The 123041-nt window shown below is 38.9% G+C and overlaps 1 protein-coding gene across 4 annotated transcripts; it reads left to right on the top strand.

Moving 5' to 3' along the window:
- The first annotated feature begins 20368 nt into the window (after window positions 1-20368).
- Window positions 20369-56994, top strand: VRK1 (VRK serine/threonine kinase 1). 4 transcript variants are annotated; one of them, XM_074149069.1, is made up of 14 exons: window positions 20404-20489; window positions 26940-27098; window positions 28683-28738; window positions 33096-33165; window positions 33560-33647; window positions 34581-34689; window positions 34830-34922; window positions 35884-36016; window positions 37314-37434; window positions 38496-38554; window positions 39735-39913; window positions 44176-44257; window positions 54217-54228; window positions 55654-56988. In XM_074149069.1, exons 2-14 carry the CDS (start codon window positions 26945-26947, stop codon window positions 55734-55736), a joined length of 1239 nt encoding a protein of 412 aa, XP_074005170.1. In that variant the 5' UTR covers window positions 20404-20489; window positions 26940-26944; the 3' UTR covers window positions 55737-56988. The 4 variants fall into 4 exon arrangements, with proteins under 4 accessions (XP_074005169.1, XP_074005170.1, XP_074005171.1 ...); XM_074149068.1 differs by lacking the exon at window positions 54217-54228 and having other exon boundaries at window positions 20369-20489; window positions 44176-44266; window positions 55654-56994; XM_074149070.1 differs by lacking the exons at window positions 20404-20489; window positions 54217-54228 and adding an exon at window positions 21313-21356 and having other exon boundaries at window positions 44176-44266; window positions 55654-56994.
- The last annotated feature ends 66047 nt before the right edge of the window (window positions 56995-123041 follow it).

The raw sequence follows: 123041 nt of genomic DNA, 5'->3' as shown, positions 1-123041 counted from the left end.
TCTTGACTAATAATTTACACACATATATATATTTAAGTAAGTATCCATATACGTATTTGAGAAATAAAAGACTGTCTAGGACATGCGTAGGATAACTTTTTGCAGATCTGTTTAAATTATTCCAGTCCTGTCTCATTAAAATGAACAAGACAATGAGATTTGGATATCCAGAAAAAATATTTGTAATGACAAAATATTTCAACCACAACTCTTTTTAGCTTGCCTTGATAATTACTGGTTGTTTTTTTTTTAAATTTGTAAAACAAATCTATGTAGATATCTAAGTTGGAGCATCATTAAAATGAGAAACTGAAATTTAGGAATTAAATGAAATGTATTATGCACACATGCGGCAATAGTTCAGGCTTATACAGCAAGATTCCATGGTTATAGGCACTCCAGAGATACGTATGTGCACACACCTACCTGTTCAGAAGAAATATTACATTTGAATTTCATGTGATTTCTATTGTCTTCTGAAATTTTTGTATTTCTGTGCTAGAAAAATATGAACGGAGTAGCGTACTTCTCTCTTTTAAAAATACGTAAATATGCCAATGGATGTCTCCTGGGTCTTTACTTTGCAGCTTCTCTAACTGTTAAATTAACCGGGATTTTTTTTTTCAGGATGCACTTGCAGGATTTTAACACATTTCTCCACTGGAAAAGTTATTTCATGGAAATAAAATCTGAAGATAGCTGCACCTTTTTATCCAGTGCTGTGTTTTAAAGAACTTAATAGCCTCTCAGTATTTTTAATGCCTGTGATATTACACAGCTAACAAACAATTTCAGAATTCAGTTACCACAATTAGGAATTTGAAGCAGGTGGCACAATAATGGGGCTTTTTCATTTCATTTATTAGAAGGGGGAGGAAAAAGCCCAGCAACGCAGAGCTTCATTTATTTTCATCAGCTCCACAGTAAGAGCATGGCAATTTGCAACACCAGAATCATTTCAAGTACAGCTTTGCATACATCATTCATTTCTTTAGTTTTAAAAGCTTCTTATCGCTCAACCAAAATTTGAAAAGATAATTTCCTGTCTAAAGTCCAATCCTGGTCTGAGCATCCTGCCTGCTTTTTAACACTGTGTTGGCTTTCAGGGTAAGCAGATGGAGTGTCGGTGTTGCTGCTGCGTGACCCCCAGGTGAGTGTGACTTTGCCTATCTGTGCCTGTGTGTTAAACAGCCCCAAGCGAGGGGCTTTGCCCGAGAGCCAATTTCCAGCGCAAAGTTTGCCTCGCGTTCCCCTTCGCTAGGAAGAGAGTTTAACGTAATTTCGGTTCAGCCCCAAGCCTCACGGCAGAAGCAGCAGGCTCCCGGCAGGAGGATGAAGTGTTTGCAGCGGATTCCAGCCCACCAGGCTCCCGCAGGGGCTGTGTGCCGGCTGGGTGCTGCCTCTCCCGCTGTCCCCACAGCCCTGCCACACCGGGGGCAGCAGCTTGGCAAGGCTGCAGCGGAGCTGAGGTGGGCACGACCCCTCTTCATACTGCTTTTTATGTGTATTTTTTGTTGTGTGTGCAGATGCAGGTGGTTCGTGGTGAACCACGCTGCCTTCTCCCCCCACGGGTGCCAGCAGCTCTGGATGCACCGGCGGCCCAGGAGTCACTTGGTTGGTATCTCTGCTAACATCATGCTTTTATGCTGCTTTGAGCCAAAACAAAGGTGTTTTGCGCTGTGCAAACTTGCCTTGACTTCTGCATATATACAGTAAGGGGTCTGGGCAACAATGAAGGAAAACATTAAGGAAATGCAGTAATAGTTTGGGGCCAGGAGACACGTTTTACTGTGCATTAGCAGGGTGCACCGGTTAAGTAAGATAGAGGCTTTAAACGAGGTCCTGGTGCTGCTAGTGGTAGACCTTGCACCCACGGGGTGTCTCACCATTCAGAAATCAGTTCAGTGCTTCAACAGCAATTGCTGTCACCGAGCTTAAGTGAGCTATCTCTGCCCACTGTCCATTCAGAAATGTGCAGCCCCTTCTATCCACCAGAAATTCTTGTTAGAAACTTTCCTCTGGTTCACAATACAACCAGCAACTTTGTTTGGAAACAACCTCTCTCGAGGCTTCAATGCCCCCTGCACTGTGCAGTGGGCTTTCTGAAGCCGAACCAGCTTGTATTTGCTCCAGGACTAAGTGCCCAAGCAAAGGTAGCCTCTTACCATAACAGAGATAATCTATCAAACGTGATATCGTATTAAGTAATTAACAGAGTTGTGGGTCTGAGCCTATTGCCTATCCTCTACGGTTTAATCGTTTCTCTGTTTGCAAGGTTCCTAGCAAATAAGATGGCCACATTCCTTGCCTTAACAAGTCGATGGTGTCTATGGGAAAGACAGAAACACAACAAGCACCGTCAATCTACTCGGGAAGAGGATCATATTGGGCATTACTAATTGGAGGAGATACAGCTTTTCAGTTGACTGCTACTGTTCTGACTGCACAGCCAGCTGCCTGCAGACCGGACGCCTTCCCAGTGAGTCCTTGTCCAAACATGTACAGCTCCATGTCCAAATTTTGCAATTCTTTGTATGCATGTGTACTTGCCATTAAGCATTAGTGAAAAGATTCTCCTTTTGCCCAGGTCTTACTTCTTTTGAAGGTAGGGAATATTGGGGATTTTTTTTAAAAAAAAAAAAAAAAAAAAAGGCACAAGATTCTTATCTCAGCCATTAGAAGCCCTCTCCTGCAGAGGCACAGGAGGCCAACTCCTCTGCACTGGGCTGTTTGTCCCAGCAGCCCCAACACCGCTCCACCAGCCCTTGCGGTAGGTGCCTCAGCCCCAGTCTCAGAGTCTGCAGCCCCAGGGAACCCTTGAACCTCCTCGCTGCAGCCGCTCCTCCCACTGCCGGCACTAGTATCTGCTCTTTGACATGAGCAAATACTCAATAAACTTTTGCAAATTGTCTTTTCCCATGCTGGAGGGAACAAGAAACCTCCCCGATGTTTCGCTGTAGATTGATACAGCCCACAGTTAACATTACCCCAGCACACTGCATGCTGTTTCGGTGTAGTTGACTGCAATGCTGCAGGTAACGGTTGGATTACACTGAAATGTGAAGTGCAGCTATGAAACTCAGATCCATCCATTTACATTAAGGTATTTCTGAATACCATATATGCTGAATAACCTAAATAAACTGAATTAACATGAAGAGAGTAAACCACACCACTCTCTCTGGAAACTGTCTCACTCTGCGTACACCCCACACAGAGGGGTAGGTAGGTGGGGTAGGGAGAGACACTGTAGAGGATGAAGAAAAATTGTCCAGTGAGAGGAGCACTGTCACAAAAGGAAGAGACACTACAGACTTCAGCCCCAACCTGACGGAGGAGCCTGGACCTCATTTCATTTCCCAGCTATAAGAAAAAGAGATGATTTTATCAGTTGTCTAATGATATGATTTCTGAGTATAATTGAAATAGGGGGATATGTGTCTAAGATAGAGGAATGGACAGATGGTTTACAGTCTTATCCTGCCCACCACCTGCAGAACACAGCTAAGCCCACTACAACTGTGTTGAATTATTTGCGAAGCATAGAAGCTGCCGGCCCAATAAACCCATGGTGAAAAATGCACCGATACCAGTAATGTAGATAGCTCACACATTTGCACAACAGTTCATATTTCTGAGCAGCTAACAATTACTTCAGAAAGCTGTAGTTATGTTTATTTTTTTGGTAGATAAAAACTCAGCTGTAATGGCTCTTCAAACCCTGACATGCCCTATGCCACTGGTCTCCTCCAAACCCTGGTTGCCTTGGTAAGAAAAAATAGACATCAGGACTACATATTGTGACATGGAGTACACCTGCTCCATCATCTGGACATTAAATTGACTTGCTGTGGTTACTTTAGAAAGGGAAACATCGATTAGGGCTTAGTTTGTCCCCAAACCAGAACTATCGGCTTTTCTTTTGCACTTTTCATTCTTTATCACACCCTAAATTAGCTATTTATACCTGGATTCTGCAATGATCTGTCTGACAATACTGCAGCCGTAGGGAGTCCCATGAAGTGTACAATGTTTCTTATTGACTTATGAGTTCAAGGTTTACAGTGTTGTATGTAGTGCTTACAGCGGTTTCCTGGTATTTGTAGATAACCTACAATTTCTAGTCAAAGTAGACTCTAATGTTACTCAAAATCAGCTTTCTACGTTAAAAGTTTTCCCTAAAATTTTTTATCACTATGTTTTACCAGAGAATGGCTCCTTTTCTTTATTCTAAAATTAAATTTACCTTCCATTTGTAAATAAAAAAAAAAAAAAAAAAAAAAAGAAGATGACTTGGGAAGACTTGAATAATGTCTCCTCAGAACAAATAATCCAATGTGGGTTTTGGGTAATGCCAGTTGTGCTCTGATACTCCTTTATACGAAAGGGTAGACAAGTAATGCTTGTTGTTCAGGGTGGACATGCTGTTCCGTAACTACAGCTTTATCTTCTTTTAGAGAAATTTTACTAGAATGATAGAAGACTGTCATTGCTTTTGTGATCAACGAAGCATTTCCTTATTAACCAGGGAGAGCAGAGGCTCTCAGCCCTGTCCTCTGCTAGGTTAGTGCAAAATATTGTTGCTTCGCACTTACAGTTTATAAAGCTTTGCTATTGCTTCCAGTGCATCAGTGATGAGTTAAATATTGGTATTAACATTGTTTACTTTTTTTAGATGGTTTGTTGGGTTGCTGGAACCAGGATTGTAATTTCTGGCTATTCTTCCATTGTTATTCTTTCCCCTCAAAATTTAGGAAGAGGAATGTTGCAACAGCCTCAAATTTATGAGTGAAAGCTGAAGCATGTTGATGCTATGCAAAGGGGTTGATTTTATTTAGGCATTCAGAAATTGGTATCTAATTAAATTTTGAAATGAAATGTTAAAACCAGTGGGTGACAGACTGTCTGTAGGCGTGTCCCCTGAGGTGCTCCCTATTTTATTTGTTAATGATCTTTTTTCTTTGCCCATGCTAAGCCAGGCTGTACCCACTATTGCTATAGTACCATTATTCAGCATTTAATTTGTTCACAATCTCTTAAAACAAAAAAAAAAACACCCACAGTATACCTAAATTTTGGCTCACTTATTCTGTGCATAGATTCTTATCTCTTCCTATTGCAAATATTAAAGTATTGTTTTGCAGTCATAAGATTCTAGCGTTCACAGAAGTGAGGTGATCTGGGATAAATTAACGTAAACTATTATGACAAGAATTTGCAGGGGGTCAAAGACTGAGACCTGATGTTAACCTCTGCATGTACAAAAGCGTGTACATGCAAAGGGGTGAGTTAAGGGCAGACGCGTATCCTAAACACTGAATTTGAAACTTCAACTTTTTGGAATTTCCCATTGTTTTCTTTCTTTTTCCCCTATCCCTCTTTATTAAATCAGTGTTGAGAGGTTGCTTCTATCTCACCTTAAATGATTAGAAATGTTTCTCACCTTCAGTTCTGTTTGCAATAATCACTAAATATATGTTTTATTGCTTTCTTTTTTTCACTAATATATATCTCATAGACGGAAAGTGACTGGAGAAATGTATTAACAAGAACATGTAGCAGTTTGTTTCAGCCTGTGCCACTGGATGGCTCAATGTGTCATAAAAGAAATCTCTGTTAGCAGTATAAGTTAAATTCAGCTTGTGAGGAAACTGTTCCTCAAGGAGGATCTGAATATACTCTGCTGTACGTATGAGGATCAGAGCGGCCGTGGTGGTCGTGTTATTGAGAACCATGAAGTTTTCTCTGGCTACAATACTGGAAAACCGCTTTCAAAGCCTCCTGTAAAAGATGGAAATAAATTCTTCTCTGTGGAGAGCAGAAATGGCTTTGGGCAGCCAAGTTTACTTCTTAATACTACAAAATCAAGAACAGTGGGGAAACACTTAACTCGGTCACTGGCAACTGAAAATTTGCCTGTTCATGGACTTGTTAAGAAACAGTTATATGTTGTTGTGACTACTCCTTAGCATTGGCTTAAACAGACCAGGACCAAGGCAGGTGTATGCTGGAGCATGTATCTCTGCATGAAATTAAACCATAAAGTAGGTCAATGCTTCAGAATAGTTCCCTGTTTAGATAAGATCTAACCCTTTGCTGCTCCTCAGTCTGCAATGATGATGCCAAAACTGGTAGGGCTGTTGCCTGCACCCTGTTTGCCTGTAGGAACTGTATTGTGACAACAAAACTATTTGCAGTCATTTACCGAAGTTGGCAACCACTGGTTTCTTACCAGTCTTGATACAGGTCAATAGTTCAAATTCAGCCTAGGATTAGAAAGGGAAACTACCCATGTTTCAGGTCCCTGAGGTGCCCAGTCCAATGTGTTTTGGATAGGAAAGGTAACAGTAAAAAGAAACCAAGCTTCACCCTCTCTTGTCCTCCCTCACGGACCTTGAAAAACATGATGCAGCCTGTTAATAATGTGACTCTTTATTTAAGATGTAGTTATGTGTGCCAGCCTGAAATTTCTACCTGATCATTGAATGGTGATATATCAAATCATCTGCATTATAATACGCTTTTGGAGTTGCTCTGTTTTGTGTTGCTTACTGTGTTGGATTCTGAGTCATAAAGGTTATAAAACAGATACAATAGACTGCATTCTGCCACAGGGGTGGCATAGTTCAGCATGACTGAGTCACTGCTCTGAAGAGAGGCGGCACTGAAATTTTATACAGGGTATTTCAAGCCTGAAGTGCATTGACAGAGCTGCACGGTAGCAGGCAAAAAGCTTCTTTTCAGTACATACCTTATTTTACTTGTACAATTCACTTTTTTTCCAGATACGCATTTTTATCATATAACCTTCTAAACCTCATATTGGGTGCAAGTATCCTAGGATCATTTCATGCAGTGAAAAGGGAACAAGCAAAATTCTGAACCATTGCAAATGGTCAACTTGGCAGTTGCCAAGTGCAGCTTGTGTGGCCAGGCTGAACAAACTTGGCTGGGAACTTGAAGCTGGCAAGTATCTTCTACCTGCTGCCTTGTCTGCGTCAGTTTCCCTCCTTCCTCAGCTGGAAAACGCTTACTTACTAGAGTAGTGGAGGACCTCTGGGTCTTTTTCCTCCTCCTCCTCCTTCCCCTGCTTGTCCTTTTCTAATCAGTGCTGATTTGAAAAAGCTCCAGTTGGCCAGATCTTCTTTCTGGTAACTCCAACTCAGTTCTCCTTGTCCTATTCTGTCTGGACTCTGCCCTCCGTCTGCTTTACCTGCTTCCCAGCAACTTTTGTGCCCAGAAACACCAGGTGCAATTCTTTTCTCCCTGCCACCAGACCAAACCCCTCAGCTGCCCACTCCTACCTGCTGTCGTCTCCGTCACTCATCTGTTAAATCCCCAGGCTTCCTTTATTCCTAGGCAAATGTCCCTTCTGGTTCTTTCTTGGAACGTCTTCTATGGGTTTTGAGAGTGCTTCTGTCCGTGTATCTTTCATGATGGTTTTGATTTTTTTGGTGTTATTTCTTCTGTTGCTATACAGTACCAATAAAGACTATTTTGATTTTCTGTTGTGTTTATTCGTATCGTGAAGGTTTTTGCAGTTTATTATTGATGTGAGATAGAAATTCATAATGAATCAAAGTTGAATAAAACACTATTATATCACACCTTTAATGATTCGTATTCACTCCAGGCTCACATTGCCTTGGTAAAAATGACCATGTTAGGGAAGACAGGTAGATTTTTACTATGCTGTGTTGTTAATTTGAAAAAAACTTCATCTAAAAATTGTGTTTTGAAAGAAAATTTTCAGATGCTAATAAATTAGGATCTTGATAACTAATAAAAATTCAAATATTTCTACCCAAGTATAGCATGCCTGTTAGGTGAATTAATTGTTCACAATTTCTGGCTTGTTTGAAAGATCAGGTACAAACGTTGTTCAGGATATCTCTGGGAAGGTACACACCTATATGTACATACTTCTTTTCATGCACTTTTATCATTCTAGGATGATATAATAGATTTAAGATTTCTAACAGAAGCTCTGGCAATCTAAAGATGTGACAACATTTGCAGGAAAGGGTTATGTATCTTATTTGACCAACTGCATACAGAAATGGCAAACTTCCATGCATCTGAATTCCTCTTTTGATTCTTTTTATAAGAGAAAATTTTCTTGCACCTCATTCTGAGCATTCCCACATGTACCCTTTCCCTCTTTCATATGCCACGTACAGTGGCATTTAAACAATTGCATCCTGAGCTTAATCCACACTGCAGCACAAAGATATCAGTACTGAAGTAGAGGAAAGTGTATCTTTAGCTGGTTATATAGGATACATTTTGATATTGGGTTGTGGTTTTTTGCTTTGTGTTGATTATGGGGGGCCTGGAGTATGCGTGCTGGTCCTCTGTGCCAAGTACCATGCCGTGGTGCCTTGATTAAGAACTAGAGGCAACGTAGCATCTATGTTGAATAGGCACGCAGTGATCGCTGACTACAGTGAAGGAGCTTTTCAGCCCGGAACGAATGCCTGAATAACAGTCTATAGGAGCAGGAGAGAGAGATGGCGTGTGCACTTTGAGCTAGTTCAGCTGTCTATGCAAGCAGGGTCCAGCAAACAGGACCGATGACTTCATGCCTGAGCCAGGCAGACCCATCCCTCTGCTCAGAAGGCTGCTTCATGCACAAACAATGTACATCGAAGTAAACAGCAAACACTTAGGAAACATTTTCTACTTTAAGAGATTACTTAATAGAAAGTGCAAAACACCTGATCAGGCAATCTAATCCTTCTAAAAGTTGTTGTACCCTCTTGAGTTTTCTGAACTAGAAACGCAGGCAAAGCAGGCTCTATTTTGGGGCTCTGCAGATAAATTATGTATTAAAAATATGCTATTACTTTAATGATCATTCTCAAAAGACTCTTTGAAAATGAAGGAAAAGCAAAGTTTACATTGGTCAAGGAGACAGGACACAATTCTAAGAAATATTCAAGAATAAGTTATACAAAATTCATGAAACTGGAAGATTTACTCTTTTACCCATCAGTTTTGGCCCAGCTCAGTTACTTTCATCAGGAGAGATGGAATGCTTTGTACTTACAGCCTTTCTAGCAGTCAATGTAGCATTGACTGTATTGCAGCCAATGCAGCCAGTGTGGTGATGAGATACTGTAGTTTTCACAAGCTTTCATTAGGTTTGCTGTGAAATGCCATATTCTCATATTAGTCATCCTCCCTGCTTTATATCTTAGAAGATGCATTTCAAACTGTTTTTAAAGTACATTATTATTCAGCTGTTCACCAAAATAGACCAATATACATTATAATATGTTTACGAGGTGGCAGTCTTACAATGCAACAATTTAAAACTTACATTCCATCTGAGATAGCTACAAAAATGTTTCAAATGGCTGTGCTTACTTTTTGGAGCAAGTAGTTCTAAATGAAAAGGTTGATGGCTGCAATTTGATTATTATCAAGTAAAAGAACACAGGTAGAAATACTGCAGTCAGTATTTTGATATTCCATGGAGAATGAAAAATGTTTAGTGGACAGTTTAGAATATTGTCAGTATATGGTGTGATAAAAACTGCTGAACTCACTTCTTTATTTATATCATTGAGGTATATTTAATACCATTTAAATATCTTCAAAGCCATATTTTTACTGAAAAAATTAGCTGTTTCAACAATAGATTGTAAACACTTTCCTCCTAGCACTTTTCCATTGAATATGAGCTATAGGCAACTGGGGAGGGACAGAGCTTGGCATGTCCTGTCAAAAAGCAGCCAGTCTGCAGGGAATGTAGAACTCATCACCTCCACCACGAGATATGCAAGGTCGTCTTTTGCATGTGTGTATGGATCTGGGTTCAAGTCTGTGAAGGGAAAGTAGGAGGTGGTGGCATAAAAGGAAAAGGAAGAAGTTTAACCTATTCCCCAAGAACAAATCACAAAACAGAGAACCCACCAGATTCTATAAGTTTTCTCTCAGTGCCCTGCTAAGTTCACTGTGGCAGAGGACAAAGCTGATTAATCACGTTTTCTTAGTTGCTACTACTACATTAATTAATTCAATGCTTTCAACAGATGTCTGCATGAAAATACGGCAACTAAACTAGAAAAAACAGATCTTATAAGCAGAGGTCTTAGGAGCTGAGATAATACTCAAGTAAAACAGTAGTTCTCTGAATAACAGGGCCAGTACCAGCGATATGGAAAATAAGCAAATGAGACCCCGAGGACAGAATGAAGATGGAGAGAAGGAGCACAGTTACAGCGTGTCTCCCCAGGTTGAGGGTGGAAAAGTGCTGGGATTGTGTGTGAAGCTACATGAGTGTTTCTGTAACTTAAAAGCCTTGCATATCTCTCCAGTGAAAAATGTGTTTGCAGTTTTCCTCACCCGCCATTGGAAAGGAAGATATTAATTATTAATTTGCTGTCGGACAAGAGATTGTCTTAAGTTATGCAAGCACAATTAGATCAAGTTATTCCAGTGGAATACCTGTCTAGATATATCCAAACAAGTGGCTTGTAAAGCAAAGGGCACTGGTCATATAATAGATGCCTGAATTAACGATATTGCACACTGAAAATGCAGCACTGCCGGTGGTAGTGCAAACATCCCGTCTTCACTTGCCGCCTCATAGCGAGGAGGTCACTCTCCTGCCTCCTGTCCACTCATCCTGAGCCCGTGCTGCTGCCAGCATGTGTGACAACTATTGCCAATTGTGACAGTTGTTTTTGTGAAGGGGGACATCTGTCTACATAAAATCAGGCTGGGGCCTGCAAACTCATTCACAGAGGCCATGAAACAGTCATCAGATGGTAAAAATTACCTTCTTGGTTAAAAGACAAACTAGAATCCCAAAATTGAGACAGCTCGTATCTGATTAATACTCACCTGAGCCAGGCTGAAGTTTGTATTACATGTGTTCGGGGGAACCCCTATAATTGGGTCTCCATCTAAAGAGCCTTCCACCTCTACATGCATCTCAAATGTTTTGAAGTGTTAATATAACAAATACGCTCCCCATCATACACTAAAAAGCAGAGACATGAAATTTTTTAAAAGATACCAATGTGTACTATGGATGTCTCATCACGAGCTGTTTGCAAACACTAATCAAACAGCCCACTAGTTTCATAGTTTTCCAAAGACGGGATTGCCTCAGAGGAATTTCAACACAAGCCCAACTCTCTCCTTGGCATCCCATTTCTCCGCTGATTGTTTCTCTAAATCTTTTGCTGTAAGCCTACAAGCAAAAAAGTCCTCCATACAGTTAGTTCCAATTAAGCAAATTAAAGCTATAGATTTTTAAACAAAAATAAAAATGACACGGACAACATTTAAGCATTTAAAGCATGACAAGAATGAGCATATTATTCAGTGAACGGGCAGACAGTTATATTAACTCTTGACATTCTACCTGATGCAACATATTTGCAGGGTAAATGCATTAGCAGTTCAGTGTTTCTTTAATTTTTGCAGAGAAGCATCAAATTTTTTTTTGTCAGATCACATTTTGTAACACAATATCAATCTTGCCATATCCATGTTCTAGACGGGCTGTAGGGATTCTGCTGTAATTATGTCAAAAAATGAAATATTTCAAAATCTGATTGACAGCTTGATTACAATAATGCATGTGATTAAATTCAGGGTGTGCTGGTGTAATGAAGGAGGGAATGTCAGTGGTAATTAACTGTATTTTTGTTAAATTTTGTTGAGCATTTCTTGGTCTTAGTTTGGAGTATATTGAAACCAATGAGACACCTAGTGGTAGCATTTTTTTAGAGTTTCTTAGTGCCATTTGGGACTTGGTGAAAACCAGTTCTTATGCAAATCATGTATTTGTTACATGTCATGTAAATTTTATGTAGATTAGCATCGTCATGAACACCACAAAACTAAGAGGTACAGCAGCATGAAGGGAAGGATTCCATGCTATGCTTGAGTACAGAAAAGCAGCACTAAGTATTTTTTCTTCTCCAGACAGCTAGTTCTGTATGATAAAGCTTGCCAGAAGACAGAAAAGCGTGGATTATAATGAAATTCAATGGTTTGTTTTTAATTTTTATTGTATGATATCTTCTCCCAAGGAAACAGTCAATGACTTCTGCCCCTTCTACTTCCTCAAAGAAAGTTTGTATGAGACAATTAATCCACCAAATACCTATTTATATGAACACAGATTAACCTTTGATATGAAAAAGAATGTAATGTGTGCTGCTTTTCATTAGGTTGTGGGTTTATTCTGAACAATAAGCTCCTTGGATAGAAATGGCTGTGTCCAATCTTATAAAAGATCTTAGGTATTTTAGGGTGTTGCTTGGAAATAAAAGAAAAATGTTACCTACATGATAAATTTTTAGATTTCTCCCTCTGTAGTTCTGCTCTTCCTCCAAGTATTAGTCAAACTGCTGGATAAAAGCAGTGACGGGAATCTCTCGGGCAAAGAGAAACCTCATGCAGTTCAAAAAGGGCAAGTGTAGGGTGCTGCACCTGGGGAGAAATAACCCCAGGTGCATCAGTACAGGTTGGGGGCTGACCTGCTGGAGAGAAGCTCTGTGGAAAAAGACCTGGGAGTACTGGTGGACAACAGGATGACCGTGAGCCAGCAATGTGCCCTTGTGGCCAAGAAGGCCAATGACATCCTGGGGTGCATCAAGAAGAGTGTGGCCAGCAGGTCAAGGGAGGTAATCCTCCCCCTCTACTCTGCCCTTGTGAGGCCATATCTGGAGTACTGTGTCCAGTTCTGGGCTCCCCAGTTCAAGAAGGACAGGCAACTGCTGGAGAGGGTACAGCAAAGGACGACAAAGATGATTAGGGGCCTGGAGCATCTCTGTTATGAGGAAAGGCTGAGGGACTTGGGCCTTTTTAGTCTGGAGAAGAGAAGGCTGAGGGGGGATCTGATCAATGCCTATAAATACTTAGAGTGGGTGTCAAGAGGATGGGGCCAGTCTTTTTTCAGTGGTGCCTAGTGACAGGACAAGAGGTAACGGGCACAAACTTGAATGTAGAAAGTTCCATCTAAACATGAGGAGGAACTTCTTTAGTTTGAGGGTAGCAGAGCACTGGAAGAGGCTGCCCAGAGAGGTGGTGGAGTCTCCGTCTCTGGAGACATTCAAAACCCACCTGGACACATTCCTGTGCAACCTGCTCTAGGTGAACCTGCACTGGCAGAGGGGTTGGACTCCCTTCCAACTCTATATCATTCTGTGATTCTGTTACCTCCTAGATTCAAATAAATCAAGGTGCTTTGCCAAAAGACTCAAAACTGTGCTCCTTCACTGGTCTGCCGATATCTGCTAACCTTGATAGTCTGCCTGCCCATCTCTTCCACAAGTTTTACTGTCCTCTCAAGTGTCTCCCTTACAACTGGAACATCCATTCCAGGCCAATACTCTTCCCCTGACCCAGATTTTATTCCCTTTTAAAACTCTGTAGCCACTGACTTGTCAGAAACCACGTTACCTACATTCGTTCCATTTTTGGGATTGAGGGGACAGGGTAGAACAATTAACAGAAAGCTTTGGAATTTATTTGGTATTTACTGACTGTAATCTCTTTCAGCAAATGTTATGTTTTGCTCTGTATCTGGGTAACAATCAGTAAACTTTGCTTGCTAGCATGATATAGATGGTAAAAATACATAAATGAAATGCAATGTAATATAGTAAAGTGAAATATAAATATATAAAGCTGACATCCTCATTTATTTTCTGTGAAAGGAAACCTCAAAGAGATTGCTAGAGAAAGTAGCAAATACATGGTGATTCTTTATTTTTCCCATCACATAAATACAGTTTCATAAAGTGGGAGGAAAGATGCCTTTTTTTGCTATTTACAAGCAACAGAGTTAATGCTGTATTGTTTAAAAATCCGCTGTGGAAAACCTACACTGGCCTGGTGACCTTGGAAGCGATGGTGACATTGGTGACAGTGGCAAATACGGAATTGTAGATAGGGAGTAACTATACAAGGTCTTGCAAAGCACAGAGCTCTTCCTGTTTGTATCAAAAGGGGGTTTAAAAAGATATAACCTCACTCTTCCTTGCATTTCGATAGAGCCTAATCACCTTAAGAAATCACTATTTGATCAGTAAGTCTACTGCTAAGGGTAAGGTCACCTCATTCAGACATCTGTATCCTGTGAGCTACAAAGGACAGTAAATAAGTTTATGGATTCCTGGTTTCTTATTTGAATAGCATGTAGTGAGAACACCACTACTATTTAGCAGAGAAGTGTTTGGAGGTATGCTAATGACCACAAGAAAATTTCAAACCTCCATAATGTGCTTTAATCACCAGCTGGAGATCAAAAGCCACCATGTGATTTTATACAGCATGGGCAGCTTCCAGAACTGCCTTACATGGAAAGAGATCAATGGTGAAATTGGTAGATACAGCAAAGCTTTTGCAATAAAAGCGTTTTATGTATCTTGTTCAAAGCATTTAAGTGCCTTTTAGATCACTGATTGAACCATAGACATTATAAAGTGGAACCTTTTAATACCAAAATAAATTTGCAGAGTAAAATTCCATTATAGGAAAAAGCATTGCACTGCAACAGGACAGATAATAATTCTTTCACATGTAATGGGATATATGAAATGTTTGATGATAAACAGAAGTTCTTTGTATCGTTATAGTTAGACTCCATGTACTGTTGTCTGCGTGCATGTGAATGTATCTACAGCATAGGATATAGAGTGCTCCCCAGATAAAACGTATGCATACCTATAAATATAGCTTCTAACTAAGATGGGTGAAGACACTTCACATTCAAGACAGTCTAGTCATTTATTTTTAAGTAGAAAAAACTGCCCATGCATGAGAGTTTGGACCTTGACCAAAGAAAACATACAAACCCTTTAGAAACTCATGAAAGTCCTTTAATTTGGATTAATTTAATGCACTTCAAAGAAACTCTAGTCTTAGAAGCTTCAAGTTATTTAAAACGATTCCCTTTAACAGCTTCAAATCATGTCTGTTAACATCACAAAACTTCCAGAAAAAGTGAAACTTCCAATGGATCTATAGCTCTCTCTAGCTTTTCTTCCACAGTATTTTCATTAATTCTTCTAATACTCCATCCCCTTTCCATTAAGTTATTGGGTGCTCTGTAAAGTTTGGATCTCTTCTTCCCCATATTCTGTTCCTTCATCTAACTATTTAACTGCTTAACTTGGGGAATGAATACAGAAGATATTTTCAAAGTGCTGCAAGATTTACAAAGACATTTCCTGCCTCAGCAACCTAATTTTCAATTTAACATTTTGAACAGTACAATTAATAACGGTTTTGTAATTTATAATATAGAAAAAGGAGTCAAGAAACTCAGGTCTTACTTTGACATTTTTTAGAAATTTCCTTTGGCACATCAAGGCAAACAAACTTCACTCAGCATCTCTGTGTCTGATTCTTCATTTGTAAAAAGGAGTAAATATTAATTTGCTGAAGTGATTTTTATGAAGTTCTTTAAGAACGTGATCCTATTATGAAACAATATTGCACCTTCCTTTGGTGAGGAGAACTTAGGTGACAGCCTTATCTCATGTGTAATCTGCTAGACAGATGCATAATAACTTTACTGAGCAATAAAGCTGTCTCATCAAATGGATTGAATATTTAAAATGATAGTTGATTCTCTCTGGTTTCTTACTCACTGCATTCTGAAGGAATTAATAAACAAAAATTCAAATTCCTATCTAATCAAATACAAAAAAGAGTCATTAGAACAAAAATTAGTTATTGCTAATTAGTTTTGTTATAAAATTACTTCTGTTATAAAGACACCTGAAAAGATCTTAAACACGTGGCAAAACCAATATTGTTCCTAGCTACTTTTGAAGAGCACGCAGACACAGTAGGGTGTTGTACTGGTATCCTAAAATACACACAAACTCTGAGGTTACCAGGCAGATCATCTTAAATACTCTTAGAATGTATATTAATGGATGAACAAAGACAACTCTGGAGCACCATAGTGCTATTCTTAGAGAATAGTGATTATCTTTTAAAAATTTAATAAAAGTACATTAGAGGAAAAAACCCACAGCCTTCACTTAAATTATACACTTCTTTCCGCTGAGGAAAATAGTGTGAAATGTGAATGAGAGGAAAAAAAAGAAAGTAAGTTTGCAGTAACTACATTTTTTCCCTAGTGGCAGTATACTCACACTGCAGGAGAACACAGAAATATGGGAAGCGTAATTCTTTGTACACCACAGCAGGTAGACTGTGAGCGGATGGCAGCACAGGGCTACTGAGTCAAGAACTGCTTCTTGGAACGTGATCGTACCCCTGTTCATTCTCAAACTGTTTATGGCCTCTGACCACCAGATTTTTAACAAAACTTTTTTGGTCTAGCAATTCAAGAGGACTGTAATTTGAAGCAAATACCATGGTGATTTTTAGGAACAGTAATCTCTAATCTCTACTCCTGTCTGTGATCCTCAAACCCCAGTTAGGACAGCCAAGCGCAGTGCATATGTACTCTTTTATGAACCATTTGTGGTGGCACAGTCTCCCCTTTCATTTTGGAATTGTCTATTGATTTTTTAAATTTTTTTTTCAGGTTTTTTTTTTTAAAGCATTGTGTATAGTATGGCAAGATGTTTGTGAAATGTATAAGGACTTATCTCATTTTGCAAAGTAGAAAAATAAAAAAGACTGCAGGAAGGAAATATATGCTGGAGTTCTGAGACATTTAATTCTACAATTTTTGGAAGAGTGGAAATATGAAGAGCATCATGTAAAAATACCACTGCATCATTTAAATCTAAACTTCTTAAATCCAAAGGTCATTTAATTCTTTTATATAGAAATAAACAAGAATCTTGTGAGATATTATGGCTATAAGTTTCAAGAACAAAACTTAAAGGAAATGTTGTATTACTTTTACATTTCTAGATTGTTGCTTGCTTACTTGCATCTGCACATGGAAAAGCATGTGTGCATCTTTTGCTCTCCAGTATCATAGAATCATAGAAAGGTTACAGTTGGAAGGGACCTTAAAGATCATCTAATTCCACCCCTACTGCCATGAGCAGGGGCACCTTCCACTAGACTTGGTTGCTCAAAGCCTCATCCAACCTGGCCTTAAACACCTCCACGGATGGGGCATCTACAGCTTCTCTGGGCAACCTGTTCCAGTGCCTCACCACTCTCACAGTAATGAATTTTTTCCTAATATCAAATCTAAATTTCCCCTCTTTCAGTTTAAAACCATTACCCCTGCTCCACTCCCTGGTAAAGAGTCCCTCCCCATCTCTCCCGCAGGCCCTCTTCAGGTGCTGGAAGGCTGCTATAAGGTCTCCCCAGAGCCTTCTCTTCTCCAGGCTGAACAATCCCAGCTCTCTCAGCCTATCTTCACAGGAGAGGTGCTCCATCCCTCTGATCACCTTCATGGCCCTCCACTGGACCTGCTCCAAGAGATCCATGTCATTCTTACGTTGGGGGGGGAGTGCGCAGAGCTGGATGTAATACTGCAGGTGGGGTCTCAGAAGAGTGGAGCAGAGGGACAGAATCACCTCCCTCGGCCTGCTGGCCACACTGCTTTTGATGCAGCTCAGGATTTGTTTGGTTTCCTTTTGATATCTTGCAGACCTTTAGTCCATGAATCACCCGAATTCTATGCTAAAGCAGAAATGGGCTTAACCAAAGTATAACACACTCTCTCACTACCTGCAGACATGTAGTAATCTCTTATTCGGTATTTTTACTGGAAACCTCAGGTTTATGCATTCCTGTGTCACATTTTATGCAGCCTTGTGTGAAAGAACTGAACCCGCTTAAAAGGTTTGGGCTACATTTCTCACCTTCCCTAATAATACCTGAAGACCTTAAGCAAATATTTCAATGATCTATGCCTCAGTTTTCTTACTGTAGAATGAAATTGTAAAGCTAAATGATTTGGAACATTTAACTTTTTTTTCTTTTTTTTTTTTTTTGGTGAGGTAGGAGGATTCAAATGTTCTTTGTGCTATTTTAAGTCTTTTGAGGAACATCCTTAATATTCTCCTAGTAATGAGGATGTAACTTACGTGTCTTCTGGAACTGATGAGTACATGTAGCTCTCCTGAAAGAATAGCCATTTGTGAAATGGCTATTCTTCATTTACTCTAGAGATTCACTAGTCTTCTGAAAACTTTCAAGGTTAATCTAGGTTATTTTATGAGATACTGGTTTAGAAGAACTCATACTGTAGTTCAGTCACTATCTCTTCAAGCGTTCCTGTCAAGCATATTCAAAATGTCATACTTCTTATCCCCATTGCTAAACTGAAAGTATGTAACTGCTTATATACTACAGCACAGTATATATTGCATATTTACTACTATTTAAAAGTAGCATTCTCTTCTTAACGTCTGTATCTGAAGCTCACACACAGATTGATTGCCCATTTCATTTAAGATTAGAGAACTTTTAAGGAAAAGATATAAAGTCCTTTCTCTGGAGATGAATCAAACAATTAAAAAATCTAAAATATTTGAAAGTTTTAGTCAGCACATTCCAGGAATGCTTTTACATTGAAGGATGATAATAAGAAACCCATCCTATGCTTTTGATTGTTTGGTCAATACTTGCTTTTCTGAGATCTAGTCAAACAATTGACAGTTTAGAGGGAACATCTGAGAAAAGTTGTGGCTACTTTGGATTTGGTTAATACTTCGAAGAATATATACAGCTGTAGCAGTATTAAAGCAAATGCATCCAGACAGGCTAAACAAAAATCCAGCCCTTTAGTGTAGGGAAACAAAATACGTGAAAGTCTCTGCTGTGATCCTTTATAGGCAGAATCTTGTGTTTTTCTTAATAAGAAGTAGGATGGGTATATTGAAACTGTACCTTTTGCTTAAAATAGAACTGATTATTCTGGCTCAAAAAGAAAAATCAGAGGCAGAATAAGGTGTGGGTTTCTCTCTTCATGCAAGAAATACAATATTTTTTGGCCAAACTTTTAGATGCGATAGCAGTATTCACTTTAGATCTCCATGGTCTTATTATTAAGACTGTTTTCAGACTGACAGCCTGAAGATCAGCTTTTCACTAAAGGAATGAATGGAGTATCTATTAAATTTTTCATTTTATTTTCTGTATCAGCATCTTAAAATGTTTTCACAATCCCAGTAATCTGATATTAGGGATGATGGTACTTCAAATGAAATGCTATCATGTGTAGTAATGTGCTCCATTTCTTTCAAACAATCTTTTGCTCTTTCCCATGTAGAACATTCAGAACAGATCACATTCTTGAACATCTGTATAAGTACCTAGGATTTCCAGTATGCATATCTGTTATTTCTGGTGTAGCCCAAGTTTACAAGGAAATCTTCCATACAAGTACTGTCATGATATATGTACTATGGAATTCTTTGTTTTAAGCTATTTACTATCTCTAAAATTGCAGCATGTGAAGATGGTAGCTATGAAAACAACACTTTTTTTAAAGGTTTAAAACTCCCAGCAAATTAAAAACACGAAACCATTATCCTTTTATTTTCCTGCCTCATCTCCTAAATCCCCTGTTTTGGCATGTCTTTAATCTCGCATGCCTGTCTCCCACTTTCCAGCTTGGCAGAGGGAAGTGTGGGTGTGCACACATTTGTACCTGATGACAAAAGGAGATGTAGTGATATGAGATAACAAATGGATCTGAACTGCCAGGAGAACCAACGCTGTATGATTTGACTCGTACCTGAAGAAAAAGAGGGGATGGGGAGGGAAGAGAATCAGAAGAGGAAAGAGTCAGAATCCATGCTGACCCTTTGAAGGCATGGGTTCTTTTACATAAAACTTTGCCATTACTGGTGATTTTGCAAAATGTTCTTGTACACTCAAGGCAATTTAAGTGTCACAGAAGCTGCTAAAAAACCAAAAGTAAGTCAGGACTAAATAAATGCAGGCTTTTTCAAAGTGTAGAGAGAAAGTTTCTTCAGAGTAGGGAGAAGCTCCATCACACGACTGTGAGAGACCACAGTAGGTAAGATTATAAGGGGTAAGTAGGTAAAACCATGAGGTGTGCAATGGTATGTAATGAGTTAATGTGCAAGTGCAAGTTCTGGTGCTGGAGGGGTCAGTTTCGGCCTGGACATCAGTCATACAAGATGGAGAAGTGCTGCATTACCTCGTCCTCAGGGCACCTGGTGGCCTGTTTTGCTCCGTTTCCCGGAGAGGGGTTATCATCACGCGGCATCAGCCTCACAAACTTATTTTGGCTTAAACCACCGAGATTTAGTACAGCCACCCTGCAAATTACCTCAGCTCTTGGCCCGTGGCGGGCGCGGTGCCTGCTGGGAAGTGTAGTCCGTGACCTCCGCGGACGCCTGCGGAGGTCACGGACTACACTTCCCAGCAGGCACCGCGACACTAAGGCAGGGCGGGGGCGGGCCTTCTGCGGCGCGGCGGACCAATGGGCGCGGGCGATGCTGTGAGGTGAGCGCCGGGGCGGGCGGGCCGCCTCAGGGCCGCTTGGAGTGCGGGAATTTCGGACGGGGCGGAAGGAGCGGCGGCTGGGCCTGGGCACGGAGGAGGTATTTGAAGCTGGTATCTGCTTTTAGGGTGTAATTTTTTAATTTTATTTTTTTTTTTTAATTCGGAGGAGAATTTTGGAGCGCTGTTTCGGCCGCCTCTTCGGCCTGCCCGGCGGCTCCGGCCGGGTTTTTCCGGGGGCCTGTTCCTCTCGTCTCCTGTCGGCGGTAGGGAAGGCCGACGGCATCTCCCGGTGCCGGCAGGGAGGGAGAGAATGGGAGCAAGTGAGTAAAAGTACAGTTCCACCCTTGGGGTCCCCTGCACTCCCCTTTCCTGCTTCCTCTAAAGCTGCCTTTGGTGGCAGCGGCCTAAGTTGCTTTCCTTCGTGGGTTTTGTTGGGGTTTTTTTGCGGTAAGGCGAGGTGGAGTCAAAGCTATACTCAGTGCCACTTAGAGGTTTGTCACCTTCAGGAACATCCCGGTGTGGCTAACAAGCAAAATAGCACCTTGGTTGGGAGGCATTCTTGAGTTTTCCTTTAAACTAAACATAGTATTTTTATTTTTTTTTAGTACAAACCTACAAATCACAAATAAAAAATCTCCAATTTTAGGATCAGGACAGGGCTAAGCTGGTTTCTGTCTTGTCAGTGGTTGTGGTATTTCTTCACTTCCTAATTCTCGCCATTTGCCTTCCTTGTTTAAGACTTACGTGACTGCAGGCAAGACAGACCTGCCTGGTTTCTTTGGTTTTCAATTTGTGCCTAAGACTTTTATTAATTAATAGGGAATCTATAGGCCTTTTTTTATCATTAGCAAAAATATAAAAGCTATTGTGAAGCTTCCTGTAGCTACTCCTGTGTCAAAAGACTTCTGCTTCCCTCTGTAGGAATAAGCTGTCCACTTAATTCTTGGGGATAATCCTCAAATCAGGTAGGATTCCTAATGAATTTCAGAGATGATGATTTTTATACAGTATGCCAAAGTATTGTAAAGCCTTTAAGTGTCTCACATGCATGGGTACTTGGGTACTTGCTGTTGGTTTGGTGGTGAGGTGGAGTGACAGATGATTTGGCACCTTATAAAGCTCACTGTGTTCTTTATTGTGGTAACTATCTGAGTGATGCTCAGGATTTTCAGGAGAACCTTAAATACTGTTCAAAAGATGAAAATGTATTTTTGAGAAGGCAATTTAAAATTAGTTAGCAATGCAGAAATTCCTCTTGTAAGTGACTGTTCTGATCTCTGAAGAAGCTGCATTCTATAAAAGTCTGCCACAAAACAGTGTGCTTGTTAAACAAATGAAGGAAAAAAAAAAAAAAGGTTCTGTTTGCCCAGTATGATGCTATTGTGATTAATTGCTTCTCATTAATTGTGGTCCTCGAATGTACATTTATTCATTTTGTCTAAAAAGACTTTTTCTTATTTCTTGGGGAAAGAACCCTAGAGCCTCTTCTTCCATAAGTACCATTAATTGCTAGGTACCTTAATCGCCAGGAAATGAGATTATAGCAGTACTCAAAAATGTAACACAATGATAGACTAGTCACAGAATGTCCAATTTATGGAAGAAATTCTTTGTTCACCATTTATGTCACTTGTTATTACAACTCACTGATACTTAAGGGTTTTGGTTTTTTTGGTGGTCCCTCCTATGAAACAGTTCTACAATGTTCAGAAGTCTTAAATATCATATTCTTTCCCTCCCACTTCTTGAGCAAAAACTTGTTTTTGTTTATTGCTTGTCTTTATTTCCTTCTTTGCAGGCAGACTTAGATGTCTTGCTATGACTGATGATCAGTATTAATGATGCATAGATTTTAGGTCTTGCTGGGCCTACCTATTCATGAAGAGGAGCGCAGGTCACCAGCATGCCTTGTCTGTGTTGAGAATGAAAATAGGTCCTACTGAGATAAATAACCATAAAAATGACAATTTCCAGGGAATAAAAGAGGAGGATCAGGAAGAAACCAGTCTGACTTACCACACAGCAAGAAATACTTTTTTCAAAATAAATTTCATTTGTATTAATTTCAGAGTTTTATTGAGAATGGTTGCCAAAACAAGTTGAGAAGTGGCTATTCATATTTATTCCAAGAGTTCAAGTATCGTTAGAGTAGCAACTATTGCAGACAACATTTGTAAAGATAACACCACTAATAGCGCTACTGATGCAAAATTGTCTGCATATCTCAAGTACAGTGTATTCAGTTTCTTTCAAGATGTTTTATATGGGAGAAGCAGGAGAGATAGTCTTTGTAGTACTAAGAGGCTTTTGGAGAGAGTTTAGACAAATAGACTTCTGTTATTCATACTTGTTAGCAGCAAAATCTTTCTTTTGAGCATATTGTAGCCACATAAAATGCTGCTGTTTACAATCATGCACTTTGAAAATTGTTCTTGTCAGATACCTTAGCCAAGTAGGGTCAGGTCTGTCTGATACTTCAATGATAGTATAGTACTTGACTTCTATGGCACTCTGTTTCCAAGGACTTCAGCGTGGTTGCAGGCACTAATGAATTAAGCTTCACAATACCTGTGGGATAGGAAATATTTCCGTTTACTGATGAGACAAGTAATTGAGATGCAGGCAAGTTAAAGGTGATTTTTTTTTTTTTTTTTTTTTGTGGGCGTGTGTGAATTTTAGAAGTTGATTTTAGGGAGAAGTAGATGACTTTATTCCAGCTGTGCAACGTACAGTATGCGGCTCTGCATCGTGTTTTCTTGTTCATAAGTTTCCTGACAAACCCCTCATGTTTGCTGTATTGCGAGTTGAAAAGTATACAAAATGATAGAATTCTCACTAAAATGTCATTCTCTTTTTTCATTATTTTTGTCTTTTTTTTCCCTGGTTCTATATTTTCATGTAGAAATTTTTTGCTGTCTCCAAGTGTTTCTAGTTTCAATCAATAGAAGGTCCTTGAATGGATTTATCCAAATAAATGTGAAAGCATGTGCAGCCATTGCTTAAATATTTCCATGGATAACAGCTTTTTGTAAAAGAGTGAGTGCTTAGTATTGTGCATGCTGCCCATTGAAAGCGATCAGTGTTTGGCACCTATGGCCTACTGATAGTTTGACCAACTTGTAAGTAGGCACAGTGCCATCTCAACAGATGGATATGAATATAGACAGCCAAGAAACCATGTATGTGTATCTAGTGTATTTGTTAAGGGCAGGGTTCCCAGCTGGGAACGTTCAAACTTATGTCCGTTTTGAATTTTTGCTTTTATGGATAAAGGGAAGTTGTCATTAATATCTTTTTTTCAACTAAACACCTTCAGGCATACAATTATTGACCATGTTAAACAAAAAAAAGGAGGGAGGGGGAAAGATGGAAACACCAGTTCCTTCTTTAACTCTCTTGAGAAGCTATTTTTAGTAAACTTAATTCCCTTTTAAGCGAGGCTACTATCAAGACACCCACTGTGAATGTCAAAGATGTGAAGTGTATCAATAGTTTTATTTTATTGGCTTTCTAGCTTTATTGGAAAAGGGACTACAAATTTTTCTTTTACTGGAGAGCAGCCTGTCCAGCATTCAGGCACCTAACTGCATGTGTCCAAGTCTCACTGGAATTATTTGTAGTAACTTAGAGGTCAAGGGATGCAGTCCTTCAAGCCCTCTTCATGTCTCTTACATTGTTCCTAGCTTGAGGATGGTATGCTCGTTTTGCATATGTTTTTGTACCCTTTGGATGACAGTGAGTGTGATCTTGTCCCACATCTGAGTCATTAGGTAACACTGCTGATTTTTGCGCTTTCTTTTTCTCCTTGTCTGAGTCAGTCTTGGGGCTCCAGGCTTCTGGTTTATTTTCCCATTACTACTTCTTATGGTTTCAGTCCGTCCTTTGTTTCAGTTCTTTTCCTTATCAGGGTGTCCTGAGAAGCTACTTAAAGGTCTGCTGTGATCTTTTTGGCCTGGTCTTGTAAGAGATATCAACACGTAGCCATTCCCACTACTCTATATTCTTTCTGGTGCTTTGACGCCATTATGTTCTCATTGGTGTGGTCTTAGCTGAGATAGCTGGACTTTGATTTGGTGCTTGGAAGTCCCATTTTTCTCCTGGAGAAAATCTGGAGAAAGAACCTTCCTCTAAGACAGTACTTGAAGATAAGAAAAAAAAAGAAAAAAAAAAAAAAAAAAAATGAAGAGGTGTAAAGAGAGGAGTTTCTTAAAGATAGGGTATGGAAAAAGCTGTGGGTAAAGTTAATCTTACAGTTTTGGCATTTTACACTTAAATTTTATCTTGATTATAGGGATGAATGTTACTGTATAGCAGTAAGTGGAATATGTGAAAGAAATGCAGAATTAAAACATCCTGTTTTGTGACAGTGAGGAAGCTTGTGCAGTGTAGGTATTGGTAAGTACCCACATCACAGGAAGAGGCTGGTATTTCTTAATGCTGTTCTGTTGAAGTTATTTGTTTAACTGCAGTACATATTCAGAAGTGGTTCTATGACACAAAGGTACTTCTCAGATTAGTAAGAACCCTGAAAAAGAAGAACTTTCCTTTGTCATGGAATCGTACACCTCTTCTGTGTTTATTCCTATATTGAATGACTGTGGTGTCTGCAGACAGCTTGCTGGCAGAGTCCAATACTCTCTGACCAGGTTTCTTCAGCTCTTCCACGCATGGGGGACATAATATGTAACATCTAATTTACATATTTGAAGATAGTTGATGTTATATGAGATTCCTGATTTAGGAGTGATATAAAATATACTGAAAACAATACAAATGTAAATTACGCTTTGCAATGTATAGCAATTGCAATACGCAGTTCAGTCACAATACCAATGTGATTCCTATTATTGGTCTCTCTACTGTCATGCTGCTGGTATCCCCAGCCACTGGGAAGGAACACCTGGATTGAAACCAGTTCAAGCCCATTGCTCTCTTCAAAATTCTTTTGCTAGTTGTTTAGTTTTTATACTCTTATGTTGGGCTAAGCCTCATATTCACTCCCACCACACTAGCCTGCCTAGCTGGGGGAGACACTTACACCACTGTTTGATCACTTTGCAATTTTGAGCTCCACTCAACTGTTTAGCTGTTTGCCTAAAACAAAGGCCGCCCACCAGTCCCTTTTCTGTTGAGTAAGCTCCTTAGGCACATCCCATCACCATGGAGTGTTCCATCCATTGTCACGTTCCACTCCTAGGGATATAGTCAGTCACAGCTGCAGACTTGAGTATCAGTAGACAGAATAACATTTTCAGGAAACTTTACAGTTATTCTTGCTTTTATTAGTGGGAGAAATGTAGAGAAGAGGGTATGGGCTTCTCTCTTCAGATGTTAGTTGAGTGACAGACGTTATTTGGGGAAGAAAATTTCCTGAAGATACTACCCAGTCAGAAAAGAGGCTTATAGAGGAAGGAGCACTTTTGGAACAGCTGTCATAGTTATGTAGTTTTCTATTTGGGAAATTAAAAAAAAGTTCTAGAGGAACATGAGAACTAAAAGAGGAAAACTGATGTTAAGTAACTGCATTTGGCTTAGGGTTATTGTGTTGAGTATCTAGACTAGGAAAAAAGATACTTTGCTATCCAGAAACATCCTGAATTGTGTATTAATATTCCTTCTGCTTCCTCAAGCAAAATAAAATAATAGTAATAAAATCCTACCAGTCAGAACGGTATCTTTTGGAAAATAACTGTGGCTCTATTTGTATGCCTCGTATCTTCATAGGGTAGAGGGAAAGATCAGTTCCTTGTAAAACATGTCAATAATGCCTTTCATGTAAAGAGATCTATTGTACTCTTTGCCATATCATGGCCGCATATTCAGTAAGTTCTTATTGAATCAAAATCTGGCTCTCCTAAAAACTCAAAACATTTGCTCAAAATGAGACCTGTTCTGCAGAAAGATGCATGTGTTTGGTTCCAGTGGGCCGTTACGTTATTTCTGGAAACATTGCTTAGCTGAGACCTGAGGTTGGGAGAAGGCAACGGCAGTACTTTTGCATTTATGATCTCAAAATAGGTAGTTATATACTAGTTTGTTCATGATCTACTAAATGCTGCTCTGTGAACAATAAGCAGACTTTCATTTTTGTTGCTTACAGGTATATTAGAGGTAAAAATAATTTTTTGAATGGCTTAACTTTTTTTTGTATTTTCATCAGGAAAACTGATGAGCTTTATTTCATTAGTTTACTTTTTTCTACATTTAGACCTATGATTGGTTGTGATTGGTTAAGTACAATAGATTCTGATTTTTTTTCTAGCATGTATTATACAAGGTCTCCTGATAGGTTGGGTTTTTTTGTGAAGATTTTTGCTCTCAATTTTTTTTGTGATGCCTGGAAAAATTAGTTGTCTTTTACTTAGAATTCATGCAATGAAACTGCTGCATTTCTTTTAGAGTATCTTTGTAGTAACAAATTAAAACTTAAACAATCCATACTTTTTCATGCTTCTAACAGATTTCTACATAAAATATATCTGGTCAGCATGTAACCTATGCTTTTTTTTTTTATTTATTTTTCCTTCCCTTTCTCTTTCTCCCTCAAGGAAAAATGCCATATAATAAGACTGCTAGAAAAAGAGCTCCTGCAAAAAGGAAACTTGCTGAAGTGTTTGCTGTGGGGGAGGTTCTAGCAGATACATCAAGAAAAGAGTGGAAATTAGGTGTCCCTGTAGGGCAAGGAGGGTTTGGACGCCTGTACCTTGGTAAGTGTAATTACCTTTGATAATGCTTCAGAACGAAGAGTGAGACGTTTATCCTTATTCAAAGCAATGAAAAATTGACCCTAACTTAGAAACACAGTGTCTTCAAGTGGTATTTTTTACTAGAACCTTAGCTTGGTTCATAGTGTTGGGAAAAAATGACAAGAGTGGACAAATTGCCATTGTAGGAACTGTGGTTCTTTGAGATTCTGGTGGTAGTTCATTCACTTTTTTAAACCAAAATCTTTATTACTTATTACTTTTTAGCACTGAAAGTATAGCTTAGCATTTATTTAAATTTGATTTTTGGTCTGGCTGAAAGAAGGGATTTTTTTCATGAGTGTCCTTATATCACAAATTCTGAACTGAAACTGTCTAAGCATATTCTTTGGAGGCCATAGATTAGCCAGTATTTTGTCTGGTTTTCACTTTGGTGCTGCTTGTGACTTTTTCATTGCCTCATAAACTTCTGAGGTGTGTCATATACTTTTTTTTTTTTATGTAACTAATGCTCAAAACAAGTTGAAGTCTTGTACTTCACAGTTTAAAGCATCAGCACTGATCTTGTTTTGCAATGTTGTTTATTGAATCCAAGGAAAACTTTTAGTGGATAGTGTTCTGTGCTTAGTATTTCTGTTATTTGAACAGATGAATGGATAAGAGAGATCTTGAGAATACCTCAGGGAATTAAAAACCTTGATTACCCCTAGTCATGTTCCAAACAATTTTGAAGGTATGAAAGTTAATGTGATTGTGATAATAAGATTTTCTTTTGCTGTGCATTTATGGTCTTCTTCCTCTTGGTGGAAAAAGTTGCACTGAATTCATACTGAGTTGAAAAAAAAATAATTAATAAGCCGTCCTGCTTTCAAAATGAACAGACTGCATCATAAGTGGATTAAGAAGAAAAACAGGACCAGTGGGGTGGCTTCTTGCCAAAGAAGCTCTCTAGTACTTACTCAGCCTTGCTCAATGAGCTACTAAATTTACTGAGACTGGAGTTCCAGCTCACTCAAATTGTGTAGTCCTTCGTGTTAAGAATTCCTGCTTTGTTCAAGCCAAAGCTTGCTGTCTGTTTGTTTACCCGTCATTTGCACAAAGCTGTGCCCATGACTGTTCCTATACTTCCTGCTCGCCTAACTTAATGCCCTTCATACCTGTATCTCCTGTCACAAATAGCAACAGCTTAGTAGTAACAGAAAGTCACTTTTGGATATGTGACATGGCAAAAGAGTAGAGAGAATGTGTTTTTCATGTTTATATCTGCAACTATGTATGTTCATCACAGTCCTAGAAAACAAAAGAAATGCTACTGACTAGGAAAAAGTTGTGGAATTACAAAAAGGAGCTCCTTTATTTAGTAAACTGCCTGTACTCCTCAAACAAAATGCACAATGCAAGACCATATCCATGTAGAGTAGTCTTGCCATATAGAGTAGTTCTCTTACCAAAGTCCAAGGTACCGATATATGTTCTCATCAGTAATTAATAGCTTTATTGTTTGTTTGTCCATGTTGCATAGTAAATAAGTGTATGTTTTGTGACAGTTCCCTCTCCCACTACTAATAAACACTTCATTTTTAACAGCTGATGTTAATTCTTCAAAGTCGGTTGGCAATGATGCACCTTATGTTGCAAAAGTGGTAAGAGAGCATTTGAATCTTTACTTCACAACTTGAAAATGTTTGTTATGGAATAGCATGTGTAATTTAAAACATCTTCTGACTAAAAATAATGCAACTGCATAGTGCTGTTTAAAATAAAAGTAAGTGTGGTGATACAGAGGAACACTGCTGAGAATTGTGACTTATGTATGAGGGTGGAACATCAGTGAAGTTGATAAAGGTTCGTGAAATAGATCAGTTTCTGTTTCATTTGATGCTTCCTGTAAACAGCCCAAATATCACCAAATGAATGAAAACTGGCTAGCTTTCGGAGAATTTCTGTGATTCAAGAGTGAGTCTGTGTGAACTGTTGCTCACCACTGGATGTTGGTAAGCTGACAGATGGCTCGGGAGTACAAACAGCAAAACTTTGATTCCCGACGTCCCCACAGATATAAAGTCTTTAAATGTTTTATCATAAAACACATGCGTATTCTAATTTCTACTGAATTAAAATAGCATTAACGTATAACTTTTTTTTAACGTAATGGTTAGGGAGAAGAAAAAACATTGTTGATAGCTCATTTTTGGCCCATTGTAGCAAATCAGCAAATTCTTTTTATTAGTTGAATTTTTTTTGTTTTTAATCATAAAATTAAAAAAGATTTATTTTACCTGATTTGGCTGTAATGTCCTCTTCCTCGGGTGTACAGTATTTTTTCTTAAACTTTGCTGTATTATCTTGTATAGATCTTACTATTATATATGACTCCCTGGTAAATTCTTAGTAAAAATAAACTGGGACCATGGGAATATCTATAGTAGATCCAGACCATTCATTATCATGGTGGTACTTCTGGTCCTGTGACAAAAGCAAATACCAGAAAACTGTACAAGAACTTCACATTGTAAAAAATCAGTTCTTCGACACAGTTCAGAACTGCAATGTTTTAATCTTTTATTTTGTTAAACTACATGGAGATACTGAGAAATGCTTTACCGCAATAGATGGCCACTTATGTAAATGTGTTTATACTTTTAACATTTGTTCCTGAAACTAAAAGATCAAGTTAATTTAGAATAAAATACATTTAAGTTAGTGTGTGCCTTTAATCTTGATACTTATATCTGCTGACTGTAGGGAAATTCTAGAGTACTGGTTTTGATACTGTTCAGACACCCCAAGATACTGTTGGTGACGACCATCTTTCCGAAACATTGCCAGTTCTGAAAAGAGCGTTGCTGACGATGGAAATGCCAAACAACTACACGCTGAACATCAGCAGACTGCTGCTGCCTTGGGTGTTTGTGGGCAGGAATTCCACACAGACAGGGAGTCCCAGCCTGCAGCTGTTGCAGGGTGGCAACCTGCTTTCGTATGACCAAGCTGAGCCATCATGGGCAGGGGGTGTCCGTTATGCAGGAGCTGTGGCCTGCTAGAGGTAGATGATAGATGTTCAGGTTACCAGCAGTGGCTTGCCTATGAGAGGCAATGGCTCCTAATTACTGGCTCCTGATGAGTTTGGACTGATCAGAAAGTGGAGCTCCATTTAACTTTCATGGGAGAATCCAGTTTGACTTGATTGGCAAATCGTCAGATATACATTATTTTATGCTGTGTGTAATTGCTATCCTCCTCTTCCCCTGAGTTTGAAACCTGTCCATCTGCTTCTCTTCTACTTTGGGCTCTGAATACCAGAAGAGTTGCCATAACTTCTGGGTTGCTTTTATGCTAGACTCACTTTGTTGCAGCAGTTTGTAAATACCTCCATTGCTAATCTCCCAGATGACTACTTGCTTTTAATTTGTCTTTTATAATTTTGTCTTTATGGCAATAAAGAGTAGCCCCAGTCTTTGTGCTGCCCTCACAAATGACCCATAACATATCATGCCTCTACAGTCTAGTATAACGCAACCACAGATAAGGGCCCATTTTCTGATGCCTGGGTGAATTCTAGTTGATCCATCAGCTGAAGCAAAGTGGTTAACAGCTTTGAACAATTATTAGTGTTTAACAAAATATGTGCTTCTGTAGTAATGTTCTTCAAATTAAGCTGTTAAAGCGGGATGGAAATTGGCTTAGTCTTTGACATATCCTCATAGTATTGATGTCTGAGCAGTATGAAATGAATCACAGTTTTTAGTAAAAAAGGAAATGCTTTTTAACATGTGGACCTTTCAGATGTCATTGTTCAGGAGCGGATACAGAGTTTAATAACACTTCATTAGATTGCTGACTGAAAAAGATCAGAATTCTTAAAATTGAAGAAATTTGTTGGGTTTCGACACGTATTCCATAATCTCTTTCATTATGATATCTTTTCTAATTAGACTTTAATTTCAGTTTTGCAAATCATGTGTTTAGAATGACCGAGGGCAAAAAGTTGTAGAAATTTGTGTTTGAAGTCTTTCTGGTTTTAACATATTATAGGATGACTAGTATGGCAAATATTGGACATCATTACAAGAACCTTTTTAACATAGCGTATGCATTTATTTATCTGCATGTAGAGTTACTAGTATTATGGGGAAACAGCTTCATAGTCAATATGAAGATCTGTTTTGTGGTTAAATCATTTATCCATTCCCTGAAGTATGAAAAGATACCAGATTTTCAACATTTGCTCCAACTTGAGAAAGATACATCTTTTTTTCAGCACTGAGACATAGCTTTTGGTGGAATAATTTATGTAAAGATAAATATTTTAAGAATTTTTAACACCTACAGTTTTTGCTATATTTTAGTAAGACAATAACTTTTTTCAAACTGATGTAAATTGAATCAAAATAATATGTATAATTTATATTCTAATTAAGTTAGAGTATTAATGGATCATGCTACACAAGAACAAATGAATAGGTTAAGTAACGTTTGTTCGAGATACCTGAATTCTTACACTGCAGTTATTTAACCCTTCTCCTCTGTATATATAATCTAATTTGTTGTCCACAATGGATAAATAAACTAACTGAAAGTAAATATACATGTACCAAAGTTTATGTGTATTGCTCAGTTGTTCTAGTTGGTGTTTGGTTTTTTTTGTCTGGTTCATGGCTTAAGTCTGAATGGTGTTCCACAAGGAGGGGCCCGAAAACCGTTGTCTTGCCTCCTTGTTTATCAGGGCAATGCTGCTGGAGAAAGCGAGGTGGAGATAGGCAGTAGCTGTGTAATCAAGTGTCCAGGCCCAGGAGTGGTGCCGAAGCTGGTGTCTGCTCTCATTCTCACCGCTCCTCCTGCTCTGCCTCTGAGCCAATACGTCAGATGCACACAAAAGCCCATGTTCATCTGTGTGTTTGATGTCTTTACATTGCTTCCTTAATGTCAAAACCTCTGTTAGCTGAGTAGTACAGTCTAGCCTTTAGCAATTTTCTGGGTCGCTACGTCTGCATTTAAAAGTTAGTTAAAAATATTAAAGATTGATGTTACATATCTTGGAACTTTTGCTAATATCATGTGATCATATTCTTTCTGGGTTTCTTCACAAGTAATCACATATATTTGTTTTGGTTAGGTTTTTTTAAAGCATAGGATATTCAAAAATGGGTATTTTCACTGTGATAAAATGAATTTGGACATATATGAGTAACTAGACTAAAATAAATTGCTTTAAGCTTATCTCAAAATCAGTCACTTAAAATTGCAGAGTTTAAATCACTTTTTTTTTTTCCTGTGTTAAGTTCTGGAAATGCAGAGTCAGGGTACTTGCCCATTTGCAATTCTTGCAGTATTTCAAAGCTTTGCTGTTTTCAAACCAATTTCTCTCTTGCATTTTACTTGTAATACGTGGTTACCATAGGTTTGTCGCTAGAAAATAGAACTGAAATACGTTCTGTTAGCTTAAATACAAGGTAAACTCTGAGGTCAGGATAGGTGTAGTTCTTATAATTTAGTTTAAGAGAAATTGTGAAATCCTTTGTAATTTGTACCTTGATCAACTAATGTATGAAGAGAACAAAATACCTTAAGTTCAGCAAGAATTTAACTTTTGTTAAGATTTTTCCATCAAATCAGTTCAAGTGTTATTTTAGGCTCGCTAATGGCTATTGCAATTTATGCAATCCAGCTATAATCTGGAAAATCTGAGATACTGAATGTTGTTTAATGTTCTCTGCTAAACTTTTGCTGCAAATTATTGGTAATATTTCTATACTTTTCAGTTAATTTGTGATTCTTTAATCTTTTGTTATGGGAAAGGATTATTTGACACCCTTAATGTTAAGAAATTTATAATAAAAATAATTTTTTAGAGCCAACCTTTGTTTGTGTTTATCAGCACTGGGTAGAGCATTTGAGGGAAAATATGTTTTGATAGGGTGAATGTTACGGGTTTTGAGCTTTTTATAATTATTAGGCACTAACACAGCAGTTTTTAACTAATTTTAAATTGTCTTAAAGGAACCCAGCCAGAATGGACCTCTTTTTACTGAGTTAAAGTTCTACATGCGAGCTGCTAAGCCAGATGAAAGTAAGCAGACTATTAAAATGTTTTTAATGAACTACAAGCATTTAGGGAAATAGAGCCTACAGGGGTAAGGTCAAACTTTAAGAGAATCTGTTTAGGTAATTTTAAAAATTATTTTTGAATTATTGAAATCTGATTCAGACATATAGTAAAATTAGGGTATTTGGTAAGATGTTGTTTATAGTTCTGTTGATGGTATTGTCTAAACTGAAACGTCAGTTGCATCTCTGTCCCTACAACGGATGCGTCATGAAATTTCCAGTATACTTTGCATACAAGCTTCCATTAAATAAGCAGCTCACATGTATGCAGAAACTGTTAGCGATGTGAATACTCCCTTTTTATGTAAGTCTCTACTGGTGCAAATTCATTAACTTACCTTTATTTATATTTTCAGTTCAGAATTGGACTAAGTCCCATAAACTGAAATACTTAGGTGTACCAAGATATTGGGGTTCCGGCTTACATGCAAAAAATGGAAACAGGTGAATATTCTTTTGTTGGCATATACTGGGATTTATGTCATCCATAACCACTGTCCCCTTTAAACTGATTACTTTATAAGAAGCATTTTCCACCCATCTTCATTTCTGCTGCAGAGTTTCGTGTTTATAACAGTGTGTTTACTGAATAGATGAATAGGTACATTTATCTCTATTCAGTTTTTTACTCTGTGTCAACTGTATTCTTTGTGAATTAGTTTTCATTTGTCTCTAGCGTTGCTGTAACGCAGTGATGCTATTCGTATGTGGTTTAGCAGCTTTTCATATTTAAATTAAAATAAAGTTGACTTCTAATGTACAAGTCCTTTAATAATATGACTAGCTTTAAAGTTTTTCTTCTGATGCGATGTGCACTTAAAGTGTTTTCACTCATACGTATGAAGGAATTAGTGCTCTCTCTAAATCTATTTTATTTTCCCTAGGGATTTTTATTTTTTTTTTTACTTAATCTGTGAGCTAAAATAATTGCTAGTTAAATTTGTCTTCAGTCTAGGTATAATTTTTAGTATTGTTCCATGTCATGAAGGGGTTTTGTTACTCGAATGTTTGTTAATATAACATGATTCCTTGTGGGCTTTCTCTAAACAGCTGTGCTGCAAAGGAGTTCTAGTAGTTCTCTGGCAGCTTATAGTAGGTCAGGGTACTTGCTATACTTGCATAAGTAGCCAGGAATAAACAGTTCTTTTGATGGACAAACTTTTGACTAGCTAATGTAAAAAAGTTAAGAATTGATGTCCAATATTTAAAAAAAGTCAAGTATTTCACACATACTTGTTTTCTGTGTATCTTCAGTTTATCTTTTGAGAGAGATGTTTTCAGTCAGTAATTTGTACAATTGACCCATAGATAAACTACTTTGCTAAGTACAATTCAGTAAGTTTCCTCTTTTGTTTTGTTTTTTTTCCTTGAATTTAGTTACCGGTTTATGATAATGGACCGATTTGGCAGAGATCTTCAGAAAATGTTTGAAGAGAATGCAAAGCTATTTCCCCATAAAACTGTACTGCAATTAGGCTTGCGAATAGTAAGTTTAAAAAATACATTTTTACAATCTGCTTTCCCCGTGTAAGTCTTGCGGTTAAATCACACTTTTGTGCTGAGTACAGGTCCTCTGCTGGGTGGAGCTGGGTACTGCATTTATATGACTGCATTTTGTTTTGTTAGCTTGATATTCTGGAATACGTCCATGAGCATGAATATGTGCATGGAGACATCAAGGCATCAAACCTTCTTATGAGTTACAAGAACCCTAATCAGGTATTTCTGATGCATTTTATTCCTCATGTTTTAAACCTTCTATTTGACAACACAAGTGCTTTGAACCTGTGAAATCTAGCAGAAGCTCATTTTTAAGAATGTATATGGTAACATTATTTCTGCTTGACATTTGTATCTAGTTAATATTCTACAATTTTTTTTATGCATTTTGCCGGACAGTTATCAAATTGACTATTTGGCCTAAATAATATTCTAGAGAAATTCTCAAGATTAAAAAAAAAATGATTCACAAATAGGTGTTTGCAGGTGGAAGCTTAAAATTATATAGTACAGTGGTAAATTATGTTTGCCTGTCTGCATTGTTACCTTATTCCTTTGTTCAAGAAATCCATCAGATAAGTGTTCTGTTACTTGGAAAAATTGGTTTTTAAAGTGTTGATTGTTCCACTTGATTTATGGAAGTCTTTCATTTTTCTGCATTTTTAACTCTCTTTACTATTCAAACTGCATATTGGAGTTTCAGAATTATGTATGTCATCTTGCCCAAACGTTTTAGCTCATGAAATAAGTAAAATAATGTCAGTTCTCTTAAAGTAACTGTGGTGTTAGTGAAGTCATAGTCCCTACTAATGTTCAAATGGGACAGCAGACTTTAAAGAGGGTAGGACAGTAAGTGTATCTATAACTCTATGGACTCTTTTCTTTTAACTTTTTTTTTTTCATTTAATCTTACTGGTAGTAACTAACTGTTTTACTGTACTTGTCCTCTGCATCAGCAAGAAATTACTTCCAGATCAGACTGCTATATGGAAAATAACAAAGCCTATCTGACATGTTGTTTTCAAATCATGTCTAGTAATCTCAGTAAAGCACTGAGAATTATTTAAAGTCAAAACCTCACCTTTTTTAATACTTTTTAAGATGTTATGAAGGTGGTCAGGAGTTACATTTATTTTTCGCGTATTTTTTGTATTTATTTATTCTTTGTGGAAAATACTAGGTCTACTTGGTGGATTACGGACTTGCCTACCGATACTGTCCTGAAGGAGTTCACAAAGTATATAAAGAAGATCCTAAAAGGTGTCATGATGGAACTATTGAATATACCAGTATTGATGCGCACAAGGGTGTGGGTAAGGATGTAAAACTGTTCTTAGCAATAGGCATTTGTGCATCCTTTGTATAAATACAGAAGACTTTATTTGCTGCGTTGAGTTTTGTAAACAATCAGGTTTCTGAATCTATAAAAATATTTTTTTTTTCTTCTCTATGGACTATGCTGGCATTTTTTTTCCATTTACTAACTTTTACTTTTATATTAATTTACTGTATTTTTAATGTAACTTTCTTAAATTGAGATCCTTAATTTATAAAAACTTAAGATGTTTAGTGTATTGCTTTTTATTCACTGAGTCGAAATGGAATAGTGCTTATGAGATCTTGATAGAAAAATAGGCCCTGTTTTCAGGAGATAAATAGTGTCTGTTATCAATGTGAACATTATTCCTTTATATTTGGCAAAGATGCACAATATTCTTTATCTTGTATATAGCTTAATATTTAGAAGATTTTTAAACAAAACTTCGTGTAATTATGAAATATTATTTTATAATTATGCCTATAGTCACTGAACATCAAAAGGTAAGAAATGAGAAAAGGTTGAACATGAACATGACGGGTCTATGTCTGGTTAAACATTAAGATTTTATAGTGAATTTAATTTCATTCTTAAATTTGGTCTTATTAGCATAAACGTGTGTCCTGCAAAAATACTAGTTGTTGAAAATTATTATTTACTTCAGGGTGAACTGTTGTACCGATGCTTAAAACTGAATGGGAACAAAGATGACTTGGTTGGCCCATTTATAGTGTAGTCTGTGGTGAATGTACATGTAGGTAGTTGGGGTTTTTGGGGTGTGTTTTTTTTTTTTTTTGCAAGGCTTAGGGATCTGATCCGTTATTGTCCTCTGTTCAGTTTTCAGGCCACAAAATATTTCAGCATGGCGGAATATTTTTTTCAGGAGGTGGAGTTTCAGCATTATTACTTTTTTATAGCAGGGAAGTAAAAACTGTTTTGAACAGAAAGTCAATCACTTCACTAACTTGCTCTATTTTTTCCACAATCTGAGTACTTAAAAAGCTTCCCAAATTGGGATAACTGCAGCATGTCATGTCCTTGAGTAGAAGAAAGGGATTGATAAAGGACTTGAAAAATGAAGTTATCCTTCCAGATGTAGGAACAATATTTTTCCTTCCTTGCTTTCATGCTGAAATAAATAACAGATACAGTAGTGTTATGTTGTTAGCATTGGCTTTCTTTTGTCTTAACATATTTACAAATTTTAACTGTTGCTAAATTTTAACACAAATTGTGTGTGTTTTTATTAGCTGCTCTTATGGATCTTTTTTTATGTGTGCATCTGTATTTAGCACCATCGAGACGTGGTGATCTGGAGATCTTGGGTTACTGTATGATTCATTGGCTTAGTGGCCATCTACCGTGGGAGGATAATTTGAAAGATCCAAATTTTGTCAGAGACTCAAAAATCAGGTACGAAACTACTTGTTTTCTTTCTCTTTTGAAGTTGACGAGAGGAGTGAAAATGTCTTAGTGTAGAAACACTTTGTACTTTCAGTATGGAATTCCCTTTTGGCAAGTAGGCTACTGGTTTGTATACACCTCAGTTTCCCTTCGTCATGTCTAATATATCCTTAGCTTGTAACTCAACTTTACTTGTGCTGTACTACTGTCTTCTTTTGCATATGTGAGATGCTTATTTATCCACCACAGTATTGTCACTTTAGCATACTGCCATGGTTAAGGCAAAAAGCACTCTTATCAGTATGCAGGTAACCGTTAGTCCTGCTTTACAGAAAGAGAAGCATGGATTATGAGTAGCCTTTATAACACCGTGCTCTGAAGTCAGTGGCAGAGACGAGAGCGAAAGATCGATCTTAAATGTCTTTGAGCATCATTCTGGCTAGAGGACTACTAATGTGGGATTTTTTAGTTATTTTTTGTGCCTCTCCCTGTTATATTCCTTTGTCTTTCCCCCACCCCCTCTCAACCCTCTCTTGTCAAATACTTAATATGAAGAAAGCTGTAACAGCACAGCAGTTTCTGTCTCATTGTCTCATTACCAAGTATTCGTTATCTGTCTTCCTTATATATACTTTTAACACTTTGGCCTCCATCAATGTTAGCAAAGGCCTCCTCCTTTCCCCCAGTTATTATTTTGGCAGGGGATCTGCTATGAATAATATCAGCTAAGAAAAAGAGTCCTCTAGGAGGAAGAGGTGAGAGAGCATTGGTATGGGAGGGTTTAAAACGGACCAGTTCTTTTCTTTCAGTCTTCTACTTGCTTGCTTTTATAGAATCAAAAACTCCTGAACAAAAACTTCCATGTTTCAGGTAGCCTGTCTGGCATTCATCAGGTTCTCAAATGTACGACACTCCTAAAGATGGCTGTACTAAGCCATATGAAAGGTTAATCTAGTAGTGTTTCCTGTCTCTGACGCTGGCCCAAGCTTAGTACTTAGGAAGCTTATCAGAACGGGGCAAGATTCAAACTTTGAAAGAAACAATAGTTTTTGAATAATTTTGTTTTTCAGATGTAGAGACAATATTTCAGTTTTGATGGACAAATGCTTTCCCGGGAAAAATAAACCAGGTAAGAGGAACTATTTTAAATTAAAATACTTTGGTTTGTACCATGTGGCAAGCATTCTCTAATAACTTGTTTTAATGTCCCTTTTCTCTAAAATAATAAAATTCATCAGTCTGTTTGGGGGCCATAACCAAATTGCAGACAACTTTAGACAATGGCTAGAAGCTCTGAAATTCATATTTACGTGTTGAGTGTGTACAAGGGAAAGCTGTGCTACTCTGTATTCAAATAAAAACAGATCAGTTCAGTTGCTGCAAAAGGTGAGGAGTTATCAGACTGTCAGCAGCTTTTTTTTGCCGAGAGGTGTGTCTCGGGCATTGTACTCTAATCTGTTGCTTCTTTAAGTCTTCCTTGTTTACTTAAATTTGTACCTATTTTTCTTCTTACTTTATCAGCCACAAAGTGGCATGAATTAGATTGCTGATTAAGAGAAGTTTAGACTCTTCGTTTTGGCTGCAGTTATATGAACTGCAGACGCTCTGTTGCTTCTGACTAAAGACAATATTAAGTATTTGTAAACATGAGATGTGTAAATTGGTTTTGCGCAACTGAACTTCAGAGATTCAAAATACAAAGTAACGCAAACTAGAAGCGTTGGTTATTTCTATTTGGCATTGGCAATTTGCTGAGCAGGTTTTTTTTCTTTTTAAATCTGACTCTATTAGAAATACACTTTCTTGGGATCTTAAACTTAAATATTTAGTTATTTTCAGCTACTCCTGGTGATTAGAAGAGAGTTTTTTCTGTCAAGTGTGACTTCTCTGTTTTTTCAGTGGTCAATTATTTCATAGTGTGTTTTTTAATGTATGTTTCAGTCTTGAACTGGGGAAATTCTGAGATAACATCAAATTTCTTTTTCAACATTTTTAAATATAGACATAAGAAATACCATGTAAACAAGCATTCATTGGTGAAGATTGGCCTATTACATTTTTTTATAACTACTGTTTTCTTTATTGCAATGAACGTGTAAAAAACAGTGATGCTGTCATCACTGGGTAATGAACCTTGGTATAATTTTTTTCTAAAACGTGTTGTAGTAAAGTCATAATTATGCTATTTTTTAAAATGGTTATTTATAAACTCATAAGTAGTGCATGCATAATTCCTGACTCTTTTGTGGTAAAAGTGAATGATTAAAATGTTTTCAAATAGAAATTAATTGGAGGTACCATTTCTTTAGATGAAATAGCCAAATATATGGAAAAGGTGAAGCTACTGAGCTATGAAGAGAAACCTGTTTATCAGCATTTCCGAGAAATACTTCTGCAAGGTCTTAAGGCCATTGGGCAGAAAGATGATGGAGTACTTGACTTTGGCTTGTCAGAGAATGGAGACTTACAAACAACCCCCAAGCAAAAGGTTTTACTCTAAAAATTTATGTTAGCTTTTAATGTATTTTTTGAGATAAGTAAGAGTTAAAGTGGTATTGGAAGAAGATGATATAATTGCATCCAGTAGGAAATAAGCAAATAGTAAAATGTTTGTTTGATTAAGTCCTACTCTTATGCATTATTTGTCTAATTTAACTTCACTAATTGTTATTAAAGCTTTACAACTATAAACATAATTCTGTGTTCTTTCATAATAGATTATACCTTGGATAACAGAATGTGTATATGTAGTTGTAATGACATTTGAACAGGTGAACATTCAGTTAACTTACTTACTTTCCTTAAATTGGTAAAACTCCAGATGGGTCAAAATACATGTAAGGTAAAATAAGTCTAGTTTTTGTTTCATATCAGTTTCCTTTCCATGACCAGCTCAAAGCTTAGTTGTAAGTATACATCTTCATGCCAAGTGTTTTGATTCTGGAATTCACATATTGAATTCACTGTGATCTAATATGTTATTTATGAGTCTTAACTATAGTGGTAGGCTTAGAGGTATTTTATTCCTTGTATTTAAGAAGCCTTAAACTCTAGGTTTGGACTTCCATTTGAATACAGCATAAGAACTTTTTAAGCCTTAGGGAAAGCGTATGTTAAAATGGTTTATAATAATAAAAAATGGTCAAATGATGGAACAATAAATATTACCCCTTGCTTCAAACTTCATTTATTACTTGTTTACTTGCATTTGTTAATAATAGGTGGGCAGTTTATTGATTCCTTTAGCATGAACCAGGTAACTGAGAATTATAATACAGCATAATAGTACAAGGATTCTGCCTGCTTACTGACATGATCAGCACTGTGTTAAAGATGGGCAAAAAGCACAGAAGAAAAAAAGCTGTAGGATTTTAAAGTCTTCTGAGGATTATGTCCACCTTTTCTTACTTCATGTTGCCCAGTAAATACTACTTTGGTGAAAATTTTACAGCCACAGTCTATACTAATATTTTCTGCTGAACTGAATGTAAAGATCTGTCCAAAAGGAGCGTTCATTAGCATAAATTCTTCTGTTCCCCCTGTGGATCGACATGGCTTGAGACCTGTGTTTTGGGAAAAAAATAAAAAGTCTGTTTTTAATGGTTGGCTGGTTTCTTTGCTGAGTAAGTTGGCCTGCTGCAGAGCCAACATCTGTGACCTTTAACGTCCTTGTCCAGCAGAGATGGCTGGTGCACATTTCCAATGGAATAAAACTTCACAAATCTTGTTTCTTTAGACAATATCAGTCCAGACCATTCCCAAAGGGTGGGATAATACTTTTCCATAGGTTCTTACCTACTAGTGTCAATTAGGAATTAGTTTTCACATTGGGTCTCTTGCTTTTTTTTGTTTTAGCTTTTTTTATTTTTTTTCACTTTGAGGAACCATATGCATGGTCCACTTGCTCAGTTGTCACAAATATGTTTAAGCGTTTTGTATAAAACAAGGAGCGTTACTGGCCTGTTTGAATAAGTGCTTTCAGCTGCCCGCTTCATATTGCAGTGGACTTCATGCCAGCTACTGCTGGAGTGTCCAGACAGAATAAGATTGATTGCTTGAAATCTGGTTGACATAACCTGCTTGTTTTTGACCACATACCAGGACAGATGATTCTTCTGTGCTGGATTTTCTAGGCCTTGTAAAAGCTGTGGTGGATGCAAGGGTATAACAGTAGATTGTGTCAGTCCTCTTTCCAAGGGTGTATTTTGCACTTTTTTCAGTACAAGAATGAATGGAAAGAGGGTCTTCAGCAGGACATCTCCCTTCCCAGAACATATGTTTGGGAATTCATCCTGCTAGGTTTTTCTTCTTAGGGTATCAGACCTTAATGAAAGGCTAGGAGAATAGTGCTAGTTGAGAATAGCTGGACACTTAGATACACAGAGGAAGAAAGGAAGAACATAGAATGCTAATTAAAATTTTATGTACTTTCAGCTGTGATAGGAAGCTCATCTTGATGACTGTTTTAAAGATAAGCTCCAAATTCCAAACTCTGTTAGAAATTGTTTTCCATAAAGATATTTCCCATTGATCAGTAGCATCTTGCCTCTGAAAAGCCAGTATCTTCTAGCACACGCTGAGTTTATTTTGGCATGCTTAGTGTCTAATTTGGAAAAGAGAAATGCAGCCTGGCATCCACCCTTGAGAAGATGGTGACCTCTAATATAAAGTATTTATGGCATTTTGGCTGTACTGATCTAATCACAACAGGTCTTAAGATACCTACTATTCAGTTCCTTTGGGGCAATCTACCATAATACTTTCTTAAAACGGTGTTATCTGGTGTTCTGAAGATATGCTATTTCGTAGCTAGGAGACAATATTTCTAGCTTCTGTGCAAATAAATTCTTAGAATGTATGATTCTCCAGTGCTTTCAGCTCAAAGAACTAATTGAGCCATGATGGGTATTATAGGTTGTATATAAGCATGGTTGTTCTGGAATCTCAGTCACTCTCCAGTACTGGTATCTAGCTAAAACTCACAGATGTCTGCTATATTAAAAGTTAACATTTTATTTTCTAGATCATGACTCAAGTTTCCCCAGATGTATAAGTAAATTAAACACAGTCCACAGTTCTGCTGGAGGATTTTGTTTTGTTTTGTTTTTTGTATAGTAAATGCATGTTGGTTTCTGTGTGTGGTATTTTGTAATAGTTCTAGCAAAACAAGAAGCTAACAGTACCATGTGTTGAAGGAAATATCTGGAGCTCTTGACTAAATTATTTAGGGTAAGGACCACATGCTACTTTTGTTTAGTGATGAGGAGTTGCTGGGAAATATTGGGAATAAACTAAACTGGAAAAATATGGATCTTAGTGATTTGTGGTTCCTTCTAATGTTCAGCTTCAGATACGCAGGTGTTGCTTTTGTCAGATGAATGCTGCCTGATTTCTACTGCTATGTAATTCACCTGCATCAAGATTAAGAAACCACTTTTTATTAAATAAGCTTGGAAACAAGATAAATGTATTTTGCTTTTGTGTACCGTGTATTGGATATCTGTTTTTCTGATGAGCATTTAAAATGTTTTCTAGTACAATTGGGAGGAATGCATTATCTCTCATCTAAAAGCAGTACAGTGCTGAAATAGTCCTCCTTAATTTTGGTCAGAATGAACAAAAGTGTCTGTGTTTATTCCTGCCTAATGCATCACAAATCTGCTGACATGCTAACCTTGGAGTCTTGGCTGGCGGTAATCAGGCCTGTGCACCGGCAGGAAAGATGTACCTAATGCACTCCATCAGTGCAGTTTGCATATGGAAGTTCTCACAGGGGAGCTGCCCTGTGCCAGCTGAGGGTTACCTGCCCACTGCAGTTATTGTATGTAATTATCGAACCAATCTGTTCAGCCCAGCAGGGTTTAGATGGTAATCATGAAGCAACACTTTGGAAAGGAAAGATGTAATGCACTCTCCCCTTCTCTTATGAGCTATGTGAAGTTGTAGCCACTTTTAAAGCTGTATTAGTAAAGCTCTAGTCTCACACAATTAAAAAGGGAAAGGTAAACTCTTCCAGTGTTCATCAAAGTTATCATCTGTGTCTGATACAGATACAGGTCAACTCATCCTTTGCAAAAATCACATGGCTTTAAAAAAAATAATCTTTCCATAACCACCTTAAGAATACTTTGCAATAGTAAGATTAATTGTAATACACAGATAATAACATTTCTACCCATTTAGAGTTTTTAAGATAATGTACCTTGAATGGAGTTCAGATTTCCCAAGTACCTCTCTTTGGAACAGAACCCATAGTTGATATTAGAAAAAAATAATAATGTACTGTCAGTGGGTGTTAGCTACTTTTAAGCTGTGCAAAGAAAGCCTTAAGAAGCAAGGATCCAGATAAACTTGAATTTAATGAGGTGTAATTGCTTTTAAAAAAGCAATTAACATCAACTTTGGGTAAAATGTTTTTCTGTGTTGTTTAAGATTTTTCAGATTGCTCTTTTTGAAACAGTTATTCAATGTAAATAAAAAAATAGGGTTTGATCATAAAAACTTCTGTTTTCATACATTAAAATTTCAACTTCTAATGTGATCTGCAGATAAGGGAACTGAACTTTTTCATTGTCTATTGCCTAGTATTCCTGCATTAATATATGAATAATTTTTCTCTACAACTGGAGACGTTTTATAATGTGTGAAGAAATAATGCTTAGAATTGGGGGATACCTTGTGAGGATATTTTCTACTTTGTGTGGTCTTTTCTGCTCTTGAGTTTAGTTGACCCTTTTTTTTTTTCTCCAGAAAAAAGGGAAGGCAGCAGCTGCCACCAATGAGAGCACTGAAGCAGAAATGGAAGATACAGGAAGTCCAGAAAAAAAGAAACGTACTTCTAGTAAGTCAAAAGATGATTCTCCCAGTCACATGTACTAGTGTGGTAGGTTAACCCTGGCTAAGGGCCACACTCCCACCCAGCCACTTGCTCCGCTCCTCAGTGAGACAGAAGGAGAAAATAGGATGAGAAAACTCATGGGTTGATATTAAGATGGAGAAATTGCTTAGCATTTACTGTTGCAGACAAAACAGACTCAACTTAGGGAAAACTAATTTAATTTATTTGCAATTAAAATAAATCTGGGTAGTGGCAAAGGTAAACATTAAACCAACATCTTTCCTTCCCCTTCTCCCAAGCTCAGTTTCCTTACTTCTAGACTCTTCTGCCCCATGCCCTGAGCGGTGCAGGATCATGGAGTAGAAGTGTGTTGTGGTCACTACATAGCATTTTCTCCTTCCTCCTAATGCTTCCCCTGCTCCAGTGTGGGCTCTCTCTCTTGGGCTGCAGTCCTTCAGGGAGACAAGCGTGCTCCAATTCCTTCAGGAAATACCAGTCTGATCCAATGTGGACTCTCCCATGAGTTGCAGGGGATATCTGCTCCATCCTGGGTCCTCCATGAGCTGCAGGGAATATCTGCTCCAGTGCTGTGGAGCACCACCTCCTCCTCTGACCTTGGTGTTCCCTCTGCTGGTTTTCACTCTCCTTCCTGTAACGCCACCCTGCTTGTCCAGTGGTTTTTGCCTTCTTTTAAATGTTTTCATGGAGGTGCCACAAACAAGTTGGGCTGAACTTTGGCCTACAGTGGGTTTGGTGTGGATACAGCTGGAATGGGCCTTCAGGCACAGGACAGCACCTGGCCTCTTCCCAAAAAGGCCACACCTGTAGCTGACGCCAGCTTATCAAAAGGCTGCTACATGGCCACATATACCCAATACATCCGTTCACCTTTAGGAGTTCAAATGCTTTTTATCTCTCATAATTTCTTTTTAGATTAATAAAATTGAAACATATAAACTTTCTGTGTAAGAAAGGTATAATCTTCAGTTTTATGCTGCCTAAAGCTGGTAGAAATGCTAGGTGATAAAAATTGGTGGTTGCACCCTGTTCTTTTGCCGTCATTTATTGTCTCTTCCATTCTCACTTTTGTCCTCCCGTATTGTCCAATTCACTGTCAGAATATGCTGACTCCTCAGGGCTTCTTCATCGCAGTGTGTTAAAGCCAGGCACTAACAGCAGCAGCTTCCAAAACCGAGTGTATTTAAAGTTGAGGAAAGGATCAGCTATAAGGACAGAAAATGCTGATGCCACATTTCAGATAATTTGGCATAGTTGCAGTGTTGTCTGGAAAAAGTCATGAACAGGTAGATAAAGTAGGATTATTTTAAGTCCAAGATCAGAAATCTTCAGTAGATCTGTACAGGGTAAGCTTATTGGTGAGTGTCCAGTCAAGCTGTTTTCTGGATCTAACCTCCTAACTCCTTCATGTGAACTGAATTCAAGTAATTGCAAAGATATTTTTCCTAAAGAATTTTTGATTTAAACTTTTAAGTACCAGATGTTGTCCCTGCTCAAGTAGTCTGAAAATAATATAGCAGTAGCACTGGAGTCTACTCTAAAACAAATCCTCTTGTTTAAAAAAAGTTTTGATGGGGTATGGCAGGATGGGAAAATGTAACATTTCAAACACTGTAATATTATTTGTAAACTATGGATTTATCCTAGTATATTTACTCAAACAGTTATGAGATAAATAGCAGTAATTAAGCTAATATTCATAGAATGGTTTGGGTTGGAATCGACTTTAAAAATCATCGAGTTCCAACCCCCCTGCCATGAGCAGGGACACCTCCCACTAGACCAGGTTGCTCAAAGCCCCGTCCAGCCTGGTCTTGAACACCTCCAGGGAAGGGGCATCCACAGCTTCTCTGGGCAACCTCACTACCCTCACAGTAAAGAATTTCTTCCTGATACCTAATCTGAATCTACCCTCTTCCAGTTCGAAGCCGTTACCCCTCATCCTATCGCTACATGCCCTTGTAAAACGTCCCTCCCCAGCTTTCTTGTGGGCCCCAAATGTTATCCCAGAAGGTGACACTGCTCTGTTCATTTTCAGCTGTTCACATTATAGAATTTTGATCATTAAAATCAGTGATTATTTCTCTTACTCGAATGCGTTTTGAATTGTTGACTTCAATTTATTATGAATTTTCTTGTCTGTTAGTGGCTGAAAAGGTGTTAATTAGATTATACTTTCTTTCAAGGAAATACAATTATCTGATATGATACTGATGTTTATTCATCATTTTAGATTTTATTTAAGACCTTCTAACAAAATATTTAATACAGCTGACTATTTTTTGGTTGTGATTTGATACACGTGAGCAGAATATACTTTCATTTTATTTTATTTTTTTTCCTGGGGTTGTAGATTGAAATTCTCATAGATAGAGGTGAAAAAGGAACTTGAGGCATTGCGATCCCAGTGGTAGCATTAGCCTAAGTAAAGCTATTTGGGAGACTATATATATTTTCAGCACCTAGTGGTTAAAATGAGTGATGTACATAAGCTTAAATTTAAACCTCCTCTTGCAAAGTCAACAGTTAAAGGTGAAATGCTTCTAATTTCGCTTCTTTATACTACCCAATTTAATGAATACCAAGTGGGGGCAGTATATCAAACAATTTCAGGTGAAAAGTGATACATGTACTTACTCGTTTTGTTGTCTCCAAATTTGGAATTAAGAACTTTACCACTTATTACATGATTCATAAATCTTTGTTGAAGGAAAGGGCAAGTGTTTCATAATCTTACAATGTTGATGCTTTTGATAACATGAAAATAGCTGATTGTTATAGAAATACTTAAAACCATTTCCAAATTTGACTAGTTTTATGTTACTATGGATGTGTTTCTCTATGATGTGTTTAGTCCTGTGGCTAAAAAAATATCCTAAAGTTTACTGTCCAGTAAAATGGATTATTTCTTTATATCTCTTAATTGTAGAAATTGAAGTTTAGTTATACAGGAACATTTTAAAAGTTCTTAAAATGTTATTTTATTGGTTTCTAAATGGCGTAAATATGGCCAGACAGGGGCTACTCTTCAGGTGTTCAAACAACGTCTTCTGAGTATTTGGATGTAAAGCAGTGGCAAGAAGATCCATGCAGCCTTTTGCTATTCAGCTGATCAGCATTAACCCCATCTGACTGTGCAGTTTGGCTAATCCAGTCTAAGATAAGTCATCCCAAAAAGCTCCTGATGAGCTGTGTAGCAGTTTGAGTTACACCAGGGTGCTCAGTGGCCACAGGGGCTCTGCTAGTAACCAAATCTGCTGCTGCTGAGGCTGGGGAGCCCCCAGGGCTTGGTGGTGGAGGAAGAATGAATGGCACTGGGAAAGCATGGGCATCTTAAAATTCTTGCTTCTTGTGTCTACTCTCCTTGGTTGTTCCCAGCATAAGACTGGCCGCTTCAGGTGAGTTCAGTAAAGGCCATCTCTTTCAATCGCGTCAGCCATCAGTTTTTCTGGAGATGTCAAATAAGAGTGTTAGACATGTCTTCTGAAAAACAGAATTTCAGAAGGCCCTCAGGAAACAAGCTGTGTTGTGCTTCCAAAATAAGACGCACAAAATTTTGTGGAATTCTTAAATTGTCTTTTATTGAAATTAGCACGTTAGCAGTTTCTTCTTTTTTGCCTGTCGTAACTGGAACCCATATGCTTTCCTGAAAGCTGGAATTTTAAGAGGTTTCCTTTTTAGGGTAATACGGATGATGCTGAAGTATTACATTAGTCAATGTCTCTCCACCAGGAAAAATGCTATCAGAAGAGATGATTTCTATTTAAGTGAAAAGTGGTTTTTTCATACTGTTACAGCTCCATTTTCAGTATTAACTGCCTTTCATGTATGATAGTAAAATAGACAGGCTTATAAGTGATGATACTGTTAAAGCGGAATATCAAATTTTGGCATACACTGTACGTATCCACCAACGCTTCTGCAGGGGTGTACGGTATAATATTAATAGGACTAATATGCTTATTTTTAATCAGTTTGTATGGAATAGGAAGCCACTATGGGGAGCTTTGGTGAAAATGGCATAAATGCTGGAAAAATAAGAGTTTCAGAATTTGTAGATAATCCTAGGTTCAAAGCTACCAATAGAGATAAAACCTCTACCACTGGCAGTTTTCTTTAATCTTGGGGTTGATGAAGATTGGGTTATAGAAATACAGAATTTTTTTAGAACAGAATTTTTTTACAGCAGCCTTTTTTTAAAATGGAGGTTTAATAGTATTTCTCAATTAATAGGTACTTAGCTTTATGTTTATTTACATTGAATGGCTTTGCATAAATCACTATCTGCATTATTGTCTTAAAGTCTCTTTTTTTTCTTTATTCAAGCAAGATTTATTACGTAATGTTGGATTGAATCTACACTTAAGCTCAGTTTTATATTTAGAGAATTACTGGGCTTGTCATCAAGCATTAGGGGAGAGCAAATCATACAGTATTTTTGAGCTTGTTTATGGTGCCACTTGTTACTACTCCACACCAATGCCCACATTACAGGTGATTTCTGCCTCTTAATGTTATACCCTAATACAAACATTTTCAGCAAAACCTGTACTATACAATAGTTGTAATTGTTATTCATCTTTTCCTTCTTGTGATGGATTTGGTGTTGGCTGTTATCTGTAGCAGACTCCAGGAGTAAGCAAGTATTAGTCTTAAAACAGTGTATCTATCTCTGTGGCTGGTCACCGAAAGATCCGTCCCTTTCTCTGCCATTCTTAATCTTCCTTTTCCTGTCTCAGGAATGTTGCAAGTTAAAAATATGAGACTTAACGTGATCTGGTTTTAGAAGTTAGGAGTATGTGCTGCTATGTTGTATCTAGAAATTATTAGGAAGATTCAGGTTTTCAGAGCAGAGAAATACTGCTCTCAGTTGTCAGAAATACTGACAAATTCGCTTCTGTATTTTGCATTAAGTTTATTCAAAGATGACATGAAGTGATCTGTCTTTTTATGGCCTGCCCCAAAATTGTTTGAGGATCTTCAAAAGCTATTTAAATTGGAAGAGGTGTGCTAGGAGGTGATTTCTAAGTATAAATATCCTTAAATATTATGGGTAGGAAGGTTAAAATAAATTAAATATAAAACAAATATATCTTTGTGGTTCTTCCTGAATAATGGTTTTCCTTGACAATTTGCAGATGACATTGACTGAGAAGAACCTTGAACACATGCCGCTTATAATAACAAAGATACTTTACATCTTGGACATTGATTTTGTATGGGAGTGTTCCTGTTTACTCCTGTGTCTGCTTGGAACACAGTTTTCTACTTAGTTTTCCTTTATATTTTAAGCTTGTTTCTGTACAATTTCTTCAGAACACTTCTAGCACTTAAGCACATTTAAAATGTAAATATGTTTAAGTTCCTGTTTACACTTCATGGGACTTTCTTGTGTTTGCTGCTGTTAAAAGATACTAAGTTGAAACAAAACAAAAAACCTTCTGGGAAAGATTTTCCATGAGGTAGGGTTTTGTGTAATGGCTTTCTTTACCTGTAGAACAAAATCATTTAAGAATAAAAGTGATGTCAGCTTTTTTGTTCTTCTGTGACCTGAAGATGTATGGCAGTGCACTGAACAAGTGTTGCAATTCAAACTCAGATACAAAATTTGTAAGTCAAATTTTTCTACAGGAAAGAAAAAAACCCTGTACTTCAGTGACTCAGATTTTTACAGGGAACTAACCTTTTTCAAGATTACAAGTGATATATTTGAATTAAACTTTATTCCTCCTGCAAATCGCTGTTGGTGGAGAGGAGGGCTATTTCTAAACACATGCTGCATGTCACTACTGATTTAAGTGTGTATATGCAATTGTGGCTTGGAATGTCTTCAATAAAGCAATTTTTACAAATCTAAGTAAATCAGTTTCAGTTTTATCTGGAACAATTTTATACTAAAATTTTTAAAAGAACACTCATAGATTTGATGTCATCTTTAGGAAATACACAGGCATAAAGTCATCAAATAATACATTCTTGTGTCCTGATGTTTTTCCGTATTATCATACAGAAAAGTATTGGCTTCATTTGTTAAAGGAAACGGAGGACTTGGAAGAACAGAGTACCTAAAGCAAAACCCCATCCACAACTCTACAAATTTTCCTTCTTCTTTCTCATCCCCACCCTGCAAGCATATATTTCGTGGAATTCAAGTCCATATATCTATTCTTCATATTTCTGAATTTTTATAGAGAAAAGAACTGCAGAGAAAAGAGAACAAGGCAAGTAACCAAAACTAGTTGTTGCCCTTGCGGTTGCTTCAACAGCTTTCAAAGTACTGAAAAGTTCTTGGTTGAGAGGTGTTACACTGCAAGGTGTTATCAACTATGCAGGGTTCCATGGCAGAGTTGGGAAAGGGCTTTCAGAGGGCTGTGTACTCTTCCTTATTTCATCTTCTCAAAAGAAAAGTAGTTCTTCATATTCAAACTGCCCAAGCTGATTTGAGAATGGTAGACAAGTGTGATGCTTAACTCTCTTTAAATGCTGCACAGCCTGGCTTCACTCCCCATTTGGTGTTCGCAGCTGGAGTCTTTCAGCTTCCAATGGTGTTTTTTTTCCTTATTCCTTCCATATATAAAAAGTAATTGTATTGTAAAGGTTCCATTCTCTTGTTTTCCCTTTTCAGTTTGATGATTGTAGAAGGCTTTTAAGGGGCAGTTGAAGGAAAAAAAAAAAAGTCTCCTAGGGAGTCATCCCCCAAAATGACTTTGTTATTTGATGTGATCAAAGACAAAAGTGATACTGTGGTCAGTGGAAGAATTTTGAAGAACCAACAGTCCTAAACTTGTCTCCTTTGGAAATTACAAGTCCAGAATTAGTTATTAAATTAGTAAGAAAACATATTCTTGGATTAATTCATTGCACTAAGATCTGATATAGTGGCATATGCAAGATCATATCTAGTTGACTATGGAGAGTTTTGTTAGGTCATTGGTCCTCTCATTCCTACTTCATCACTTCCCAGCTTAACTCTGGCAATTCAGAATGTGTGGCATGAAGTTGCCGTTAGTAAAGAAATGTCAGTTCTGTCATAAGAGTATCCTGCTGTGGTGCACTGGGCCTCTATACAGAAATGATGTCATCTCTATCTATGTGGAGACTAGTCTGAGAGCATCTCTTCCAGAAACCACTTGAGAACTCTCCACCGCATGGTCCAGCACTCCAGATTTATTGACCTTTGTTTCTTAAAGTGGTAAACACATAGCAAAGCGTGTGCAGGGGGGGTTGTGCACACACGCACACACACATTAAATTATTGGTTTTTTTAAGAAAGGAAACCTTGCTCTGTCTGATTAATGTACTTGACTGCATGTGCTTCTTTTGAGGGTGAAAGATGTTAGCTGCGGTGTTTAATGATGATTACTACAAGTCTAGTTGAAGAGCTTGCATAGACTAGAATTGCTGGAACTCTTTGGAAATCATACAGACTGGCATGTGCTCAGTTTTTGTCAGGTGTAAATTCAGCATACGCAAGTGATGCAGTTGCTGCCCTGCAGCATGCCTGCTGCTAGATATTCTTCACTTACCTGATGTTTGCGTAGAGTCTAAAATCTGCATGTAGGTCTGTTTTCCAATATTCTAGCCTATGATGTACCTTACAAGTCACCATTAACACCTAAATTGTACCTGATTTCATCTGCTGGTTATCTGTGTTTTCATGCTCAGAATATCTCACTGTCCTTATTCCCATCAAAGCAGGCAATTAAGTGGGAAACTTGGGACTCCAGTGTCGGCTTATTTTTACCAAAGGAGCCTTTGTCATTTTATAGAAACTGTCATTTTTAGACACAAGTACAATTTTATTTGTCTTAGTCTTAAGACTTATGTGTGTTTCTAAAACAGTGTATGTAGAATCAACAAACAAGGTGAGAAGGGACATCAAGAGGTGATCTGCCCCATACACCAGCCTAAGCAAAGGCTTGTCTGTCTACATCTGTTAATCTTGATACATGCCAAGATTTTCTTCTACAATCTCTGTGATTAAGATTCTAAAACATCCCTGGTCAGCACCACTTGTAATACTTAGCTATCCTTACTTCTAAAAAGGGTTTGATAAGGCAGAGTATTTTCTTTTGATATTTCTATACCTAATATAAATTTCCCTTAAGTTTATTAGTTGTCCTATCTATTGTGGACATGAAAATTGCTCTCATGTTATGCAGCAATCTTTTGAACATTTGATAAGTACAAAGGCTGCACCATCACATATCTTCTATTTTTTTCCTTTCTTCAGATAAACTAGTTTAACTCGGTTTTTATATTTTCTTTTGTTAGAGAGCTAGAAACCATGATCACCACTCCTGCTTGTTTTTTTTTTTGCGATTTTTCTCAGGACTTTCTTGAAGGATAGAGCCCAAAACTATACACAGTACTGTGCTGGGTTTCTTTTGTAAAGTTGCTTTATAATACTGTTTACATGGAGAGAATCAGAAATCACAGTCAACTTGTCTAATAATTCCTCTAGAGCCTGTGGGACTCTTTATGCCTCTGCTGAACTTTGTTCCAGTCTCAAAACAAGCTGTGCAGTGACACCATCTGGTTTATTTTTGCCTATATAATTCTTCCTCATTTAAATTGCTGTTTCAACTTAATTCAGTTTCATCTGCTTTATAAAAACCCTTTCCTTTGCTTGTAATAGCTTTGTTTGTGTCCCCGTTTGGTGCTGCCCATACAGGACTTCTCCTGATTTCAGAAACAGGACTGACATTTCTGCCAGAAATGAGAAGTTTGTGGGGAGGGAGGCAATATACGTGATCAGGATAACTAATTTTGAAAATGCAGACAAGCTTTTCTGTACAGAAGATCTTCAGTTCTGAAATACCCACAAACTTTGAAACTAAACATGAGTTGAGAGCAGTCATTCTGATTTTAACATAATTAACTCAATCAGATAGTTTAAGAGAATATTTCTGCTGCTTAAGTTTGAAATTATGAATAAAATAACCATGACAAGGATTTTTTTCCTTTTTGTTACGATTCACTTAGAGATTCCCTATGATCATGCAGAACTCATGAATGCAATAATGATAAAGGGAAAATCAGAGACAGGGTAGCTCTATTCTCATGTTTGGTGTTCCAGCCTGGGCAACTAGAAATGGGTAAGCTCGTACTGAATTAGGAATTAGTAACCTTCAGCTGCTTGTATTGTTTGTGACGACCATGAAATGCTACATTCCTGAAATACAAACGTGAAAATCCGATTACCCATTTATTTTTTCTCTATAAACAAGCACCTGTAGTATTTCTCTACCTAACGTCATCATTTTCATATTGATGGTCTTTCTGATAATAGAACAAGAATTTGACCTGTCTTTGCAGCATCTGATTGTACAGTCTAGGATTGGATGAGAAGAAAAATCACAGTCAAAAACGGTGAAGATTAATGAAAGGGAAGAAGATCAGATTATTGTTGCTTTCTATTGCAACACAAAGATTCCAGGGAAAAATTTCAGAAGGGATAGAGAGGAAAACCAATACAGTTCATGCAACTAGTAGGATAACTTGACCCACTTACCACTAAGACTACTCAATTTGCAAACTCAGAAGACATGTCTGTTGGTAGAATTCCCAATTATAGTAGCTGAAATATTTAGTGGCTTTGAAAAGTATAAACTAATTCTTGCAGATAAACCAGAATTTAGCTGGGAGAAGGAACGATTTACAGAGTTAAGTTACTACTTTGGTTTATGATTCCTGCTTGTATAGCTTTTAGCTACCACTTCTTGTAAGGGTACCAGAATAGGTTTGATTTTTACATAGCAGTTGGGGAGGTGGTGGTGTTTTGCCAGGACAGATCCTTCATTGATAAAGCTGCTTTGCTCGATAAGGGATTATCACCAGAGCTGTCCGTTGTTGTTTGTGGGGCTTTTTTAAAGTGATTTATTAATTAAAGATGTATTGCCTGACAAAATCTATTTGTAGTTTTATGCTGAAAGCAGCGAATGCTGGTGGACAAAAAGGGAACAAGAATATTTTTTCATTCTCTGTTTCATTTTCAAGAATGGAAAAATTCTTCAAAGTTAATTTTGGTATTTTTAATTTCAAATCAACATTTAAAGAGCAAATTAAGTTATGCAAATTTAAACAAGCATGAAAGCAAAACTGCTTGCAATAGTTTGTTGTTTTTCTTGGTGGGGTTTTGGTTTTGGGTAGACTTTAAGAGTATTTTGGTTTGTTTTGCACTGTTCTCTGCCTCCTTGCTTTCCCCCAGATTTACTCATTGGGCTTGAATGATCAGTGACTCACACTGCTCAAAGGCCATTGTCTTATGCAAGCAGCTTCATTCTTAAGGACATACATGAAACTCAATTTTTTTCTTTATCAGTAATGCAGATTAAGAAGTTGACAGGAACAGTAGAGTTATATATAGGTTTTCAAGCAAGAACTTAAATACTTAGGCATACTGAGTTCAAGGAGGAAGTCAGGATTAAAAACAAAAACTGAAAAAAAAATACTATGATCAGGAGATAAAAAACATTTCATTGTTATTGCATTTGTGAAAATGGTAGCAATTTTTATTATGTGTAATATTTTTTTCTCGAAGTGACTGCAGTTGAATGTGATTGACGCAAATGAGCTGTGGTGGGGTTTTTTTACCCTTTTCTCTGCTATTGGGCAGGAAAGAATCAAAGTGCAGGGTGTTTTTTATTATTGTGTTTAAGTCTGGTCCCTTTGAACAACCTGCCTGCCAGGTTTGTTAGGAATCTTATTTAGATGACACTGTTCATTACCTTTGTTAATAAAATATTGTCAAATAATAGCTTGAAATGTGTAGGTAAAGTGCATGGACAGCTGAGCTGATTTAACAGCTTGACACTGCCAAACGAAAACCTTCCTCTTTCCTATCTATGTGCCTTCCACCTCCCCTTGTATAAGCTCCATTCAGAATGCTCGAAGATGCCGCAACTCACTAAACTGTGAGAATACTAGACCAAAAAAAAAAGTTTTTTTGCCAGGTTACAGAGCTGGATCAGTTTAGCACAAGGTCCAAAGAGCACCAAAAATGGCTTAATACTGGGAGGGATCATAGAACTGAAAGTTGGCGCATGGGGAGGAAGGAGGGATTTAGGATTTGAAGGGGATCTGATGCTTCATCTTTTGGAAGAGGCGAGGTATTACGTTAGCTCAACTCTATGTAATGCTTCTGTTTGACAAGTGGAGTTGTACATTGTGTTTTTCAGGAGAAAATCGGTGCCCAGAAATTGTAGTAAATACTTCTGAGTCCATGTCATGTGTCCTCTGTCCCCTCACTCATAACTAAATGAATGAGTTGAGTTGATCTATCCTTTTAAAGATTACATGTATTTTCTTGTGATGCATTTCTATTATTTTATTTTACAGACATTCTTGTCCTTTTTTTGCTTGAATTGCAGACGCAGTAGCTACCAGAACCCGGACGATGACCTCACCAAAGTCCAAGAAAGGCACAGCAACCAGAAAGAGAGTCCAAAAGTAAATAATAGATGGAGCAACAAATGAGCTTGCTCTTCAGCTCATCTCTGGGTATTTTTTCAGTTACTGTAGCACTGGAATCTTCTTTCCTTTTTAAATGATGAATCCTGTAAAAACATGAACTGCTGTTTGTACCCTTTTTTGAAGAATAAGGGTTTTATTAAAATATTTGCATAATTTATGTATACTTTAATACTAATGCAAAATTTTGCCAACTTTGAAGTGAGGATGCATTTTTATTCTTTATATACAAAAATTCATGTCTTAAAGGCAGACTAAAAGAAAGTGCTTTTTTCTGCTTTATAATGTAGAAATAAAGCCTTACTTAATTTCGTTCTGGGTACTTTGTAAGGAACAGCAGTGTTGCATCTAATTTCTTCTAATTTTGAGTAAAGTCTTATTGGAGGTCACTTAGATGTACACTGAGATGAAGTCTGAAATATTAGAGACATACTTTAAATATTTCTCAAGTGTTTGAATTTAAAAAAAGAGACCATAAGGCAAAATTCCCATTCTTCCATTCTAGTTTGTTATAAAATATGTTTAAACACTTCTTTGAAGGACAGGTAGTGAATTTTAGTTAATTTTTTTGCATAGTATTTGTGTTTGTATCATTTTTCCAATTACTCAGAGTGTCTCTGGAAAGGAAGAGACCAGAATTTCAGATATTGGGCCCAGGGCAAAGAAAAGAACCAACCAAAAATCAATGCCCATTCTCAACACCACCTCCCCCTGCTCCCCTCATCAAGTTTTCTTTTTTATGTTAGTGAAAAGGCTAGAAAAGTTATAATTATGAACAACTAAAGTATCTAGTTCCAGTGAAAGCTTGACTCACGTGTGCTTTTCTTTTGTAACAAAATAACTTTTTTTTAATAGTTAAGAAATGTGTAACGTTTCTTAAAAGTACTTCCTTGCTTGGCTTTGAGTCTTCTCTTCAGAGTTGTAAGTCAAAAACCGCAGTGTTTCAGTGTGAAATACCACTACTTTTCCTTTACGTACTGCAAAAATACATATAATGAGGGCATGAACATCACTCTTATCAGGGAGACTGCTTTACGAAGTTTGGCAAACCAAAAGGAATCCATATGAGCCAATGGGTAGTGCATTTGTGTGGATGTCCAGTGCTCTGCTTGCATGTGTAATGTCTGAGTAGCTACTTACTGAAATAAATATGGTAGTATAAAATGTTGAATGAATGATGGAGTTATGTTTTGAAAACAAGGAAATCCATTGTTTTGAAATAAAACTGGAATAACATATTTAAAAGATCTAGTTCCTTCTCATTTCTATTCTGACTGCTTTATAGACTCATTTTCCTGGGTATTGGCAAAGTGTGGCTGACGACTTTAAGCATAGCATTCTCTTTGTTTCAGATGTAAAAATAGGACTGCTAAAGCCTCTCTCATATTTAAAACTCCTCGAACCAGACTATCATTTTAATGACTTCGTTTAATCATTTTGTTCAAAAAGTATGTTACACTATTCTGAAGAACTATTGTCAGGAAAGAATATTGTGTTCTCTTGCTTGTCTTGCATACTCAAAATTATTAATGTAATTCTTTTGTACTTTAGATGTTTGACATTTTAATTTTTTTAGTCACTTATTTACTGGTAAACTTCCTTTCTTTACTTTCCAAGTTTTTTTCCAAGTTTTCAAGGAGTGTGTTTTCTTCTGACACTACGAAAGCCAGACACAGACATTTCCATATATTTGAGAAGAATATTTTGAGGTGCAGATTTCATCAGCCACCCCTGCCTCTTCCCACCCCAAAAATGTCCAGGAAAATGTTTGTACTGGCCAAGTGTTCCGTGAAGAAAAAGGATGCTTTCCGTTGTAGGTGAATGTCGTATCAGGGCTTGTCTCTGCTCACAGGAGACTCTGCAAAACTACAGTCTTCACAGACAAGAATGTCTCTGGCTCCCTGTAAACTGCAATGATGTTTAGAGCGTGGGACGGTCGGGATGAGCCAAGCAGAGGGCTGTGATAATACCCGCAGTATTCCGTATGTATTGCATACAGTCTGTGCTCACACATGTGTGTTTTCGCTGTTTTGCAAAACAGCGATGGGGAACTACACAGCTTCAGAAGAGGCGGAGGTTGTAGCAGGATTTTGTTGACATCCCCATTTGAAAGTAAAGCCCCTAACACAAAAGAAGCAAGCTGCCTTTAGACTGCATTTACTGCTCTTGATGACTCCAGTTGTGTGTAAATATTAGAAAACAGCAGGGTCCTGCATTCCAAGAATCACTTGAGCAGTGCCATGAAGACAAGTGTCCTTACTGGTATTGTAGTCATACTCCCAAGCTCTCCTGCTGTTTCTAATCTGTGCGCACAGCCGTGAAAAAACTGGACTGACATTTACAGGCACAGCAGGGAGACACTTGAGTAGGGAATGTTAAAGATTCTGCTACCTATGTTTCAAAGTGGCCACCATACATGATAAATCTTCACAGGAGAACTAGTCAGCACTTCAGCTGATGGTGTAATGAGGATATTGATAATGAAGCACAGAATGCTTCTTTTAGTGCTTGAACATTTTGCAGACAGTGTTTATGTTTTTTCCCCTAATCTAAAATATCTGGAGAGAGAATCAAATTCAGGATGGGTATGAGATATTTTTTAGATGATGCTGATTTGATAATTTTTACAGGAGCATTTCCCAATAAGTTCATATAAAATAATAACCTAATTCGCGGTGTCTGTTGCAGGAAGCATTAAGAAGGGGGTCAGTTGCTTTCCTGAGTAGTTTGACAGACTTTGCTCACTGTTTTGTCCCAGTGAGCTGCCAGATTTGGGATGCCATAATACCAGTAATGCAATTAGGTTTTCTGCACGTTGTCTGGTTGACTTCTCAGTTAAGAGTTTCTTTCCCTTTGGGAATAAGACTAGACAGACTGTCATTTGCTATTACTAATTCTGCTTAGCATTATCACTGGAGCTTTTTTGTAATTAGCTATCTTAGTTGGCTCTTAAATTTTAATAGCCAATTGAAGCTACATTTTAGCCAAGTTCCATATCTAAATTGCATTCAGTCCATTAACAAAGTTGGTTAAAAGGCTATTAAAACAAAAGCCAATATATGGTGGTTAGCACTTGCATGTTTGCAGCAGTAGCAGTACCAGCCTCCAATGAATATTCCCAAGAAATGGCACTTCCTTCTAGCAAAGGAAGTGCACAAAGAATGACCCAAGTTTGTTTTGGGAACAAAGGCTGATTATGCTGAAAGAAATAAAATTGAAGTGTGTCTTTTCTGGAAGAAGGTGGGAGAGAGGGGGGAGATGCGGGAGGGGGCAATTAATGGTTCTGCTCAGATTTGACAGGTTCTGGAAAAGCCAAATAAACAAAGTGATGTTTTTCTCAATTTCAGCTGATCAAAATTATTAGCAAAACCATCTGAAGCACCTTCTGGTGGAATTGTCATCTTGCTGAGTTTAGTTTGTAAAACATCCTGCCAGACATTAAAAAAACTGTAAGCATGCCAGCACATCGGCTCAGAGCACCGCTTCTCTAATTGATAGACCCTATAATTTTCTTTTTTACTGAAGACCATGGCTGGATACCTCAGCCTCCCAAGTAATTTAACGTAGCATCAGCCTGAATTTTTTATCCTTAGTAGCACTTGTTTAAATTAGATTTTTCTCCTTTTTTTCTTTCTTAAGGTGTAGACAGGAGATTAACAGCCTTTGGATCATCCTGTGACAAATAATGGCTTTTTCAGACTTTTCTGCTTTTAAAAAATAATATCTTTACTGTTGTGAAGATGTCAGATATTAATACTGCTACAGTTTTAATAGAGTCTACCAGTTGCTGATGTGTTGTTTCAAGGATGGTTTGCAGTGCCCTGTCTGGGTGATGATAGATAAGTATCAGTAGTTTCATTGTAGGAGGTGTGAGGCAAACCCCAGATTATGTCTGCATAACCAGTATATACATGCTTTTACCAGCATACATGGTGGGACATCTAAATTAGAGTTTCCATAATGCACCAGTTTCATTGTTAAACAAGACACAGAGCTGGTGCTCACTGAACATGAGTTTGATCCCATCGTTTGTAGCTGCACTGCAACATTAAACTGTCTGGAAAAGCTCTGTGGCCACAAGTGCCAGTTCCGTCACCGCGCATGCTGTTCTGGAGGTGCTGAGCTCTTTGCAATGATGCAGTACTCAAAGGCAAAAGGAATCTGTTTTATCTGTCTGAGGATTGATTTTCATCGTGTCCTTTTTCATAGTCAGGGAGGAAGCAGGTGTGGTGGGATCAACAATTTTGGCAGTTCCTAGAGTTCTAATTGGGATCTCATGGATAGCTTTCTGGAGGTGCAGGCTAACTCACATGCATTTTGGTTTTCTTCCCTGGTATTTACACGTTTGAGCAGCTGAAGATTTAGAAAGGTGATTCCATGAATTCTTTGCTTCGTTTTAGGCTTGCTTTATCTCTGCAGATGATACCTCTGTAGCAACAGTTTGGATTTTTTTTTCCCCTTTTCTCCTGAAGGGATATATAGAAAAGGGAATATACTGTTTCTGTGAACTGAGCTTTGCCTGGATGCAGAGTAAGCCAGACAGCTCAGAAAAATGCTGCAGACTAGTTTTTTATACACTGACGTGCCATGCTTTTAAACATGAAGTCACCAGCAATATTGCACTTGTACTTCTTTCTAGTGGTCTGTGTTTCATCTTATCCCAGCCAAAACCTGTCTTCTTTCAGACTGGAGCATATCCTGCCCACATAGGCTTCCATGCCAGATTTTAACGCCCTTGCATTTAGGTCTGCTGCATACAAACATCTGAAACATTTTCAAGTGGACCTCAAGTTCCACAACTGCCTAAGCTGCTGACAAGAGGATCCTGACAGCTTCTTCTTCACCAACGTGAATGCTGCAATAAGCCAAAATACAGGTTTTGCATTTTCTCAGGATACCCCAAAGGGTAAAAGAGTTGTGGAGGAACTGTCATTTGATGGGAGAAAGATTGCCTCCCATATGTCTGCCTCTTGTCTTGGAAGGTCAGCCTTCCAACCCTGTAGACTTTAGCTGCTGTGATGGGTTTTTCATAAGTATACTTGAAAGAAAAGTGATGAGAACACAATGAGACAGCTGTGAAGCAAAGTAGAAGTGAAAAGAAAATACACGTTTTTTATGAACTTTCCTGAACTAATTCCTTTTGCCAGACCACTCCAGACAGGAAGAAGCTGGCACAGTGGTAATCTGCATCTGCAGCTTCTGGGAGAAGAAACATTCTTCCTTGGCAAATGGAGCAAGAAACCTAGAAAATTAAGGATTAATATGTTCATTTATACAGAAGCAGCGAGAACACAATAACATGAAATACAACCAAGGAGGATGCATTTAGAAGACAAAAGAGCCCTGGAAGGGAAGGTACTTAGCTTTGTTCAGAATGCAAACTATAACATGCAGTTCTGGGAATTGGCGAATTGCACAGCTGAATGTTAAAAGAAATTACTTCATACCACAAGAAATACACGATCTGTGCCTTGAAAACCTGAAGGTACTTTCCCTGTCTGCCAGGAGAGGAGTGGAACACTGGATCTACTTGAAAGTAAGTAGCCCTCCAGCTAATTTTGTCTATCTGCTGCTCAACCTGAACAAAAATAGTTGTACTAATAAACTGAATTCCTTTCTGAAAACAGATATATCTATAAAACATAAAAATGCCTTTATTCTTACATTCTCACCAATCTGTCATTATGGAGCTGTTTCCTTTGGAATGGTGAGGGTGGATCTGCGCTAGAAAATGCGCAATCTCTGACTCACTTCTAACACTGCTTGGCGATAGCCATAGTGGAAGGTCTACAGTAAACAGCACCATATTTAGAAGACAATATGGTGCTTTAAATATCTGGACATGGTTTAAGAAGTAGTTCCTTCTGTCACTGACAGAGCTGGTCATCAGTAATTTATAAGCTGTGGGGTTATTTTAATCAGTGTTGTCAAACCTGGAAGGAGGTGGAATTTCAAACTCATCCAGACCAGGTGTCACTTGATATACTCTTTTAGAAACTGGCAACATTTTTTGTCTCTATTGTCTTCATACATTAGCTGGTTCCATGTGTGGCAGTGACCTGTCTCACTGATTGTTTGTTTCCTTTCCTCAAGTCAAAGCCCTCCTTTGAAATTTTGAAACTCGTCATCCATTTTCTGGTATAAGCACAGCACAAGATTTTCTCTAAATCTGACCAGAATACTCTCTTCTCTGTGTGGAAACCATTCTGGTTTGGGGGTGAATTCCAACTGTTTATATGGAAAGCCTGACTTTTCTGAGGTGGCAGTGCCCAAAATATCATTTGAAGCCAGTAAGAGCTGTAGGTATTCAGTATCTCTGAAAATCAAGTTTGTGTTCCTCTAAAGATATAACCCTTGCCTGCAAGAATGATAATGATATTTTCGGCTGTAGGACACTGCTAAATTATCCTTTAAGAGTAATGATAGAAGCAAAATCGCAAGAGAGGCCCTAACAAGGGGTGAGTAACTCATAAGTGAAATTGCACGCTGCAACACCATAGCTGTTAAGCTAACTCGGAGAACTTGTGCTTGAACTTGACATTCCTTGATTAACTAAGGGTACTGTGACTGAGGTAATGAGGAACTGCAGGAGTGAGAAACAAATGTATTGAAATGTGTTTGTGGTTTTGCTGTGTTCTTTGCAGTTTTTGCATGTTGGCTTTGTTTTAAGCTCTTTCAAGAGGCGGTTGTCTTCTTACCCATCTGCATAGCACCTGGTGTACTAGAATCTGAGGTGTTGAGTTCCTATGGTAAAATTAGTTTTCTTTTGTTAGTTATTTTGCTTACTTCATGTCAATATGCTTCTTCCTTCTGCCTTCCACGGGAATTTTTGGGCCATTCCAACAAGTAGTTTAGCTTTATTAGAATAATTATTTAGCCTCATTAGGCAAATTGTTAGCCTTATTGAAATTTACGTTGCCCCGAGGAGCATTGAAAACGAGAAGGGCACTGGCAGGCATTGGAGCAGGCCAGGACACAACAGACGGTTGTGTTTATAGCCGAAGAAATAGGATTGCTGTTCTGGACAGGCTCTCTGCTTCTTGCTTAGCATTGAAGAGGGTGTGGGCAGTTCCTACAACAATGGTTGCCTTGCTGGTACCTCTTTATCATATCTGCCTGGAAACAGCAACACAACCATTCACCTTTGGGTCTTTCCTTCATCTGTCTCTTTCAGTCCTATTCAATTTGATTTCTTCCCCCTTTAAGTGCAGGCAACATTGATTGCTGTTTGAGGCACCGTTCTAATCAGAGTCATGCATGCAATGTTCAAAGCCCTGGGACTAGAAGTGTGAGTCCTGCACGGGTACTGGGGGACCCACTGGATCAGCTGGGTTTCACAGCTTGGCAGGAGCTGTGATATTACAGGGAGCCTTCAAGGGCACACTAATAGTGGAGAAGGCTTTGCTCTCCATTATCCCATAATTTCTCTCCTTTTAGTCCTCTCTTCCCCCGTAGCATCTCCTCAGATCTTTACAGGATCTACAGACATTGGTTTTCCCCTTCCATCCCTTTTGCCTCTACTTCTCCCCAAAGACACATCTGAAAACTCATCAGAGAAGCCTATAGTTCACTGTGTTTCCGCATCATGGTTTTGCCTTCCACAATCCTAGTAGTCTCTCTGAAAGACTATCGAACTGGGAATGAACAAATTGTACCAAAGAAATTATTTCTTCCGGAAAATAATTTTGTCCAGATGTATGATGTTCAACCACCAGAGTATTCCTTTACTTCGTAGGCATGATACTTTTCTGTGTATATGTATTGCCTTGGTATGGTTTCTTGGGAGTATTTGAGTTTCTTAATGTATTAATGGTCCCCATAGGAAAGAAAGCATAGATTATAAGCCCCTAATTATCCAATGAGTTCTCAAGCATCTAGATTGGAAGATGGACAAAGATTTTTGTATATCATATCACATTCCACTGGGAGCTTGTTTACTGTGGAAACCTACCCAAATGCATGGATGGCCCATGTAGGTCAGCAGCAGGCAATAGACAGTGCCCAATGTCTTAAAACTGCAAGTTTTTTTTGAACTGCAAGACTTCTTTAAAGAAGTGCCAGGAGATATTATACGCCCAACATTTGATAAATCTAGAACACCAGCCAAACAGGGATCCGGATCTCTGGTGGCAACTGGTCTTGCATCATTCTCTGCCCTAATAAACCTGTTCATAAAGTGGAGCTTGAACTGAGAGACAACATTCATTAAATAGATTGTTCATAAAGAAAAAAAATAATGTCTACTAAGATATTTCCATTCTTTTGTTGTCTTTGTCACAACCTGAAGAAGATATCTTTGTCTGAGCTGGTAAATTTCAGACCCTGCCCTAATAGGTACATTCCAGTTATGAGCAAGAACATACCTGCTGTTGTATCACAAGCAGTGACATGTTTCTAGTATATAATCTGCTGGCAAGTTATTTAAGCCATCAGCCCACAAAACACTATCAGACTTGCAAACCTACATACCTTATAGCAGAGTTTACAGGCTTTGCCAGTTATTTATGTTTGTACTGGCTATGGTGCAGATGTGATCTGTTCTTCCCCGGTTCCCGGTGTCATCCCAATGTCCGAAGAAGACATTCATCAAGAGAAAGGGTAGGGAACATCTGGTGGATGGATGAGAAAGTGTGATTTCAGGATATCTGCTCCACAGATACTTGTCTCCAGGAAGTCACGAGTCCCAAAAATTCTGTGTAGGCTTGTGAATCATCACATCTGCCTTTGATTCTAGTCCACTACCCACTTTACTGTCACCAGGACTGGTATAGAATGCAGTAGAAAGTTTTTCAATCCTGTCATAAATTTTTCCAGGTCTTATGACAAGATCTGGATTTCTTGCTTCATGTTTCTCTGGAGGAATCAGTGAAATGTACATGATCACTGCTGAATTATCTGCATTAGATTTTAGTGGTAGATTAATCCTGATAATTATTAAGACACTATCAAATGTTGTAAGGCAGACTTTTCTAATGTTTGCAATAGGAAAGTTAGAAAAAAATAGTGAATTTCTGAATGGAACACTTCCTCTCCAGAAATCTGTGGGTTTTTTTGGTCTTAGTGGAGTATCAGCCCAGTCTGAACACTGAAACAAGGTGGGGGAATAAAACTTCGATATATCTTTGATCGTTCAGACTCTGCAGAAACTCAGGGCAAGTCATTGCTGCTTCTTTCTGTTTTCAGAACAAGGTTTTTGGGAGCAGTGAAGTTCAGCAATAACTATTTTGGAAATTTAAACGGATCACTAAAATACATTCATCTTTTTGCTTCCTTCTCATCAAAGTATTTGATTACCATTTGATGGTTGGAGGACATCACAGTCAGAAACCCTTTGCCTCTCACTGTTGTATCCTTTGCAAAGAAGAAGCTGAGTTCAAGACCTGCCCCAGAATTCATGCCTACTTTCTACCTCCTTTTGAGAGGTTGAGGGATGTTGAGTTGTACATAGCTTACAGAGGGCATACACATAAGTGACACCAAATGGAATTGAGCTATTTCTGAAATGTCTAAGAGTACCTCTGATGCAGAGCACAGTTCTTTTAAGAATTAGGGCATGCTATTTCTCTACAGTTCTTTGCTGTGGCAAAAATGGACAAGTCACTAGATTAATTATGTGAAACTTGTACTTGGTTTTGCTTCATATTAACGATGAGGGTAACATGCGTAGAAATTTATTTTTACGTTCAGGACTTCTTACAGTTGGCCCATTTTACCAAAGTTAAGATTCAGTCCATTCTCCATCTGCCTTTTGTATCCTTATCAACAATCCTGACATTTTATTGATGAGATATAAGTATGAAAGGGAAGACTCTACAAGCTCAATTTCAGAAAAACAGCTTTTTATTAAGGCTTTTTCCCCCCCCTAAGCTGTTCTGTCCTCCCTACCCTACAAAACATAAGCAAGCACTAGAAGAATTAATCAACAGCAAACCAAATGATATAAAGAGAGACATTATTTTTCACCTGTCCTTTTTAGAAGGGTAATTGAAAGAGACAGAAGTCAACTAAATTTAGTACACTAAAACAATGTACAGTACTGTGAGTTCCTCAACCTAATGGATCAAATATAGTTCTTTAAATCCTCCCCATTGCAAATCCAAGGAGAGAGAATAAAAAGAAGCTTTATTTTCAGAGATGTTATTCAGTTAACTGTAAAATAATTTCCAAAGATAAAAAGACATCCTTAATGCTTTGCACAGTGTGGATTCTTGTTGGAATTTTTTTGTTCTGCAAAAAGTTTTCATCACCAGAATCTCTTTCCTTCCTTGTTCAGGCATTTAAAGCCCACATTTAGACTTGTCAACTCTTATACTTGGAGAATGAGACTCATTCGGTTGATTCCTCTCGCACATATCTATAGATAGGCTGGATATCAGTCAGAGAGTAGATTCACATTACAGCTAAGCCACTCAAACAGGTACATGGGGTCAGTAGCACAGTCCTGTTTCCTTTTCTGCTCCCTAGTTTTGTGCTCCTGACCCCTTTGGTGTGCCGGTATCGCTGCTCATTTGAGCCTGCCGTGAGCTTGCTCAACCTGCTGAATGTACAACCCTTTTGTTTAAACAGGGGATTGAGGTTTTTTTGTTTGTTTTCAGAAGGAAATTTTAAAGCCCCTGTTTACCTAAGCTCTTAATACCTTAACGTCATCTCTTACCGGGCTGGATGTAAATCATTCAGGCACTGGCCAAAAGTAGTTCTTGGGCAGCTCTGAATGCCTGTCCTGTCCTAAGAGTCCTACACTCCTTTCTCAGAAATTCCCTTCTGCCTTCAAACAGTGGAGAATTAGCCAAGTATCTGATCAAGCTGCATCATTGTGCCTCATCGCTGATATTTTCCTATTGAGAAATACAGGTAATAAGCAGCATGTGAAAGTCAATTACGGAAAGTAAACTTTTGCAGGCCAAAAGAAGAAATGAAAAACCTACAATTACCTCAGTTTTCCAGCACTATTTCTAGTAGTGGAGCCTCCAGCATCGCTAGGCGTTGTCGCTCTCAGCCTGGTGCTTGTGCCACACTTTGCTGCTCTTCTGACCCAATTAAGCAGGTCACAGGGTTAATTCTAGAATATCCATTTCACGCTATTAACTTTGTAATCAGAAGAAGTGTTGGGTTTGAATATGATGAACTGATTTAGAATAATTTCCAGGGCTGTCAAGATGCACATGCTAGCCCTATGACTATGAGAGACATGCAGTGGAAGCTGAATGATTGGAAGGGATAAGTTGGAGCCAGCTTGCTCCCAGGCCAACCTGTATGGGTTCTTGTATTATGATAAAGCTATGCTTATACAATAGATGGATTTGATTGTTCATGAAATGGTTTATCAGTAAGTCTATGAGGTGGTCATGACTTTATCTTTCACTGTAACGTTGAAAGGAAACAAAATACACAACCTTTCACACAAAAGCAGTGGTCCCCAGGAAAGTCTCTTTGTGTTGGAAGGATGATGAGAGCTTTCAAAATTTTAGGCCTTCACCTGAAATGTGCATGTCTGAAGCTTTGTGTGTCATAATTATGAAGGGAAGGCATTCTTCCCACAAGTATACTACCTGTTTGAGAGAGAGAAATTACAAAGAATGTGGAGTGTAAAATCAGTCTTGATGTTTTAAATAGTATTGACTAGAGACTCTAAAGATTTCCATGGGCTGCTTGATAAAGTAGAAAGAGACAATAGAGAATTTTCTACATGCTGGCTTTGCAGAAACATGTTCTATATTTGACTGTTTTATTGAGTGCAGCAACAGAGTACACAAAACATTTGGGATCAATAATGATTTCGTACATCTTTCTTATGAAGATCGCAAGCTATTCTACAAACATTGAGACTTGCAGCCTCAGTAGGAGGAGCTCATATCTAAGAACTAGATACCCTCTTCCTTTTAAATACAGGGAAACAGGGGACCAGAAACACGGTTCAGCTTGCGCAGCATCACATGCTAAGTCAGGTGCTAAACTGCATATAAAATCCCCAGCCAGCACATGTCACTTCCTCTCCTGGTCCTTCATACAAGTCCTGAAAAGCATTTGTTCTTGATTCACTGTCCAGCTCAATTATTTATGTACAATGTTAATGTCCCATGGAGGTCTTATGGAGTAAAACAGCCTCAGTCCATTCAGCCAAATCTAAGAAGCCATCTGTAGTGGAAGTTATACAGGTTCTTCTCTAAACTCTATTTGTCTGTCGCAAATGAATAGTAGTGTGCGTATGTCCCCAATTATTTCTCTTGGTCAGTTGCTTTTAAATACTGGGGGTTGTACTGAACTCATCATCTGACCTCTCCTGGGCTGGGAATTACATTAATCATCTTAAGATGGCAAATGCATGTGCTGCACCAACGAAGCATTCACGTGGCTGCCAGTTTCCCAAAGCTCTTCAACAGTTAAAATATAATTATCTGGGCAGACATGAGACGGTTGACTGGCTAGGTTTTGTCGTCACCTTAATTATAATGCTGGGACTCTGCTGGTGTTACGGAGGGCAGAACTTAGCACATTTCTGCCTCTTTATCTGAGGGAGACTTCCTAATGCTTACAGTAGAGTGCTGGGAGTCAGCATGCTGCTGGGTTTGGTGTCTGTTTCTGTTGCTGAGAGTGGATTAATTTTGGAGCGTTTGTTACCCCTCTTTAAGAAACAGGGAAAACTCATAGCCTGCTTCTAAGAAGTTCTTTGCCCTTTATAGATGAAGAACCATATGCAAAAGCAAATTCTCGTTGTTTAAATATTTGCAACAATTAGCACCATCTCTCCCATTACATTCCTGAAACCTTCCACTTCATGCAAGTGGGGAAAGTGAACTGGCATATATTTTCTTTGCATTTTGAGGATCTGGTCTTTTCAAAATGGTAGCTATTATTTTATAGGGAGCTGCTAGCATATCATTAATAAAAGACCAGGTATATTTACCTTTTGAAAGAATTATTTGCAATTTTTTGGTTTTCTAGTAATTCTATGATTGCAATCAGTTCATCAGTTTGTGGGATGAATTCAACGTATATATTCACAGTGTGTGTTTTCTCAAAAAATAACAATGCTCAGCATAATGTGTAAAAGCAGTAAAAGTCTTCTGTTGTTTATATAAGTTTGGTTTAAATGGAAGGTGTTTTGTAATGCTAGTAAAAATAGCTGTGCTTCACTTTCTGAGGGTAGTGAGGGGAGACAAAACTGGTGCCTACATCTTCTGAAATTTCAAGGGGGAAATTAGATTGTCAGGAAATGGTTCGAAACAGATGCTCAGGTATTGTAAGGAATGCAGACTACAGTGTCCAGCATTCCTAGATCCATCAGTGTTGAATACAGCCTCTCTGAGTAGACATCTCACGCTCTTTTGTATTAAGTGTAACTATCTCATTACAGAAATGTGTTTTGTCTTTAGCTTCTCACTGCTTGCTACAGCAGCAAGGAAAGAAGTTGACCCTTCAAGTTTCCTTGTGTTTTAATAGCTTTATATGCAAAATCTCCACTGCTTGTTGGATTGCCTGCTTGAAGCCAGCTATGGCCTATCGTCAAAAGCTACTTCTCAGGTTTCAAGAGCATGCCATAGTGGGGTGGTAAAACCAGTAGGGCCACAATATTACTGTACATGGTAGCCCATATAGGGGCTAGTGTACAGTCATGCAAGGTGAGTTTTTTTCAGAAATGGACTTCTCAGATCCAATTGCCAGATATTCACAGAGTGGAGTGTATCACCGGGTATAGCTTTGCTCAAGGACAGAGCAAGGGTGAGAGCAGCAGGACCCACTGAGGAGGAGCCCAGGGAAGTCTGGGGGTGAGATCTGAGACTAAAGATAAATTCTGCATCCGAGAGTAGACGGCACTTGCTGACATTCCCTTCTCCCACTCCCCAGTGGGGTCTGCTACAGTTCAGGCTCAGCAAGGCCCAGGTTAAGTCATGCAAAGAGCCCTCCTGCCTGACAGGAAGACCGTGACCATGGCACATGAGGCATGCTGGAGGCTGGAGGGTGGGACAGACTTGAAGCTTAGGCTTGTCATCATGTGCAAAGCAGTGTGGGTGGCAGAGGGGGCTTATGAGACCTGGGGTGGCACAGAGAGATGACAGCCTGTGTGTCCATTCAGACAGCTGTGTGGCTCTGCAGGTCCCTGGGAGGAGTACACTGCCTGGGATTTCAGTATTTACAGTGAGGTTCAATCACGAATTTGTTGTTGTAGGAAAACTTTGGGTTTATACACACAGAAGAAATCCTCTTCCCTTGGATTACAGCTTCTGCTTAGCTCTACCTGCAAGTCCATAAAGGCGCTTGAAACTTCCCAGTATTTTGGTACTCAGCTCAGGCCCCATAAACACACAGTAGACCTACATCACAGCTCTGGCAGAGACTGCCAAAGCTTTTAAAACTTTATAAAGTTATAAACATATATAAACTATATATGTACACTGGAAACAATCCAGATGTGAGAAGCATCTGAGAAGGCACGTGGTAAACACAGAATCAGTTACATTTTTATTATATAAAAGCTACAGGTTGGCCTCAGAACTGCAGAATTCTGAATATGGGAAGCATCTTGGCATGACTTAAGACAGAATATTTCTGTGCTGGAGAAATGATTTCACAGGTATTTGGGGGAACTGAGGGAGAAGCAGAAGAGTATTCCTTCCCTGCTAGCTAAAAGTAGCTCCATACGTTTGAGTGCCTTATGCAACCAGCTTCAGTAAGTGCACAAAATACGCGGTTACAAGCCAGGGCACTTACTGGATCTGAGCAGAGTCCACGGATTTCCATTTTTCCTGCCATGCTAAATCTCTTCAGTTAATAATTTCTTTTCCCTTATACATTTATCTTCTGCAGCTGCTTGTAAACCCATGAGGTGTACCCAGTTCAAGCCTCCTTCTCCACATTCACAAAAATGTAGCCATAGGCCTTTGTCTACATACAGTAGATTCACATGTGGGCATCTCTATTGTTGCTGAACTACTTGCTGACCTTTAGCCTTCTGTGCCATATTTCGGATAAGCCAAAGTGGCGTATTAATTTAATAAACCTCCACACGTATTCAGGACTTAAAGCTAGGTCCCACCAATAAACAACACATCTTGACTGACTTGGGTGGAGACTGGTGGTGTAGTGGAAAGAAGGTTTAGTAAGCTGAGAAAACCCCAAGGGGGGTCCATCAGGGCCTGTACTGAAGGGAGTCCACACAAAGCTGTGGAGATGTGCTGTGAGCAGGGTCTGCAGAGGCAACTCCACAGCCACTTGCAGCCACTTTGTGGCAACAAAGAAGAGGAACTTTGCTAGTAAGTAGGTAAGAAAGGAGCTAAAGATTGTTGCCAAAAGAAAAGTAATCTTTAAGCAAGTTAGGTCTTGCTCTTCCCTTTGTACTGGGTTGGCCTAAGGACCCAGGCTGGGCTGTGGTCCCCCTGGACGGTGCAGTAAGATCCTAGTCAGGGCTTCTTACAGATCTGTGCTTGTCATGATGGTTTGGAGGTACGTTTTCAAGAGAGTACTTGTGCTCTCAGTTCAACTTCTCAGCTTCTTGCTTCTCTGTTGTGTTACCTCTGAAGGGGTTAACAGGGTAATGCGCTACACAGCCCGGAGACTTCAGAGGGAAGGGCAGGACTGTGGCCCAGTCCAAGGGTCTAGACAGGGTGTGGGGCTTTGCCAGCTGGATCAGTTATCTGGGAATATGTTTCAGAGGCCCCGAGCCAGAAAGACTAACTGATTGATCATCACATACCCCTTTCCTTCTGCCTTTTCTGTGGGGTTTGGGGCCTGTTGAAGCATTTGAGACCACGGGGTGTCAGCGCAGAAGTGAGTGGGCTGAGCGACGTGCCATAGGAGGGCAGCATTGCTCAGACACAAAGCCGGATGCCTTTCAGTCTTGGCCTGCACATATCCATGGAAGGGCTCCTTTTTTGAGGACTTCTGTGTGGTTCCTGTCTCATGGGACCCACTGGCCTGGGGACACTGTGCGGGAGAGCCAGGCTCAGGAGGGGAACCACTAAACCTACGGCCTGTGTTACTGCTCACTGGTCCCTCAGCAAACTCTGCTGTCCTTGAGCTAGTTCAGGGTTTTATTTTTCTTTTGTCTTCGAGTGTCTTCAAAAGATAATTACAAGGAGTTGGGGCCATTTGCTCGAGTTACTTTTAATCCCCACGGCGGTCGTAATGAAGTGTGTACTGCACATCCATTTTGCTAAAGTAGTGTATAAGGACACACTTGACTTGCTTTCCCTCTGCACATGAGAAAGGACAGATCGTTAAGAAAACAGGTTCGTTACCTTATTGGAGCCTTCAAACAGATCCCCCAGCATTACTCGTATGTAAGAGCTACAAACTGAGTCCTTGAGACCTACCGAGATCTTTGGTAAAGAGCTTTAAAACACTTCCTTTCCCCCCAGTTTTGTGCTGATCTCAGCATCCTTGCAGGTTTTATCTCAAAGCAGACAGCCTGCTTTGGTTACATCCATGAGAACACCAGTAAAAGCATGCTAGTGAATGGGAGAAACATCCATTAGAGGAAACGAGGTAGGAATACCCCTTACCAATGGACAAAACACATTTCTGAAGATTTCCACTATGTAACACTGCCAGGTGCCGTTCCCTCATGGTTCAGGCAGTGATTGGGGATTTGGGTGTTTAGGTGCCGGCTGGCCTGCCTCATGCCAGGTGCCTGAGGTACTGGTAGAGGACAAAAGTTTTCATGTTCAAACCCTCCTTTCCCTGTTCTCAGCTGCACAGAAGTTGCAGCATATATGCAGATGCATGTTCGTTTATTATTTCCTGAAAAACTGGCTCCTTGGAGCAGCTCTCTGTGGAAGTGCTGTCGTGTGGTCTCTCACAGAGGAACTGACGACAGGGATTTAAATCAAGCCCTTCCCGTGCATTAGAAGAGTACATAACTCCCCAGCCAGAGTGCATTCTGAAGCAGAGATTACATGGAGCTTTCGAGCTAGATATATTTTTTATAAAGTAATTATGCAGTCTTGTGTTTAAGATATCTACTCAAGTTTCAGTCTTTGATCTAGGAAATGCTTATTTCCCAAAGTGGAACAGTGTCAATAGGAGAGATTCATACCTTAAATAGCTTTATTGCTTCAGGGCTGGGATGCTGTCCTGGGAGATTGAAAACAGGGCTGTTCCGTTCCAAGTGATCTACCTAAGCATTGCAATTTGTGAATAAAAGTCAGAGGTGAAAATGGGGAAAGTTGGCATCAGCAGTTTTGTAACAATTTAGACTTGCATTTTCTCTGCCTTTTTTTTTTTAAAAAAAAAAAAAAAGAAGTTACCAAAATGATTTGTTTAAATCCAAACGAAATGCAAGGGTTTTATCTTTGTCACAGAAAGCACAAAAATATATTTGGTCTGGATCAATTTGATTTTTTTCCCTTTCTTTTTCTATTTTCATTTATCTGGTAAATAATATGCTCAAATACGATTAGAGGGGTCTATGCAGAGACTCATGAAGCAGAAACCTGCTCATACCTTTACAAACCTTTGGTCATTGGACTTGGCATTGTCTCTCAAAGCTTTGATTGAAATGACAACATTATGATGCATTTTTGTCTATAGTGACTGACCCAACATCCTTTGCTAGGAGGGAAGGGAATTACATTGCTTTTTCATATCTACAGAGGGACACATACACCAGGAAGGCATAGGGATAAATTCCTAGTATTTGTTAATCATTTGCCTTTGTGTTATCCTGCCATCCTTCATTTCTTCCCCTAAGTTTCTTCACTAGGTTGAAAGTATTAGATTAAAGGTAACTGGTGACTGAAGCTCTTGCTTATAGGATCAGGGGCATTACATTCAAATGAAAGCACCCCACCATTGATAAGGTTATGCTTCACTGTTTTGCAATTCAAAGGAATTTTGAAGTCCACATATGTAAATGACCAGAGAAAACTCTGAATAATCACTGAGAATAAACCCATTTGCTATTGATTATTTTATAGCACTGCTGAATATGCTAGTTACTTCAGAGATGCAAAAAGAGAAGACTTCATCTTTAGTTGTCTCTGCAGAGCATTTGCAGACAAAGGAGTCAGCATGCACTGGTGCAATATTTGTTAAACCACAATAGTACTACATTTTGATAGTAAGGAGAAGATACTCTCCTTTAGGAATTACTGTGTTCAATCATTTGTTAAACAGATAGTAGCTCAGACTAAATTATCTCAGTGGTCCTTCATCCCTTAAAAAATGTTAACTGAATATACTACTCTGAGTTTAAAAAATGCCATCGCTGTATTAATGCATTGGGGTGTTTCACAGAAAAAACTTTTGAACTCTTTATTATAACAAAAAGCTCGTTCAATTTTGCAGTGAGAGTAAAACACATTTTCTGAATTCCCCAAAGAAGGTTTTCCTGTGGTGAACTCAGCCAGGTGAGATCTCAGGAGGAACAGTAAGAAGAAATTGATTCCTGTGATGTTTAGACTTGCGGTTTGCTGCTTTGCAAAGTGCCACATAAACTGACTGACAAAAAATGTTTATTTTCAATTAGATGTCACTGATGAAGCATCTGTACTTCTTTCAGAGCTTGCAGCGCACGCTAATGCTGCATTGTTATGTTCTGCCATCGTTATTTCAGAAGTCAGTGCTGATTTCTTCTCCACATTCCCCTATGGCAGCCTTAAATGCCTTTAATTTGCCATGACACAAGATAGGTATCGGTCTATTTTCTTTCCTTTTTCACTGTTTCTCAACTTGAACTGAGCTTTTGGTGGGCTCACCCCATGCTTCCCTTAGTATCACATTTAAGGCGTCCAGATGGGGTGACAGAATGGAATAAGGCACCAGCCCTCCATCTGTTAAAAAAAAAAAAAAAAAAAAAAGAAAAAGGAAAAAAAAAGAAATGAAATACAAGGTTTTATTGTTCTTTAAGTAAGAACAGATACAGTCTGTATGTCAAGGCCAAACTATATGCTATTAAATCTATCCTTTGAAGTCTTCCATTGGGCTGACCAAGGACAGATGGTAAACTGTTATCATTTGATATAGGATTAAGTCAAGTCGAAGTTCAAGTTTGAAGGTAACAGTGAGAGTCTCGGTTCAGCTGTCAAATGTATTAGTTTATATAATGAATAGCACATAGTCAGCATCTTTGCTACTGTTCTGCTAGTTTAAAAATTGGGAGATTTATTTAGCCACAGATATCCACACTCTTTAGAAGTCTAAAATGGCAACATGTATCTGTTCTAACTTAGTAGCTGAATAGCAATACAATCTTTATTCTTTTGGAGAAGAAAAGAGTTTAGGTCTAGGATGTACTGGCCTAAAATATAATGCGATTTTTTTTGTATCTGGCTCATACATTTTCATCACTCGCCTTTGTGTTGTGTTTCTGTTTTCTTTGCATATGTACCAAACCCATAATATTCTCATTGGAGGAATGGATTACTAGTATCAGATGTAGGGAAGGCTGTAGCAGCATTTCATTTCTTACACTTTATTTTCACACCCAAATAATGAATGAAGACCATTGACCGTGAAGCTGAAATGCTGCATACACGTCAGGCTGTCTATTCTTTAAATTTGGCAGAGGAAATGAACTTGCCTTAAAAAAAAGTCTAACCAAACATGTTTAGAAACAGCTTTTGCAGAACTGGCTGATGTTTGCCATATGACACATGCAATGGACATTACACATAATTTGAAAACGAGCAAAGCAGTTAAGCGTATGCCAGTTGAAAAGCTGAGACAAAACGATCTTTCAAGATCTGGTCATAATCTTGCATAATAATCCTGTGGCAGCCTCATGGCTTAATAACGTGCACTGCTTATGCAGTTAAGGACTGATGAGATGAACCTTTGCTGGCAAAGTTAGAGCTAAAGATGCTCAAAATAACTTCCTAGAGAACAGCTCTTCTTTATAAATCTATCTCTTTTTTTTTTTTCTTTTTTTTTTTTTTTCATAAACTCCTCTAGAAGAAATTCCGTGAAAAGGAAACTCTTCTCTATTAGGTGTGTTGAGGCAGAAAAGAGGAGCAATAGTCGTGAACCCTGACAGTGCGAGGTGCTGTACAATCACAGAAGAAAAAAGTGCTATTGCAGTATAGGGGTTGTATTTCAGGTATATGAGTCAAGAAATAAAAACAATCTAAGGTTTTTCTGATACTGTTCACTATGTTATGGGTACACATTGACTTCTCTTCTCCATATGACATTTGTTCTTTTATGTACTTATTACATATGTTAATGTGTCATGTGAATAAGTAAATATTGCCAGAAAAACAGGACTTTTGAAGTTGTGACACTTAGTGCTTCATCACTTGACATTCAACAGCTCTTTTTAATTTTTACAGTTGGGATGATGTGTAGCTGACTGTAGCGTTATACTGTGTTAGTAACACATCCAAACTAAAAAAAGAGACAACCCTAGAACGGTTTCTGGTTTACTCTCAGCTCAAAGAGGTTTCTATCTAAAGGCTCAGGACTCAATTCCCATTTGAACAGATTTTTAAGCTTGTCTGGAAGTGGTGGGAAAGTCACTTCATAGCGTTTTTCCTGTCCCCTGGACTTGGTCTGGCTGAAACCATTGTTGTAAAAAGCCTGCAGGCTTCCTCCTGTCACAAGGAATGCCAGAGCTCCTTGAGTACTGCTGAACTTCGAGACTCAAATGCAGCACTGTCTAGACTGCTGTGTCCTTTGCTACGCTCCTTTCTTCCCATGCTGCCTGCTTCGCGGTGCTGAGCTAGCAAACACCAGGCAGAGTGACTGGTGAGATCTGGCAGGTACTGCACAGGTGATGGACAAGGCATAACATGGCCCTTCTTGCTTCCTTCTTCTTTAGAGATCATAGAATCATTGAATGGTTTGGGTTTGGACGGGATCTTAAAGATCATTGAGTTCCAATCCCCCTGCTGTGGGCAGGGGACACCTCCCACTAGACCAGGTTGCTTCATTTATTTGAGTCCATTTAGCTCTCTGAGGCTTTCATTAGTATTCTTGGGTTTGGGGGTGTATGACTGAATCCCCACGAGCACTTGGCCTCCCACGTCCAGTGTTAATGTTTCTCTCTGGGTATCCACTAGATCCTACACATTTGAAGCTGGAAAGTTCTGGAGAGATCCTGAACTTTCTTCACTCCATTTTTGGGCCCAAGCTGACTTGACCCCAGATCTCCATATAAAATTTGGGCATGCTCCCTATATCCACTTCTGCTTACAGCATTTCTCTTGGCCGTTCGTGTGACTTCTCAAGAGACTTGGACAATCCCTAGAGGCTGATGTGCTCCCACAGAAGGCATTGTCTCCTCAGGGTGCAAGCTGTTTAGGTCAGGAGGGTGGGAGACCCTGAAGCTTGGGAGTCTCTGTGTGTCTTTGAGGCACGTCTCCGTGCTCTGTTCCACTCAACGTGGACTGCCCCTTGTATGTTTGCACCAGGAGAGGCATACTGCAAATAACAAAGACAATATACTAAAGCAGATTAGAGTTCATGGGTACGAATCGACAATTAGGCTCATTGTCATAATTTTTCTCCATGAATAGCAGCAGCAAATGCGTTGCTTTTTAGAAGGCTATGATATAATAAGGATAAATGGTACTATCAAAAAATAAAAAAATCCTATTCTGCAATATCTGGGGGCCATGGCTGTCAAGGGCCAACACAGCCATCAAGAAAGTCTAAAATTAAAACAGACAAGTTGCCAATGCATAAAACTGCCATCATTGTGTTCACTTCCCAGTTTGTTTCAACGACCAACCCATCTGTGAAACATATTTCTGTGGGACAGTTAAGGGTTGCAAGCATAAACTAGCCCATTCGAGTGCATGCCACAACCCAGGTGTCGCTCTTGTTTGAAAAATGCCTGGGTGGCCCCACTGCCAAGGATATAACCGCAGATAATACAATCCAGAAATCCCTTTCCAAAGCAGTGAGTAATTGAAATTTATGTACTTGCATAACTCATTTATTGCTGGGAGAGCAACGAATCCAAGGTTGTCAGCTCCAGCCATAGGGGTTGTTCCCTGATCCAAGAGGCCTGTGACTTTATTGTTTGAATGGGAGAGCTGAGGCTGGTGATTGGCACTGCCGTTTAGAGGCTGGGATGTATGGCTGGGGACCTGCTGGGTGAGAGGTAAGGGCACAAAACTGCTCTTCTTGGCAGGAAGAAAAATACTTCACTGGGAGTCATTTACAGGAGTAAGGGTTTGAATCCGAGGCCTCAGGCCAGTCTGATAGGCTCTAATTATTTTCTGTAATGGAAAGTGTCTCTGATTTGCCCCATTCCTAGCAATCTGGTAGCACCCACCAATTCTTTTTTATTTCAAATCCAAATGAAAAGCCTTTCAAGATCAGTTCCAATTTTATGCATTATTGGGATTGAGATTTGGGAAATAAATTTGGGATATCCCGAAGAATATCATGCTGGAAAGATTCCTTACATCTGGGAGATCTGTTTTCTCTTTTTCTGCTCTGTCATGGACTGATCTGAGTAGCTTATGAAGACGCGTCTGAGAGCAAAATGGAAAGTTTTTTCTGTGAAGGGTCCGTGAAGTTCTAAAATGACAGATGCTATAGAACTACTGAAAATTACTGTGACTAATGAACTAATTTGTGACTAAGGTTTGCTTTAACAAGCAGGTGCTCTCATGTCAGGCATCCAAGCAGGGACAGAGTCTCAGCTTCTGGACTTCAGAGTTCTTTGTTCTCCTCTTTCTTCCAAAGCACCCATCCGTTCTTCGGTTTCACTGTGTGTCATGACCTGCCCCTCTTTCAGAGACGTGAGGGAGTTCTGTTTAGGAGAAGATGCTCCTAATGCTCCATGTATTAGACAAAAGATACAACATACTATCACCCGCTACCTTTCTTCAATGTTAAAATCTTCTGGGAACATCACTGCAGTTTCCTAAATATTGGGACATCTGATTAGCAGCCACAGTATTGCTGGTTCCTCTTCATCTTTTAAAGCAAAATGAGACAGTACATGTAGTGAAGAAGAGAATAGGACGAGACTTTGGCTTTCACTTTTAGACAAAAATTATAAGGTTTTTTTGTCTCTTGAATGGGAGAAAGTCACTGACTGCTATTGCTTATGGTGGCAAACTTCTTATACTTGAAAATTATACTTGAAATTAGCACCAAGAAGCTTTGCGCTCTGAATTGGGACTATTCTTAGCCCCCAAAGCTTTGTGTGCTCTACAGAGAAATGAAATTTCATGGCAGCCTTTCATAATCAAGGAAACTGAGGCATGGAAAGGACAGTCAACCTGCTCTTGCTACTGCCCACTTTACCTGACTTCAAGTTTTTTTCTGCACAATCAACTGTCCTATATCTTGCCCAGAATCCTGAGTCAACTGGATCTATAGTATGAGGACTACTATAAACTCCGTAACAACATCTTCTCTTCTTCCTTCCCTGGTGGTGTGAGACACTGGCTGAGCTGAATATATGACTTCCTATGTCCCTTTAACCACAGGCCTGACCTTCTTCATAAAAGTCCCTATGTTATGATAGTCTTGTCAGGGTCAAGCAGTTGTACTTATAATTAATTAAGAGGCACTAAGTTTAAAAAGTCATTAGAAATCAAATCACAAAGGATAAGTTAAAAACCTTTCTGTAAACTTTGACATGCCCCTGTATTACCTCTAAACCCACATCAACAAAAAGGGACATTAATAAAATCATTATACATTTGAAGAGTAACACCTTACCCATGTAGAGTTTATGGCTACAAATGAATACGTGTCAGAGAACACCATCAAGTCCATTAGGCCAAAGATTTCACTGATGCTATTCATTTAGAGGGCATGGAACTTGCAGGTTACTGTGATGGACAGTAGCATAAAAAATTTAAAAGAGGGATAAAAGACCCCTTCTCCTTTTTCGCCCCAGCCTTATAAGCCATACAAACTTCTAGGTAAGTATGAATAAAAATAAAACTTGCTACATGATTTACTCATTCATAAATCCTTTTTTTTTTTTTTCTTTTAATCACTAGAAATCTATTCCAGTGCATGTAAAGTCTTAATGAGACCTAGCAACATTATGAGTGCTGGGAGCAATCGCCCTTCAGCCTCATGCCTGCAAACGCTCTCGAGGCATGCATATATCTCATTATGGCCGAACGCCCTGTCATGTGTTATTCCTTACTTAGTGACAATTTGTCACTGTCACCCTTGACATGTCACTCTGCTGCAGAAGGATTTGACTTCAGCGCAAAATGTGACAATCAGATGAGAGAATTTTGTAATCTGAACTGAAATATGGGGCTGAGAGAGACTAATTTCATTCAAACACAATCCTGATATAACATAAAGGGGAAGAAATGTTTGCATTTAAGGATTTTTTGTTAAGGTTCCATTCTTTTGCCTTTTCCTACCTCCTGCTCCCCCACTTCAATTATTCCTTAGGATAATGCTTTTATTTTTGAAGGATGGATTCTTACATTTTAATACCATGCATTTTCAATTAAGTGCACTAAGATCCATGGATAGAACTATTACTTAAACTATAAGTAATGGTTACATGTAAAAATTAGGGAAACATATTGTGCTTTAGATAAATTACATTCAGATTACTTCTTATTATAAATGGTGTAGAAAATGGATTTTTAGCTCTGGCTGGCCAAAGAGCCAACATTTGTATCTACTTCATTTGTTTAAATATATTTCAAGCCAGATTGAAATCCATATTGCCTGACATTAATTGAGTACTGAAGCATCAGTGTACTCGAGTTTCATAAACCACTGATGAGTGAGTTTCTACAGGCTTGATTTAAAAATATACCGTCCCTTTTATATGAAAATTATATTCCGTTTATAGTGTAATTCTTAAAGCCCAACATTAAATGGTATAAATCTTAATAAGATGAATGTAAATATGACATTTGTACTGTCGAGTTGACATCTTGTTTGCTAAGAAAATTATATTTCTCTACTTGGTATTTATTAAAATATTCTTCCGTATGATATTCTAGGCAAATGTGTTTTTTCTGTTGCAAAGCAGAACGGGGGAGTGAGCAGGGTGGGCTGTGAGATGGACTGTTCCTGAAGGTCACTTGTAGGGTTGTCCTTAGACAACTCATCCCGGGTAGGATATTCCACTCCTGGGCATCTTCTGACAATCAATCCTATCAGGTTGCCCAGTAATTTATTGGCTTTGTGGCACTGACAAATAGTCAATCATTTCACTGGTAACCTATAGGAAGCCAGGTTTGAGCTCATGTTTCCAGAGGTGAAAGTCTAGGACATTTTAACCCATTTTTCACACTTGTAATTCTCAGAGAAGCAGACATTATTTGAACTAGATTCTGGATTCTGGATTACACAAAGAAGGTACAAGGCTGTGATTTTTCCTTCAAGTTTCATCAAATTTTCTTGCATAAAATGAATGAATGGGTAAGTTACTAACTAACTAAATAAAGACGCCCTCATCAAGCAGCTTTTACTGGCTGAACCGAGTGTCCTATGGCCTTCATCAAGCTGCGCTCTCTCTGAGGTAGAGAATGACTGCTTTTAAGTGAACACATTATGAAGTACCATCTGCAATGTGCCGTCCTCCTGGATATTTTTAACAGGACTAACATAGCTGTCAGGATGTCATGCAATGAATGTCGGATAATTTGTACACTTGATTTTTTTTTTCATAAAGCTCTTCCATGCTATTATTATAATGATAAAGGCAGCTTTCTGCTTTAAGTGCATTTGCTGCTTTCTCAGTGTACTTACTGAAGTTGCTTTATTTAAAATCTTTAACAATACAAATTTTGTTTAATAATACAAACATTGTGAAGGAAGACAGCACGTATCGAATAATCAAGGCTTCTGTGAGGAGTGTGGTAAGGGTGGATTTTTGATGTAAGTTCTATCATTTTTCTCCTTCATTCATTGCCTTCATTGGGGTCTTCAGAACCAGAAGGAACTTGTCCTTCTTTGTTAACACCAGCGAACTTGGTAAATTTTGGGCTCAAATTCCAAGCAGACCCCTATTTTCTCTGGGACTTAATATGAATTATTTGAGCACTCTTTGTTTCGATTCTCCATCTGCAAGACACGGGTAACCTTAGCTACCTCACAGAGAAGTTAATGGAAATGCTGCAGGCATTCAGATAAGAGGTGGGTGAACATGCAAAGTGCCAGGTGAAGTTGTAAACCACAACCAACAACTTTTGCCTTTTTCATCCCCTGTTCTTTTCATACTGAGCTGTGCCCTTTGGTCCTCCCCTGTGGACTAACTTGGCAATTATTGAGTACTTTGTTGGGCTAAGTCATTTCTTTAAGACAGTTAAAAACATAATTTCCCCCCATCATTTCTTTCCTGTTTATTCAGCAAATTAGTTGGCTTAGTGGGACCCCCTTCTTTTGGTAATGGTGAGGTATAACTTCATCAAAATTTTCTCTGGAATTAACTTTGAGTCACTTCAGTTTTCTGTGTCCCAAGGCACTTTTCCATGACCGTCTGAGCTAATGCACCAGATCATCACTGTCAAGGAGTGGAGCTTCACTCTCCTGTACTCTGAGTCCTAGCCAGTCCCAGCTCTGCACATCTGTTGTTTACCTTGTGATGGGTCTGGCTCCTGTTGGGTGCTTCACTTAGTCAATTTAACTCACTTATCTACAGAAACTAGACCAGGAAAGAACACAAAAAAGGAAAAAAAAAAAAAAAAAGATATTTCTCTGCTGAGTTATAGTTGACTCATACTGACAGCAGAGCCACTGACCCAAGAGGGGGAGCAAGCCAACCTCCTTTCAATAGGAGCAAGCTGTTAGGCATAGTTTTGTGTGTCATTGTAGGCTAGACTAACAGTTTACCATGGCTGACAATTGGAGATCCCTTCCCCCCTCCTGACTATGCCTCTGCTGTTCACCTCTTTTGACTATATGGGGAGGAGATTCAATAAGTAAAATATCAGAAAAATAAAAACTTTTCAGCAAAAAGAGGTAGATATCTCCTTGCCAGGTTGATGGGTTGGATCAGCAGGCTGTAAACAGATAAAAAAATGTTAGATGAGTTGTAGCAGAAGGAGGGGCAAGAGAGGAAAGAAGAAGGGTGGTGGAGGCAAATGGGGTGAGAAGAGAGCAGAAATACACTCCTCTCATTCTCTGATGTCCCCTGGGGAGATGCCACCAGGGATCCCACATGCCTTCCCCTCTTTCTTAACTCCTGAATATTAGTGAGGTTCCTTTTTGTTGTTGTTGTTGTTTTTATTTGGTTTAGTTGTTTTTGGATAGGGACTCAAAGAACAGTTTAAAAGCCAGACCAAAGCACTCTTGAGATTCTGGAGATATCCCAGGAAATTTCTCTGATAACCTGTACCTGGACTCTCCTTCTCATTAAGAGGCACTTTCTAGCCATTAGTGATGAGTAACTTCCCATTCCCTATGGTCAGCCTAGGTTTTTCCTTCTCTATAACAAATTATACCTCTCTGTGCTCAGCTGGACCTTATTTATGGAAAAGGACCTCACATTAGCCTTATCATTTGTTAAAGCTTTGGGATGATAAATCAGAACTCCAAAGCCATTGGCTGGAAGGAATTATTTAGGGGAGTGAATTTAGAGTTAATCTATTCATAGAAATGTACCAGATCACAGCTCAGAACCAGTGTCGTTTCTGCTCCCTTTCACTCCCCAGTATCTGCTTCCCTTAGCATACAGCTTCAAACTTATATTTTAATAACAAGAGCTAAATTTATATTTTTAAGGAAATCAAAGACTTTCATCCTCATGTTCTTCTAGCAGCTGGTGTTTCTGGCATTGGGCTCACACAAGAAATCTATGGCTCTGAACTCGGATCTCCAGAGACTTATTAAAGTGCCCTGGCCACAAGGCCTGTCTCTCCCTTGACAGAGTACTTGGTAGTTGTTGGTTTTCTTTTGCAAAAAACGTTCTTTCTGAAAACTAATTGTGTTCCCACAGGATAATTTTCGGGGGGTGGTGGTGGTGGTGGTGGTGTTTGTTTTGGTTTTACTAAAACTTTCACAGTTTTTAAAATTTTGCTTTGATCTTCGAAAGCTCAGAGGAGGTTTTTCAGCAGTGGTTAGAAAGAGAAATCCCAGGTGCCAGTGAATGATGAGGTTGTGGGTGAAGCATGGACAGCCTGTTTTTTGCTTTCTTGTCTTTGGTTTTTCTTTATGGGTTTTTTTCCCCCTCCCGTAACGTTGTAAACATTCCGCTGTACTGCTTTTTTCAGGAAGCAAGATTTTTCTTCCCACTGATACATTTTTCCAATCGAAATCGGACAGCTTGGAGAATCAGACACCAAGGAAGGCATTCCAGGAGCATGCTAGGAGCCTAAAACTCAGAAATTCAGGTATGTAACAAGGGAAAGCTTTTAATTTCCTCTACTAGACACATGCAAATATATATCTGGTCCTATGCAGACCTTAAGTATTTTCTCTCTACCCATTTGAGTAAATTCAGAGGACCAGCAACTAAGTACACTTCTTTGTGGCTATGTCACTAGCCCTTTTTGAAACTGAGGTTGGAGCAAATGTATTAGGAAGATCAGGAAATCTCTCTTTGAGCATGTAAAAATAATAACAACTCACATAAGTTTCTTTACTTGAAACCTAATTTTACCTTGGCAAGTTGACTTTGTAGTTAAATAATTTGTCTTCTTTTTTAAGATTTGGCTTGTCACAGGTGTTTCAGAAAGGTGGTGGAATTAACTTTCCTGAGCGTGGAAACAGGTCAGCACCGTCCTTCCACACTGGTGATGAGATCAGTGAATTTATCGTTTTCTTTTTTTCATATCCACCCTCCTGATCTCACAGAAAGAGCTGTGACATATTATTCCTGCAGTGGTTTAAACTTCGTAGGAACTCATTGTGCTTACTCCTTAAACTTGCAGATACGGTGAACTCTGAGATACAAGCAAGGTTAATTTCAGTATCCTAATGCCTTGAAACCGATACTTATGGGCACAGAAATCTGTTAGCCTGGTCACAGCAGAGCACAAAGTCAACTATTAGTGTCACACACAAGCTGGTCTTTGCATATGGACGGAATTGCATTAGGGGACAATTAAATGATATCAGTTTAGACCAGGGACTTTCCTAAGCAGATAGCCTTTAGAGCCATTGTGGTTTTTAAACATCAGGTTAATTGAGAACTGCTGTATATTTAATAGGGGGACCTTTGGGATATGGCTACAAGGACTCTTTGTTGTTCAGCCGTACATTAGGCAGAAACTGCAATTCTGAAATGGTCATATAAATCCCAGGAGGCACAATCATTAATGGGACACTAAGCTCCAATTAAGGGCATGGCCCAAAAGACCAAGGTGAAAAACATGGCCCTTAGCACCCATCCCAGAGGATCTCTCTGATCCAGCTGCTTGATTTCAGCTGCAGAAACATAATCGCAAATAACAAAATATTTACTCTGAAAAAAACATACTCCTTGTTGTCTGGAATGTAAATAGGAAAACTAACCAAAACCTAAGGGTCTTTCAAATTAAGTTGACTGACTCCCCCAAAACCAGACTAGAAAGACAAGATAGCTCCATATCATAGCTGCAAGTCCTTATCCCTTTCAGTCCAGCCCTCTGAACTTCATCTTAGGTCTGTTTTATGTTAAATCAAGCATTTCACAAGTTTATAGTCAGAAAATATGAAGGCCTCTCCCCTGTGACCCTGTTTAAGTTTCATTCCTGTTTTTAGGATTCTCTGAGTTCCCTGAGACACAGCTACCCAGTTTAGTCAGCGTGACAGTTTCTTTCTAAATGAGTTTCTGGGTCTTACGGCCTGCTCAGGCAGACCCAGATCTTCTGGAATGCCGTAGATATGATATACATTTGCCAGGAACACTGGGTGCTGAGAGTCCAGCTGAGAATACAGCATGACAGGTGTCTTTTGGAAATTATAACCTTGATAACTCCAAAGAGTCTTTGCAGTTAACTTAGTAAGTAAACAATTTGTGACTACGTATGAATACCTTCCACTGTCTTAATCTGTTTGTAATACAGCCCTTTCCCTGAGTGCGCCCAGAGATTACCTAGTTGTTTTTCAGCTACACAGACCATCTGAGTGGGATGTTAATTAATATGACACTATGGAATTCAGTTTAGTGGAGTACCAGAAAAATGGAAATTAATTTCAATCATTGACAAGATTGTCAATTTAGTTGTATTGATTTTTTTGATACCTCTACAGCACATGGCAAAGTTCATACATTGTAAAATACATCATTATTATTGGCTCAGTCTGCTGGATGCAAGTGGACTGTTATTTTTTTCGATAAATTGACATTCTTTAAGTGTATGAAAATGCAAAATTATGTAAGTGGCTTTTATTACTATTTTTAATACAATATCAATTTACTGTCTTTAATGGTGATTCTCAATCAGGGGGTTATGTCCAAATGCCTAAGAGCCAGCTGGTCTCAGAGCAACCTGAAAACCACAATTTCTTGGGTAGGCAAAGTTTAGCAGGAGAAAAGCTGGTGAAGCTGGCCATTAGCAGACATTGGCCTTGAGCTTGCTGGCAGGAGCTGGTATTCTTTAGGGGCTCTGGGGCCCCCTGAGGCTGGTGTGATTGTTGGCCCCTGGGATGCGAGATGCTTCTAGAGCAGCGAGTGTAGATCCCTCTCCAGTCTTCTCCTTCAGGGCTGTGGTGTCAAGCTGAACAACGAAGCAAAGCCCTCTCTTAAAGAGCACAGATCAATCGCAGAATGCTCAATCTCTACAATGTTTTAGAAGTCAGTGTCCAATGCTGTATTTTGCTTTTGTCAGACTTCTGTGATGGAAAATCAAAAAGCAATTGTTGTTTTGCTGAGTTCAACTCTAGCAAAATAAATTGAAGGTGTTCTGATTAGGTTTCTGATTTTGGTCTGTCTCTTCAGAGCATATAGAACAGCAGAAAACCTACATTTGGCTTCTAAGTTTTCTGCTTTTTAAATGCAATACTCTCATATTCCCACCTGAGGTCATTAGCCACAAGGTAGGTTAAAAAAAAAGTTTGAAGGATGGATGTAGCTGCATACAAACCCCAGCAATCTGCACTCATGTTTATGCTGATGCTTCTGAAATTCATCATGTTACTCTTAAATCTCAGGACTACAAAATGTAGTGCTTGTCTAAAGTTTCAGATAGAATTTTTTATACTGAGGAGAGCCTGTAATAGAGGGAAAGTATTTCTGATGACATGCAATTGCTTTGCATTTCAGCATATGAGACAGGTAGTAACACCTGAGTTTTGGGGTTGTTTTTTTGTTGTTTTTTTTTTTTTCTTTTCCTTTGGAGTGTGCCTAAACATTGTTTCAAAGTCAGTAAAATAGACCTTAACCTCTGGGACAGCAGTAATTTGGTGGGGAGAAGAGGGAAATAATTAAAAAACCCAAATCCTAAGCACTTGAGGCTAAAAAGATTTTTTTCCAACATTAAATGTGTAGTAATGAAACCAATATATCCCTATAGACGAATGTATTTAGTTATTGATAAGAAATATTTGGTGAATTTTAGTCCTTCAGGCGATTTCAATCTTTCTACACACAACAAAATGATTAAAAAAAATCAAAATACATATTTCTGTGGAATTCAATTTCAGAGCATTTTCTTTTGCTCAAAATTTAAATTTGCCTACATTTGCCATGGAAATATTACAGCTTTTCAATTGAAAAACAGGATTTTTTTAGTCAAAAATATCAGCAAAGAAATAAACTGACAGAATCTCTAAATTACAGTCCAGTTATCTCAGTTGAAATCATTTAGACCAGCTCTAGCAGTAGTAAGTCTTAAGCATGACAGAGGTGTTTCCTTTTTTTCCCAAAAAATTTACTGACTTCAAGACTGGCATTTCAAAGCTCCTCTCTGTGATCCGCCAGTGTTCAGTCCACCAACTCAGAATTGAGTTGAACAGTTAGTTGCTCATTAGAGTCCTGTCCTAGTAATTGCTTCATAATGTTGAAGACAAAATTTAAGCACGTGAATTAGGGAAAGCTTGTACTTTATCAACAGCAAATATAAAGAGAGAAACTGAGGCAGGAATGGGCAGTGACTTGTTCCGGTCCTGGGCGTACAGTGTTTTTCCGAGATAATGTGCAATGCTGTATTCTATCCTTATTAAGGAAGAATATTTGCTGTCTCATTCCAGAGTAGGGGTGTTCAGATTTAGCTGTGACAGTAGTACAAGCAGCAGTTTCTTTAGTTGCCACAGCTAAATTTGACAGGGATCATGAATCAGAGCCCTGGGGTGACGTAATTTTCCAAGAGGGAAGGACTGCTGGGGGAGTGTGATCATTTCTTTGCCATGGCGTGAATTGCTGCTTTTGTGTGTTAATACAATTAGGTGCCTACAATTAGGCAGTCCAAGGACATAATCTGTCTGTTGACCCAGATAGCAGATTGGGCTCCAGGTCATCAGACTTTACTTCATTACAAGGCTCTAATTATCTCTCTCAGTTTTCCCTTTAGGACAATAGGGGTAGGGATACCTCTCAGGAATGTTGTGAGGATTAATTAACATTTGCAAGGAGCCTCGAAGACAAAATGCTGGGTGAGTACATGGGCCTGGAGTGCTGGTAACTTTTAGTACCTGACTCACACTGAAGCAACTGCTGAGCACGTGTATGTCTCTGGGGCTCTCAGCAGTAATATTAGTCACCAGCTAAGGATGGGGGAAAAAAAAGAGAAGTGATTCAATCTGCTCCTATGGATCTCTTATGTCAGACCTTCAGGTACAATGCAGCTTTCTGGAGCAGCAAAAAGACTAACACTTTGTTCCTTTTCTTCACGAACACTGGAGGGAGGAGGAGGAGGACAGCCAGTTGAGTTCTCTTGGGTGATTGCTGACACAAGACCAGGGCAGAGTTTGGCCTGTAAGATTTAGATACTGCTTTTAAGATCCACCCAACAATTTCATTAGCTAGTTGTGAGGACACGATGCTGCAATGGATACAAACCTGAAAAGGCACCCTGGCAAGCTTTGCAGCTGAAGTCCTCACTACTGCATCAGGGAGTCGTGCAGAGCCAGGCTGAAGTTTGGTGGCAGGATCAGGGCCAAGACAGTTTAATAAACCAAAAAACAATTGTGCAGAACAGTACAGTCAGCTATTCATGACTGAAATGTGTATATGTGAAACCATACTCAGTAACTTAAACGTATTGAAAGCGAATGCCAGCTACTGCATTTGGCCTTCCAGCTATTAAACTTCGCCACAAAACAGTGAGCAGAGCAATGTCATCTAGACCACTTTGACACAATTGCATTGTACAATTAACAGGCAATGAAGGACTTCCTAAAAGCACATGTTCGACACCCTGCTTTGTCATGGGTTTTTGTACTGTTGCAGGGATTAAAAAAAATTAAATTAACTTTGTGCCAGTGCATATTATATTTGGACAAGGGACTAGATGAAATGATTAGAATAATAGCCTTAGAAAAGATCACATTTCCCTACTGTGCCAGTGTATTTGACTGCATACGGCAACCCTTTTAGGCTACTGTTCACAGTGAATTGTAACAACTTCCTGCAAAGATCTAAGTTCTGCATCTTTTGAATGGCAAATTATTAGAACTAGGTCAGGTCTAAGAAGAAATAACCATGTCTATTAACCAGAAATAACCAGCTTTATTATTGTGAACTACCACTTTTGGGGTTGCTCTGCAACCAAAATACAAATTCACCTGATCCTAATCACCATCCTTCAACAAAGAAGGAATGCATCCTGGAGGATTGCTAAACACTGCAGGTAAACTGCCACCTGGCCAAAGGGAAGCTCTTGGGGAGTTTCTGTGAGGCTCAGCATTAGTTCTCTGCTTTGAAATCAACTGAGCAATAGAAGGTACAAAATCTTGAACAAAAAACATTTAGCAATAGTTACATATCAATTTTCCTTAAAAGTATTTTGCAGAGGTGGGTAAGGAGTATCATTATGAGACAAAGAGCAAGTGATGCAGCCAGTAATATACAAAACGCAGAGCTACATTTTGCTAACAAGCACCTTCCTTGTTTGACTGAAGCGTCCCTCTCCAACGTGTCTTGTAATCTTAGTACTAATATTTACTGGATTTTAGGTCGGAACTGTTTCATGGGGCAAGAGCTCTATGTAACATTCATGTCAGACTATGGAAGCAAGTTGCCTGTGGTCATCTGGTACTTATTACCTGCTTTAGCACCACCTTTGCCCCAGCAAATCTTTTCCGTAACTTCCTTTTCATTTGAACTCCCTGTATGTGCATGTCTTTGTTGTGGCTTTTGTGGCATTTTACTTCTGCTGTACAACGTTTGTGAGTGCCTTGATTTGTAAAAACAGAACGAGTCTTTCAAAGGAATCCAAGAAAAATTATAACTTTGGTTGTAGTTTTGTAGGATTAGCTGCCTACCTACCTTAGACTTTGAAAATCTTAGCTGATGTAAGAACTAAGTTCAGATGATCAGTATATTCTCTTTCAACTCGGGTAACTGACAGGCCACCTGTCATAGACTGACTCCCAGTTAGAATAACGTTTGCTGGAACTATTGCTCACTATTAACTATCCATGTGGTTTGTTGGAAGCCCAAAGTAGCTTCCTTTAGAAAGTTAAGCCAAAACCCAGGGTAAAGGCAGTGGGTGCTTTGGGGAGGAATTATCCTGTCATATTCTAAGACTGATCAAGCTAACTGCTTTTGTAAGGTTGCCCATTTTTACAAGCTGTATGCTCAGAGTATTTTGCCGAAACATATATAAAGCTTGTTTTTAGGGACTTTTTTTTTTTTTTTAAAAGAAATCAATTTACACTAAATATCAACTGAAATCAGCAGAATGGTTAGAAAATACTGGTATATTTGTATAAAATTTCCAGCCAAGCAGAACATTGACATTGTACTTAGGTACAGTAAATACACACACATTCACAGGCACACACACCTAAAAAGATTTTTGTTTCAAAATAATCTTCATTACATGAGGATTATCATAATTGTCATTTCAATTGACTGATTTTAGTCTTTAAAAGAGGGTATAATAGCATTCACTGTCTGAGACTGAATTACTGTCATTATGTTAAAGGTGCACTTTATCACTTAGCTTTTCTCCATTATAAATGCTCATAGACGCACACCGCTTTCTGCTGCTACAAAACCTTCAAAACATAATATGACAAAGTTTTGTATCTAGACACTTCATTACTAAAACTTCAGAACAAAGGAGTACCAAAGGCAATCTGCCATTGCTAATACAACCACATAACTAAAAGATAGAGAGGATATTTTAGCAATAGCAAGTTTCTGACTTCCGCAGAAGAATGCGAACTGTTCATTGAGATAAAAAGGTATTTTGTGTATCTTTTGCCAGGAGGGAAGATGCAGAGCTGCTCTTCTGCTCAGAGCAAACTTAATAAGATACAAGCAGATCAAGCAAATATCAGCCCAAATGAGAGAAATAGCCATGCCGTACTATCCCAGACTTGTCAAACTTTTCCCGGTGATGTTTAGATGAAAATCCAGACACTGCCATGATATTAATCTGCCAGTGTATAAATGACATTTATCACTTCTGCAATTTCTTTTGATCTGGTATCTTAAGACTCTTCATATGTAGAAGTTCTCAACACATTGCACTGTCATCTTGATACATATGGGACATCTTCTACTTCTGCAGGCACATAAAAACCAAGTCTGAGTATGTCACTACGGCACAACACTTGGGCAGAGCTCTGTTGAAGTAAATGTCACTACGCCTGGAGTAAGAGGCTATAGAGAGGCATAAAGGTATAAACATCAGATCTAGAGAGATCAAGGACAAGAATTTGCCTGAGGAGCAAACCTTTTTCTTTAGGGGAAGAAGGGAGCCTCAATTCTGAGATACTCAAAAAGGGACAATTTAACGAATCTGGTTTTCAGAGGCTGTGGTCAGCACAAAAAGGGCTAATTATAAAGTGTTACTTGAACAATTAAGTCCACCAAAATACTATTAAAAGCTTGGGCTAAATGCCAGAGCACTAAAGAGCCCTGTGAGTTTCCTTGTAAGCGGCAGCACTTCAACAGTTCCTCTGACCTTCCTGGACTATACAACTGTCAAAGGTGAACCAGAAGAGAGGACCTCCTTTTTTGGTACTCTGCTTGCCATTTTTGAGGCACCTGAACTTTGGGAAATAGAGGCCAGTCCCTTGAAAATCAGAGTATTGGGGGAGATTTGAAACTTGTCACCTTAGTCACTTCTGAACATTTCAGCTTACGTTCTCCCACCCTTTCATGGGATTTCTTTCTGTTGTAATGTTTTCTTCCTCCTTCACAGTGATTATTAACAGATTTTTCTAAAATGCCCAAAGCAGCATACTTAGGTCAGAAAACAGAAGCTAGCATGTTTTTGTCTGCCAGCTCCCTCCCTTACTTATCATATAACATTTCCCTTATGTATCCCCGGGTTATGCACAGGTCTGGTTCCATCATTGCTTTGTGGGGCAATGAGTAGGTTCTTGCCTAGAAACAGATTTACAGTACCAAGTTTTGACATAGAGAGAGATATTCCCTTATTTCCTTCCTTTTTTTTTAATCAAAGGACCTTATATAGAAAGAATTCATGGACATTTAGAAATATTTATACCATAAGAAGAGTTTGTGGCATTATATGAAATGTTCCTATAGTAATTTTGTTTAATGTTCAATAATGGGACTATAAAAATATCAACAAAAAAAATTAACCTATTTGTATTGAAGACACTGAGAGAAATAATACTGGAGTGGAGTGAGGTGCTAGGTGGATAGATAACTATTTTTCTTTAAATTATATGAATGAAATGAAGAAAAAAAATATATTTTCCTTAGTTTGTCATTGAGTAGGCCACATTTAGCTCAGCTAACCTTGTGGCAAAGTGAACATTGCATGGTTAGGAGTTCGAATGCAGTCAGAGAAGTGTTCAGGTGTTGGCACACTGAACTAGACTATGTTGCCTGAACCTGAAAAATTAGGATGGAAACCTAGCAAGAGGCTTTTCACAGTGAGAGATGATGGCAGCCCTTTGTAAACATTTAACTCCATTTTTTTCACAACGTTTTAAGTATTTGTTTCTTTTTTTTGGGGGGTGGTGGTGTGGTGGTGTGTGTGCCATTCCAGGAAACCACAGCTATAGTATAGGTGGGTAAGGGCAAACCTCAGCTTAGATAAGACGTCTGAGACTGCAGAAATATACTTGAACCAAATGTAGTTACAGGATTTGCAGAGGGAATTTTCCTTTTATCTAAATCTGATCCTCTACTAAACTACCAATTTTTTGAAATAAATGAAGCTTTCTTTCTAGAAGAAGAAGTAGCCATTCTTGGTTCTGTTTTTCAAAAGTTACCTACTCTTCTAACACTGGAACTGACCCTCAGATTGTCTGTATTTAGCCAGGGAAAATTCACTTAATCTTCAATGACTAATGAGCTGGGACTTTTACTCTAAATGTAGATCTCAGTCTAGTAGGAAAAGTATGGGAATGCAAAAGCACATCTGGTAATTGGAAAGATGAAAAAGGTAATAATAAAGTGCTCATTTTGAGGCAACAATGATGAAGATAATGGATGATAGCCAAGCAGGCCATATGCACTTGGCTAACAGAATTAATCATGGACTATGCAATGCAAAACAAGAAAGACAAGTACAATAAAACATTTAAAGACAAGAATGGATTTTAATTTTAGGAGCAGTATAAAACAATATGATAATAATGATAGCCAAGTTACCCTGTGATTGTCCAATCCAAACAGGACACAAATTAAAGCTATAAATAATATTTAATCTGCAGTACCAATATATGTTAAAAAGTAATAATGACTAAAAATTATTAGAATTAATCAAATTATGAGTGCTGTATCTAGTATATTCAGAAGGGCTAAGGCAATCCTGAAACTGTCAGATATGAAGTCAGGCTTGGAAATGGAAAAGGAATATTAGAAGTTTCCAACACACTTTAACAAAGACAGTGTCTGAAAATGTGAGCTAGTAGCTAGATTTCAATTAATAGAGGAAGACTTATTATTAGAGCCTTGTGATTAGCAGTGTAAAATTCTCATAAAGCAATTTTGTAAATACCCCATCTTGAAGCCATTTTGCAGCATCATCTGTCACTAAGCCTGCAGCTATGGCACCTAAGGGATCATGTTTTCTGTCGCTTGCTGTTACATTTTTCTGTTACATTTCTATATACTTGTGTTTTAAATCATCCAAACAGTTTGTGTGTAACAAGCCCTCACCCAAGCACAGGCACTGTCTGTTGAGGAATTTCAGGGGAATCTTCAAGGCTTTCCGCTGGGCCAGAAGAGATTCTAATGAGAGGTGGCTGAGCACCTTCTCCTCCCCTTGAATCACAGCATCCTTTGGCCTTTACTGAGCAGAAACAATAATCGTACTGATACTAATAAAAAGCCCAACAGAATAACAAGTACTCTCTGTTGGTAACACTAAAATGAGAGAATGCTGTATGGCTTTTTGAATTGCATGGCAAGGTGTCTTACATCTGTAATAAAAGGTGCAAAAAACCTTATGATCACAAATGAGTGACTATTAATTTGAACAATATCAGGTATGATTATGGCTGTGTTCTAAGCAGTCAGATGTATTTAAAAAGGAGAATGAGTACCTAAATGCAGGAACAAAGAAAGCACAAGAAACTTGGAAGTTGGGAGTAATTACTGATTTGAATAAAAATAATAACAAAAAAAGTAATAACCACAAACAATGAAAGGGGAGGTTGACAGTCAAGTTACATCAATGTGTTTGCATGACAGGGTAACACCATTTCAGATGTAAAAAGAAGGACGTAACACAAATGCTTCTAGAAATATTGTTTCTGTCTCTACAAACAGAATAATACTGTACTTAATATAATGGTGGAACTTGACAGTACAAAAGGTATTTCTTGGGGCTTTTTATTTGTTTCCAGTGCTTTGTCTAATCATATTGTGCATGCATATCTCTAAGACCTAAAATTTTAAACAACGCAAGTTTTGCAAACACAAAGAATCATGCTAAACACAAGTGAGTTCTTAGTTCTAACCAGAAGAATCTTAATTTGAAGATTTATATTTAATGGTAGCACTTTTTTTTTTCTAAGGTCAGGTTTATGTTAGAGGTATGTGTGTGCATGTTTATGCAAGTTTGTGCTTATTCAACTGGTCAAATTGCTTTTTGCATCTCTGACTATTGCCTCTGCTTGCTGTGGACTCTCCGGATTATGGTGAGGGCAAAGATGATCAGCTGGAGACAGTTCATAGTTGAACTTGGGCAGGAAGCCAACCATGTTGTCAGCAGATGTTTTGCAGTATGTGGGTCACTAGGAATAATCTAAGTCTTTTTTTTTCCCCTTTTCAACACTGTAAAGACCCTCAAGCTGACAACTAGAAGCACAGCTCTACTACCCCAAAACTATTTGTTATTTAAATACAGTAAATTGTTAGTCTCCTTTGGGATTTCTGTAACAAACTGAACAACTGTTGTGTCAGAAAGGTGCACATGGTGTGCGTGCTGCTCTGCCATGGTAGCACGCTGACCTGGATTGAAAACATTTACGTTTCTTTGAGAGAGGCTTGGAGTTGCATAAACCCAAGTGGTAACATGTTCATATGGACCTGAAATCTTTGCTTACCTTCTCATGATCTCAGTCTCTTATACTGGAAAGTAATTAATCTCATTTGTCAGCCAGTTGCCGTTGCAACAGCTTGCAAACTTGACACAAGCATTTTGAGAAACCCTCTTCTATCTTCCATGTCCACCCTCCCTTATGTATCCATTTCTGTCAGGAACATACATACATACATTCATGTATACTTATATGAGTACACATATATATATATGTAGATCTTTTTCTGGGTGTGTTGCCTCGATGTGGTAATTACGGGAAAGAGGAGGGGAGTTCTCTTTGCAACTGGTGTCCCAGGCCTTTGCAGAGGATATGCTTATATCCTGATTCCAGTTACTAGGAGCAAAGACTGGTTGTGAGAAATCTAAACCATGCAGTCTTTGGCCACAGATAATAATTATTTCCATCTTGCACACTCGGATCTCTTCCCCTTTTTTGGACTGATGCCTGGGACAGAGTCAGCCTGAGGCTCGAGCCTCTAATAAAGGGCCAAAAAATTGTTGTGACAGTGACTTTGAGTGAATTACTGAAGCCTCTCCTCGTGTCATTTTCTGTTGTGCAAAATTTGGCTAAAACTAATAAACAATTGCAAATGCAAAATATTATTAGGCCTAGGTGGAGTCTCAACTAGGATTTATTGTGTTTCTTGTTGTAGTAGCTGTTGGCCAACCCATTCTCTACACTCCAGCTCCGTTCCCCTGCAGCTGCTGGATAAACCTGTGCAGTAAGGGAGGCTTTCACATTGTCACAAGTGCTCCACTATGTGCAAATTGTTTTTCTTTCCTGAAGCTGTTTCCTAACTTATTGGACAGTTAAATTGTCTCTCCCAACAAGCTCAGCAGTTTTTGTGGGGGTTTTCCCAACTCTAAGATAAAAAGAAATTTAATTTCAAACCTAATCTTTTTCTTCTGTTATAAATGATTAAATGCATGCACATGAAGGAGGTGGAGGAAAGACTTGGTGATTTGTACTGAAGTGTTCTTGTAAAACAAGAAACTTGTCTTGAAGAAATTGTGGTTCTTGGAGGCTTTTTCACAAGCTCATTCCACAGGGGATCATCCCTCCTGAGGTTTCATCACCATAAAATGTTTAGACTGACACTGTGGCCATTAGCTGAGAAACAGGTTTTAGTGTCAGCAAGTGCATGATGCTGCCTGTCCCACGCTCTGGAATAGAGGGGGAAGGCAGCTACTTTGGCAGCACCACACCACACACCACCGGGTTGTGGGATCCGGGGAGATGCCCCAGCAGGCGCATGACTCAGACCAGGGTGGTAAAAGTCATTAAGAGGGCTGTGACACCACTGCGTGTCACTGGTGAACACTTTGTAGGAAACTTGCCTTGGCAATAGCAGGACCGGAAAATTAAACTCCCCCATCCCTAGGAGCAAAAGGAAAGTTTATATCGGTAAGAACTTTAGCAGCCATCCTGCTCACTGAGCAGCATGGAGGTAGGCAACCATGTCAGACACAATTACTGCTCCTTTTATAATAACCCCCTTTTTTCCAGACAGCCGGTGAAGTGAATTATCAGCCTGCTAAGCCAGATGTAACACGCTCAGACCTAGTCACCGCTTTGCTTTCTGGGTCCTCTCCAGCTCTGTTGCACCAGGGAGAAGCTGCTGGAGAAGAGTCCGCAGCAGTCCGTGCCGATGTGCCCATCGACCCACTGCAGGGAGAGGTTGGGGAAGGAGACAGAGGGGATATGTGGGGCAAACGCACTTCTCTTGGCCGTGGTAATGTGAAGGGTGAAAGGAAGATGGTAGATCTTGGAAGCGCTTTTTTGTGCTCTCTGTTCGCTCCCCTCTACTCACTCTGAAGTGCCGTTCCTCCCCAGGCAAGCTGCTCCTCCTGCTGATTAAAAAAATAAAGCCCAGCGGTCAGGCAGGATGTCCTTTCTGTCAGTTATGAGGCAGTTGTCGCCCCATCCTTCCCCTTTCTGAGTGTAATGCAGGCTGTGAGAGTGAAATTTCAAACGTTACGGTACTCTAGCTGCTCTGTGTGTGTAGAGAAATTGGAGGATTAAGAGTGAGAGTGACTGAGTGGTAGACCCTTGTATAAAAATGACAGATGCCCTGGTTTAAAAGGTGACAATTTGCCTATGCAGTGAAATGGTTCTGTCAAGGCATCAAGAAATTTGGGGACTTGAATGCAGAGAAGCAAGCATTTGAAAACGCAGTCTGCCTTGAGCTTCTGAAGTAGCCTCCGAGCTCCAGAACTGATGTTTTGTAATTTTGCCTTATCATCTGCTTGGGTTTATCATGGTGGTAATAGGGATAATGACAGAGAGTCAGTCATTTCCACTTAGATGCCAGTTTTTAAGTAATAATAAGCTCACAGCGGGTTCGATTTGGTCTGTGCTGAGAGTACCTGGGGTTATTTTCCCTTTGCTTTCTCATGGTAAATTATCTCAGCCCACCAGGGCCAAGCTGATTTTCTAGCTGTAAAAACAGAGAAGACGAACATGCGGCACCGCGCAGCGCTGTACACTTAGCTGTTTCCTCCTTTGTTGTTTTCTTTATGTTATTTAGGAAAAGAAAATTCTCTGAGCCACCCATTATGGTTCGAATCCAGGTCATAAAAAAAAGTAAACTAATAGTGGACTGTCTCCCCTAACCCTCTCACCCCATGCATCTCTCCTCTGTATTGCAATCCCTAATGGGAACATTTAAAACCAGTGCTTATGATAATGCCCTTGTTCCCATGGACACCACAGCGCTGCAGAACCAAGATTAATGGAGGACCATTGAGACTGGTCCTAAAAGATTGTCCCTCTTGTGTATTATGGTCTGTCATGCTGCATCCATTAGCAGAGGAGCGGAGGGTCCTCATCGTGTTGGTATCACTGGGACCAAATCGAGCTACTGCAAGATGGCATTTCCATAGCACATCAACAGATCATTTCACCACTGCTTAAGGCATCGTAAATTGGACTTATAGCTCAGCTGCTGGCATAAATAAGTCCCTTTGATAGTTAGTGGAAGACGTTATGACACTCCAGGGTACAGGAGGGGACATTGGCACTGTCATTTTTTTTCTCCAGCCCTGGCACCCTGGTGCCTCTGATCTTTCTGAAGATTCAGGGCACGCGCTCTTCATTACGGTTTGGGCACCAGGGACTTGTTTTTTTTGCAAGATTAATGAGCGCCACGGAAATTCTCCAGCGCATCTCGATAATTAAGTCTTTGTTTATCAAAAAACAAGTTATATTAGGAGCAGAAAATTCGCAGTAATTATTCATAATTCTAACAATTCAAGTATAGCTACCTCATTTGCCTGGGTAATTCTGCTTTTTAATTTCTTGCATACATTTGCATATTAATTTTGCCCGTCGGCTGCAGCAGGCTTTGACAGTTTGTTACTATGTGATGGTTTTCACAGGGGTGCGACTCAGTTGGGTGGCATTTCGACTGGGTGCAATGATAAATTATGAATTTTCTAATTTGCTGCATAATGAAGTAACCCCTTCCAACCCAATTAAAAAAAAAAAAAAAAGCAAAGATGGTGTCTTTTAAATAATATTTCCAGGTATTTCATATCTCTGTTTTTGTTGTTGTTGTTTTGCAAGCTTTTTTTTTTTTTTCACTTAAAAAGCAGATGACTGCATTTGCAGCCTTTCAGAATGACTGTGCCTTTCCATACATCAAACATGATTCATGATTCATGTATCCCCAGACTATATTCATGCTGTAAATTGGCCACTCCTCAACCCTCAGGGCAATCACGGATGATAGCAAAGAAGTCCTAGTTTCTTCTCTGATGTCCAATTTGGGCTGTCGTGATCTGTGTGTATGAGTCTGTCTGTCTGTGTGTCGGGGAGCAGGGATTTCAAATGAGGGAAATAAATGATGTGTGTTTGTTTTACCTACTTACTCAAGAGGCTGTACTGTTGTAAATTAACCGCTAAACTACTGTGTGGGTTTCCTTCTAATTTCTTAAAATGGTTGTAGAAATAAGTATATATGTATTTATTACTTCAGCATTGTAAAAAAGGATCTGTGGAGACTTAATTTGTGGGTGAGAGATAAGGGATTTTAGTTCAGTGTTGGTAAGTGTGTTCAGTACATTTGGTAATTTTATGCTCATAATGCAGCACTTAGAAAGCACAAGTATTGCTGGGTAAAATTTGTGGTGTTTCATTATACAACTGCAGACGGGCAAAACAGTTTAGAAATACTGTAGGCCTGATGCCATCCTGACTTTAAAGAATCTGAAATAACCCAGCCAATCTGTTTAGCATGATGCAAATACTGTAATTATACAATTATGCTGCATTTTTAATATTGAACAATTCCTATACATTTTGTTGTCTCTTAAAATTCTGCATTATTAAGAAACCAAGCCACGATTTTATCGGGGGCTACGCCACAACCACATGGCAGTAGATCATGGAGGATTTTGACATTAATACCCCACAAACAAGCAGCAGAGAGCACACAGCACTAATGCAAACCCACCACCAAGCGCAGCATTACATAGTATTAATTCTGCACATCCCCATAAGGCGAGCGAGGAGCCCTCCACGCTACCCTCGCCCAGCCTTGGCAACGCACCGCACAAAGCCCCGGCACCACCTCCTTCCACGAATCCAGCCCAACTGCAAAGCGCCCAACGCTGCCGTTCAGCGCTGTCAACATTATTATAATACACAGCCCACAGTGCCCGCCTGGCACAACTGGGCAACGCCGAGCGCAGTGATATTACAGCGTAATCACACAGCTAAATTCAACCCTACAGTACGGAGCGAGCAGCAATAATACTGAGCACAATACAGTGTTGTCATAACATATATTAAAGCCATTCAACACAGCCACAAAGTGTGGTGGCATGTTGCATGTTTATACATAAAAGCGGAAGCCGTCTGCGGTGCTGGCGCCACTGGCCGCAGCTGTACACCCACCTCACACCAGCCGTGAGCACCTACAGCCAAACTACCCCAGTGGAACACAGGCAACAGAACCGGTATGCAGGTTGTGCTCCTCTGATACAAAACATGGACCCCAGTCCCTGATAAAAGCCAAACAAACGCCTGACATACGCGCTCGTTGCTGCACGATTTGATTGCGCTGAGCCATATTACAGCACAGTTGCAAAACACTTTGCCTCACACTGTCACAAAAGAAATAAAACTTATCTCAAATGTACCACAGTAACCTAAATAAGCGCTCCTTGTTACTGATTTATATTAATTATGAGAAAACTTCCCCACATGATATTTTACCGGTAGAAACTGCAGCTTTTCACAGGAATGTCTTGGTTTAATGACATTTTGACAGAAGGGGGGAGGTTCTTTGTGGTTTCTTAAATGTTAACTAATCCATTTAGACTTTTTTTACTTTTACATACCTTTTTTTTTTTGCTTTGAATTTTTGTACGAATAAGAAGTTTTTAATACATCAAAATTGTCCAAGTCAATGTTATTTTAACAATGATGGTTAATCTCAAATTCCCCCCTAATTTAACTTGGTGGTGAATGCTGTTGTTTGATTCTGAATAGGAACAATTTTTTTATGAATACTTTTTTTAATATGCAAGAGAGGAAGTCCTGTCTGTCTTTCTTTTTTAAGAAGGCAAGTCCAAAGCTCTGCAAGTGCCTTGGTAATGCTACCAGTAATCCAAAAAAAGTCATAAAGTTCTTCAAAACCACGATTAGTGCAGTGGGACAGGATGCCCAGTGTTCTGTTGCCGGGATGTTACTGAGATGATATGGTATATCTGCAATAACGAGGCCCCCCCCATACTCTCTGGCTGGGAAGTGTCAGTCTGGAGGGTGTCTGTAGCTTGGGGTGCCTCATGGGACAGCATGAGGGTGCCCCATGGGGAGTGTGGGGCTAACACAGTGCAGTACTGAGGAGAGCTGAAGTGAACCCATAGGTTGCTGTAACGCAGCATCACGGTGCACTGTCACAGTCGTGTTTTCTGGTGTTTGCTCGACAAAACATTAGAACTGCATAAAGGGAAGTGACTGATCCTTAAATGTACGCTAATAACATGAGCCTTTGACTGAAAACATCAATACACCCCAGTAAAGTGCACAGTTAGTCATGGCAATTAATATTTATCTAATCTGATTTATATGAGGGCTTTCTATAATGCCCACTGCTGTATCATCCATGCTGTGATCAAATGCAGCAAACATGCATAGCGAGGCATCTTCCCAGACTTCAGTCTCCTCCTTTCCCTCGTTCTCCTTCACTTTGTTATTTATTATTATTCAAATTTATACATCACTAAACAAAAGAGCACTCATCCCAAGCCACTGATAAACTCTTAAAAATACATCTCATAAAATGAGCAGACTCCATAATTATCCATGGATAAAAATGCAACAGCAACCATGTGACTACACTAAATTTAATCAAAATCACTAACAAATCACCACCAGAGTTCCTTCCAACCATATCTTTGCTCATCTTTTGCCAATGAGCTATACAGAAAAGACTGGTTTTGCACTGACACCTGAAGGGTGTTTTGAACCAAAAATGAAATGGATCTGAAGGTGTGGAGCCTAACTGGGAAAGCCCCTCGCCCTTTTAATACCTGTGCTGATTTCTTAGGAAAACAGTAGCAGTAGCACCTGTCTGTTGAATGAGTGCATGCATCAGTTTGGGTGTAATGCTACAGTATGGCTTTGCTACTGGGTGTGCATAGGTGACTCAAGAAAAATAATTAAAATTGAGAAAGTTTTAATTAATTCTTGAGTGAAGACATAGCCTTAGAAGCAATGGCCATTTAACATAAAAGAGCAATTTAAAGCTATCCTCGTTTGTCTTCTTCAGTTGGAGAGTAGAAACTTTCTGATGTGGACTGTGTATTTGTCCTGTTTCACAGGCTGGAAGTAATGAACTTTCACTGTTAATTGCAGTGCTTGGTTGTTAAAATAGCTGCAGTAGAGGTTAACCAAGATCTTTTTACTGAAGAAGACTCAGAACGCCTGGGACATTCTGGTCTGGAGAGGGGGCACTCGCTCACATATGGACTGACCTTCAGCCCGAGTGAGAGCAGTTATGATTTATTTTCTCTTGAGTATCTTCAGAAGAGACTAGTGGACTAGCAAGAAGAGGTCTCTGCTTGTGGAGGAGGAGGAACGGTAGGACTAATCAGTATGAAGAGGATTTTGAGGCATGAAGCCTGCTGGAATGGTTCTTGAGGACTTTGTAGGACAGAGAAAGCCAAACTTGGGATAGTCTTATACATACCACCCTTTGGGAGTAGTCCATATGGGGGACTATCCTCAGAGCCAGGGCATGGCTGCTTCCTGGAAAGTGAGCCGGTGGTCTAAAAGAAAGCCCAAAGGTGAGATATAATCATCAAGCAGTGAGGACTACCAGGGATCGAGCACTCAAGGGCACACTGTGACCTGCTTTTCTTCAGCTGTGTAGAGGTACCTGAATTGCCTTAATCCTTTGCTGATTTCATGAATTACTTTTTCTCCTCTGTGGAGAAGGGTTAGCAGGTTTGACATTCACTTAAACTTGTTCCCTACTATTTCCTGACCTGAAATATGTTTTCAAAATTGGTTGCAAGGTGAGCCTAGTTTAGGGATTTAACTCTGTAGGCCACTCTTTCATGGACCATTTCCTTTCCCAACACCTTAAGCCTCTGTGTTTGACTATTACAAATGTTTCACTGTGTGGATCACTGTAGGTGTTCCAAATAAGCCAGCCTTTTTGTACGAAGTCAAATACATTATATTCCCTTTATATTTTCCCTTTATTTGAGAGGTGACAGCAACTGTTCTGCTAGTGTTTCTTCCTTCAAATTTTGTATTGCACTTCAGAATTGCACTGCTTTTGAGGGGTTCACACTAGAGTGAAGCCAAACCCTGGGGCACCAGGGCTGCTGGCTTGCGGGCAGTGGGAAAGGGCCTCTGTGTATCCTTCCATGCAGCTCATCTGCTACTTATCTACTACGTTTTCTTTATAGTGGTGAGTATTTTGCCTAGAAAAAAAATAATATCTGTACACCATTCATGTATAAAAAGATTTAGAATGATTGCCCACTTAAAACTGACTCTGACTCCAGAACTGTTAATAAAAAAAGATCAGCGGGATCACAGAATCATAGAACCGTTTTGGTTGGAAAGGACCCTTAAGAACATTGAGTACAACCATTAACCTAGCACTGCCAAGTCCACCTCTAATTTGGTTGCATCTTTTTAGCAGTTAGGATTTCTTCCATCTTGATACAAAATGAGTAAAATTTTCAATAAAACAGCTTCTCCTAGTTACTTTGACCTTTTGCATTATTACTGGATAATTCAAAGGTATTCATCTCTTCCTTGCAAGTCATGTTGTAAGAAATTGTGGCCCTCATCCACCCTGTGACCCTTTTCCACTCTGGGGGCTCTGTATTTCTCAGTTCTGCTTTAAAGCTTTGTTGGAATTAGTATGTGATACTCAGAGAAATCAAAAAGCTTTAATATTCATGACTTTACATTAGATAATACAATGGTTTTGAATAATCAAAAATATTGCAAGCTGTACATAGGTAAGTTATTAATCATTAATTTAAGTCCATTTTCAGTAGTTGACAGAATACTGTCCTCTCACTGAGTTTAGAAGTTACTGGGAGATATTTTTATTGAGAGAGCTCGTGCATGTTTACCAAATAAGATTGCAAGGATGCTAATATTAAAATCAGTCTGAAAATCTGTACTCTCATCCATTCTTGCTGGTTCTGAATCACACTAAAAAGGGCTTTTTAGGAAAATCACATTAGCTTAATTTAAAATTAAGATAATGTAACATCAGTAGTAATCTTAACAGAGGATTAAAAAACTAAAAAATGCTGATACATTTTCTCAGTTCGAATACACACTGTAGTTAAAAAAAAATGCAGTATTGGATTAATTATTTTCTGTATCCCTAAAGTAAGATAGATACCAAGAGAAAAAGATAACCTATATTAAAAAGTATAGGAAATGGTGGTTGTTTCTATCCTCTGTCAAGCCTTTTCCTCTTGACTTTGAAATTACGTATCTTAAATTCGTCTTGTTTTCAGCCTGTTGAGGTTTTTTCAATTAGTATTTTTGTTATTACACTTTGGTATTACAAACTTCAGTGTATTTTTCTTACATCTGTGTTGACCTTCATCTGCATCTGCTCAACATTTTTGTTCACTTTTTATTGTTGTAAATGTATAGGCACAATAGAGGTGAAGTCTCTGCTCTGGGAAAGCTGCCCAAAGTTTGGTCAGCAGGTCAAAATGTTGCAGCCCTGATGACTGCAATGTGTGATAAGCTCAGTACGGTGTTCATAGCTTTCTGCTCATGTGTTACTCATCTTAGAATTGATGAGAACTCTTCTGTTTGGGTTCTTTGTGTCTTTCTAATATTTAAGGTGAATATAGTCCATTAAAAAGAGACAAAGATACTAGTTCTTGGCATTTGTGGTACGTAGCACCTGTTTAGAGCAGTCATTGCCATGACTAAGTTTGTTGTGGATCCTTCTTTATTGCTCTGGAACTCAGGGAAGTAAGCAAGTTTTATTTTGTCCTAAATAAGGTGTATTAGTCAGGTGCTGTAATAAAGCAAACATTTCTAAAGATGTTAATTCAAGTTAAGATTGGGCATTAGGAAAATGTTCTTCACAAAGAGGGTGGTCAGTCACTGTAAGAGGCTCCTCAGCGAAGTGCTCACCGCACGAAGCCTGTCAGAGTTCAAGGAGCGTCTGGACGATGCTCTTAGTCATATATTTTAACTTGATGTAGCCCTGCGAGGAGCAGGGAGTTGAACTCAATGATCCTTATGGGTCCCTTCCAACTTGAGATATTCTAGGATGCTATGATTCTATGATAACAATCTGAAGGCTGTACAAGGCTAGGAAGTTTCATAGTAACCCGAGCCCCAGGGAAACAGAATGCTACCCAAAAAGGCAGGTCTGGTGGGCAGTCCGGGGGAGTAGTGAATTAATTCTTTATTTTGCTTTGCTTAGGCATAAAGCTCTTGCTTTACCTACTGAACTGTCTTAGCTGGAAGTGCCCTCCTTGCTGCCGCTGCCTGGTGGCTCCTTTCCCTGAGCCAGCAGCAGAGACCGAAGAGCAGAACCAGGACTACAGCAGTGGCCCAGAACTGCCACTGCTGCAAGGCAGTGAAGAGTGGGGCTCCCCAGGCAGAGCCACCCTGCTCCAACTCCTGTATCCTGTCCAAGACATGAGCAGCCAGTTTCTCCAGGAGAATACTGTGGGAAATGGTATCAAAGACTTTACTAATAGTCTCAGCAGAAAACATCCCCAGCCTTTCCCTCATCCACTAAGCGGGTCACCTTGTCATAGAAGATCAGGTTAGTCAAGCAGGACCTGCCTGTAGTTCCCCAGATCCTCCTTCCAGCCCTTCTTGTAGATGGGTGTCACATTTGCTTGCCTCCAGTCAACTGGGACCTCCCTGGTTAGCCAGGTCTGCTGATGAGTGATGAAAAGTGGCTTGGCAAGCACTTCCACCAGCAACCTCAGAACCCCCAGGTGAATCCCATCCGGTACCATAGACTTTTGTGAGTCTAAGTGGTGTAGCAGGTCACTAACCATTTCCCCTTGGATTATGAGGGCTTCATTCTGCTCCCTGTCCCTGTCTTCCAGCTCAGGGGAGTTGGGTACCCAGACAACAGCTGCTCTCACTATTAAAGACTGAGGCAAAGATGGCACTAAATATCTCAGCCTTTTCTTCATGCTTGGTCATTCTGTTTCCCTCCACATCCAAGAGAAGATGGAGATTCTCCTTAACCCTCCTGTTGCTAATGTGTAACCCATCTGCTCAGTTGTTATTATATTGCTCCCATATTTACCTGAAGGTGTGCATACAAAAATTGCTCCCCTGTTACAGCCAGCTAGAGAAACTTGTCCTACAATATGAAAAGTATAAGATCATGTATTTACTACTGCAGGATATGGAAATAAACTACTGAAAACTTGATGCATAAATGCACTTCTATAACTATAACAATACTACTTCTTTAGGATAATTTAAAAAATATTTTACAATTACTAATTAATTACTTAATTTAGATTTCAAAAGCTCCTTCTGAAATGGAAATGTGGATGAGGAGAAAACCAAGATTTTTCGTTGCTGTAGTAAATCTCAAATTTATTACACCCCTCCTAAAGTCAGAGTACCCACAAGTACAGTGACTTTGCAGACAGGCTTTACCCAAAGAAACAAAACTTTGTACTCCCCAGGTATTTCCATATCTTTAAAGCTTCAACCTGGAGGAACTGCATGTTACTTTCTCTTGTGTATGCAACTATTGCTCACTGGTTTTACTTGCTAGTCTCCTAGCGATAGTAGGTGCACAGCTTCCCTGCAGGGTGAGTACACGAATAATTTTCCTCCTTCTGTAGCAGTAGGTAAACTTGGGCAAAGTAAATCTTTTCACTACTTCTATTAACAAAACTATATTTGTAAATCATCACAGAATCACAGAATCTTCTTCAGTGTGACAACAATAACTATATGTTAATCATTATTAATAATAAAATATCAGTGAAGGGACTGAAACTTTTTAAAATGACTGTGTGCAAAATATGCAAGACAGCAAGTTCAGAACCCAAAGCTATAAATACACAAGAGAATAGTTATTTAACATGTGCTGTAATTTGCACTATTTAAATCTAATATTAGAGCTGCGGCTTTTTTATGTCAAATCTAGAATGCTTCAGCAATGTTAGATAAAAATGGTCATTTCTGCATTTGCTGAAATAGATTGTGCTGAACTTTATAAGAATGGCATGTAGATTTAATCCATGTTAACTGAGATATTTCTCATTATATGAGTAGGACAGAGAAAAAATGCTTTGATTTTCTTACATTCAGTAAAGGCAAACTATATTTAAATTTCTGTAATGATCTGCAAGGACTGGCAACACACTGCAAGGTTTCTCGAAAGGATGATGTGCATTGACTTAACTCTCCTGGTTAATGGGTTCAGTCCAGTTTATTTTTTTGTGACATGGGAAGAAAAATTCAATATAGAATTTTGTGTCATTTAGGGGAACCACGAATATAGAATCTAAAGTTGGAAACAGAGAAAAATAATAACCGTTCAAATTATTTTAGTCTGAGAAGCAAATATATTTAACTGCAGTGCCCAACCCCCCCTAACTGTATTTGTGTACACTGGTTCAGAGTTTAAGATTCAGATAACACTCAGTATTCAAATTTGTCATAAGCCATATGTGCAGGTGAGAAATTGCAACGTTTTGAACTGTTTAAAATTCATTTTATTTGAAACTGTGCTTCAAAACCAGAACAGTCCCGCTAACATTCTGAACGTCACTTGCCTCTTTAATAATACGGCCTGAGATATTTTGAGCAAAGCTAATTTTAAAGTACAGGTAGTTAGCTAGAGTTTAAACCCCTTACCAACTAAGCAAGTTGCATCATGTTCACATCAAACTTGATTATGCTACTTGCTTTTAGCAGGATATCATGTGGATACTGTTGCTAAATTTTATTGCACTTATAATTAGGATGGCATGCAGAGCACTCAAAAGGAGAAAAAAAAACCAAAATAGTGCTTCTGTAACAGTGCTTTGGTAGGGTATCAGGTTTTATTGATGTATTAGTGTATAAAAAGAATTTAATACAGGCTAGGAATGGACAATGCTATTATGCCATTTTTATATAAGATATAAACCTAAGCCCATATATTGGCACCCTGGGGCTTGCTTATTTCACTGTCTCATATTCTTGATGGCCAATTCTGGAGGTTGTTGTGAACTGGGCTGAGTTTTGTGCTGAGGTTAGAGCTCAATGGGAAGCAGGGGTACTGGGGTCTAGACAATCCCCATCCTGTCTAACTTCAGCATGTTATCTTCTTTTCCCACCCAGCTTGCTAAAAGTTTTACACGCCTATTGTTTCCTAGCCACCAATGATGTGTTTTGGAATAACCTTTAATTTAGCACCCTGTCTTTATCAGCCCACAGTGCTTTTTGTTCTCCACAAAAGCAAACTAGTGTTACTTGTTCACTAACCCAAGCGCAGTGGCAATATTAAGGAGAGAAACCAAGACAAACAAAACTGATTAGGGCAAGATTTGCTTTCAGAGAACCTATTTCTGTCACAGGGGGATGGATAAATAAAACAATGTTTCAATAATTTATGCGGTGTACACAGGAAAAACGTTGGAAGTGTGAAACAAAAACGACATGTAAAGAACAACTGAAGTTGATAACTGCTTTAATCAGCTCAGGTGATAATTCTAAAATAAATGGAAATATTGCTCCTATTTTCAGCTCACAAATGGGAAAGGGTTTTGGATACGTGATCCCCTCCCAGAAGTTCACTGCAGTCTTGTTCTCTTCACTGCAGTGTGGGACCAGATAAGATTTGGCCACGGCCTGGACATGGACTCTCCTTATCACCAAGAAGCAACATGGGCTGGTGGTCAGCATGAAGCTGAAGGAAACAGGTGTCCTCAAGACTCTCGTGGTTTGGCCTCAGACGGCAACAAAGAACCATGCAGCTGCTCTCTCATACCCCCACAGCTATGGGGGAGAATTGGAAGAAAAAGGCAAAACTTGTGGGTTGAGACAAAGGCAGTTTAACAGAACAGCAAAGGGAACAGGAAAACAATAATAACACCGATAGAGGAATGTACAAACACCATTACAGTACCACTGCTCACCAACTGGACCTGGGACACCCCAGCCTGCTCCAAGTGGTGACTTCCAGCCCCCTCCCCTGGCCAGCTTGGCTATAGACTGGGCATGGCTTACATGGGATGGAATACCTGTGTCCAAGCCGGAACCTGGGGAGAATTAGCCCTATCCCCACTGGAATCAGGACAAGACTCAATTTGGGAACACAGTTAAGTCCCTTCATGTGCCTCAGTTTACCTGCCTGTAAGAGCACGTATTTTTCTGCTTCCTTGGAGAATCACGAGGTGTAAGAAGTATACAGATCATGCTCTGGGAGCTTTTGAACCATTGATCTTTGTAATGAGTGATGACCACCTCTGTCTCTTTTTCACTCGCTGAGCCTCCGTACGTCTGCTTGGTCACAGCAGCCTTCCTCAGATTCCTATGTCAGCTCAATATAACAAGAGAAGAAGTTGCTATGGCATCAACATGGTGCTCACAGGGAAGGCAGAGAGGAGCAAGCAGGGCTGCCTGGGGCCCAGGCAACCATGGGGTGATGTGGAAAGGCAGCCGGGAGGGCTCGGGGGTGACACCGGGGGCTCTCACACCTGCAGTCACAACCGCTCTATTGCAGGGGTCGGGGTCTGACAGCCCCTCGATGCAAACCCTGGGTGTTGGGCTCTCACAGGATTGATGGGGAGGCGTTCTGTTGTTTTGCAGGAATTCTTTGTTTCTGGCTGCTTGCTTTTGTTGGCCTGCTGGAGGCAGGGGCAGGTCACTTGTGTCACAACCCCGGCGGGGCAGCAGAGGTCCCAGCCCAGGGCAATGGCGGTGGCAGCTGTGGGAGTCTTGGGGGACGGTGTTGGGTCAGAAAGGCTGGGTCCCGAAGGGCTGGGCCCTGGAAGGTGCTGGCATGTCACTGGGTGAGAGGCTGCTGAAGAAGTTGGAGCCTCTTTTTCTGTCTCTCCCTCTCCTTCTCTCTTTCCCCTCCGTCTCTGCCTGCCCCCCCCCCTCCCGCCAGCCCTTTGTCGACACTTGATCATTTACATCAAGTTGACATTCGCAGAGTTTACTCAGGGGTCTGTAATTGTATTCTTTCACCGGTTCTGCATTACCAACCATGAAAATGGAATCTTATCATCCCTGACCAATTTTTAATGTACAAAATGATTTGGCCGAGGTTCAAAGGGAGTCACAATTGAAATCAGGTGAATGATACATGTAGGTTTTTTTCAGTTTCTCCGTGCCTTGATTTGATTTTTCTCGTATGGCATACAGGGAGATGTAGCTTATTTTTATGTGTGTGAGTGTGTGTGTGTGTACAAGCTATATAAATGCATGTATATACTCTGTGCATATATCGATGCACTATGTGCCTATCTATATTTTGTGTACATATCACTCAAATTTACCCATTTGCAATGCAATGGATGACAATGAAGTTTGCTCTAATCCCTAAAAAGCAATCAAAGAATTGGAACAGGGTTAAAGCCTGCTGATAGTGCACTGCGATTAATAGGACATTATTAAATAGCCCCCTCCTTCAGCTCCTCTTCCCTCCACACCTCCTCCCCCCCCCCCCCCCCCCCCCCCGCCATCTTGCCAGATGAAAAGAGGCCTCAGAGACAAAATAAATAAATAAATCAGGTTACATTTACATTATAAAGAATAGGGAAGAAAACAATAGGGAATCCTCCTCACTGAAAGGCATACCATCTCCAAAGGGACAGAGTCCTCAAAGTATGGGGGGGAAGGGGAGTTCCTGCTCTCAAATATCATTAGAATGTTTTTTATCTTTTGGCAGTTTCATATTGTGAATAATATGGACGTTTATAACTCAGTCAAGCTGCTTCTTTCAAGAGTACAGTTCCTTAAGATCAAGGAATCTATCAACTTACATAGCTCCCTTAGCTATCTTATCTAAGTGCCTCACAAACAGGAATGTATTTATCCGCACAATCCCTGGGCAGGAGGGAAACGTTCTTGTCTCCATTTTATAGATTGAGGAGAATGACAAAGAGATTCAAGGCCTCAAAACAGCTGCTGGTTTTGGAGGGCCTGGCTAGAGGCACCCAGGTCTTTCTACCTTTCTTCTTCTGTAGGAGCTGCCCCCCGTTCTCCTGGCCAGAGGCTAGAGACTTTACCTGTATTTCTGAATGAAATGAACGGTTTCTGAAAACTACACTGAAGAAATGCCAGGTTTGACACTTCAGAGTCATTGGCTGTTTTTAGAACAAATGACTTCCCTGAGGTCATGCAGAGAGCAGGTGCCCATCCTGGGAACTGAGCCTGGACTTTTCTAACCACAAGATGCCATTTCCTAAGGTGGTAGAGGGTATGTGCTGGTAAAGGAGTCCATCTGTACTTTGTGTCCGTATCTACTTGGCATATCGAGAGAATCAACAGGAGGGCCTTTCTGCTTCGTGCTCAGAATGGACCGATGATGGTCTAATTGCTTTATCCATAACAAGCCTGTTGTGGGAGCAGAGGAGGTCTAATCTGTTGTCGCTACACAAGAGATGTGTGTACACCTTCCATGAAGGCAAGTTGTGTGATGTCAACAGAGCAAAGAGATTCCAAGTGCCCTTAGTGTTAATATTTTTTGGGGGTGGGACAATGGTATAACCAGTAAGAAAGCATATCTTTGGTGGGGATTTGTAGTGTTGAAGTGACCGGTAAAGCAAACGGCATTTCAGGATGCTCTGCTGGTGACATCAAACTCAAAGCTCTGGGAAAAAGATAAGCCAAACCTGGAAGGATGCTTAAGCCATATGTGCTATGAAGTAAATCTTGTGGCTGAATTCTCACAAGATTCAGTGTGTTTTGTGCAATGGCCATTTGTCTTAATTGGCAAGTTAAGTTATTTGACATCCTGAAATACATTTGCAGTTTTAATCACAGTGATTCTAAAGGAACTCTTCCTGAAATATTTGACCACCATAAAAAAAAGTAGTTCTTTTAAGCAATCTTCAGTTTGTCTAATTTCTGGTGGTACTCCAGAACTGGAAAGATTTCTGAAGTCAGTGTTCTTGTGCCCTTTTTTTGCTGTGAAATAAGAAGCGTAAAACCTATGCTTCTAAAATTAGCATTGTTATAAACTGTGGCATTCTGATAAATAATGTTATGGGGAAAAAAAAAGACATTTCCCTGTAATCTGTGTGTCTGTTAATGGTGATTTTAATGGCAGAATATAGACACTTCTGGAAGTTTTCATTCAAGTGCATTTTGCTCCTTGATACGCTATTTCTCATCTCACTCATGTAGCTGTGATTTTTTACTAAAGACTAGAGATTAGCCTGACCAGAACAAAATTATTGTTCATCTCCCAGATGTATTCAGACAGTGTTTTGATGTTTTATGGTGAATAGTGTTACTAAAAAGGATTTGCATGCTCCCTTTGGAGTTGTTCTGGCAGGGTGGTTTTCCAGACTGGAGACGACACATTGCACACACAACTGGGAGAATGCAGTTGATTTCCTTACTTCAGAAGTATCCAGTGACACATCTAAAAATGTGATGATGGTTAAGTACTGGCTCAAAGATGACAGAAATCAAAGAAAGCTTTTCTATGCAAAGCTTTGTTTCCATAGTCTGTGTTCTTGGTGACAAAGTAGTGGGCTCAGCTACTTCTCTCATATAAAAACTGCTTGACATTGTCATAAGAGAAATCAACAGAGCTGCAACTGTAAATAGGAGTTTCCTTGATGCAGAGACAAAGGCAGCGTTTTCTGAGGAATGTAAAATGGGAAACAAAATAACAAGTAATTCTTGCTTGGGTTTCAGGAGAATGCTTGACATGATTGGCGTTTGTCCTGAGAAACTTGTTTGGGAATGGCGCTCTCTTTTTCCGAAGGAAAGCTTTGGATATTTTTATTTGTTTGTGGGGGGCAGGAAACTCAAAGAAACATGTTAGAGCAGCTATTTTAATGTAATTTTCAGGAAATTAAAAAGAAATAATATCTCTTCCCAGCAAACAGAGTACCAGAAGACAAAGATAAATGCACAAAGATACTGGGAAGGTGAGAAGGGTTAATTTTCTGTGTTTGTTAGCCGTGCACTATGTATGCTATGTGACCTCCTAATATCCATGTGTGCTGAAGATTTGTTCAGCATGTTCCAGATGAGACAAACTTTATATTTTGGAAAACTGGCCATGCTTGACTTCAAGAAAATCATTGTGAGTAACCTGTGAAACTGAGAAGACAGTGCTGCTGGTGGCTATCGGGACAGTGTCAAGATGGTGGCTCTGATTCTGGCAAAGGCGAGGTGTGTTACAGACTGCTGAGGTATTTTTACAGACTTTTAGTTAATTGACTGTTGTATTCTGATATTTAATGATCTAAGTATGGTTAAAGACTTTCATTTTCTTTTGCCTTTGCTGTGGTACAAATCCTTGTCATGATATAAAAATATTAGCACCCACTTTAGGTATGATTTCAATATGATAACTTCTGCATTTAGCTTTACTGTAAAAATGATTATGTATATAGCATATCATAACTCAAGATGGTCTTCTGGTTTTGGTCACAGTGATATAGAGTATAGCAATATATAGCCTTTGTTAAAGAGGAATGAGATGAAAATTTATAACAGGCTATAAGTATCATAATGAATATCTACAATAAAGTCTGCTTTTAGCTGTTGATTTTTATTATTGTAGTATCACCTGTATCACAGGAGCATTCCTGACATTTGCCAGAGTTAGAAAGATTTATCCTTGGGCTAAAGGGAAATGCCACAGGCTGAAACTGTGATAAATTGTGAGAGTTTTTCACAGTAGATTATCTACGATTAATACTAAAAGAAAGGCAGATGAAGCACTACACCCCCCACCAAATCAGTTCTGGAAGCAAAACATCATGACTAAAACTACCTACTTAAATACTTTTATTTTAGTTTGAAGAAGCTGTGAGTAAAAAAAAGGAGCTCATTAACGAAATCTCAATTAAAAAAAAAAGCAGAATTGCAGGTAATTAAGGTATCTCCTTTGGGATACTATCATTTCACTGGAGGTGTGTTAATCTTTGGAGAAAAGGAAGCTTGGGAGTTATCCAAAAAAGAAGTAATACAAACTCAAAGTAAAAGCTGGAGCAAACATTCTGATGCAGCTGATTGAAACAAGCCATTTTCACACATACTATTCTGTATATGAGCTTAATTTTGTTGAATGCTGTTCAGCATAGGAAGGCATCTAGAAATCAAAATTGATCAAAAATTGAGTTTTGATCTCACAAAAGACACATCAGGATAAAAATCAAAATATAAAAGCTTTGGGGAAATAAAACTTTCAGAAACATTGTCTTTACAATTGGTAAAGTCTTTCATTTTTATATTTTCAATTATTTCACTGTTAAACTGCATCTGCTGTGATTCTCACTAGGATTCCCGTTTGGGTGTGTGATAGCCCAGTCAGCTCCATATAATGGGTTCACAGCTGAGCTGCATTTTCTGGGATGCAATTGCTCAGGGCTGTGCATACTTGCTGTAGAGTTTTTGTAGAAGGATGAAAAAAAGTAGTTCCAACTCTGTTTCAGCTTCTTGCCTAATTCAGCATAGGTGCATGGATTGACTGGGAAGGCATGTGGGCATCCAAGAAAAATGCAATCAAGGTAGGGAGCTGAATCTAACTTTGCTGTTTCTACCATGGAAAAATATCTACCTGTTAGTAAAAAAAAAAAGTAATAATTTTCAAGGAACATTTTTGTTATTCAAAAATTGTGTACTTGCATATAGGGAATGGTGGAAAATAGCAGCTGCAGTCAGAGTTCTGAGATCCACACAGTCAGTTGTAAAGTGTGTGGCTGCTCCCCTTGGCTTTTTGAGTTTGTCCTGGTTGTGTACAGAGGCAGCAAGGGCCCTATGGAGGTTGTCCTTTTCATGGAGGCAGAACAGGATGGGGCTGTAATCCTAAAGCAGCTATATTTTATGCAATGGAGTAAACAGTTTCTTGCTGACTTGCACCACACATACATTACTTTCTATTGTCCGCTAATACCTTTGGAAAAGCTGTTATAAATCTTTCTACTTCCTAATTTTTCTTCTTTCTTCCTTTTTTTCTTTTTGAACCGAGTCTATTTATTTATTTATTTTGGGAAATATTGGAATAACTGTAATTTAAAATTTGTGATTTGGAACTATTAGTGAAAGAACTGAGAAGTAATGCTTGAGTGTCTATGAAATGGGAAACAATTTTCTAGGAAATGAGATCATTTTACCTGAGGCTTTAGGCTGAGCCCCCATAATATTTATTTATTTATTTATTTATTTATTTATTTAAACACTTTGTAAATGTGTTCTTGGAGTCTGGTTTTCTATTGTTTCTCATAGCCTTTCATCAGATAGGCTCACTTTCAGGCACTGCAGGCCTATCCTCCTGCATCTGAGAGCCAAGCTGAGTTATCTTCTGGTCCTTACCAGGTCTAAAAGTTCTGCAGGCTTTAGTTTCCTCTGTGCAAATGCCATGTCACCAAGAAATCGGTGCAAAAGACACCAGATTTTTATCTCTGAGAAGCAGAAATGACAGTAGCTACATGCAGTGAGTAGTGTGCACTTACTGGCTTTTCTGAGTAGAGCCACATGTTAAACACCCCGAGAGGCCACAGTTATGTGGAAGGGAGGCACATCTCTCTCTCCAACTTCCAGTCAAGCTTGGGTGTGCATGCCAAGAGTATAATCTATTGCTGCTTTTTAAATTTTACTCATTATGTGAGACACTGTCAAGTCAATCTAATATCAAAACTGAGGTTTTGTAAATCAACGATGTATAAAGCCTGGCAGCAATAGAAAAACTTCCATGACGTTAAAAAAAAGTCAGGGGGAATCTTAATTTTAAAGAAGCAGGATTTCTCTGCATTGTTTGTTACTCAAACATCGCTGTATCTTCATGTGTGAAAAACAGGCAGGGAGCCTGATTAGAAGCAGGCGCAATCAATAAAAGTGAGATTGATTCCCCCTTCTTTCTGTCTCTGAGTTATACATGAAAAGTAAACAAACTGTGTACATGGGGAGATGTGACTTTGTTGTGATAATCTTATGCCTTTTGAGTACAACTGAGTGCAATATTTCTTTTTTCTTTTTATATAAATGCGATTACTAGGCTTTATTTTATCATCACTTTTCATGCAAATGTTTTCTATGCCTTGTGCATTTGCAAAATTCAAAATAATTATTGGCCTCCAAAGTTCAGTGCAGTTAATACTGAAACATCTTGCAAGTCAAAGCAGTAGAGTCCAATAGATCAAGGTATGTGATGCTGGAACCAAACTTTATGGAGAGACTTGATAATCGTAAATACCTAGTTAAAGTAACAGCTCTGTAAAGTAACCATATTTGAATCTAGTGAGTACCTTAAGGTATTTTAAAAAGTGTTTGTATGGAACTGGACTTCAGATATCTCATGGACAGAATTAATTGCACCCTTGGTTTAAAAAACACAGACTTTTGAGAACCTTTTTCCCCACTTGTTCCTTTCTCGTTATTGAGCCTTTCCATTCCCCTTCTACTATCTCTTGCCTTCCATTCTGTTTCTCAATCAGCCCTTGAATACCTGTCTGTTTTTCCCTCTCTTACCCACTTTTCCTCTGATCTTCTTTGCCACCTTGAATCTGCTCACTCTGCCTCCTTCTGAGAAACCCAGGAATAAGGTGGTTTTTTTTCAACTGTTGTTCTTCTCAGGCTTTTGTGTGCTGAAGCAGTTGCAAACACAATGTTAAAATGGAAGAGTGGCCAACCGGAAAAATTACCATTTAACCAAAGCATATGGAGGAAGGAACTTGGTTAAATGCAGTGGTGTCTGAATCTACTAGAGGCTCAAATACTTCTAATAGTTTTGCTTCTACAGATAGCTACTGCCTCTAAGGAAATGCACAAAGTTAGCAGCGATTTTATAGAATCCCAGAAGTCAGTCATTTTGGCCATATGTAGTAAATTATCTGGATTCACCCAATGTTGGGGGAGTTTAAAGACTGGGGAGGTAATGCTTTATATATGTTTTTTCTCCCTTTTCTTGTCTCTATAAACTGCCTCAATGTTTACCCAGAAAATGCAGACCTCTGTGAATAGTTCTTTGTTTGGAGTTTGAACACTCTTTTAAATAAACTCTTCCTATCAGTAGATCCTAGTGACATCAGACTGCTGTACCATGTTTAATTGAAAGTGGCAAGCAAGCACTGTACAACTGCTTCTAAAATGCCTGGGAGCTATTTGAAAGCTTTAGCATGTTAGAGGGGAAAATGGCCTGGTTCTATCTCCCTTTCTTGAGGGAGGGGAGTGGGTGTTGAGAGGGGGAGAAAATTAACCTTCCTGTGCTCCAGAACAGCTTTACCTATATCTGCCTGGCCTTTGGGATACTACTGATTTTTGGAGTGATTGAATTTCTGTTGAATACCCCTTCTGTGATGCGATTATCAAAGCAATCAACTAATAGACAGCAAGTTTGTTCAGATGCTGTTTATTTTTAATTGGTTTTAAGAGAGTTTGGCTGTGCAAGTGCACTTGTTTGTGTTTGCTATAAAATAATGTACTGTGTGAGAGACCAAGGTAATAGCTTTAGACATTTAAACAAATTTAGGAAAGGGCACTCCCTGTTCTGTGTACTGAGAGCTAAATGTTAGCCTCGTGCCAACAGTAGGGAATGACATTTATAGCATCTAACAGTTACAAAACCTTCAGATAAGCTACCCTTACATTTCCTGGTAGGAGTCCTTCTGGCAAGGAAGATCACCTTTAGTAGGTTAAGAAACTACTTATTGTCAATCTTTAATATAAAGTAAGCATGACTTCTGTCACTTTTAAATACATAGTTTTTAATTCTATCTGAACACTTTATTTAAAATATTCTGGAAGAATTCACGTAATAGGTCAGTGCAGTTGTGTTTTTTTCCTCTTCCTTTTCTCTCAAGAAAAAAGCCTTGTGAATGGCATTGTAGCCTACCCAAATCTATTGATCTCTCTTTTTACGTCACATCATCTACTAGTCTGAGAGTTTACCCAGCAGTTGATTAAATCTATTAGAGAGCTACTCTTGCTTACCTGCCTAAGTTTTGTGGTTTTAGAATTCCATGATGAGTCTGTAATTAATCCTGTGGTGCAGCTTTGGCAATTTTTTGTACATCATTCCAAGTGGGAAAAGGTAGCAAGGTTACTGTAACAGACCATGACTACTGCTTAAGCACTTTTTAGCATTTTGATACCGAAGGGCTTATAGCACCATTTCATACATAAATGACGGAGCTAAATATTCCTTTAGCCCTATTAACACCAAATTAAAACCCTTTTCCTAGGAGATAATTAGTTGATACCCCCATTGAAGTTCCAATTTATTTTGTAAGAAAAGGCTATAATTGGACATTGTTCCCACCCAATACCAAAGAAATCACATGCACAAGTGGTCGTTTTTGTTCCAGCAGCACATGCCTTTTCTCAATGTAAGTTTATTTGTATTGCAGAGCAGCCTTTAATTTCTATTTATTATGTGGTCTTTTGTGGCCTGTGTGTGCAAAGCACCACTTCACAGTCCAGAGGTGAGACCACAACTACTACACCACAAACCATCCTGGGACTGTAGTGTATCACCTCTGAGGTCAATAAGTAGAGAATAATAGAGATGGAAAGGGGAAGATGGAGAGAATCACTTATAAAGAAGAAAGAGTAAAAATATCCAGAAGGATTTGGCAACTGTAGGCAACAAGAAAAAATTGCCTGGCATACTCTGAAAAGGGATCATCAGGAATGATTGCAGGCTAGCAAAGTTATACCTATTGAAAAACATTTTTCAGGTGTTGAACTCTATTATGCTTAATGCTATAACCCTTTACTCAGGTGAGCTATCCCACTGGCAGCAGATGGTCTACTTCTTTGAAAAGCTTTCTTTATATGAGTTTTCAGGCCTCTTAAACTGTAAAATAATCTTGCGAGGAAAGAAAATGAGGCTCCAGTAGGGTAGACATTTAGAAGTGGTCTGGACGAAGCCCTGAGTAATTAACTCTGGAGGATGGGTTTTCTCTGGAGGGCAGAAAACTTTCATGAGTCTCTCAAACAGTAGATCTGAGGTTAGGAGTAAATTGAAGGAGCTGGGATTGTCCCACTCCTATAAAACCTCATCCAAGTTCTGACTCAGTATCACAGCAAGAAATAACTAAACCTTCCCCCCCACCCCGTGTTGTGTCTTCAGTTGTCAAAGGAATGTGGACCACAGGAGAAAAGTAGCATGCTCCAGCCGAGTTCCTGATCTGTACGCAAGGGGCAGCAGGGCCCTGGCATGGGACATAGTTCACATTCAGTCCGTAATACTACGTACAGGCAATGGAAGATCGGACACTAAAATAGCTGCGCTGAGATATTTTACTACATATTTGAGGGAGTGGTTTACTAACAGTGTGGTATTCTGAAATTGTGAAATAAGCAGTGACAACTCTCAACAATAAAAGTCTTACAAAGGCTTAAAGGCTAAGTTCAGTCAGGTTAATTTTTTTCTTTTTTTCCCTTTGTTTTCTCCTATCCCTCCTCAATCTCCCCCTCTCTCCCCCCACCCCCCCCCCTCCCCCCCAGTGGACAGGAACAAAACTTTTACTTTTCCCAGATTCACTTTGAAATAAGTTCTTTAAAAAGTTAAGTTTTGTGAAAAGTAAAGGACAAAGAAAAGCCAAGTAATGGGGGTGTTTTGGTTTGTTTGGGGTTTTTTTCTTGTCTTTATAGGCCAAATAAGAATGGGATACATTGTGTTTCTCATTCTGATTCTCTCAATCAGCTTGTCCACATCATTAAACTGTCCAAAGATTTGCTTTTTTTGTGCCATTGAAAAGCCATTGGCTTGAATATAGTTGCCGTTTTGCTTTGGGATTGGAAAGCATTACTGCAGCTATATTCAGAAACCTCTCTCTTTCTTTAGCCAGTACAATCATTCTCTCAAAGACCTGTGTCTGGGATTAATATTTTATGCATGAAATGTTTCATGTACAGTAGTGACATAATAAGAAGAGGCATTTTATTAGTTTGTGCATGCAAGAAGAATAGATTACAGAAACAGGAAGTGTGTAAGGACTTGCCTTAAGATGCCATTTTTATTAACACCTAAGTTCATCATTTTAAGGTAAACATGGTTCATGCTTTTGAGTTTTTTATTTTCAAATTGCCAGGCTCTGTCTAAAGAGGTAGCACCCCATTTATTTGTGTTCTTCATGCATATCTTGCACAGAAAATAGCCCATGTGGAAAGACAGCAAACAGATAGCTGCAGCTGTTGCCACTTATGCTCCACAGCACAATTTTAGGAATTAATGGTTTCTAATCCCAAAAATAATATAGATACAGAATGGTGTTACATTCCAAACTGCCAGGCTGAAGTCCCTTGCTCTTATTTCATAAATATGTTTATAAGAGTCTGCCTTAATCTCTCAACTGCAAGAAAAGCTTTAGAGATCAGTCTGTTGTTAAAGCTGAAGTTATTGACCTTTGGCAACTCATTGGTAGCCAGGGAAATACACTGAGGTATCTCTTTGTTGAAATATTTAAGACAATTGTAAGGCACCAGAGCTATTGTTAGGTAAAGCTCCTTCTGGTCTTGCCATCTACTTCACTGACTGAAGATAAATGCAAATGTTTTTGGCACTTTTGGGCTATTGTTGAAGTGAAAGAATAAAACATGCTTGTCTGACAATTGCAGGTTATTAAAGGCTATTAAATTGGTAATCCCTGGAAAATGGAGGTAAATCTCTCTTCAGTAGCAGCAACAGAATAACTTTTGTCTAAGATTTTGATTATTATTATTATTATTATTTCTTTATGGTTTAGTAAACCAATCTGGAAATTGTTCCTGACCTCAGATTTTCAAAAATCATGAATCAAATCCCTTTTCTCTCAAGACATGAAGCAAAATATTGCCCTGTCTGTTTTTCCTTGTTTATGGGAAGGGTCTATTTTCAAACTCTTCTTTACAATTGGAGAGTTTATATTTTCTGAAAAAATGAAAGCAGAGATATTAGCATGAGCTGTATTACAAGGAAAGCACCCAAAAATATAAATATAATGGTAGAATAATGAGAATTGGATATGTTACTACATAAATCTTTTATTCTAATAGATTCTAAAGCTCATCTCAGATGGATAAAGTTATTGATCACAAATATAAAAGTTAGGGGAGAAAAAAAGCAACAATGACAACTTTTTTTCAATAGTTCTGATCTCTCTCACTTCCAGATGAAAACGAAGAGAAGTGTTGGTGCATGGTGTTTTTGAAAATCAGACTGCCATTCATATTGCACCTCATTACCAAAGCTAGGTGACAGTGGTGATATATTGACAAATAAGATGCCTTCTATTCCATCCTTCTCTTCATGCTACATTAGCTTTACTTTCATCAGTAAATGTGTTATTAAAATAAGTGATATCCAAGATGATAGAGAAAAAGCTACTGTACGGAGCTTGACGTTGCCAGGGTCATGCCAGTCCACTTGTTTTTGAAGACTTGTATCCGTATTCCTAGATTCATCCCTTTAGTGTCAATTTTTTTTGTTGTTGACCTTAAAAAAAGTAAGTAGTTTACCTATTCTATGTGCAGAAAGTTTGTCTTTGCTTTTATCATCTCAGCTCTCTTTTCTTTCTCATTACTACTGGCAGTCATTGGCAATATAAGTACCCTATAGCTCCAGTTGTGACTTTGTGACTGAAAGCACCTGCAAATGCTAAGTATTTGTGAACGAGTGGTCCTTTCAAGGAAAACTTTAAGGCTAAGTACATTGCAGGGTCTCGAGCACTGCACCAACCCATCAGAATAGATGTGAGAGAAACTTTAGAAAAGAGCCAGATTGATGGACTACTAATGAAATGAATTATTTAAGCTCTTACCTTCAGGTGAACCAGTAACTGGCTCAGGTAACAGAAGGCACAAGGTCAGGTTTTTGTTCTGGCTGGATGGGCCAAATTTAGTAAAATCATAAGCAGCTTGGCCAGTTTGACAGGGAAAATACCAGACTGCATAATGCAAGATTTTTGAAAACACCAAGGTGAAAAAGTGAAAATATTTAGTAAACATCATAATAATCCTAAGAAAAGATGATAAAAACAAAATAAATTATATGTACAATACAGAGGTCAAATGCAAGGAGGAAAACCAGAAGACTGTGTAGTATAGAGACAGGAAGTGTGTGAAACAACAGGGTCAACAGAAGAATGAAGCAAATTGTATAGAAAAATTAATCCATGACTATGATGAAGTTCCTGGGAAAGAATTAATAGAGGAATAGTAGAAGGCTAAGATCAGATGAGGGGATGTAAATAATCTATGGGTGAGGAGGACAGCAAGTTAATCACAGAACCCAGAATTTGCCTCAGAGACGGGTGGAGGAAACCCTGAACACTGGCTGGAATGCAGGCATGAAATGATCCTGTGGCATTCACTTGACATAGTGACAGAAGGTTTTCACAGATCGTCATCTTGTCTCTCACTTACTGCAGTTCTGGTGTTCAGCTCTGGGATTGACTTGGGAAATTTGTCCTAGTGATGCTCTTGTCAGCGTTACCTCCTCCTTGCCTAGCTTCCATTTGCCTGGCATTTATTTCTTCATGCAATTCATCTTCATCCCACTGAAACATGAAGATGTGACTTGTCAAAGCTAATGCAGGTTCTTAGGAGGCACATCTCAATGCATAATCAAACCAAGGCTCAGCACTGATTTCTGCTGTTGTCCTTGGCTTTGTCCACCATGTGTTTTCCAGTTTGGATTGTTTTATGAGCAACACAGTTGCTTTACAACTTAATAACATGGACATACCATGACAGGGAGCTGTCAGGCCTTTTTAAGTATTATTAAAACCTCCCCTCAAGGAATATTTTAAATCAGATCATATTATAATCAGCTTGGACTTTGTGTTTGTGTACTCACTTCATATGCTGTTGCATCAGTTTATCTGAAAATACTTTTCTTAACTCTTGTCTTTCACTCTAGAGGTCGCTTTGTCTACACAAATTCTTCTGACCTCACCCCTTTTCATAGATTTTTCTGACCTAACAATAGTTTCTGGTAACTCTCAGAACTGTATGTTACATTGTTCTCCCACAGAAATTGTTTCATAGCTATCAGCTGGAGGGAGGAGGATGGTAGCTCTGATAATTACGAATTCTTAAAGAATGTAAGTCTAGGAGGGACTTCTGTGACAATTTAGTCTAACACCTCACATAGCACTGGTCACAGAACTTTCTTGGATGATTCCTCAGCCAAAGAATCTTTTATCAAAACTGTCTGGTTAATCTTGATTTAAGTATTATAGGTGATGAGAAA

Source organism: Numenius arquata, chromosome 6 (assembly GCF_964106895.1).
Source record: "Numenius arquata chromosome 6, bNumArq3.hap1.1, whole genome shotgun sequence".
NCBI lineage: Eukaryota > Metazoa > Chordata > Aves > Charadriiformes > Scolopacidae > Numenius > Numenius arquata.
The sequence above is the reverse complement of the archived record's forward strand: the minus strand, read 5'-3'. Positions and strand labels throughout refer to the sequence as shown.

What these genes read in the sequence shown, in the direction of transcription:
- VRK1 (XM_074149069.1), top strand. Translation starts at nt 26,945, where the DNA reads ATGCCATATAATAAGACTGCTAGAAAAAGAGCTCCTGCAAAAAGGAAA. An exon ending in GTCAGAGACTCAAAAATCAG is followed by an intron (nt 37,435 to 38,495) that starts GTACGAAACTAC and finishes TTTGTTTTTCAG; the next exon opens with ATGTAGAGACAATATTTCAG. An exon ending in TCCCGGGAAAAATAAACCAG is followed by an intron (nt 38,555 to 39,734) that starts GTAAGAGGAACT and finishes CCATTTCTTTAG; the next exon opens with ATGAAATAGCCAAATATATG.